At 38.2% G+C, this 144,179-nt stretch overlaps 1 non-coding gene across 1 annotated transcript; it reads left to right on the top strand.

The window, feature by feature from the left end:
• The first annotated feature begins 42,734 nt into the window (after positions 1 to 42,734).
• LOC131094905 (U6 spliceosomal RNA) lies at positions 42,735 to 42,844 on the top strand. The gene has a single exon (XR_009115815.1). It is a non-coding gene; the product is annotated as a U6 spliceosomal RNA (small nuclear RNA).
• The last annotated feature ends 101,335 nt before the right edge of the window (positions 42,845 to 144,179 follow it).

Here is a 144,179-nt window from a genome sequence, read left to right as displayed (position 1 = left end):
TGTCAGCATTTCAGAGCCTGCTCTAATCTAATTTGTGGTTCTGCAAGACTGCCATTTAGACTGGTCACTAAGTAGCTGCAAGCCTTGCTCCAGTCTCGGGAGGCAAGACCATCAGAGTGTTGTGAAAGAGCTGAGTAACCGTGGCATGAGGAGAGGCCGCCATGCCCGACACAGCTCCAGCACTAATCCTTCCTGTGGAGCTCCCCAAACCACTCCCACCAGTGCAGGAGTTCCCACTCTTCTTTTGCTACTCACTGCAACCCGAGGAGCTGGAGGAAGATCTGATGCTGCTATTGCTGGTCTAGGCCTCCCACAAATTCCAGCAGGGAAAGACAGTGAAAATTATCTGCGAATGAGCTGAATCAGCTTCTTTTGTGTCAGTGCCATGGCCGCACCCGCTGTGTGGCCAGTTCCACCCAGCACTCATCAGCTTCTGAGTAGGAATTGGCGAAGGCTTGTGTGTTTCTGGACTTCCCCCCACACTGGGAGAGTGATAACCTGGGTCTGGGAGTAAAAGGACTAAATTTAAATCTCTGCCTAAACCTCTGCCTGGGTTTTTCATAAGCAAAACTTGGATCTCACCATCTTCATGGGATCCTGGAATGAGTTTGTAAAGGCTTTCACAAGAGATAGGGTTGTGATGTGTGGATTCTTTGTTCAGCATTTACAGGAAACTGACCAGCAGTGTTGGTGCAGGAGGGCCCGGACTTGCAAAATCCTTGGTCAGGAGTCACGTGCTACATTCCTCTGAAGACAGGGAGAAAAGCACAAACCTCTGCACCAACATCTCGGGATCTGCCTCTGGAAGAACAGCAGCAGCCCAGCAGCTGGCAGCCCCCACCTTTTACATGTATAAATGAGCAACGACCCCAAAGCACCTGGGGCACACACACTTGAGTACAATCACAGTGTTTTAAAATGTATTTAAGTATGAAGAGCAAAAGGTCGATAAATTGCTTCTGGACACTCATCTCAAGCATGTGATGCCAGCTCAGCAGCTGTCACCATTTTCAAGTTGCAGTGTCTTTATCTCTGGTGCCCCACCCCAACAGGATTTGCCTGCAACCTTTCCGAGGGGAGGAACAGATACTTGCACTCAGGAGTGCTCAGGGTTGTAAGGCCTATGCAGCACCCAACGTCAAAGAAAATAGCAACAGCATGTTGAATAACTGGTTTGATGTGTATGCTCATCACCCTCCTATTGTACGCTTGTTTCCTAGAAGGGCCCTGAAACAGGCACATTTATAGTGTCCTGCTGATATGAACATTCTTACATTTGTCAAATACAAAACATTGGTGCCACTAGTTTTTTAGCTTGTGTCTGATTTAACTGAATAGTCAGACTTGAACTGGATAGAGAATTGATTAGACTTAGTTTCATTTATGTTTGTTTTTGTTTTTGTTTTTTTTTTTTTTGTAGGATCTATGAGATACAAAGTGTTGCTACAGAAACACTGAGAGACTTTTCATCTCACAAAAAAAAAGCTGATCAGGCTTTCACAGAGGGCACTGTGATGTGCCAGTCTGATATGCATGACCTTGTGTTAGAGAGACTTGTGAAAGTGTTTGTGCTGCTATTTACTGGGTATCAAATTATATATATGTGCTTGTTAAGAGAATAACATGTGAGTTTGCCTATAATCGTTGCAGCTAACATTGTTATGCCTCAAACAAAGAGTAAATGGAAATCTTTCTCAATACGTTTTCCTTGTGTTTGTTTATGTGAATGTACTTCCTCTATAATTATGGGCATTTTCATCACAGAAGTACATATGGGCTAAAATTTACAGATAAGCTTAGTCTCATCAGTTTTGCTGAACTACTGGAAGTTCAGCCAGCATTACTTCATATAAATGAAAGAAAAACATTGTAAATGCAAAAAAACCAATCATGCAACTTTGAGAGGTAACAATAAGTGCTTAAAACTCAGAAACTCTAGAGGTGCACACTCAAACAACAGCTTGACTTGATTTTAAACTTTTAGCTCCACCAAGCCTCCTAAGGTCTAGGACAGTCCATCTAATAAATGCCTGAATCATGCGTATATATTAGAGTGTTTTAATTATTACATTTCAGAGTTGTCACAGGAATACAAATATTCTCTATTACCAGTTTTTGCAGTCAGAGGCACAAAAGCAAAAATCACATATAAATGTTAAACTTTGAAACGTTCAGATTTGTGTACCCAGGGTAAAATATTCCTGGAATTTAAGAACAACATTAAATAAGTGATTATCTAATATACAACAGCAATACAGGCTTAAGTATTTTTTCTGATTTAATTCTTGCTTCATCTCCAACAGCTGTGGTTCAGTAAGGCATCCAACCCCGATAAAAGTAATTCCTGTGATAGAAGCTATACCACAACACTTGGCACTTTATTCTAATGTTAAAAACATGTTCCATATTTCTCATGGAATTTGTTTAGCTTCTCCTTCCAGCCATTAGATCGTGTTATGTCTTCTAGACTGAGAAACCCTTTATTATCAAATTTTGTTCTCATATATATATTTATATCAAATCAAATTCTTTGTGTCCTCCCATATATCTTAATACTCTAGGATCCCTGAACTCTTCTTCTCTCCGCTAAATCACAAGCAGCAGAACTGGGCACAGTAATTCTAGTGCAGTGGTAATTTAACTTTGGCAAACAAAAATTTCCAATATGACTTTTTGTCTACAACATCACTATTACTACTCATATTAGGCTGACTATTCAACTCAACCATCTAAGACCATTTCAGACTATGACCTCAATTCTTTATGGATTACTTTCCTTGTTCTTGTGTTCACAACATTGAGTTTTCCCATCCTGAAACATTTTGGTTCACCACAACTAGCTTGCTAGGTCATTCTGTACCAACAGCCTGCATTCTGTGTTATTTATCATTCTTTCAGTCTCTGCACCATCTAAAATGTGTAACTTCTATATCTTACTCAAGAAATTGCTTAAGGCATCTTAAGCAGTAGGCCAAGTCAACTGATGGTTGCAAAGACTCAGGCGTTCTCTGATTTGTTAGTACAGTATTAGCTTTATTTTAGACTGCTCTTTTTTCCCCAGTGTTCCCTAGCCAACTCTTTAAAAGTCGCTATTATATACATGTTATTTGGACTTGCTGATTTTAAATGACTAATTCTGGTAGCTCTGTTTATCATCACTCTTCCTCACTCTTAAAGTGGAAAGTTTCAATTAATATGTAGTACTATCACATTTTTTTTCCCTCAAACATAAACCATATGCACTTATTTAGCACTTTTGCTCTTTCTCCAGTGGTCAGATTTTTTAGTAATCAATCAACACTGTCATTTTGATTCTGTTTGCCTTCAATATTCCTAACACATTCTTCTTGTTACCTTTTGACTGCCCTGACCCATTTTCTTCTAAGTTCTTTTGCTCTCCACCTCAAATGTGTATACTTCCTAGCCTATTGTCACTGATGTTGTCTTTTTATTTCTTTGTATAGGCAGATAGTTTTAGATAGATACATACTGAAAAAAAAAGGAAGAATATTTGTTATAATCTTTACAGAAAATTGAATTTCCCTTTAAGCCAAACTGTTTTTTTTTAATCCTCTAGACTTCCTTTTTGACTTGGAGAGTGGTGGAATCACTACTAGTGTCAACCAGTAGAACAGCTTCTGGAATAGTAGATCAACTTCTACTGCTTTGTCTGAATTACTATTTGTGTTCTTGTGTTTACTTCCACCCCCATCCCACCTTCACACAGAGAGAATTGTTTTCTATGTAGAAACACGCATAGCAGCACGGAGAAGCCAGCAGGGAAGCACTAATGAAACAGAGGTATGATGCAGAACGTGTAATTAGATTTGAATTTGTAGTGTAGTGTAGCAGCAAAAGAGTGTAGCTGACGGAAGTATCAACTATGCAAGAAGACATAAAGTGTATTATTTCCCTATAGCTCTGGTCTGACCATGGACAAATTATTATATTCAGTCTTGAGCACCTCCTTAGTAATTTAGGAGGAATTCAGGGAAGAATGACAGAGTGATTACATGCTGATCAAATAAGACTGAGGCTATGGACACGTGAAAAGAGCTCAAGGCTTGAGCCTGAAGCAAGTTGTATCATTGCATTTCCATAGAAAGAAGCTAAGCATGATTATATGTACACAACACAATCTAAATACATAACTCTGGATTATATATCTACAGAGGGTTACATTTAAAAAATTATGTTAAAAGAATGTTCAGATTGCAAAATCAAGCATTCAAGTGGTAGGAAATGGCAGTGCAATTTTAGCTTGGTGCCTTTGTGAATATTCATGATGATACAGCCTGTAGCTGTATGATCTGTCAACAGTGTATTTTTTCATACTCACATCCTGGCTCATGTTTACCTCTGCTTGTCTGATCTCTGTTTTCATCTTCTTCCTGCCACAGCATCTGGCTCCCCTATCTCTTATCCTCTCCTCCATACACTGCCTGACACTTCTTCTGTTTGTCCATAATCCTTGCTCCATGCTTCTCTTTTGGCTCATACCACTTCCTTCTTTCAGTCTTCTCTTAGCACTTCCCACCATCCTCATGTCTCACCGTTGGTCAGCCATGCGTCTTTGCCTCCTACAAATGTCAAAGCAAAGGGAATGCTGAGAACACACAAGAGCCAAATTTGCTGCTCTCATGCACGATATTCAGGCCCACAAAGGGATGAACTGCTGTGACAAAAAGTATAGAGGCTTTTTCTACCTTTTCAGCTCTCTTAAAGTAAAGTCATTCATTCAAGAGGAGGCAAAGTTTTGTAAGAGCTCTGTTGTTGTTCAGCTTGCTGAATTAAGGTAGAAATTTTGAAGAATAGGAAGGGTGCTTTAAACCTCTGTAAAATAATGGATTTTTTCCCCTCATAGTTTGACAGGGTTGTCAGGGGGTGACAAAAAGGATAAACCTAGTTCTAGGGGTCATTTTACCCAGAAACTGAAAGTCAAGTGTGTGCTGCAAGGCTTGTGTCTATTATAGCTTCTCAAGAGAAAAGATTGTATTTTTTTTCTCTCTTTCCCCCTTAATTTCAGTCTTAGGGAAGGATGACTTGTGCTGTTCTATACTCCTCCAAAAAAATAAGCTCAAGACATTCATGTAGGGACTAAAAATTCTGTCCAAATGGCCAAAGGTCAACATATCAGCATGGAGCAAGACTAACAAGAAGGAATGGCAGCCGTAACTGTAGATGGGTCTAACAGCCCTACTGTGCCATGGAGAGAAAAACTGGCGACACAGTGGCTTGGGGGAAAACATAACACCCTACAAATATCTGGCAAGTACAATGGAAAGGATGAACAGAAATTATTTAGGATTCCCTGAGTGGAAGTTAAAGCACGAAACAGTGGTATAAAATAAGCTTATATGGGAACAAATGCAAACCCTTTAAATTTTTTTCTGAGCAAAAATATGAAGTGTAGCATGGGGAATATGAAGTGTAGCACAGAGGAGGAGCTGGACTGGATTATTTAGTAGAACTTTTCCATCTCTTTTTTCTTAACTGATGGCAGAAAACTTACCAATGACCAATAAGAAAAAAAAAATCCTGCACACTGTTCATCTGGTCTTTTTCTGTCTCTTTATGTGGAGACTCTGCTCTCTTTATCCAAAGAGAGAATGCATCTAGAAGATGAAGAAGCATCTTTAGTCAGTAACAGAATTGGAGACCTTAATGGTTTAGCTGTGGGCAAAAGGCAGCCAAGCTTCTTCCTTTACTTAAAGAAGGAACATTTAATGGAAATTCACATACAAGCAGATTAAAAAAAGTCAAGACAATACCTTTACAGCTCTGTAATTTATACAGTCACTCGAGAGGGAAAAAAAAGAGTCAAAATGTATTTTCATGGGTGCATTAGAAATGGACAGGATTATAGTTTACAGCTTTTATATTGCTTCTGCAATTTGTAGAGAAATCTATTACAAATTTTCAGTGATCATTGAAGGATTTAACTTCTAGTCTTCTAGGTGAAAGAGCATTTAGTTCTCCACACCTATATTCTTTTGGATGTGTAGGGGCAGCATGAAAAGGATTTCCTAAAATTAATAACTTGCAGTCTGCTCAAATTTTCCATTTCACTCTCTCCTCCCTTCCCACTTCTCTGAGAGACCCTTATTTTATGATATTAAATAACCTTAGAGTGAAACAGCTTACATATTCTTAAAGGAAATAATTTCCTGATAGCAGGTTCTTCAATACCAGCTGCTTCAGGTAGAGACAAATTCCTTTGGGGGATTACATGCATTTGTAAATATTACCTGATGTAACTCTTACAAAAGACTATACTCAATTATCTGATAAGGTACATGATAAAACTTCTTATGACCTAGAGCCACAAGACTAAAGCCTCTGTCAGAGACAGAGACAGGGTGGATGAGGGACACAGGGAGTAGTTTATGGGTGAGAGATGGCAACTGTTTCCTAAGTGGCCCAGGAGTGAAGTAACTGAGTCCAGCATGGTGTCCAAAGGTGATTTCCTGGCATCAGTCACAGCTCACTTCTTCCCACAGAAGGGACTGAGGTTACTTGGAGGCCCCCTAGTAGTAGAGTCACAGTAAAGAAAGGCAGAAAGTCCCAGCATGGAGTCGTACTTGAATGTGTGAACCCTGCAGGCCTCCTCTCTCTGGTGACCAGTGGTGGGACACCAGGAAATGGGGTGACGCTGAGTCAGGGAAAGTTCAGACTAGACATTAAGAAAAGGTCACCAGGAGGCTGATCATTCACTGGAACAGGCTCTCCAGGAAGGTGGACCTGGCACCAAGCCTGAGTTCAAGGGGCATCTGGACAATGCTCTCGGTCATATAGTTTAGTTTTAGGTAGTCCTGTGGGGAGCAGGGAGTTGAACTTGACCCTTATCAGTCCATTTTAATCCAACATATTCTATGATTCTATTTATATACATTGGGTATTATAGGTTAGGCAGCCAATCACAAGACAATAATAGTAATCTACTGTTACAGTTGAATAGGGGTTATATTTACAAACCTTTTTGTCTGAGACATTTGACACTACCACAGACATATAAACAGTAATTATGAAATAATAGATAATCTTGTCCTGACTTAGAGGTGGGCAAAATAGCCCTAGGGCTTCACAGACCTTTTGTCTCACTTTCCAGTAACTTTCAGCCTCAGCAGTGGACATATTTGTGGGAGCTAGTGGTATATCTCAGTTCTTTGTTGTGTAATTGTGCAGGCAGAACAGGAGCTTCAGACAGAGTTTATTAAAGAAGCTCTCACATAGAGTTAAGAGGTGCAGAAAGGACCCCCTTGCTTTCTAAACTCAGAGAGGAGCCAATGTGTGGCTGGATCCAATCTTACCCCCAGACTTTGTGTTTGTCTTAGATGCAGAATTACGTGTAAAGGGTTAGAGAGGTGTAATGGAACATCTATACAACTTTGTCCTTCAGAATTAAGAATGGCAAACCAGATATATTGTTTTAAATATATGTGGTTTTTCATGATAATGATTAGACAAAAAGGTCTTAATCAGAATTATTTATTACAGAGTATAGGAACTATAACAACTATTATAATATAGTGCAATATGAAGCAATATTGAAGAAATTATATTAAAAGCAATTGTATTAAAGCAATTTTATTGTAGCTAGCAAACTCAATTATTAAATAGAGATTGATGTTGTACTCAGACCAACAACAGTGGGCAAGTCTCTTTTACTCAGCCTCAAGGAATAACCGTGTGGGGCAGCCCCAGTCCAGGGCTGGATCTCCACACATTTAACCCAATAAGCTAAATTGGGCTAAATGTGTAAACTGGGCTAAATCAGAAGACCCTGGTGTTAAAATCTGGGACTGGGCTTTTCTATATGACTGTCATATCAGCTCCAGGCCAGCTGTGTCAGCTCAGCAGTTTTAGATGAGTTATCAGTAGTATCACCTGTTTGGGCCTTTGTCTGGGTGTTTTACCAGGTCTACCCTATCTTGTCTCACTATCAGGATGTTTGACTTCGGGATTGATGAGTCAGACTGGTCTCAGCATTGTTCAACACCAGAAGCAGCATGACATCCCCTCTTCATTTACCACTGCTAGCTTTGCAAATCAGGCACTGGTGGAGTTGTTCTCCCATTCTAGGCAGAGCATCCTGCTGCAGCAACCACTTTGACCTGGCCTGTGTATCACCAGTAGCACATAGGCCACAGGACTGTTCTTGTCTGAGTTCAGATCATGTCTAGGTTTTTTGCTGAACAAATGAACTTCTGAGAATTTTGGCTTAAAGGTTTTTACTGTCTCAAATTCCATATTATTCTGTTTCCTCTAACTTAAGAGCTTTCCTTTCTGTATTATTTAAATATGCAGCTATGCATGACAAAACATTTTACTTGTAACTGGTTGCCTATTTGCCAAAAGTATTTCTTAAATCTACCTTCTCCCACAAAGTGTCTCATCTCTGATCTACATAAAAGGTGTATCATGTTAATTCAGATTTGTTAAAAAAACAAACCTGCTCAGCTAAAGGATTAACACATATTCAGAACACCACATGCATAGTTTGCATTTAAGGTCTATCACAGAAGTTGCATATTTAGAAACATAACTTTCTATTATCATCTGCATTGAGCTAACTAAATGTGATCCTAAAATGATGATAGTTGCAAAAGCCTTGATCCTGAAGCTCACAAAGTATCCTCATTGAGGCAAAAGCAAATGATAGAAAAGGAATTTTGAAAGAATAAAGTCGAATAGTGAGTAGTGAATGATGCCTTTATATTTGTTTCTCTGGGAGTCAGGATATACAAGTGAAAATCCAGAAGGATTTGTTTGTCATTGGAAAGGAGCAGGTTTGTTTCAGGTATGAGGAGGGGAAAGCTTACAGCTCCCCATTCCACTGACCTTTTGTATGGATGGTTGATTTTACCCATTCCCACACTGCTGATACTGGCCAGAACCACGGCATGCTCTTACAATCTGTAGCTTTTATAAAATACCATATGTGTGCAGAGACAGGACCAAGGCTTTTGCAGGGGCAAATTCCCTGAAAAACCAGAGCGATAAGGGTGGGTGGGAGCGGGTGGAGAGTTGATGCATCTCCAGTTCAGTGAGTGCTACTGCTGGAGCTCCCAGCAGTTCCCTCACTTCTTACAAGTCTCCCAGTGAAACTGAGTCTTCCTGACATGTTTTGATAGGCACCAGGATCTGAAGAGGTGGGCGGGAAACTGCTCAGGGTTCTGCTCTCAGCTCTGTTGTGGAGGATTTCTCAATAAGAGGACAGATAATAGTAGCTGTATTAATATATGAGCAAGAAAAGTAGACCTGCTACATAGTGCAATCTTTTGACATCAAGAAATAAATCAAAATACAAAGACAGCAAGCCCCAAAGGTCTTTTATTCAGGTGTTGTAAGTTTAAAATAAAAAAAAAGTCATTTATCTCAGGTAGACTCTGTTTAAATAAAAGGTTCTTGGAAGACAATCAGCAAGCATATTTAACATTAATGGGATTGGGAAGAATAATTTATGTACATTAGAAAAAAGGAAGCCTAAAAAATCATAAGAACTGAACACAAGCCAATTCAAAACTATTTAGGATCTTGTACAAGTTACAACAGTACATTTCGTGACTTGTAGCCTAATATCAAATATCTTGAGGAGTCTACAAAATCAAAGACCAGACACTGCTCAGCATGTTAGATATATGGTGAATATGAATCAGTTCCATTGTCTTTTCAGCCCTGGCCACCATTCCCATGCCAGTTGACTGAAGTTAAACTATACAAATTTAATGCAAAATGAGAACGCAGTAAATAGTATGCACCCAAAAACCTGTGACTTCAAAAATGAACATTAAATCTCTTCTGTTCCCCATCTCAGTCCCTCACTTCTGCCCTGCCAGGTATCATGTCCTATTACAGCTTTTCTCAGACCACAAGACAGTAGACTTGGACTTTATTTATCTGTCAGAAATAGGCACATCTATTGTCTAAAACTGCCAGTAAGGCTAAATTTGGATTCTAGTCCTGTTGCAGAATGCCACCTTCCTCAATAAATAGTGCACTTTGTAGTAAGTTTGTCTTTTTTTTTTTTTTTTTTTTTTTTTTACTTGGAGAAATTTGCTGTTATAAGGTACAATAGATTATTGAGGTCTGACTTTAGAATAATAAATAAAAAATACTCTAACTGGAAAAGTTCAATCAGACACATTTATAACACTCAGAGTAATCATCCTGTGAATCAGATTTTTCAAGGGATGTGTTGAATTTTCCATAATTAGGGATCTTTAAGTCAAGACTCAATATCTTATTAAGAGGAATATCTCAATTCTAGCATAAATCCTTAAGCCTAATGCAGGAATAAGTTGGCTAGACCTGTATGGTCTAACTTATGGAGGTAAGCAGATATCATAATGATTTTGTGTGAACTTATAAACTATGAAAAGGGATAGTAATGGTAAAAATATTAGCATTGCAGCTATTTAAGTAAAGTTATACATGAGAATCCAGAGTTAGATTATTTAAGCACTTGATTTTTAAGGATACTAAGAATTGAGTGCGTTTTGATGGACTCTGTGGACAATATCCTAGAGCAAACAGAAATCAAAAAAAGGGAATTGTTCTACATCAATCTCTGAAAAACAAAAAACACCACCAACAACAAAAAAAAAACCCCAACCAACAAACCAACAAAGAGAAAATAGATTGAATAAGATTATAAATGCAGGGGAATTACAAGCTCCAAGTGTTGAGAAAGCATTTGTTCACAAAGGAAAGAAAAATCAACTTCATTTTCAGGAATGTAGTGGGGATACTTTTTTATTACAAGTTCATTTTTCTTCAGAGATTTGGTTCACTGGAAAATCCACTTGGCACATTTTTCATAACTGCCACTTATAAAACAGTGTTTTCTTAATAAAGGTGATCTATTAAGAGACAAAGGCAGGAGAAAATTTAGAACAAAGTGTTTTACTGAGGGTAAAGTAGGAAGTAACAGTCCATGGAGAGTCCCATAGATGGGAAACTTTGGGGCAGAAATTTCAAAAGGAGTAATTTTTGGCCCAATGTTGTCTTCTCTAAAATCAGTGGAAAAACAGGGTTCTTTTTCTGAAATAATGTACTTTATGAAAGCAAAGCTAGTCCAGGGAGAAGTGTTTATGTTAATTAAACCTTTTGTGTTGATTACCCAAAAACTTTTTAAGTTTAATGGTGCAGTAGTAGATGGCTATCATCATTCCCAAAGCTTTTCTTCGTGATAATTATTTGTCCTGGTTTCGGCTGCCTGCTGGGCTAAACCACAACGTTATTATAAACCCCTACCCTTCCCTTCAACAGGGAGGAATTGTCTTCATCTGTAGCTTGTATGTTCACTTGGAATCAGGGTGCATAAGCCCAGCCAGGTAGCTGGAAGTAGCATGAGACATCAGAGCCTCCACTGATTTTGTTGCACAGGAAATATTTTTAGTGAAAAACACTGAATTGAGCACTTTAACATGAATTTTGGCACCTCCTATCACTCTTCTCACCTTTTAAATTCCAGAAAGAATCATTATTACTTGAAGGAAGCCCCTCAGAAATTAATTTCCATTGTGATGATGCTGTTTAATCCCTCCACTGATGCCAGCCTGCCCTAACATTGTGTCTGCTCACCAGAGCCCGGTGAGCCCTGCCCCAGCCAAGGCACCAGGGCTCCCAGCCCTGGGCTGCTCCAGGGATCAGCTGCTGCAGGATCCCTGCACAGCACCACACTGGGCACCTCCAGCCTTCCTACCACACCAGCACATTAAAAATCACACACCAGGAGGGAAGTACGGCTCTTATTCCCTTTTTACAAGCAGAGAAAGATGATAATAATTTGCAGAAGTGCTCATAACTATTATTATTTATTATTTTCACTGTGATAGCATCTATGAACAGTCTGTGGCAGAGCTGGAAACAGAATCTAGCTCTTGTGAGCTTACCAGTCAAGTGCCAAAACCACAAGTCCTTCCTTCCTCCCACACTGCATGTATTTGTAAAGAATTATGCTTTTTAAAAAAAAATATTTGTAACTGCTACAGCAGTGTTAACCCCCTTACTCCCCCTCCCCAAAAATATTCTGGTATTTGGTCTAGGAAATTAGTTTTTAAGGGAATTGTCTTTCTATTTTTTTCACTGTAGATCAATTTAATGTTTTCTTCTTTGAAAAGCCCGCGAATGGAGGAAAATAATTACCACAACACACGTGCACATTCCTAGCAATTATTCACATGCTCATATTCACACATTCATGTGCACATAGTCACAAAATTGAACTTGTAGAAAACATTGATTTCCATGGTACTCTCAGTTGGTGACTGATCAAACACTGAAAGCATTTAACCTCTCTCACACTCTACAAATACAAGTAAGAGGAAGTGAGAAAACAAAAAGGAACTAGCAAAGTTTCAAACAATGGAGTCAAAGAAAATGGTCTGTGTACAGTTTTTTACCATGACCACAACAAAATGTAAATCTTTAAATTTTTGTTCCTACAGAAGCACATATTGGTGTGGATCCTGCTTTCAAAAGTCACAGTGGGGAAAAAGGGCAGGAAAAGGGCTAAGTGAGCCAGGATAGGAGGAGCCTTCAGAGTCTTTTAAAATATGTAAATAACTTTTCTGTTGAATGTGGCTCTGATTAAACAAAGCCATTATTATTAGCTTTTAAAAACTGTGAGTCTGAAATATACGCAGCAACCTGCCAAGTACCAATGCTGAGACACTTGTTTCCTTTTCTTCTCACTCTCATCCTAGTTTTTCTCTCTTCTCTATCCGTATCATTCTCATTCTTAACTTTGGGCACCATAATGATTAACCCAGTGGAGCCCAGCTCCATGACTTGTCTTCTAGAGGCTACTGCAACATGAAGTGCATGTAACTAGCAATAATAGTAGTCTCCAGACAGCCCCAAGCACGGTGCTTATTACCATGAGTAGTCTCATTGAAGTCAATGACACTGCTTTATTCCAGAAGTAGTTACAGTGCAGTTAATGGCACCCTTCATAGTGTAAACACCACACCCTATGAAAGTGTTTAAAACATCAGGACTTTATAAGCTATTCTGGCCAGGTAATCTGTCTTTATTTGTCATGCTGAGCATCACATATGATTATGACATGATGTATTACAAATTAGAAATGCAGGAACTTCAGCTGTTAGATGTAGGTTTTTTCACTTTTTTTAGTCGTTTCACTCTGTATAGAAACATGGCATTTATGTTAGAACTAGAACTTTAAATGCATTTTCCTCTAACTTATCTATGTGTCCCTAAATCTTATGGGCATTTTTCAATTGGACCAGTGGATACATTTAGTGCTTCAAGCATTGTGCTACTTGATGCAGAATTCACAAAGATTTATCTGTTTTTTGGAATCAGGGGGTAAAAAAAAAATAAATAAATTGACATTCATTAGATAAAGAGTAACTCTTAGCAGGGCTTTTTTGTACATGTAGATTTGAAGATCACACTGGAGCTGCAATTATGTCCTAAGCAACCTCGGTCACTTATGTTTTCCTCAACCATTACGTGCTTCCCCAATTTTTTTTTTTCTCTGTATTTTTTGTTTTTTATTTTATCTTTGAGGGAGAAAGGTGGAGTTTCAGTAGGATTGAGTGTTTGGCAAAGCAGCATGTTTGTTTGAGAAGGACTATCTTGCAGAGGTATGACTGATTTACAATCAGGTGTGGTGGTCAAAAATATTAATGAAGAAGTCAGCAAGTATGTCCTTCAGCAATTTCAGTGAAAATTGAACTACCCTGCATGCTGGGAGAGAATTTCTTAGAGAAGCAGGACATGGCATAGCATTAGCCAGGTGGGACAGATGCCTGCATGGGTCTTCCTTCTAAAGGAATTGAAGTTCTAGAGGAATGGAGAACATTGAGTGCATGTGTGTTTGTGGAAGCGTTTCAACCTATACATATACATCACATTCCTATTTAGGCATATCTTTTCAGGTGCTTATATATTCCAAAATGCTGCAGTGAGAAGAAAAGCAAAATGGATTCAGTGGAAAGTAAAATGGTGAGGGAAGGTAAAATTGCAGGGGGTGGGTAAGAGTGCCCAGAGGACAAGACAAATACACTAGATCATTCGGCTGGCTAAAGCTTTCTCCTTGCAATAAAGCTCAAAAAGAAAAAAATGCACAAAATGTTTATGCATTTTCCAATAGAAAAAATTGTCTTTCATTAAAATAAAACAAAAAGTATCTCAAGACAAGTAGATCCAGTGAGAAAAACAAAGCAAACACGAAGAAGTGTCTTTTAAACTGATTTAGGATTGCTTAGAGGTATTTTCTTTCCTTTCTGAGGAACAGGCGTGGCAAATCCTAAGTTTCTGAAAAGCAGAAAATGCCTGTGCTGATCTCTGAGTTTAAATTTTTGAAACCTGGGAAATTCAAGTTTTTATTTGCCTCTGTCTGTCTTGCTCTCAAGCACTTACTCAGCTGCATAAAAAGATCACATCTACAATTTTTGAAAAAAAGTTATTTACAATGCCCTCATCCTTCTGCAGATGACTCAGTCTAACACTTTTCTTTGACTTGCCAGTCTGCAAACCCACAGACCACACATATCTCCCATCTAGCTGACGATGATCTCAGTGCCCTACCACCAGCAGTGTACACATGACAGTGCAGAAATGAGGCACACAGGCTCTTCCCAGGTGCATCAGTATCTCTTCCCTTTGATGGTGAATGCAGGAGTCAGGGACAGGGATCCACACACGCCCCAGAGAGACACAGCTGCTCCCCAGGCAGCTCCTACAGCCCCTGTCCTGCTGCTCTGCTCCATCCTGCCCTTCTATCTCTGCACATACACCTCATATGCGAGAAGCAGAAAAGGCCCTGGGGATTCCCCAGCAAAGTGCAACTTCCAGAGGGCACAATTAGGCTGCAGGACCATGTGATTTAACTCTTTGCTTTCCGGCTTTCCAAAGTCTGAATTTTGCTATGTCTGTGCTGTGAAGTGAGATAGAAAGGATTTTTTAAAAAATCAATAAAGCATTGTTTGCCTCTCAGTGAGTATGTTAAATATTCCAGGGAATGACTTTATAGCAGGTATATTCATCAGTGTTTTTCAACTCATCACTGCAGAGAATGTGCAAAAGCCAAGGATCACATTCATAACTCTGAGTATTTACCCCATGAGACTAATTTTTAAGTGCTGCAATAATTTGATTACTGTGTATTTTCAGTGAAAATAGTTCCAGTAACTTTGCCCTTCTTATAAAAGTACTTCTAGTGTGTATATAAATGAAGCAGCTATTCAGAGTTTTAGTGCTAAATACATTTATGAAAAAGCAACTACCTCTTTTCAGGTGTTATCTGCGAATAAAACAAAAGACAAAATAGCTGAAGTAAATGGGAATTAAATATTCATGATGTAGAGCTGGGGCTGGTATTGTATCTCAGAAAAATACATATACATATATATGTATATATATATATATATATATATATATATATATATATATATATATATATATATATATTCTTCATGGAGCTGTGATGGTATATCTTGCACAAGCTACTGGAAGATCAATTAATAGTTGGGATGAAAGGGCCAAAAATCCACTCTGCTGTCTTATCACCCTGAGGCTTTGAGTTCAGCAAAGAAACACAAAACTTGCCAGTAAACTTATCATCCAGGGCTTTGCAGCTGGCAGCCTGTGGAAAGCTTGATTTAAAAGCTGAGTTTCAAGATGTGCTCTCAAGCTCCCAGTATGTTCAAAATAGGACCAGGTTCAGGTTTAGACACGCTGTCAGCAGGCAAAGGACTGGGCCTGCTCCTGAGGATGCCCAGGAGCTTCTTTTGGCACATTTGAATGTTAAGGAGCATAAAAGTTAAGAGGCATGTCTAGCCTTTGAGCCAGCTGGAATATGCACTTGTCTCAGCAGCACATTACCTCCACAGCCCACATATGCACTGTTTCCAATCAGTAAAACAATAAATTCCTTTCAATCTCCTGTGGCAACACTTTTCGAGACATTTTACTGAGCAAAGTAGATGGCGCATGTAACACTTGATTAGTGACAAACCAGTGTCACTTTTCAGGGTGGCAAGGTAAGTGTGTGTACAAGGTACTTGAAATGTCAGAAAGCAGGTCCCAAAGTAAAATGATTCTGTGGATGTTTACTTTTGGGACAGGTGGGCAGTGGAAGGCTGCTGTGTCTTTCTGGCACCAAAGGTAATACTCTGCTCAGCTCTGCAGCACAAGTACAAAGCTGTGAGCACTCAGAGCAAACAAATTCCCGAACCCTGCAATACCTCTGTGTCTGTAAGGGACAGGCAATTTCAAAACAGAAGTTTATCTCTTTTGTTAATACAGACATTGTATCACTGTTGTTAATACCAGGCATTTAGATACTGCCATGAAATTATTGCAGTTTGAATTCACAAATGCATGTTTACATGCAGTAAAAAGAGAGCAAATATATACAAACAGCCTGGACTTCTCTTAATGTAGTATACACTTAAATTTTGAGAGAACATGCAGTAATAAATCCCATGGCAGTTATGTTTCTAAGCTCATGACTGTCCTTATAATTGTTATGCCCATGTAAAACATTTGAATTAGACCTCTAAACGTAGAAAAGGCAGCCTAATCTGATGGAAATGGACAGTTGACAGCAGGCAGATTGCATTTGCTTACTGGAGAATGATTCTCTTTTCCAGGCAGTTTTGTCCTTCTGGACAGAGTGCCAAAAATTATAGGTATAAATGGCAGTTTAAACAAAGCTCAGTTTAAATTGAGATGCTAATTGTGCAACCAGACTGCATATCAGCACACGTGCTGGGGGCACAGGCAGAGGACTCTTTCCAATCCCTGCATTTGAACCTGGTGGAAAAATCCATCCCTGCTTAAAGGCTTCCTTAAGGAGACACTAATCTCTGCGACTAGGTAATTATGACATTTTGTGTATCTCTAATAAAATCATGTGTCTTTATTTTCAGCTTTAAAAGGAAACTATTAAAGGGCCCTGGCCACAGAAAGGTTTTTATGAAGATGACCCTTTGTCTCAGGTAGGTATTGCATCAGAAAATACAGTCGCATGCTTGTTGCTTAATTTTAGAAGGAAAAAAGGTTTTAAATTTCACAGCAAGAGAAAATATTAATTTTTATAGAGAATCATTTCTGAAAATAACTACTAGTAGAAAAAAACAGGAGCACCTGGGGATAGTATCTAGCATCCCATGTGGATTATTTGTTGAGGATTTTAATTTTTCATACCAACATACTTGTTCCCATAACAAACAGATCTCTGTTTTCTTTGAAAAAACTTCAATGTGTCTTTGCTGGCTTTACATTTTTTTCAGCTTAAAAACAATAAGGAAACTACTTACTTGGCTTTTCATTAATTTATGCAAGATACATGCACAGTAAAAAGGATTGGAATACATCCCCTTTTCTTAGGTCACTTCAGTAAATTTGTCTCTTAGCAGATATTTTTTCAGATAAAAATTCTAACAGTGACACCTTGGGTCTTCCTAGGATCATATGCCCCTCTTGGAAACATTTGTGGGTGTTGGGGAAAAAGAAAGGGGGGAGGGGGGAGGGAAAAGGAGGAAAACAAAAAAGAGAAAAATTTGACTGTCTCAGTGGATTGAACCTCAAAGGCTTTTTTGACGCAAGTGTTACTTAGACCATGTGAACATGGTTTCCATTTAAAAAAAAAACCCTAGATTAAAACATGAACAAACTGTCCATTGAACTTTAATGTTTCTTTGTTGCTTTGATGGTTAGCAGATTTCTGCTTCATAGATTGCCTCCGCCCCATACATTCTAAAAGTGAAATGATACATTGTAATTCGAATGATAATTGTTTTGATGATTTAATTGATAACAGACAGAGGAATAAAATCCCTGTTTTTCTCTGCCATGCAGATGATATAGCTACATTTCTTAGTAAACATCTGCGTATAATTAAGGGATGTTGCATTAAACTGTTTCTTCCTTACCTTTACGGTGGGGTTTTCTTGAAGCTCTGTAGGATAATCCCGATTCAGGAAAGGAGAAGTTGCCTCTTGTCATTCAAGATTTCTTTATCTTTACTTTTAGTGATTTAGATGCCAACTAAATGTTATCTGCCCACGTTTTTAATGACCTCGAGACCAATCACAGCACATCTTTTTTTTTCTTTCCAAGAATCTTTGCAATCTCATCAGTTTATCTTAATAAAGAAACCTTAATAGCTGTATTTTAGTGCACAGAGGGTTTGACTTAGTGTGTATATTTATTTTTGCTACTTCAATATTAAGTGAAAGAAAGCAAAATATTCAGTAGAATCACTTCTAATCCGAGAGTTGCACATTGTTGTATAGACATGTAAATCAAAAGCAAACCAAGGACTGTTCAAACCTGCTCTGCCTATGTTGCACACAGGGAGTTATTCATTCAGTTTATCAGCCATAAAAATAATTGCAGTACACTCAAAACTGACTGACATCTTTTATAATTTTTAACACTAAAATGTCCTGGTAAAAGAGAATGCTGCAATAACAACACCTGATTAGTAGACAATCACTACTGTAAATTACAGTGTTTGCAGAATAAAACAGGGCTGAAAGAGTTATAACTTTATATTAAAAGACATAATTGTCATTTTGCCTCCTTTTCTCCCCTGTAATGTCTTAGCAATACCTTAAATAGTATGTCTATTCCCAGCCTTGCAAAAATGTCCACGTGACTGCTATTGTCCAGAATATTCTATTATTTTTAATTTTAAGATTTAAAATAAAACAAGACAAATTGCCATCAATGTATGTATAGCCCTTTCACATACAGCTAAAATGACTGCTAATTTTTAGGGAATAAATAAATGTTTACAGGAAAGTAAATAGAATATTTGTTTGTCTGTGTATTGTGTTACAATTCCTTCTAATCAGGATCTCCTTTCTCCACCAGCAAAAGAACAGTTACAAGCAAAATGCTATCTCCTGTCGGTAGGCTCGCAAAAATAACTTTAAATATTGTATGTTACAGTAAAATAAATATCCTATTTTATTTGATTTTGTGAGAACATCATTTGAAAATATTGACCTTTGACATCAGCGATGCTGCTCCAGGAGTTTTTAAAGCAGTTTCCCAGTATCTAAAAGCCAGGATAAATCTTGTGAAACTTCCTGAGTATGCTGTTTTTCTTTGTCATATTATACATAATAGACCTTGATACTTGCATTAGCTCACATGAAAGTCCCAAGGTTCTTGATCATTGGTAGTTATGGACTCCAAGACACTCTCTGTGTTGCTGTTTGATGGCTGTTCCAGGAGTCAAAATCATCATCAGAACGAGACAGTGATCTGGGAAATATGGGCTCAGACAGGCTGGAGGGTACCCTTAAGAGCACATGGGACCCTGCATGTCCAAGCACGCCAGGTAGATGAATTCCTCACCACGTGTGCCCAGATAAACAGCCTGCAGCGTGATTGAGAAGCCGTCTGTCTTGAGAGGCAGCCAAAGGGAGAGGATCTAAATAGCAGCGCAGCACGCTTCTGCTCAGGGTGCTCAGGAGACTGCTCTGCCTGAGCAATTTTACCATACCATGGCTTTTTTATGAATTACTATGTCACAGATATCACTTTTCACTCTATTTTAAAAAAAAAAATTTCATATGGAAAATCAATTAGAAGAGAGGAGGTTTGTGAGAGAACAGCCTACAAGTCAATTCTTATCTTTGATTCCCCTGTCTGGATTCCACATACTTGACCATGGGTCGATAAAATTGACCATCTCAACTCAGGGAAGGGTCCCAAATACGGAACAGCAAGGAGTTACATTAATAACCACCACTTAACTTGGTCTTGTTCCCTCAGACAACTGCATGATTACTGTCAGACATTTTTGCATGCTGCCTCTTGCCACCTATATCTGGTCTATGAATAAACAGAGAACCTCAGTTTCGAGCACTGACAGTCTCTCACTCCTTGAGAAACTTGTTTATTTATCACCTCATTAAACTAAAGAAAATGAACAAAATATAATTAAGTCAAGGTTTTAGGGTATCACAAGGGTGGCTATCTCTTGCTATATAAAGAAAATACTGCAGAAAGATGTAAGCTTTGAATGCTATAACAGGGAGAACTCTTCTTTAGTGCAATCTAACTTATTCCTGTTGCTACTATTATCAATCTAAATTTAGAGAAATATAATAAGATGAAAAAGGAAATGGTATAAACAAAGACTTCAACTTAAAAAAGGCACACTCTCCTTCAATAAGTGCACATGTAGTTCAGTATTTCTCTTGGCAAAGTTTAGGCACGCCTCTAGTTAACAAATATATTCTCCTGTCAGCCCTTTTCAAGAATTATATTTGATGCTGCATGCCAAATAACTCCTTTAACTATTAATAAATAACTCACAGGTATCTTAGCTAGTGTGCGCTTGAGGAATTATGCTAATAATGCTTTCTGTGCTTGAGACAAGGGAAATTCCCCCCGTGAAAGTTCTACTTTTGCTGACATGTTCTCTAGCTTTCAGAATGGGTTCATTCCTACTAAGATAGCCATTTAATCTCATGGAAAATGTGATCACCATCTATCTACTTGCTGATGTTGCTGTGAAAATTCCGATTGACTCTGGAATGGGAAAGAATATAGATCCATGAGTTTTGTACTCTGCTCTAGGTGCTTATGTTTCATAACCTTCATAGTAATGAGTCTTTGCAATTTGAAAAGAACAGAATAGTCACTACCATGTGAACCAAATTACACTACATATTACATGCTACCTAACTAACAATAAAATATTTTATAGGTAAAAAAGAGCATTAAGTGATACTATGATTTTTTTCATGGGGCTTGCAGAGAAGAAAGAATTTCTAAGGGATACTTAGATAAATTATACCCCAAATCTCAAGGTGTGTCTCTTACTTAGAACATTATTTTTAGTGGAATAAATTTTTTATCATGTTTATTTGAATCTATTTCAAGCTAGTCCCTTGTAAAAGCTGCTTTGTTAATGCCACAGAGACCTAAATGCCTGTTATCTCAATCACTTCTCCTAACACTGAAGTAATTAATCCCTATCAAGTAATTCTAGTAAGCCCCTTTTCACATACCATTTCCTTCTATATTTAGTTAATCCAACAGAAAATTTGTGGGGTAAATTTCATGCAAAGTGAAAGTTTGGAAAAAAAGAATTCTTTAACTAGAAAAACGACACAGAAATCAGGAGTTTTAAAAGTGTTTTGATTTCAAAACATACATAAGAAGGGACTGCTTCTTGACCACCAAACTCACTGTTATTGTTCACTGTTAACATGTCACAGAGCAAGAAAGAGGAACATGCAACAACAGTTAATACAAGAAGGAAAACCCCAAAAATTCAGATGACCTTCTTGTCTCTAATTTTGATTTGAAGATCTGATGAGTAGAAGAAACCTTCTTCTCATTTCAGTCATGATTTCATAATTTTATATTTTCCATATGGTTAATATATTTATTTTTCGTAAGAGATGTTAGGCATCAGTGTCTCAGCTTGTAATTTTGACTCTGTGGGCGCATGGGAATTTCAGCACCCAAATCCAGAGAGGGATTTAACCAGGAAGGGGAAAGTTCTGGATGACTTTGCTGTTCTCTTTCCCATGTAACAACTTGACAATCTCATCCCTGAGAATTGCTTACTGGAGTCTATTTCATCAAACTTCTGGAATGGATGATCAGCTGAGCAGACTATTATGCAAACTAGCTCCTTCTCTTCTTTTCAGACATATAATGTTAGACAGTTCTATCTTACTGCCTTTATATTTCTTTAAAGATTTTCTGTCTGCACTTTTTGTTCCATTGATGATGGTTATTTTACAGTGTTGCTATTACTTGCAGTAGCATCTTATTTCACATGCTTTCTTGAGAGATCAAACATTTTTTTTATTTCAAATCTTTATATTTATTTTACAATAGCTGCAGTTGGTTTTGACTGCCATGGCCAGCTCCACACACACAGACACTGGTCTCACATGTTGTTGCTCTCATCACTTCCATTTTCCTTTCTTCCTCCACTATTATTACTTGCCATATACTTGCCTTTTCTGAAAGTCAGGTCTTCTGAGTTCAGCATTGCTAATTCTGCATCAGATTTGCCACCCTGAATCATATAAATGGATGTGATGTGTACCCATAAAAAAATCCACTCATAAACTTTCCCACATACACATCAAAAGAGTTTTGTGTTAGCCTCAGCTTTTGAGGTCTGTCATGACTGGTTTCCATCAGAATGTATTCAATGGTAATAAAGTCTGAAAGTGGTTATCTTCTTGAATTGTAACTACCATATCTTTATTTCACAGCTGGCAACAATCTTTTAGCCAATCACAAACATTCAAGGTCATTTCTTCTGTCAGACTGTCTGATGGTTAAATGTCTGCAGTGAGACTGAGTTTGTGAGTCAGGACCCCAATGTTAGGGACATGCTACAGAAGAATTCCTGATGTATTTTCATTTTCTGCTGGAACAGCTACAGGGAGTCTTCCATGTCTCAGCCGGATTGGATGGTCATACCAACAGTTATTCAACAAGCAATCAACAAAATTAAATGAGAAGTTTTCTGACTGTTTTGTCTACCATCACTAAAGCAAGGAAAGAGTCCAAGGGATCTTTGCTCACCTGCTCAGAGCTGCATGTAGTAATGATCAACTTTGTGAGGGACACTGGCAACTGCAGAGTATTTTTGCTCCCTTCTCTTTTCATTTAGACAATGTCTACATCTACCCGTGTTTGAATTACATCTAATCTTGAGATGTGCTTTTCTAGTTCACTTCTGGGAGTACAGGGGAATCGGACTTTTGTACTTCAATATGAGCTGATGTAAAATTCCTTTTGTTTCTAACAGCTGAGATCCATATTGATTCATTAAGTATCAAGACCTTAATGTATCAAGGATCAAAAATAAGAGATTTGTAAATGAGGAGCTAGAGGTACTGTTTTAGTTTTGTCCACAAAAAATGACCCAAGCTCTTTCAAAGTGTTTATAGAGGTATGTAGCTGCGTTAACACAGAAACATCTGCAAAAAAGTACTTTATGACAAAACAAATCTTGTTTCATATACAGGACAATCCACCTATTTGGGAGTTACTTTGTCCATTTTTAAATAAGTAGTCAAAATTTGCTCCTGTACTGCTTATGTTTTAGTCTGAGTCTTGTAAATGTTGTAACTAAGGAAGAACTGCCCACCTGTTTTGGCACACTCTCTTTGTTTTACTTTGGGTGGTTTTATCTTGACTTCAGTGGAAGAATGATAATTAAGAGAACTGAAATATTTGTTATCAGCCCTTCTTCACTCAATGCATTTCCTAAGGAACTCGGAAATTTTAAGACTATATATATATGTAAATGTGCAAATAGAAGCAAAAACTACCATTTTAAAAGGGTAGTATTCTGAAAGGACTTATTGGTGCTCAACCATGGCCATAGGCAGGGAAGCTCTGCATGCTGCCCAGAACTTCTTCCTGCAACAACACATTATTCCTTTTGCAAGATCAGGCACTTGGATAGGTTATGCTTCTGCATGGATGTAGGTGCTAAACATCTGGAGCCTGGTTACTTAAGGAAAGCTTGTTTTCCTGAATTTCTTTTTCCAATCTGAAAGACATGAAACAATGAAGTGGACTGTTCATAGTGGGAAAAAAGTTATCTCACACATGAGCTGTCATGGCAAAGGCAGATGTATTGAATACCCTTGATTTTTTTGACCTCATGGAATGTGCAAACCTGAGGAAAGACGCTCTGAGAATAGTGGGGAGTATGCAGAAGGCAGACTATTACAGCAAAAATATTACTGCTAATAGCAATAATTATATCTTGTGAAAAGAAGTTTAATGATAGGGTTAGATACTTCTTTGATGAGATAGTTTTCAGTTAGAGGAAGATGCATGCACTCTGATTTCACTGGAATTAGAAGAAATGGAAAGAGCATTAAAACTTTGCTCATAGTACTGTTTCCAGGTAATGCCCATGATCATTTACTATTACATATTCCCATGCTTTATCCATCACCTATTTTTATGTGACATCTTCTTTGTCCAGGGCTGTTAGCTCTCTTGCTGCTTCTTTTCCACAGAAGCTCATACAGTCCATAAAGAGGTTTTCATCCCCTCAGGGTCCATGGGTGGTATTTTTCATATCTGATTATGTAATATGTCATTCATCTGGCATAAATGAAATGTAACGACTGAAGGCAGGAGCCTGAACAAGCTTATGTGATTGCTCAGCCCTCAGCCTCATGCTCTGATCCTGTGAGCTACCTGATGTAACACTTCACCTTATTCGTGTGTGGCTTCATCACCTCTGAGCACTCACTGGCCTTCCAAATGTTAGCATGAGAATGAAATACATTTAATGTTCTCATTCCAAGCCATGTCTTTCTGAATAGTTTTGGTTTTAGCCAGATTTGTGAAAGATACAGCCTTGTGATGAAGATTGGATACCTTCACTGGAATACAGATAACTTGCCCCCTTGGGGAAATAACTCTACTCTGCTTTGACAGTCCATGAAGGAGTGAGCTCTGGGATAACTATCAACCCAACACTGAGTTTTGTAACAATTGCTGCTTGTAGGGAGGTACTTGCCTTGTTGGAGTAGAGTATATCATGGTAGAATGAGACAAATGCTGAAAATATCAGTGAGTTTGTTCCAGTTATTCACTGTCTGTGTTGCCTCATTCTCTAGATTGCAACAGTCCAGGGAAAGATGGTGCCACACTTGGCTTCAAAGACCAGGTCATGGGATAATGGATACTGCCTTCAAGAAATCAGATAAATGTATTTTTGTCTGAACTTCACTTTTTCTTATGTTGCATAACTAAGTAAGCTGCTGGCAATATCAAATATTTTTCTGCTTGGGTTTTAACACTTTTAAACTATTATGATTCAATGCATATGCTAATAATCTTGCAATATTTTCAATTAGTAGAAATATAATTTATAGTTTTGCTTCCATTTTTCAAATATTGAACTTTTCATTAGCCAACAAAGAAAGACATAAGTATTTTCTGCCAAAACTCCTCCAACTTTCTGATGGCTTTCCCTTAGTTAATTTTCCTTCAGACTCAGCATAGACCCACAGTTAGAATTATCTAGCAGTGTACTCAAAAATGAATATCCTCAAGCATTAAATCTTCTCTTTTCTTCTAGATTCTCCTGGACAAGTCTAATCTTCCAAGAGAAATTTTAACCACTACAGCCTGAATTGCAAGTGTATTCAAGGGATCCAGTTTATAGAGTAATTCATCAAAAAGGCAGTCCTAAGTAATAAATAATGGAAGATTATTAAAGGTATGATCTCAGCCACTTATCTTTTGGATTTACACTCAGTGATGAAAAAAGAAAGAAAGATGTCAAACTGTGTGAGTACTACAAAATATGTGGCAATTCAAGTGAATTCTTCTTTGCTTCAATATGATTTTAGTATAAAAAGTAGCTCCTTAGAGATAAGTCTCTTGAATTTTTTCTTCAAGAACACTAAGTAAATTGAAAGGTAGCCAAAAAAAAAAAATTCCCATATCATACCTCAGTTTCATTAAAATGATGATGTTAGAAATGTCATATCGTATAACCTTGAAGTTATGAATCTGTCATATGATGGAGAAAGTTTCTGGACTTCCAGAAAATAATGTAGTTGGAAGTAAGCTGCTGTAGAATTAATTAAGTTCTGGTCAGACATCTAAATGATCATGTGAGGAAGAGCATGAACGAAAGAGGCAGACCAGAAGAATTATCTCAGTTGTTGCACACTGAGCTGCATCTGGTAGAGAATATTGCATTTGGATGAGAATGTCATGGGAAAAGGTCTTGTTGAAGGAGCATTGCAGAGTATGCATAAAAAGTACGCATTAGAAAGTTGAATTAGTACAATAGTAAAGAGAGATGAGAAAACTCCCGAGGAAATTCTTTTCTGTCAGAAAATGCGATTTTGTCAAAATGTGTTGCCTTCAGAAAATTTCTAATCCTACATAGGTTTTGATAGGAATCTTCTTGGACAGCTAAGTTTCTCGACAGCTCACTTTCCAAATCCTTACCAGTTTGCCTGGAAGACTGCTTGACAGAAGTGTTGTTTCTGAATTTTGCTGTGTTACAGGTTAATTGGTTCCTTGAATTTCACTTCATGAGAACTGAACCGCAGGTTAGTGCCAGGTAGTTCTCAGCTCCTGTCTCTGGGGTGTTGTGAATGACTCTGGGAAATCTGAATGCAGTGGCTGTGACTCTGTCTGGTTTCCTTTTTGCCTCACTCCAAAGGGCACAGTGTTACCTTTGACTTCTGATACTGAAGATATTTCAGAGGACTGATCCATTTTTTGTGTTGTACCAGGTCAGTTAGTATTTTTCTAAACAGGAAAATTGTTATGAAGACTCAGACTAATATGGCTGGTAAGAATTTGTGTTTGGTTCAATGGTTGTAAAAATGAGCTAGGTTTTGAGGGCTTGCTTTCATGCGCTAGATTCTTCTCAAATAAGATTGACTGTTGTATTACCAACAGTATTAATAGTAATTGTAAATATTCTGTAACTTCTGAATTACAAAGTACTGATGAAATTCAACTGCAAGATACTCAATCCTCTTGATCTGCCTCCACTTTGAGAACAGATAAAATTCACAGGCTTTTCAGACTCAAGCTTAAGAAAGTAGTAAAAAATCAGGTGTGCAGGCAGGAGCTGATGTGTTACAGTGTCTGTATCATGAACGTCCTGGAGTCCTATATTCCATAATGACTGAAAGAAAAGCTGCAGAATCAGATTCACCTGAAGGATCTTCCTCTCCAGCCTCAATATCCCAATGGTCTTTTCTAACATTTCGTATCTATAGATCACTTTCATATGAGCTGATTAGGCAAACAAAACTCTTGGGGAAGTACCTTCAAAGTTTCATAACTCTGGATTATATTCTACTGTGCAAATGGTAAATGGCAGCTGGACAGATAGAAAAAGTAGAATGACAGTAGTCAAATGCAACTCAAGATTTATATGCAGATCAATATATTAATTATTAAAGGTTTTAATACTAATTATTTACTTGACTTTTTTCCAATTTGTATACTGTTTGTAATATTGCAATATTCATGGAATATGACAATTCTCAAAGTGTATTATAGATTAGCTTAAGTGGCATAAACATTTCATAGGGGAGGCAAAGTTGATAAACTATGTTTTTATTAAACAATTTTCCATTCAAATGTTCTTTCTATAAAACTGAAGTTGTACAGGTTTATATCAATATTGAAAAAAAACCAGATATAAATTTAATGCTCTGTGAATAAGAATGGAAAAAGTAATTGGTTTTTGGGGCCTTTGTTTTCTGTTTGAAGTTTTTTTTTGTTGTTGTTTTCAGGGAGTTGGTTTTGCTGCTTTTTTGTTTTTACTTAATTTAAAACTCTATGAATTAGATATTGCTTATAATTTTTCAGATCTGTGAAATTCAAATCTTACCTCTTTTTTCAGAAATACCTTTTTTTCCCCCCTGCTAATTGTGCATCTTTTCCTCCAGACTCTCACTCTTCCTATAGCATAGAAATTTTGTTTGCCAGTTAGGTGTTTCCAACCCTGAGTTCTCATTGACTGCTGAGAAGTAAAGAGAATCAGTTCTTCACAGGAATAATCATGATTCCTGAGTTCAATGTTTTAGTAGCCTTTTTACTCTTTAAATTTAAAAGGGAAAAAAAGGCTACAAAAATTTACAGCAATAATGCAAGTTATATAGAGTTACTTTTCAGAGAGAGTAATCCATTGCTTGTGTGTAACTATGGATGGTTTCTGAATGTAGAAAAGACCAATTGCTTCTCCAAAAAACTCAAGGTTTTAAGAATGAGATGGGAATTTTAAAAGCTACTTTTTAGGTGTAATAAAAATAATCTATTATTGCTGCAGTGATATTTTAGACTAGGGTTTTCAGCTTGGAGACTGTCTTAGTAACCAGCATTTCCAGCATTTTGATCTCCCTTGATACAGAGTCCTCATTCCCAGCTTGTTGTGCCCTCCTCCTCTGGGCTGAACAATTTTTTAGGGGAAATTGTTAAAAAATTTATTTCCCTCTTCCTTAGATTTATTTTATCCTAACTGTTTCCATGATTTTGTTCACAGTGTGAATGTAAAAATTCCTCAGTTAGTCCATTTTTAGATGAAAGAGCTGGTGACAATAGATAACTTCAGTTCTTGGGGTGAGCATTTCCACTGCAGTCTCGATTAGATGTTCTCCTCTCTCTCAGTATGATTCCCAAGCCCCAGCAAAACTCATGTTGCAGTCACAGATTAAAGCTGGAAGAAGCTTGCCCTTGTTCTGTCATCTGTAGTTGAACAAGTGTGCAGTGTTCATGCTATGGTGTAGTGCATGTTATACTTTGAAGGAAAGGGAAGAGCAGATAGAATACAAACCAGGTGTAAACATGTTAACCCACCATGTGTTCACAACTGTGACTATAAATGTGTAAACTATAGCCTTTCTGTCCATTAGCCATTTCACTTTTCCACTAAAGAAAGAGAACTCTGGTTCATTCAGTGCTGCCCCTTTCTCCAATCCTTTAATCTGTCCCATAGATCTTTTTTCAAACACTTTCCAATTTATAAATACATCTTTTAAGTTATGAGTACCAGGATTGGACATATTTCAAGCTTCAATAATGCCTGATACATTAGCAATATAGTAATAAGGGAAAGGAAGTACTTTGCCTTATTATAATTAATAATTTAATTAGTTACAGCAGAGGTCACTGTCAAAATGAGAAATAGGTTCTTCTGCTCTAGGCTCTACACTGTCCCCAAAAGAAGAATGCTGCTGCAGACTATGTTCTTCTGAGATTAATGTCTTTATATGTTTGACTGTATGAAAACCCATATTTTTAATTTGTACCCAAGTCAGTGAGTGAATGAAACTATATGGTCTCGTTCTCATCTCTACATTCCATTTTTATGTCATTTCTGTTCAACAGAGTGAAGTGTTACTTGTGTGTTAGAAATCACCTTTGACTGTATTTTAACTTTTCTGGATAATCATTAATATTTGTCCTTCTGCTCTCATTATCAGTTGCTATTAAATCCCTTTTCCCCGTTTCACTCTATATTTATTGATAAGTTTATATGCACATATACAGAGACACAAAAATATTGTATGCATGACTATTTTTAAGAATGACTTTACTTTTCCTTCTAAGCCAAGCTGGCTTATTACCAGAGCAGTTGTCCTTCTTTATTGATTGTGGCTTCTGGACATCTAGTAAAATATTCTTAAACAGTTCCTAATTATTCATATTCTTCTGTTTAAATTCTTTCTCCCAATAGATTTGGCTTTATTTGTTCTCAGTTTTGGAAAGCTGACTCTTTTAGAGCTCCAAGTAATTCAGTAGCTGCCATAAAATTTCTGAAACAAAGCCCAAGGAGGGTTCCTGACCTCCTCTTGGTTTGGTTCCAAAAAGAATATGAAAAGGGGGATGATGCACAATCTTGATTAAAATTAATAAGTTTCTGAAAAAGAAAAGTTTTAGAACTCATAGTAGATTTTAATGGTCGAGAATCTTGACAAGCATTGAAAATCCTTGTAGTTGATAAGGCTGGTACTATTGAAATGGAAAGTGCTGATATCTTGGAGAAATGGACTCTGGAATGGTTGTCTGTGACAGTGTGAATGCCCCTTTTTTAATCTATTCACTAGCACACCTCATTATGACTGAGAAATGCCTGTATTATTGTTAGCAGAACAAAGACATCAGTTTGATTGTGACTCTTCTGCATCGAGGTTCTTCTGTCATGGTTTAACCAAGCCCCAGGCTGCTGCTCTCTCACTCTCCCACCAGCAGGATCAGGGACACAATTGGAAGGGTAGAAACCAGAACACTCATGGGTTGACACAGAGACACTTTATTAGGGAAAGCAAAAGCTGAGAACACTAGCAAAGGAAAACAAGAAATTAATTCACTGCTTTCTACTGGCAAGCAGTTGTTCAGCCATCTCCAGGGGAGCAGGGCCCCATCACATGAAATGGTGGCTTGGGAAGACAACACCATCACATGGAATGTCCCCCTTCTTTCCTCCTTTTTCTCCCCAGCTTTGTATCCTGAGCATGATGTCCTGTGGTCTGGAATATCCCTTTGGTCACTTTGGATAACCCGGCCCATCCAGCCAGTCAAGCCACTGCAGTCCTGTTGGTGCTGAAACCTAGGAACAACCCAGGGACTGACCACAATCTCCTCCCCAGTGTGGCAGCACGAAAAACAGAAGAGATCTTGGCCTTGTGTAAACCCATGCATACCCTTGCTCAGGAATAACAAAAACATCTCTATAGTGTCAAACCTTTGTCCAGCACAAATCCAAAGCACAGCCCCATAGCAGCCACTGTGAAGACAGTTAACTCTGCCTCAGCCAAAACCAGCACAGGTTCTAAGGGAAAATACTGTACTGCAGTTTTAAAAACAGAAAGTGAAGTTATTTCATTTAGAGAAATAGGTCCTCCAGTTTCATTTTCAGATATACAACATTAAAAACTCTAAGCATCAGCGATACTGTGTTATGAAATAAGAGTGTTCCTTGAGATCTGGACTGCTGTCTTGTTTTGTGAAGAAGTATTCTTCATTTTCTCAGCCTTGCATGTCAGTGTTGTATTGGATACAAGCATCCAGAAGAAAAATCACAAAATATGCACTTAGAAAAAAGATAGCAAATAATCATACAAAAATAGGAAGTACAGTTCAATTGTCTACACAGAATCAAACCCACTTATTACTCTTCCATCACCTTTTAAGTAATTATTGAAAAAACTTAAAGTTTTTTCTTAAAACACTGCATTTTAAAATTAGATAACTGTTACTTGGGAGATTTAACTGAAATTCCCCTTAACAAAATACCCTGTTTCTATAGGTATTTTTATTAACATAATGTGGTGTTTGGTCAGGCTGTTTCTATTTAAAAGAATTCTTCGGATATATTCAAAGACATTGCTGTGAACTATGGTATGAATGAGAAAGGTCGTGCTACCACTGCCAGCTCTTCAGGATTCATAACACTTCTGATCACTTCACCTGGTAAGAACAGAGTGTGGAGGGTCAGCTGATAGCCTACTTGACTTTCTTTGAAAATACAGCATCTTTAAAGTTTGGTACAGGTGACCAGGGTGAAACTTGCATGCTAGATTACATGAAAACTTTTCCTATGTGTAAAATAGGAAAAAATGGTTTTGTTTGGTTTTTCATTTGTGCTTCCATTGTGCTTCTTCTTTCTCACTTTAGGTAGAAATGATGAAGAAAAATATAGATTTCTGTTTAGACCAACTGTTTTATGTAGTTGAACAGTAAGACAAACCAAAAAGTTATTCAGGGCATCCTAAACAGTTCTTTCACATCTGTTCCTTCAACTATTTGCAATTGTCTCTATTCCTTATTTTGTAGATTCTTTCTAATCCTCACTACTTCAGAATTATAGGGGTCAGCTTGAGAGTTAGAATTCTTTTTCTCCTGTTGTAAAATTTCATTTGGAAAAGCCAAGGGAAACTGCAACAACATACTCAGGAATTATTGATGATGAAGGGAAAACTAAAATTTGATTTCCCTACATCTGCTTCTAATAACTTTTCTAAAAATTATATTAGTGGATCAATGTTGAGTTTTCATTTCTTTTCAGATAGTAGGATCTGCATGTGTACTTTGCATCTTTTTTCCTTCTAACCATGGTTTCACTGTCTCCATTATGCCGATCTCTCTGCTATAATTTTTTTTTTTTGCAAGAAATTTTTTGCTGAATATTCTATGGTAATCTGTAGTAAACTAATCTTTAGTTGGAACACAGAAAAAATTACATTGTGAAAGGCCTACTTGTATCCAAGTGCCACTATGATGTGAATTGTTTCAGGATGGAGCCCAAGCTGAATGCTCTTTCCATGTTGCAGATCAAATGGACATGTTTCACAGCAACACAATGAGTCAAGTTTTTTGGAGCTGTTTTGAAGTCTCCATTCCATCTCATTCAATTTTCAGCTGCCTCCACTTGTTTAGCCTCTTATCAGCTTACATATATCACAAGGATAAGACACTCCTTTAGCCAAGTTAATTACATTGTCTTCATCCCATGCAATCATGAGCAGGCCTGGTTATTTTAATCATCTTCACGCCTACTTTCTTATACACATTTTGCTTCCACAGTAGCCATTCCATAATTTGTGAGCTGGACCCTTGCCTAGAAGTAAGCCGATCCCTGCATTACCCTGAAATGTTCTCATTGCATTTGCTTCTAATTGGGTAATGTGCTGCCCTGTTTTCATATGTTTTTCGTTCCTTGCTATCAAACATTCCATGCTTTTTTCATGACATGATTTATATGACTTCCTTGTCACCTACATTGCTGCCAATTCTCCCAGAGATTCATCTCTAAATTGTTCTGTTTCTTCCAAAGTCTCACCTTCATACTGGTGCTAATTGAATATTTGCATACCCTGTTCCTTCTGTCTGGAACTCCCAGCCCTTTTAACTCACTGGATGTCCTTTGCCAAACACTTTTAAAAGTCAGGCTGAAACTTTCCCCTTTGAATATTGCTTTTTGTGTTGCATATGTAATCCCTTTCAAATTGTTCGGAGCCCAGAAATGTTTCCACATTCAAGTGATCAGAAGTGAGAGATAACAGCAGGGTTTCAGGCCAAATCAGATACAGAATGATCTGTGAACCTGTCATTTCCTTGTAGAATTATACAACAGTGACAATCTCATGATGATTATGTCACATACCCTGACAAAAAATCAGGATGTCCTCCTTGTAAAAACAAATCCAGGAGGTCCTTCATATTCCTGAGCAGGTACAGGCCTGCTACATTTACATGCAGCAATATATTGGATAGCTTAGAGTTGTTGGAAACTGAAAGTCTGCAATTTAGTAGCAGATAGAAGTTGTTCAGTATCTAGTTTCAAAGCAGTAAGTTCAAGAACTAAATTTCATGTGTGTATTGTGTGATTAGCAAGAAGTTAACAGAAAATCCTTCCAATAAGTCAAAGGATACAGCCTGATCTGATCACTTCCCTTTCATCATGTTTTCAGCTCCTTCTGTTCCTCTCTAAATCTTGCTGTGTCTTGCCACAGAATTTAAGTCTTGTCAATCTACCAGTGTTGTGCCAATACATAAATGACATTATCAACTTAACATCAGAAGCTGCTATTAACATATCAGTGTAATCTCCAAGATACAATCAGTTTAAAAAGATGATCAGTATAATACCTGTCAAATTTTGAAAATAAGCCATGGTTGTGGGTTTTTTTCACTATATTAATCCTAAACCAGCACTTCTGCTAACTTGATTTCCTAGTTTAGTCTCCACTAGAGTTGCATTTGAGAAATACTGAATTTCTGGGAGCTTTAAACAATAAACAGTGTTTGTGCTTACCACCTAGAAGGATTTAGTAAATAAATGGCATAAATATATTGTTATGAATGAGAATTACTTATGCAAGGTTTTTCAGAAATGGAAGAAAAACTTTGCTGAAATGCAATAGCATATTAAAAGTGTAACAAGAGATTAGCTTGGCAGTAAACACAAGGATTGGCTTCTAATTACCTAGAGATTTCATTGTTGGTCAGGCTCCCTTCAACTACTGCAGAGGGGACAGAAATCTATTGACGTACAAGAGTCTAAATTACCTGCCACACTGGCATATGCCAGAGGTATGCCTGTAAGTAGCTGGACTTACACTAACATTTGACAAATTTCCTTACTGCAAAATTTAATAAAGAGAAAGGAATGTTTTTCTTAGATGCTCTTCTTCATTGCAAATAGCTTATTGAAGTGATAACCATCATTTGCTTTACAGTTTTGTCTTTCAGAAGTATATTTCACCTCCTGAAGCTTCTTCTTTTGATTCCTCATTGTACTTGAGAAGAAGTTTGTGCATTCCAACATTTCCTGAGAGGGAGACGTGCCCTGAACCTTTCAGAAGTATAACCACCTGCTAATCCTGCAGGATGCAGAAGCACCAATGCAGCAGCAGCTGTCTCATTCTCTGTCAAGGAATTAGAGAAAATAAAGTCAGCTTTGTATCTAGCTGCTGAAGTTAGAGTCAGGAAAAGAGGATGTTAATGGTGTAGACATGTAAATGTTGAAGTGAATATTTTATTTGAAAAGGCACATAATGCAGACTGTTACATGCACATTTATTACTCTATTTCCTCTGTTGATTGTGTCCCTTGCGTGATTTTGGAAGCTTGAAGTCTTAGGTTATGAGTTCAGTTCTTTGCACTAGATTGGAGAAACTAAATCTTTAAATAAATTAGTGCAATTCCAAACAAGCGCAGTTTATTTTAGCGTGTTCAGTTTGGCCTTCCCAGGATGTGACAGTGCACCGAGTGCCCTGCTGGGAGCGATGAGTTGTTGTGGCTGCACAGCCATGGTCAGAAGCAGAGCATCCTCTGGGAACTGCCATGGTCAATCTGACTTACACTGCACGTGTATTCTGGAGCTTTCGCTTCAGGCACAGAAAACATTTTCAGGCAGTAAATAAACTACAGCATAGAATGGAATCAAAGAAAGAGAGAATTCATTTTGCAAAAAAATCTTCACCTTAGTGAGTTCTTAGTTGGGTCACAGCTGGAACAGAAATTGAGTGCCCAGTATTGGATAATCTGATTTTAAGGTTCCAAAGAAATGCAGAAAGGAATTACAACTGGACTCTACTCACAAAGAGCTACCGAGCACACACAACACGTATTTCTATTGTAGTTGCTTACAGCAGGTTTCATTCTGGCCTCATATTTAAGGCTTTACATGGTTTTAAATGCTTGCTGCAAAGTCAGATCTTTGAGAAAGACATATGACTGGCAGAGAATAAATATTTTACATGGAATAATTACCTATTGCCTGAAGTCTTTGGCATGCCATCCAGCAAGAAAAAAAAAAACATTTTAATACATGCCAACCACACCTACAAAAGATAAGTACCGTCACAAATCATACTCACTCATTCCAAGATTATCATTTGATAACCAGTCCAAATTGCTGTTGAGATAATAGCACATCTTTTGATGTTATTGGCAAAGTGCAGGTAAAAATATTTCTGTGTTTGGCTTTCACCATTAGAGCTAAGATTTTACAAAACCTAACAACAAAACAAGAGCCAAAGCATAAGAGGAAGAATATTTTCTCATAGTGAATTAGATGCACTTCAGGATACTTTGGGAAAAAAATGCCACCTAGTAGAAATAGACTATTAAATGAAAAGTGTATAAACGCAATTTATTTTACTGGGCAAACTTTAGAAATATTTAGTACAATCCATTTAGTTTAAGCCTAGTTTTCTTAGAGGCTTTTGGAAAATACTTGCGGCAAATATAATAGGTTCTCCCAACAATGAGAGAAGCTAAGTAACTTCAATCAGAAAAAATGCAAACTGACTGCATCTTTGTGGCAGATTTCCCTCACACCTCAAGTCCCCATCCATTCAAATACAGCCTCTCTAGCATCCCAGGAAGTTTTAATCAATGTCAGGTTTACACCAGTACAGAGCAGAATCCCTGGTTTATCAGTTTAAAACAATGGGATCCTTTATGCAGGGAGATTGTGACTCACTGCCTTGTTTGTCCTGGCTAATGAGAACTAACAGCACTCTCTGTAATGGATGTGCCATGGATATTACTGTGGGAATGTGCCTTCAGGAAGAGATCCAAATATCTTCCACTGTTTAGTCAAAGAGGATTGTTATTAAAATAATTTTGGAAACTCATGTACAAGATGTACTTGAATTGCACAGTGAATAAGTTAATGATTGTTCCAACTTATCATAGCTGTTCTGCACATATGTTCAACATGCAGCTTGTTGGCATTTTGGTGCTGTGTATGTGTGTGGGGAGAGGGGTGTGAGCAGACCTGGTCTGCTGACTCATCTTGGTAGATGGATTGGGTTTTATCATCACTGAATCAGAGAAACACTGCATGGTTCTCCAAGATGAAATAGCTTGAGGGAAAAGAATAAACATCCTGCATCAGACCTTACAGTAAATCAGACCAAGCAAAGGCTCAATTCAAGTGACTGGAAGCTTGCTCAGGATTTCTGCCAAGGTTTGTTGCACCATAAATGAAAATCCACAAACTAGGAGATGAAAATCTTTTAAAGACCCTTGATTGCATATTTGCTGCATGGAAAACTCTCAGGGACAGCTCATCTCCTGGTATTTCTGTTCTCCTGCTAGGGAGGCAGATCCAGAGCAGAGCATGTAGACTTGACCATTTCCTGCAGGAGCAGAGTGTTTAATAAACCACCTGGGAGGAGAACAGCTTCATAAGGTTCCTGAACAGTGAAGTGTTATAAATGAAACTATGTACACAAGCAACAACAGCAACAGATATTTGAACACCTTCATTGTAATAGTTTCTTATACACTTCCTTTTAAAAAGGGCTGTGATTCTGATTTTGTGTTTACTGTGTTTGCTGTGATTACTGATTCATCCAGTGCATACAATCACTGAGATGTTGTTATCTTGCTGTATTTTGTATTTCTAGAGTCCCATACTGGCACAACCATATTTCCAAAATCCCATACCTTCTCAGTGATATTAATTGGGGGCAGTTCTTCACAGCACAGATTTCTTCTTCTTCTGCTCGTTGCTGCTTCTTAGTCCTTCCAGGCTGTCCCTGACTGGCCAAGCCCACCCCCTTTTATCCCAGTTATCTTTACTATCCACAGCTGCAGCCCAATTAAGGACATTGCAGCTGCAGCCCATCAAGAACAACCGGGGCTCATCAGGGCAAGGCCTATATACAGATATTCAAATACAATATAGATATTTTACTAGGACTCCCACTATACTGAGAAGCAGCATGTGATTGTGACCAAGTGAAGACATGCATTTCAGTTTATTTCATATGATGAAATTTTGCTGGAAAGGTCAGGACTGTGAAGTATTTAGTAGGAAAGGAACAGATAAGATAAAGCATGAAAACTAGCAAGTCTGCTTTTCAGTAATTCATAACACTTCTTGTCCCAGTCATGCATGTTGTATAATATATATATGTTCTCCTGCATGCACTATAAACTTTTTATCTATATAAAAATATTTGTTTATGTTCTATTGGCTGGTAGGGGGTGGACCCGAAACCCATCCCTCACCTTAGCTAATAAAAAAAGTTTAAAACATGTTCCTTTAAATCATCAAAATTTAATTTAAATCAAATCAATGTAATCAAAAGTTTTTAAACATGCTCCTTTGAGCTGTTTTTAAACAGCTTCCTTTAAATCTCAGGTGAGAACTGGAGCATTGAAATGCACCCACCATGAACCATGTCAGCGGCTCTTATTGCAGAAATGAGCAGGTGTAACTGATCAGAGATTCAGTGAAGGACTGACAAGCAAGTGCTCTCCATAGTGTAATAGACTGGTTTGAAAATGCAATTTTCATTAAAAAACTGCAGTAAATGTGAAGAAAAAGAAGAGAAATTGAACTCATAAGTGGAAAATATTGAATTTTCAACCAGAATGCAAATGTTTGCATTCTGAAAATCAGTGCTGAAGCACTGGCTGAGGTCTTCAAATTTTCATTCGTCTCTTCTGGCTTAACTCTTAAGCTAGAGCACACTTCCTCTGATACAACAAGGAATTTATTTCTCCAACAAAAATATCAACATTGTCCATTAAAAAATTGCAAAAACTATGAAGGGTACTTTAATCATAACTCAAAAGCAATAAATTTCCATTATTGAGAACTAAAAGGGCATTAGATGCTTATTGGACCTTTCAGGTGAGACACAGAATGGGAACATAACGGAGAAATGGGATGTCTGCAGTATTTTTCCACTGTGCTCATCCACTACAAGGCTGTGTGCAGTCTGGAAGTAACATCTGTGTTGTTACTTAGGCTGTCTTAAAACCCAGATGCTAAGACCATTTGATTTCCTCAATGTACTAGGCATAATAGAGACATAATCAGTCCCTGCTCTGTGCCCAGCTTCATCAAAATTGAGCACTATGTATCTGTGCAATTTTTTGCAAAATACCTTTCTTTTGTATTATTATAACCTGGAAAGCTGATATCTAAGAATGGACAATCACATGCAGCTATAATTAAACAAGATTATGAATACTAAATAAATTACTAAGACTTTAAAAAAAAATTATGGACAATGTTGTTCATAAAACCGAAAAGAAAAAGGAACTTTTCATCTAGTGTGGGAATAAATCAGAAAAAATTCTTTAAAAAGAGATCCCACAATCTACATGATATTACCATCAATAGATAACTTTCTGTTATTACTATTCACTATCTCATATGTCCCTTATTTCTCCCAGCAGAGAACCAGAAAACCTAATCTCTGAACTGGACTGACCTGGCATGCTGCACTTGATGAAGCCTGTCTTCCTGAAGAAGGGCAGCTAGGAAAGTTTTGGGAGCAGGGCTGAGGGATGTCACCTTGCTGGGGCTGCCTTTGCTCTACAGAACATTCAGTAAACCAGGTAACCTTTGGAACAAGAGGAGCCCTGACACGTTTGGGGGCCTTGTGCAGGATGAAGATGTAATCAGCCATTAAACATTTATAACTAGTATTAATAAGCCATTAAAAGGATAGGAAACCCTACATTGCTGTTCTACTCCTTTACACCTATTATCCTGTGAAATCTCAGTGGATTTGGGTTGGGATTATGTGCTTGTTCACTTTACATTTATCACAGGCATGTGACAGGTAATCCTAATACCAATAGCAATCTGGCCCACAGAGCCCCCACACTGCATTACTTGGAGCTGCTTTTTGGAAGCAGTTCAGCCTGTAGGCCCATGGCCAAGATGAACACTTGGTCAGTGGGTTTTCCAAAAAGGCAATGTCTATCAAAGTAGGTTTAGCACTGCCTTGCCCAGAGTGACGCATCACACACAAAGTCCTTGCACAGAATGAGAGATGCTTGGCTCTTAAGCACAGAACAGGTTACATAATCAAAATCATCCTTTGCATACTTGTAGTCTAATGAAAGTTTGGAGTTAAAGGAGTCTAGAAATTAAATCCTCTATTTAATTGGTAATTTAACCAAGCTTTGGTATTCTTCTGAGAATTTAATGTTATAATACATTTGATATCAATAAATATTAAATGTCTGCCTGAATATCACTTGCCACATTCTGACCAAATCTCCACAATGGATTCCCTGCACTATTTGGTAGCAAGAAGGGACATGGATGAACTGACAGCCTTAAAGTGTTTGTTGTTACCATAGAAGTTTCTGGACAGTCATTTACAGTGCCACTACAATTATTTCATAATGCTAACACAGCTATGAATTTGATATGAAATTGCATTTAAATTAAAATAATTCTCTTTCAGTTCAGCTCTCATCTAAGAAGTACCTGAGCCTCTTGATTCAATCACCTCACTATGTCAGATTGCCTAGAGCTCATGATCAAACTGCTCTAATTCCCTTTTTTAAAGGTCATGTAAACATGTGTGCTTTGTGAATTAGATGAAAATTCAATTCCCTATACACAAAGCTTCCTAGTTAAGTTCCTTACCTATCCCTCAACTACAAGCTAGCATCTGACAGCAGAATATTGACTTTTGAACTGTGGTCAAAGACATGATTAAACAAAGAAATCACTGCCCCCTGCAATGTAGAGAACACAGACAAAGGGAAGTGAAGCTACATTTTTTCGAAATGGCCCTAAATTTGTAGATCAACTAACTCACTTTTTAACATGGCTATTCCATGATTTTATTTGGGGATTTTTATCCTGTGTTTTTAAAGGGGTGATATCTGCTGAAGAACAATATGTAGATATCTAGGGACCCATGGATGTGTTTTATTAAAGATGTTACTGTAATTAAGAACTGCTTGAGTGTCCTTTCTAACAGCGTGTGCTAAAACAAAAAAAAAAAAGGAAAAAATGAATGCCAGTTTTAAGCCATCTCCATCAAAGAGTGAATGAAACACACCAAAGAGTTCACCATTTGAATAATAATAACAGAGCAAGTGTTTCTGATTCTGGCATTTCAGTTCACCTATGAATAATAGTTTCATTGCTGATTTTCATAATTCTGAAAATAAGGTTATTACATTTATGGTCTTGTTAGATCTTTTCTTATAAGTAGTGACTAATAATCTGTGTACAGTTATTCTGACCCTTATCAACTTAGTTCACCCCATAGGTCTGTGCAGAACAGGACCTTATCTCTGACTGGGATTGATGATGGAAAAAAAAATCAGCAGAGTGTCAGCCTTTCCCAGACATCTACTTGTAGTATCCTGAAAATATCTAGTCTGAAATAAACCTGAACTCACTGTTTAGAACTTTTCTGCTGTGCCAGACCTGAAATCTGAGGATGGTAAGACCCAGAAGGTCACCAGGTTTGTATAACAGTTTTTGCAGCCAATGAAATCTCAACTTCTGTGTTTGCCTCTAGGTTTCCAACCTCTAGGTTGCAGATTTTCAAAGACCAGGAGAACAAAAACATCTTTCAAGAATGTGAAAATCTGAGATGAAAACACACACACAAACAAACAAACTAACTACAAAGCAACAAGTCATCCACATCTGCTGTCATGCCTGGTAAACCACAAGATACAAGAAAAGCTGTGGGATTGTCTAGGGCAGACAGTTATTCAGGGTGCTTTGATGCTTACCACAGGCAGTGCTTTTTCCAGGTGCATCACTCTACAGACAAACCCTGCTGTGGGAAGATCCACCATTCTTGTTAGGCCTCAAGACTTCTCAAACTGCATGAAGTTACAGCACTGTTAGAAAGGTAAAGAGAAGTTTCTTGGTACAGTGTGTTTTGCTGAGTGCCATGACAGGTTGTAACGATGAGGAAAAGGTAGACAGCAAAACATTTCTAGGAGGCTGATAAAGAACCAGAATACATGTAAATTCATAATTCTTATCAATAAACCACTCCCTGCAGAGTCTCCTGGTATGCTTACCAAAGATAAGGCATACAGCTACCTCATGGGTAGCTGTGAGATGAACCAGCACTCCCACCCTTAGGTCAGAACAAGAGCTGAGTTTTAGCCACTCATCTGCCTTGAGGTCCCACTGTGGTCTTGATACCTACATTTCTTCCTTTCAGAAATAAATAAATGGCAATATTGGCCAGCAGATTTCTTAAAAAATTAAGGATAAAGGGAATTAAACCTAACAATTAGTGCATCTAAATAGTTCATATCTTCTGCTAAAATCAAATATTACAAACTTTGTTCTTACCTGAAAAGTTTAAAAAAACTGGTCAAGAAGGTCTCTGGACCACTAGAGTAAATTTTCTTTACCAAGTCTTGGGAAAGAAAGGATAGTCCAAGGAATTGCTGACTTGCCAAAGCAATCGCAGCATTTAAAGAAAATGGCTCAGGAAATGATATATCAGTTATTCTAATTCTAATCTAAGGAAAAAAAAAATTAGAAACTTGGACAAAGTCAGCACTCTATCAACAGGGAATTATGAGCTAAAAATAAAGCTATATTGTTCAATGTAGTTTCGGAGAAAGTAGTTCTTGTCAAATTATCTTATTTAGATTTTTCTTTTATAAGATTATAGGGCTGGTTGACAAAGGTAGCTGTGTTGTTACAGTCTAATCAAATTTCACTGCGGCATTTGACATACTACACATGACATTGTGTTTTAAAATCCTGCATTATATGTAATTAATAGAGCACAGATTAAATGATTTAAAAGCCACTTGACTGATAGCACTCAAAATGTATGCACTAATGGAAAGGCATTAATTATCTGGGCCATTACTGATAAGACACTGCAAGGCTCTTGGTCCTAAGCCATTTTAACCTTTATTTGAAAATAATCTGAATTCTGGGCACAGTTTGAAGGGGACAAAACATTGATGGTAGGAAAAGCAGTCAGGAGTCAGCTGCAGAGCATGCTGAATCTCCTGGATAGGTGGCCTGAATTCAGCGCAAGTTTGAACACACTGAAGTGCTGTGAACGGGGAGCAAAAGCCTGTTGTGGAGTGGAGCTGCCAGCTCCTGCCCCCAGGGAAAAGAATCTGTGCATCTTTGGAAAAATGAAAAACTCATCCAAAATGGATGCAGAGGAGAAACCCAATCTTTGACATTAGGCAAAGTTTTAACAGGGAGCCAAGGTGGTGCCAGAGTAAGCCCTGGAGAAGTGAGTGAAGAGGAATAGAGCTGAGGAGGTTGTATCCTATAGGATATCCTATAGGTATTTTTATCCTATAGAGGATTGAGGGGCTAGAGCAGCTGTGGGGAGAGGAAGTTAGAGAGGGGGCAGTGAGATGGGGAGCTGGGCACTCCTGACACATGGCTCCTGGTGTGGGCCCACTCCTTTGCATAACCTCAAGCCCATTTCCCATCCTGCAAGAGTCTGACCACGGCTATTCACATCCAGCACCCTTCCCATAGCCACACTCAGGCTCTCACCTTGCAGCAGCTGGAAGAGACTAGAGGGCTGGCAGCCACCACTGCGCCATCAGCTTTCCCCCGTCTAAGGACCCCCTAGGGAAAACCAATAATATAGGTCCTGTGGCTAGAGATTAAATGGTACTAGTGGTCATTTCTGGCTTCAGAATCCATGAATCACCCCTTCACGCCTGGGTGGGCTTTTCTCCTTGGTTAAAGGTCTACCAGGAAAAAAAATAGAGCTGATTTCTAATCTCTTAGCACAACTCAAATGGCCTTGTAGGTCAGATCAGTCAGGTTAACTTTGTGTTCCTTTGCCTGTTCAAATGGTATTTGGTGTTTCCCAGAGAAAAAGGACTGGAATCAGTAAAATGACATAGGAACATGTTGCAAATGTGCATGCAACAAGTCCTTTTTTTATAGCTATTTACAATGGCCAGTATCTCTGTGGTTCAGCTCTCCACAGCATTGAACATAATGATAGTATTGAATATTTCACTTTGGTAGTACATACACAAAAAAATTGGAACAATATAGAGAAGATTAGCATGGCTCCTTGGCATGGATGACACGCAGATTCACGAAGAGTGACAAAGTTTTTTTGAGCCAACAGTATGCCCAGCAGGACTAGGAAAGTGATTGTCCCTCTGTACTGGGCAGTGGTGAGGGCACACCTTGAGTCCTGTGTTCAATTTTGGGCCACTCACTACAAGAAGAACATTGAGATATTGGAACAAGACCAGGAAGGGCAACAGAGCTGGGGAAGGGTCCGGAGCACAAGTCTGATGAGGAGCAGTTGAGGGAGCTGGGGGTGTTTAGCCTGGAGAACAGGAGGCTCAAAGGACACCTTATCTCTCTCTACAACTCCCTGAAAGGAGACTGGAGCCAGGTGGGAGTTGGTCTTTTCTCCAAGCAGCCTCTGACAGGACAAGAGGACGCGGCCTCAAGCTGCACCAGGGAAGGTTCAGGCTGGACATCATGAGGAACATCTTCACTGGCAGGGCTTGCCGGAGGTGGTGGCGGTGTCACCATCCCTGGAAGTGTTCAAGGAAAGGCTTGATCTGGCACTTAGTGCTGTGGTGTAATTGACGAGGTGGTGACCAGTCAAAGGTGGGACTTGATGATCTTGGAGGTCTTTTCCAACCTTAATGATTCTATGATTTTATGATCTACTTAGTTTATGACTCTGTATATCAGGAAGAATTCCTGGTTGGTATATTCTTTTTAAACATTAAAGTATTTCTCAAACAGATAATATTGAAAAAACCCACCCCAAAAGCCTTTACTGGAGTTTCATTTAGTGCACAGAACAATTAGTTAATTGCTCCATGCTAAAGCAAATCCTCAGCACTTTAGTTTTCAAAATCTGAACTTCTACATAATTTTATTAATAACCAGTAGCTTTATGATGGGCCAAATTAAGCCAAAATCCTTTGTGCAAGGGGGCATAATGTTTGAATTTAAAAAATCCATGAGAGACTTGAATTTGTTGGTTAGAACCCAATACTAATTAAAATTAGAGAAAATCCAACAGACCTTTGATAATCACATCAAAAGCTCGCATTCATTTGATGTGGATAGTCTATATTTCATTGTTACTCTCTTAAAAGATTATTTATGTACAAAGAGTTAGAAAAGAATATTAATATTTAAAAAGTGGAGCTATATGGGCAAACACTGATTCAGCATATGATTTAATTTAATAAATGTTTGCTTTATTCTGCTCAAAACCATGACTTGTGACATTATTTTTTGCATAAAGAGTGATCTACAAAGATTCTTAGTAAAATATATTTTGAGTGGAACAAGAAGTTTAGCTTGTTTACTGGGGACTGGATTCAGCAGCATTTGCTTAACAAGCTGGGCATTAAGGAACCACATCAGTCACATTTTCTTTCCAAATTTGCCACTGGTTTACTGAGCAAAGTTCCTCAGAGGAAAAAATCTGATTTCATAAAAGATCACACACACCAGCCCTAACAGTCTAAGATGCTGTACTGAAAGTTGTCTGAAAATTCGGCATATTTTATGCAACTGAGAGCAAAGTACTTTCCTCACAGCTGAGTACATGGAAGGCACAGCAGCATTATAAAAGGGAAATATTACCAAAGATGTCTAGACATGGAGAAAGTATGACTTCAGTTAGAACACTCTGGTGTTTACTTTTACTTTCTAGAGAGAGAAATACAGTATTTCATGATTTCAGTATGCAAGGCAGCAAGGTTTCTGAGCAGTTCAGCAAAAATCCTCAGTTGACTTCAGGCTGGGAAAAATAAAAAAGAAAGGATCTGAATAAAAATCATCTCTGAGAGAGGGAAACAGATAGGAAAGGAATAATAGGAAGCAGAGTGCAGCTACTTTTCATTCCATCACACAGTGTTTATTGCATTTTAAAGGTATCCACATTAAAAAAACCCAACTCAACAAAACTAACCCCAAACCACTCCAATATTATAAAGTTCCAATTATTTAGGAAGCATTTAAATGGCAGCTGGCTGTGTGCTGCAGACTCAGAGAACACATCAGAGAAACTTTGTCTCAACATTCTTATTCCTCTACTCTGCTCTCATGAGACCCCATCTACATTACCTCCAGATCTGGGGCCCCACAAAGGAAGGACATGGACCCAGGGAGCAAGTCCAGAGGAGGTCAGAAAGGCAATCACAGGGCTGGAGCATGTCCTATGATGGCAGGCTGTGAGATTTGTGGTTGCTGGGCCTGGAGAAGAGAGGGCTCTAGGGAGACCTTGCAGCAGATTTGCAGCACCTACAGGAGAGCTGGAGAGGGACTTTTGACAAGGACGTGTAGTGACAAGGGGGAATGGATGGCTTTGAACTTAAAGAGTGTAGGTTTAGATTGGACATAAGGAAGAAATCTCTGCAAGGGTGGTGAGACATTGGAACAGGTTACCCAGAGAAGCTATCAGTGTCCCATCCCTGGAAGTGTTTAAGCCCCAGGATGGGGCTCTGAGCAACCTGGCCTAGTGAAATATGTCCCTGCCCATGGTCACAGGATTGGAACTAAATGATCCCTGAAGTCTCTTCCAACACAAACCATTCTGTGATTCTATTATATATAGTTAACAATGGAATTTTGACATAATCTTGGGTTCAGGGTCCCAGTTTTTCTTTCTTACATATTTGAATCTCTTACTATATTCAGTTATTTTATTTATTTTTAATGGTACTCTTTAAATATTATCCCACATATCTGAAATAGTATATTATCTTTGCTCTACTTCTTTGAAGTCTGATGATAGCATTGAGAGATGTGTATTGAAAGACTCATTGACGTCTTGTTTTTGCATAAAAAATTATCTCTAAAGATTCTTAGTTTAATTAAGTGATACATTTAGTTTGCTGGCTGATCATTTATTATTTGTAACAGCTCAGTTCAACGTATGGCTCCCATCAGTTCTGCTTGGGGCTATGTATGTTGAGCCCACACACAAAAGGAGTATCCCAGGAGTATGCTGTGAGTTAGGTAGTAAGAAATGCAACACTGCTGACTGACCATCCTTGCAAAATATGATGTATGCAACCAAGCAACACAAAGCTCTGTGTATTTTCTACATTATAAATTCTTGTCAGCCCAAGCTAACCCAGCTGCAAGAACCAGCCCAGCTTCAGGTATCTCTGAGCTTAACTTTGAAGAATGAATTCCCTCGAGTTGCTGCAGAATTGTTCCTGGTGCCTGAAGTGCTCAGTTATCTCTACAGCACACACTTACCCACAGTAAACATACCCACAGTGTCAACGGCTGCAGCAGAACCTGTCTTGGCTTTACTTGGGCAACCATTGTTTTGGTTTTAATCCCACAGTGTTTTTGTTTTGATCACACACCTTGAACTTCTGCAACGATAGGGGAAGAGGTCTGTGAAACATTGTTTACAACACAACTCCATTCAATACATCATCCTGACTGAGTCCTAGGCTCAGGCCTTGCTATGAGTGAGGTAAGAGCACTGGTGGGGGAAAAAATTATTGAAAGTATACAGGTAATTACAGCCTGAATCATTGCTTACACAAAGGGCTGGTGGAGGCAGGAATGCAGGCTAATGTTCTTTTAACGTGCTATCTTCAAATATAGTGCCTTGGAGGGTTATGTGTGTCCATATAAATAAAGCAAAAGCCAGAAATGCCAAAGTATAAATGGACAACACTGAACTCCTTAAGATGACAAAAGGCAGGCAGTATAGTTTGTTTTCATGATGTGTGATTCCCAGGAGCCTCAGCAGATTTCAGCAGGGGAAACCTACCAGAGAAGTCCTCTTGGCTGCAGATTACAAGATCTTTAAGGAGCTCTCTAGAAGTAGAGAATGGTTATTAAAAAGAGATTACTTCCAGGCTGTGACAAACTTGTCGGCACAAGCTAAAAGTGACTTTTCAGATGTTTACAACTAGTTTGATAAGATTTTTAGAAGGACATCATTAAGCACCTCTTCAGCACTGAGGGTAAGCTTTTCTCAACCTGCAGGTTCTTCAGACAGACTTTGAATGTGCCAAAACTTAGCAAAGTAGCTGGTAGTTTACACTTTAATAATCAGCATAACAATATAACCTGTTAATCATAGTCCCAAAGTTGGTTGAAGTTTTCCAGGAAAAAAAAACTTCATGTGCATATCAGACATCTGAAACTAATACCTCTACCTTAAAAGCTACAAAGACAGGTGAAAGCAAGTACCTCATCATTAAAATGGTTTTGGTCCAACACAGCAAAGTAATCTTATTGGAGAGTCAGTTCAGTGGAACTATATTTTTTCTTAGTATAAATCAACAATTTTGATGAAAATCTACCCAGGAAAATGTCAGATCTCATGATAGTTAACTAATCAGTATATGTCTTTGAAAGAAAGAGAAAAAATTAATTCCCTTTCCTTTGAGTGAGGCATAGATATACAAATTTGACATTTTCTTTGGGTAAAGTTTTGTGAAGAGGGGCTTGCAATTATGTTTTTAAATCTAAATTTCACTTCAATGTGCAAAGGAGTATTTAAAGGGCAATTTTAAATAATCAGGAAGATCAGTGCCTAGCCTCCTGAACTGGAAAGTATTTAAAAACTACTTACTGGCAATTCTGCTCAATTAAGTTCATGTAACTCACTTGTTTATTGCTACACAAAACAGAATTGATGAACAACATGGGTGGAAAATACAGCTCTCAATAAAATAAGAATGAGGCAAGATATTAATGTGTCCCTCAAATACGTATATTTATCTTTGATATTAGTGTGATTTCCATTTGTGCATGATAAAAAGATCAACATTAGAATTCTGAGGGTTAATGTTAACATCGCTTCCCTTTTTACATGCACAAATAACTGGGAACAGTTTGCAGAGTATGTTATTTGATAACAAATATACATTTAACTATCAGATTAACAGGTACATTAATGTATGTAGATGTTGACATATCCACATTTGCACCCATAATTACTTGCAGATGTGGACTATGGGCATGAAAATGGCCATATTTTAGATATTACTCTTCAAGTCTACAACATATTTTTATTCTCTAGTGATTCTGGCATGAGATTTTTTTTTTAAATACTCAGATTCCAGTTAGGTTTGTGCTGCTAACTCAGGCAAGTGGTTTTTTTGAAATTTCACCTTGAAAGCACACTTGGAGTTGTCATTTTTCAAATGTACACAAGAATTCCATCTGCCTTTTCAAATTAACACGTCTCAGCCTTTGACTTTTTTTATCTACAGGAAGGTTATTATGAGACGTTTCTTCCTGCACTTAAAGGTTTTTCTCTATTACTTTGCTCCCCCTTGGAGCTCTTCAACTCCTCTCTAATCACCAAGGGTTCTTCATGGTGCTCTGCTTACATGCAAAGCGAGAACAAGCAAACAAAAGCTGTTTGGGCACATCATATTTCTTATAAATTGGTGAGAAAAGATAGAGAAGCAGCTCATTTATTTCACTACACTAAGAAACCCAAAAATCAGGAGAGAAGCAGGAAGGTAAAAATTCTCCAAATTCTGTCCTGTAAATTTGGGTCAAAGAGAAGGTCCATGGTAGAGAAGTAAACAGAGTAATAATGGTGACAGTGTTTACAGCTGCTGCAATGCTTTCACAATGGTACTGGACTACACTAAACACCAAGACAGTGGTGATTTTATGGTCTCATAGAATGGAAAAGGGACATTCTGCAGTTATAAATTAATCTGCTTATTCATAGAATGGTAGTCCATTGTATTTCAAACAGTTCTCTGACCCTTAGAGAGTCAGTATAATAGTCTCTGCCTATGAGTTGAGGTACCCAAAAGCCTTCATCATGCCTCTGAAAACAGGCCACCTTTCACTCTGATGTTTCCTTTACCAGAAGCATCATCAGAAATCTCAGGAGTCTCTTGGCAAAGCTGGCAATGTCTGCCTATGGCCATTGGGTAAAGAGAGTCCTGTGTACAACTTTAAAAATGAAAGCAACCAATATTGAATGAGAACTCCTAAATGTCTCAGTCTATCTACTGTAATTTCTGTCCTGCATCCTCTCATCCTTTCTGCCTACCTTATGACAACAAACCCAAATGGATTTGACCTAATCAGCCTCCAAATGATAGAGTGTGGCAGAGCCACATGGGCCACTGGCTAACTCAGAAAGCTGTTTTCCTAAAGATGCCACAGGAATTTGATGTGACGGACACTGATGTCATTATTGATGTCCTTCCTTCCTGTCATCATTGCATTGAAATGGCTGAGAGCTCAATCTACTTTTGTAGTATGGTGTAAAGTTAGGGGCAATTTTCACAATACGTGAATATGACAAACTTTGGGGTAATGCTAATGCTTAATGGGAAAAACACAGCTGTATAAGACTTTATAATAAGACTTTATTTATTCTGCAGGCTGACAAGGTCGTAGGAGTGCTGCGAAAGAGACGCATCAAGGAATTGATCTCTGGTTTTCACATGCCAGTAAAAGTTAGGATAGCATCCTCAACAGCAGGTAAGTTTCCATGCTGCATTACTTTTATTAGGGTCAGAATCAAAGTAGGAAAAATTTTTTGAAGGACAGTGGTCTAAGACAATGGTCTAAAGCCAAATGGACTCTGAAACTGGCCTTACACAGTTACTGAAATCTTTTTTCCTTTGCACAGGTGGCAGATGACATTCTTTATGCCCCATTCAGTACAACTAATAGAAAGAAGAGAGGCATAAAAAAGACAAAAATTAAAACCAAAATGCTATAGCACTGAGAGGAAAGATAGCAAGAGAAAACAAAGTGCAAATGTTAGATGTTAGTCATACTGCTTACCACACCATTGAAGATGTTGAGATATTATGGGGGTAAGTGTAGTAAAAGAATCCATCTAGAACAAGGGTACTTGTCCATGGAATTTTGGTGTTTTTACATTCTACCTTCTCAACATGCAATGCAATTTTGCCTTCCACCGTTGCAATTAGTTATTTCATAGGCATGTTATGAGAGTAACAAATGCTCCTACGTTATTTTGTGTTCCTCAGAGAGGGATGATTTTGAGCTACACCCATTAGAGATGAAACCAAGTGTTATAGAGATTAAAATATCAAATAGCAGAGGTTCCAAATAGAACATAGATATGGAAGCAGACTCAGTCTCTAAGACAAGCAGAAAGTAAAAAGAAATTTGGAGCTCTAACTTATAGCATATAAGCTAAAGAAATAAAAGAGTGTAGTAATGCAACATCTTGCTTGGGTCAGGACCATTTTGTGGAAGGATAGCAAAACAAGTCTTCTTAAATGAGAAAATAATGTAGAACCAGAATAGAGATGAAATACTTTTTATTAGACTCATAACGGTTATGATTTGAAAACAGAAAAGGAACCTAAATCAAGCAAATAGAAGCTGATTCCATGTAAGATAAAGTGATTAAAAAATCAGGTATTCAACTAAACATTTACAATTCAAAAGGACAATCTTTGATGAACTAATGGAAATGTTTAATAAAGCCCATTAAAACTAGAATCCCAAGGGATCTAGCCATGGAAGAAAGCTGGAATTTCAACATCAAAAGTATTGAAACTTACAGAACATTTTACTTTAAACTAGAGAAAAATTTCAAACAACTCTCAAGTAATTTACAAATGAAAGATGAAACTTTAGGCTGTCAAAATAGTTTCTGTGTTTGGCCTGGAAGAAGACATTGAACGTATGCTATTTCCTTCTTGAGCCAATAAATTGGGACTAAAATGCACAAGGAAAGAAGTTGGGCAGCTTTGCAGTCAAGGTAAAGCAGAGATTAAAGATAATCTAGGTGTGGCCAAAAATGAAACAAATTTTGCCTCAGGTTTCAAAAAGAACAATTATGTTGATTTGGGAGGAAAAACAGAATGTTTCATGGCAGCTTTCGTTTACACACCCTTGTTATCTCAATTGTGGTGGAAACAGGAGTCATGAGTCTTAATGCACTCAAGTCAGAGGGATTAGGGGGTCTCCCTTGCAGGATTTATGAGAACACACCTTTCAAATCAAACACCAAAAATTGTGCCTACAGTTAAAAGAGGAAAAAGTAATCAGGCATCTCTAAGCCTGTATCTCTGTAGATTGCTTTAGGACATATTTTGAAGGAAAAAATATTTAAAGTTAATTTAATAGGATGTAAAACAACAAGGATTTAATCAAATGTGGATCATCCTAGACAGAGTTTCTAGACAAAGGAAGTGCACTGGATTTCATATATCAAGACTTCAGGAAATGGTGCCAACTATAAAGATAGCAATTTAAAATCAAAGGAAGGAGTGAAGAATCTGTGATATGAAGTATAAATTGCCAGGCAAATATTGGTAGAGGAACTGAAGATGAATTACTGGTAGAGTTCTTGAAGACTCAGTATTGAAACAGATGCTGATTAACAGTCTAATGTCTGCTTTTCACTCAGGAAGCAAGAAAGCAAAATATAAATCTGCTTATACCTCTCAACTTGATACTTTTATCAGTAGAAGATAACCAGGATATCATATAAAAGATCTGAATATTCTTGAGGAGTGCCAGGATAGCAGCTCAAAACAGAAAGTTCTGCTCCAGGGTGAGAGCTTATCAGCTGAAAAAGATGTGAAAGGACCTGAGTGGACTAGCTAATTGCAGAATTATATAAGTTGCCAGTACAATGAAAACTCCCACAGTCCAGGGTTGTATTAGATTTATTTCTAGAAAAGCCTGGGCACTGTATGGGGTCTTGCAATACTTTCAAACTTCTCATTATACATGTTCAAGAATTATGAATTAAAACTTAACAGAAAACCAGAGATACTAAAAAGGGGGAGGAACACATGCTGACTGAAAGAACATGGCCAGGAGAAACAAGACTGAAATATAGACTTGAAAAATGCTTTACAGTTGTGAATACAGGTTGGTTAAACATCAGTAAGTACTAGATTCTTAAGGATACCATTTTTGATGAAAGTTGATCCAATGCAGTAAACTGACTAATGCATTTCACCTAGAATTTACCAGAACATTTCTAGTGACAGAGAAAGCAAAGGTGCTTTGTGTTTTAAGCTAGAACTTCGGCAGTAATGCAGTAAATTCTTTGACCAACAATTTTAATGACTGGACTACGTAACTCTTGCTATTTCTGTCTTCCTAAATGAAAATAAACATTTTAAGTATTATAACTCACAGGCCTGAAACCCTAGTATCATCTAGTCCAAACTCAAGAATGACACATTTCTTGTTTACACATTTACCAGTCTGGAGGCTTTTACAGCAAAAATCTTTATCATGAGAACTATGGGTAGTGAAGTGAAAACACTGTGACTTAATTTCATTTTTATTTTTCCTGAACATTATACTGAGGAACTTCCTATATGGCTTTTATTAATGCACGTGTTCTAAATCCTCAAACCTAATGTTTGCATAATTGTCTGAAAATCGTCGGATGTGTGTGGAAATGTCACAGGTAAAAACCCTATAAATGTAAACTTGCAGGAAGAAGGACAGGGGATTTGCCCAGAATTTCCAGAAAACTAAACAATGAAATTATTTCTTATGCAAATTGGAAGAAGGGAGAGAGGGATAAGTAGGGAGAGAGAAAGAAGGAGAGATAGAGAAAGGGAGAAAGAGAGAAAGACAGAAAGAGAGAAAAAGAGAGAGAGAGAGAAAAAAAAAGAGAGAGAGAGAGAAAGAGAGAAAGAGAGAGAGAAAAAAAGAAAGAAAGAAAGAAAGAAAGAAAGAAAGAAAGAAAGAGAGAGAGAGAGAGAGAGAGAAAGAAAGAAAAAGAAGAAAGAAAGAAAGAAAGAAAGAAAGAAAGAAAGAAAGAAAGAAAGAAAGAAAGAAAGAAAGAAAGAAAGAAAGAAAGACCTATATCAACTCACTTCAGTAAAGTCACTCCCATGCCAAAGTCTTCTTTTCCTCACCAGTTTCTCAGTCCAGCCTGCCTCTTCCCCAAACCATCTGACACTTTCCTTTAACTTACACCACACATCCCTCTAGTTTTATTTTTCCCAGAGCTAATTAATAACACCTCATCACTGTCCTGCAGTGTCCATGCACCTCCTCTGCATACTCGAATTTTGTAGGTGGGTCAAGGACCTTCTTGATTTATTGAATCTGTCAGAAAGCAAGATTATGACTGATATTTAGGTCAAATCTTATATTGCATTAGTACAACCTGCTGACATAATGCTGCATTATAGCCAGGCTTCTGCATATGGCTTTTTTTGGAGTTTCAGCCTGCAATTTTAAAAGGAAATAAATTGGAAATTATTATAAAATGGAAAATCTTAACTTTATCTTCCTTGAAATTCAAGTCAATAGTCTTTGCCACGTTTAGAATTATATGTCCTATATGTCATGGCTTAAATGGATCATTCCAAAATTTCAGTATTTTCTGTTCTCACTCAGCTGTTCAGTCTCATTTCTATGCTGTACCTGAAATTTTACTTCTGTCATTTTCTACAGTCTTACAAATACAAAGAAATTGTAGAATTAAGCAAATGCAATTATTATTAAAAATGTTGTGGTATTTCCTTAAAAGGACTCTTAATAGTGAGAACTTTGTACATACACCAAGCCCCCTATCCCAAGCCAAAGTTAAAACTAAAAAAACAACAAAAAACCAAACCAAAACAACAATAAAGGAGACAGTTTTCACAAACTGAAAATGTTAATTTACTCTATGTTGAATAATTCTATTTTTAAAATTTTTCTCTGTTATGATACTTACAAGAAATTAGTGTTCCAACTAGAAATAAAAATCAGTTTAGTGATATTATGTGTGACTGACCAATTGTCACCTGTTTTGGAACTTCACCTTCATTCTTTAGATAATTTTGGTTGTTATTTTCCAGTTTCTGTCTGGAGAAGACTGAACACAGAGTATGAGGCTGAGAAAAATCACACTGGTCATTGAGAAAGAGAAAACTCCAGTCAAAAAATCAGGTTGAGAAAAATCACACTGGTTGTTGAGAAAGAGAAAATTCCAGTCACAAAATAAAACTGGCTGGAGAAGTAATAACTGAGGAGTGGTGTGGCAGTGAGGTCCATCGGTGACAGAAATTGCAGGAGGCAGGCATGAGCAGCTGCCCTGGACACCTTGCTCGGCAGCCTGAGGAAACCATTGTGTTCTGGCCAAAGAGGGAGCAGTGTGGGTAGGTGAAGAAATCCCAGTATGAAAAATGAAGTAGAGAGTCGGCAAAGTTGAGGGTAAAAAACTCACAAGGTTTGCAATGTCACCTGTTCATTAACAGCTGAAATCCTCACTGAGTGCAGGGGCAGAGATAACAGGCTGGCCCTTCAGAAGTGAAGGCTGCCTTCCTCAGAAGGAAGGAACTGAGAAATAATTGTTTTCCTCCTTATCGTCAATGCTGTCCATTTCCTTTTTGCTCTATGGGCTTTAAATTTTTCCAGTTCTGTTTCTGTCTCTTCTCTTTGAAGTTGCTCCTCTTCTTACTACAGAGACAAGTGAAAAATAATCACTGAAACAAGGAGACTGAATGAATTGAATTATTTGATAGTCTGGAAATTATTACAGAAGTTCTTTCTGTTATAGCTGGAAATGCAGCTTTAAACCCTGCTGTTGTCAGATGTGATTTTTTGACTTTGGGAAAAACATTGCTTACAGTTGCCCTTGAATTTTTGTGCTTAGCAAAACTAACTCCAGTCACTGAGTAAAACTAATGATTTATCCATGACTTAACCAGCAAGTTTTACCCGCCTTTGCAAAGTGATCTGGGCTGCACAAAAGCTGTATGAATGTGGCAATGAAAACCAAAGTCCAGATGTCTATTCATGGTCTAAATTCAGATGTACTCTTAGGAATTCTGTAGGGTCGCAACTGGTGAGCATGCATCTTTCATCAGCTGCAGAGTGGGGATGGAGCATTCGAAAGGATTACTGCTTTTATGTGCTATTTTGAAAGAACAATTATTGTACGTGTGAATCAGTAATCCAGTGGTGTTTTATAGGCAATCAGTTTTGTGATATTTATTCATTTCCTACATCCCCTGTCTAAGCAGCTTAGGGAATTTCAGGGAAAAAAAATGAGAAAACGATGAAAAATGCATAGTTAAACATTCAGTCACGAAACACTGAAATAAAGGTTTAAGCAACCTAAATAAAACTAATATGTATTCTTGGCATATGGATCAAGTCCAAACCTGAAACAACATTTTTCATTTCACCGTACAACAGCACAAATCTAGTTTCAAGGAACAATATCTGTAAGAAATAACTACTGTTTAAAATTTCTCAAAGTTTTCCTTCTTAAAAAAAATAATTTCTAATACATAAATATAATGGAGAATGTTGTTTATATGATGTCTCTCTCAAAAGAGAGCATTTAAGACAAATATCATGCTAGGAAAAAATTGCAGGCATTAAGAAGCTTGCTGTATAGTGACAAAATGCTCATTTCCCCTCCATTTCCAAGAAGAGGGAGTTTGGTTTACCAAACTATCTAGGTCTACATCCTTGCCACCAAAAATATTACAGGAAGTCGAAGATGCTGGCATTTTTCTGCTCCGACCTGGGTGGGTATGATGATCGTAGAAGATCCACAAGAAATTATTTGCCGATCTGTTGTTGCCCTCCTGTGAGCCCTCATAGCCAGCCCATGGATCAGAGGAAGGCAGAGGAAATGGCTGCTCTGCCCAGCGTGGCTGCTGTCAAACAGCTCAGCGAGGTGTCCAAACCAGACCTGTGAACTGGGATGGCCCAATGTGCCCCACGAGGCCATGGATCATTTCTGCTGCATAAAGGCCTCCACTGCTGCCCCTCCTTCAGCTTTGCAATCTGAGTCTAGCAGTAAACTAAATCACCTGAAAATAATTCAGGCATTGATGTATGCAGCTTGCTCATGGGCTGAGAAGCAACAAGAACACTACTCTGTTCTCTTTAAATTTCTTTTAAATTACCCCAATTCTTTAATGAAAAAGCACAACAATCAGCTAGTATAATTTGAATGGTTTGGATTTTCTGTTGAAGAGCACACGGAGACATATATAAATATACTTATCTATGCAAATTTAGAGAAAAGCTGACACATCCTTTTACCTTTTGTGAGAGAATCATTAAGTTTTATGTGCAGACACCTCTAATTTAAATCATGAAGCTAGCAGCAAAACTACTTGGCGTTTCCAAAATCTTGCCTCAGCCCTCAGCCTCCAAATAAAATATTAATTGCTGATTTTTTTATTACAGAATCACTTCATTAATCCCAGATACTACCCCCAAATATGAATGCATTATAACTTAGATCTGGGATTTATTAATCGACCTAGTTAATTTGATGCCTAAAAGCCTGTAATTAGGAATGTGTAAAATTGGTTGAAAAAAATTTGTTGCAAGCAGACATTACCTGAATGGTGAGTATATAAACCTTCAGTAAGCCTTGTTCCTGGGATTTTTCCTTTTATCTTTAAAAGGCTTTAGAAAGTTTGCACTAAAAAGGAGACCAGGAGAGTAAAATGTGTGAAAACCAAGGAGAGCAGATAACCTTTTATACCAAGTTATTTTCATTTATCCATGTGACCTAATCTAATTCAAGACCTCCACTGGTATCTGTCAGAAAAGCAGGTGTAGCAAAACAGGCTGCAGTCACGGAGAGAAAAAAAAAGTAAGTTCCTGGAAACGAACAAAAAAGACCTGAATTCAGCTTTTTTGAATCCCAAATTGCACTTTAAAGTGTCATGTGTGCCAGGTGGGGTACCTCTTAAGAGAGAAAGATCTTCCACCTTGGAGGAGAGCAAGCATCCTAAGTGTATGCAGCACCCAGAGGAAAAAGATGTTTGAGAAGGTGAACAGCTGAATATGTATGTGTTTTAATAAAGCATTTCATTTGGAAGGTTTTTGCAGCATTCACACAGATTGAGTTTTAGGGAGGAAGTGACTCTGCCTGGCCTGCTCTACTGTCAGAGGAAATAAGTGAAACTAAAATGAAGTGATAATATACTGTAGGAAATTTAAGAGAAAGAAAGGCAGAGGAAAAATGGCAATCTGGGACCATACAGCTGATCCCCAAAATAGACACAATGACCAGTGCCAAACCAGCTGCCAAAAACAGTAGATTGTAAAATTACCTAATACCTATGTCATGTTTACTTTATATTTACATTGGGGAATGGGCTCCCCAACAGACACAATACTTAACAGTACTTTTGTTCACTGTCACTATCATTATCCACCATCTGCTCTGCCAAATTTCCTTTCTGTTCTTTTTTGTGCATTCATCAGCACAGTAGTAAGTAACTACCTTAATGACTGCAGCATATTGCTTCTGGATTAGCAGCAGATATTGTACTACTCCTGACTTATGCACAGAGCTGTAAGTAGGAGACCTGGCAGGGGGTTCCATTTAAAATCCTTTCCCCTTTGCAAAAAGAAACAGAGTACCTAGGAATTTTTTGTCCCAGCTCACTAGCAGGGAAGTGATCTATGGTTTGGCTTAAAAAAAAAAAATGAACTTCCTTCTGTGAAATGCAGTGAAGTACCCGCCAGCTCCACAGAGATGGCTGAATTCTGACAAGATGTCTTAGTGTGATGAGTAGCCTGAAATACTGGCAGAGAGCTCTGCTTACTTTGCTCAAAACCACAGATAGAAAAAACCACAGCTTTGAGTAAAGGGCAGCTTTTGAAAAGGACACGTGTTTGCTGACTGAACCTTGTGGGTTAATATGGTGACCCACAAGCACAAGGAGGCCTTTTTGTCTTTGTAGTCTGTGGGTAGATGTAGGAGCGGGTAATCCAATCCTGGCACATCTTTACTTATTCTTTGCTTTGAGGCCATCTAAAGTGAGTTCTCCAAAACTTATCTCAGTGCTCTTTTTATGTGTGCTGAGCAGACTTTTTGTTGTCGAGTTTAGTCAAATACTGAAAAAGTTGCCAGGGGTGGGTTTTTTTCCTACTAAAAAACTTAAAAACAAACCACTTTTTCAGACATCTTGTACCAAGATAGGGACAGGCAGGGGATGGGAAGGGGAAAAGCTAAGTAAATGTGAATAAAGTAAAAAAAAAATAGAATACAAAGAATGGCCAAGGGAAATTTGGACTGGAAAGACTCTTCAAGAGTATCATGGTATAAGGAAATAGAGCAGAAAAACATATAGATGTATAAAAATTCAAAATATATTATGGAAAGTTTCCTACTAAAACCACATTCAAAAGTAGTTACTTCTGATTCACAAAGAGAGGAAAAATGAAGTGATCTTAAGCTTCAGGGATCCTACAATGGAGCATTGCCAGGCTGTTTGAATGCAGGCAGCTTCAATGCAGCCCAGACAGGCAATGGGCTAAAAGGCATAGGAGCCTCATTCTGTTCCCACTAAATTCAATGACAAATTTGGACTTTAAAACAGGCATGGAGTCAGCAATTGTGTGTAACAAGCAGGGACAGCAGAAGTTAGCAGTGGTGTGAGAGCTTTGTTAATATGCTTGTGCCTGGATCTGCCAGTGAGGTCTGTGCTCCTCTTGGCTAACTGTCCTGAGGCTGATTCCACCAACCTGTGGAAATGAATCTAAAGTAAAAGGAAGACCAGAACCCAAAGCTTGGAACTATCAGTATGCAAATAAACTGGTGCCATAGTGACACTTTCTTAGGGCTTTCACAGCCCAGAGGTGTGACCTGACTACATCAGTGCTAGTATGGAAAGATAAACCAAAAGGGACTGAACTCTTCTGCAGTTGTGCTAATATACACTGATGTGGAAAGTACTGTGTATTTCTTGATTTTAGCTGCAGTATAATTCCAAATCCATGCCAATCTACTCAGCAAGTCTATGGCTTGGCTGCAACTGCTTCTCAAGTTTTAAAATAAGCATTTGTTGTAAACATGTGAGGAGCTCACTGGTACCAGCCTTTAAGGGCTCCAGAGTTTTCCAGACAGTCTCCTTCAGATATGCCTTTTCTAATTAAATCACATATTATAAAGCATAAAAGCAAACATTACTAGATTATTATTATCCAAATATTACTCTTCTCTACACAGCAGCTTTTGAGGAGCATTCAAGGTTGGGTTTTCTCTCATTACCAGTGATAGGAAGTTGGGTACTACTATTTCTTCTCCCTTGAAAGACACTCTTTGGTATTTTGGTGCATGTAGATAGATAGATATATATTAGATATAGATATGGATAGATATAGATATAGATTAGATGCACACACACATATAATTACCATTTATTGTCATACAGTAGGAAAGGAACTGTGCCGTTGTGCACTATAAAATATGGTCATTGACTAAATTTCCAAAATTAACTTCCCTTTTAATGTGTCTCAGGGCTCAAGATACCCAGCCCTGAGATTCCTTCTAGGATATCTAATTTCATACTGAGGTGCATTATTAACTGAACGACTGCAAATGGAGAAAACTATTGATCACATGGGATAAGACAGAGAGTCTAGAGAAGTGAAATGCATACTCCAAGCTATCACAGCAGGAGGTAAAGCTCATACTGGTGTTGCAAGTGGGTCTAAGTGGCACAGCTCAGAGGTATGTGGTGTCAGCTCATGGAAATGCACCGGGAGGAGGCTCAAGGAGGAAGTTTTGCAAAAAACAGGTCCCTTGGCATTAAGAGCTTTAAAAACCAGCAGGGACTGCTTAAAATAAATCCTCTAGTTTATAGACAGCCAACATGAGGGGCTCAGGAGAGTGTAATATGAGCATGGCTGCTCAATCCTGTGAGTGAACATGATGCTGCATTCAGGACTAGATGTTGTTTTGATGTTTTTCTCAGAGCTAATAATGGAAGCAGCAATTCACTTTCTCCAGAGAGAGGAGTGGAAGGCATTTTAGCAGCCTGAATATATTTATGCACAGGGCCAACGAAAGTGGCAGGATAGATTTCAAAACTCCTCATGGAGTTGTTTTTATGCATACAGAGCAGCAGCATTTAGATCTATGTCGTAAAGAAAAAATGAATGATTTTTTGGAGCAGCTGACTGCAGAGAAGAGAGATGGTAGTACTCTTGTGGGTCCAATATCCTTGTAGATGTACAATGTCAGCTTCAGCTATCTTAAACCAAACACACAAGCCCAAAGACAGCCCTTCTTTTTAATGACTTTCTGAACTTCAGCAAGGTCATATGCTTTTTGACAGAAGGAAATTGTTACCCAGATATGCTGCTGAATTTTCCTATTATCACTACTGATGTGCATAGTTGAGAAAGAGCTTCCATTTATAACTCTCGAAAAGGGAGACCACAACACTATCACAACCTTTTTGGGTTTTTTTTAGTACAACTGCAGAGGGACAGCTTTGCTACGATATTTAGACATTTAGATTTTGTAACAGATCTGCAGAAACGCTGCAGGTGTTAGACAGGTCCTTGTCTCATTAACATTCATCCTTCAAGTTGAAATATTACTCTACATCATGAAAACCGGGGCTTCAGAGAGTGTGAAGTTGTACCCATATAGTCCCGTCCCTTCATCGCAGGTCCAATCCTCTTATTAAAACTGGAGCATGCCTAGTCTAAGATAAAATTTAAGAAAAGTGTATACTGTAGGATGATGTCCAAATTCTCATTTAACAGATGTGCCTAGTGCAGCTCAAGATGCTCTGTCAGTCCCCTCAGCTGGACAGGGGAGAGGAAATATAACAAAAAGCTCAGGGATCAGGATAAGGGTTGAGCGAGATCACTTAGCAGTTACCATCATGGGCAAAACAGGCTCAATTCAGGGAAACTGGTTTAATTTAGTTCAAATCAAATCAGGGTAGGATAATGGGAAATTATCTCCAAACTTAAAACATCCACTGTAGCTGTGTCCTTCTCAGTGGGAGGACTCCTCACTCATCCCCTGCCCCAGTGGGGGTCCCTCCCGTGTAAGACAGTCCTCCATGAACTCCAGTGTGAGTCCTTCCCAGGGGATGCAGCTCTCCATGAATGGCTCCAATGTGGTCCCTTCCATGGGGAGCAGTCCTTCAGGAGCAGATGGTGCCTGCATGGATTCCACAGCTCCTTCAAGCAGTTCTGCTTCAGGGCCCTCCGTGGGATGCAGGTGGATGCCAAGGGCTGCAGGGGCACAGCCCATGCCTCTCCCTGTTCTGCACCACAGGCTGCAGGGGACTCTCTGCCTCAGCACTCAGACACTTCCTCCCCTTCCTTCCTCACTGACTTTGGTATCTGCAGGCTGGTGCTCTCACTCTTGTCTCTCCAGCTTTCATTGCCATGGTTTTTCCCCCCTTCTTAAATATGTTGATATCACAGGCACCAAAGTGCTTGGCCTTGGCCAGCAGTAGATCCACCTTGGAACTAGCTGGCATTGATTCTGTTTGACATGGGGGAATCCTCCAGCAGCTTCTCACAGAAGCCACTTCTGTAGCGCCCCCACTACCAAAACCTTGCCACACACCCTGCCTTGGGTTGGAAGCTCATAGGATTGGTGTGGTCACTCCAAGCTGGGACATACTGGGATACACAACCAGGACAGTGAACAGATATTACAGGACCCTTGAGTATGTTAAGGCAACTTCTAGCTGACTATTCACCTCGTGGTAGAGACTAATATTTCCCTTCCTACTCAGGCTATCACTCAGGCTATTGCAGGTGGCTACTTCTTTGGTATCTCAAAGAAAGAGGCTGTGTGATATCCAATACATTGATTTGCAATGAGAAACTCTTTTTTATTTTGTAATTTCTTTTTGTGACACTAGGATTATGCCAGACTCACTTCCTTTCTCTCCTTTTCATCCCTTCGAGGTACAACTAGAAGAGATGCATTTTTCCATAGGTTCCTAACTGAGATACAAATAAAGTGATCTGGAAAGGTTTCACTGAGCATAGTGAGTTTTCAAATTTCTATTTATTCTGTGTGTGAGCCCAGTAGGATGAAATTCTCTTTAGACCTTTAAGTGTGCTTCAATTGTACTCAACCAATTGCAATTCCTTGTTCACAAAGTCTATTGAAGTATAAACTACTCCCATATCCACTAGGTTGAAAGGAATCATTCAGACATAGAATTACTCTAATTGAATTGTATGTACATGAGAAATTGTTTTCCTGTCATAAGGTTATCATAAAATAAACAGCAGAATCTGCATTAAGTACACATCTGACTCATGGCTATCCAGAGAGGGCATGCTCTCTGCACTTACTTCCTTTTTTTTCTTTGACATATGAAGAGAACAGAAAGAGACTAAACAGATCCTGACAATATAGTATCTGTCCAGAAGGAATATATGCAAAGTATAGGATGAAAAGCCTTTGACATACTCTATAAACAATATAGCCAAATATCTCCCAGTAACAAAGACAAATTAGGAGAATCAGCAAACAAACAAACAACCAACCGCCACCACCACCACCACCACCACCACTACTACTACTACTACTAATACTACTACTACTAATAATAATATCAAGTGCTTTAATATAATTTCTATCTACAAGTTGCATTAATCATGACTTTGGAGCTCATCAAGAGAAGACAGGGTTGAAATTTATTTCATGAAAAATAGAGGCATATGTTTGATCTAAATACAAAGTCTAAATTTAAAAAGTCTTATTGGCTCCAGTTAGCAGAGGAAAGTAGCTGTTCTAGGCACAGGTCTTCTGCCTATTTTGAATATTACTTTCATGTGAGTTAACTGCTGAACTCCCAAGCCCAGTTCTTGCCATTTAATATACAGGGAATCTAGAAAGCCAGCTCAAAAACACCCTCTAGAATCCAAGCATTAAAGATCAGTATGATGAATCCTATCATGGAGGTCCATGAGGTCTCCCAAGGACATTGGATGGATACTTATTCTTAGAAATTATTCCCTTTGTTTAACGTTTGAGGAACACTCAGACACATTTGCAACTTATTTTACCTGTAAAATTGTATTATGAATATAGATAATTACTATTATGACGATAATATGGAGAAAGACTATTAGGATTTTTGTGAAGCTATGCCTGATCATTAATGCAACACAAAAATAGAAAAGTAGAAAAATGTAGACATTTCAACCAATCATTTGGCCACGTATTTTTAAGAAAAACTGGATCACCTTACTGTATAAGTAACTATCTGGTTTCATTCAGGAGAGGCAAGTAATATAATTTATCTCACAGAGCCATTACCATAAAAGTATGTAATTCAGACTATATCCTGTTCCATTTTTCACTAAGACAAAAATGAACAAAAAGTCAATATTTCCTACATTATGCTTAACAGCTCTCAACAGCCCATAGGAAGGAGTTTAGAGAAAATTCTCTAATTGAGGAGTAAAGGGATGCAGATAACCAACACCCACAACTATGGAAACTGCATTAATTCAAAAGTATATTACCAATTTTACCAATACTTTTAGTAATATGGAAGCATCAAAATGGTAGGCAACATCCACAGAAACAAGAATAATTTTTTGTGATTTCTTCATCAGAAAATCTCATGGCTCAACTCTGCCAAGAACCTAAAAACCTAATCAATATTCTCACAAAAATTTCAGATACCAGCATAAATTTTGTGTAGATTTTCTGCAAAATGCACAGCATTTTAGCATGCAATCAGTGCAAAGAAATATTCATGAGGCAGATCTCTGCATTATTTGCCAGCAAGTAATCAAAATGCAAACAGAAACAAGGAAAAAGGCAGTAGGATGCATGTAGAATGTGGAGCTATTTTTCCTTTCTCATCTGTAGTATTTTACAATAAATGTATTCAATCTTTAGGGTTTATTAATCACTAATGCTACTAGAAATTAATCATCAATTATTTTGCTTGTTACATTAGTTTATCAAATATATGTAGATTATACTCCCAGCTGGAGAATTCAGCAATGTCTTGAATGAATTCTCTACACTCTTGGACTTTACTCAGTGATGCTCAAAACAGTTTTGGTCAGAGGCTAAAGAACTATTCTATGGTATTTTTTATATATTTGAAAATCATGTTTCCTAGATTAAGATTAGCATTGGAAGCCATTAAGACTGTGTGTGTTTCTATTCAGAATTCAGCATTGCTTTGCTAAAAGTTTCTTTTCTTAAGAGTAGGGTAAATTTATTTCTGAGTCAGAAATACTCCTGCATATGTAGTTTAGGGTCTCATTCCCTTTTTGCAGATTAATGCTTTTCCTTTTCTTATTATACATACCATGAAAATTTCTGGAAAACTAAATTACATTTTGAATTGCCTTTTACTTTTCTCATTGTGGCTTTTCACACAACCCATTTGTTCTTAGTTGATGCTGTCATGGGTGGAATATACTCTGCTTAAGAAAAGTCTTGTTGCTTAAGTGCAGTAACTCTTGGTCTGTGCTTTACAGTTTGTCACTCTTTTTCTTCAGCACAGAAGAAGATAGCCAAAATATTTTATCACTGTCTTTATTAACAAGTTGTGGTATTGTGAAGTTTTCTTCTGTTTGTTTTATCCAAGCCATCAAATTACATTTGATATTTATCCTCTTGCAACTTTGAGCACTCAATTATTCTCAAGACCTGTAGAAAGCTATAAAGCATAAATCTTCATCTATTGCTTTAGATTTAGCTGTATTGCTTTATCTTTCTAACAATTAATCTATAATGTATATATTTTTAAATTAAATCTATTAATTTTTTGTCAAGAAGTTTCATAGGGATAAAAAAAAAAAGATGCTCAAATATTGAAGGTCAGAAGGACATTTCAGTCACCAGGTTTCCTGTTCCATCCCTAAATTTTACCTGTATCAACAGCTTTGTGAGACAAGATTTATAGACACCAAAAATACATTTTTCAACAAGCCATCAGTTTGATTTGTGGATCAGGAGCATGCCAAGTTGAAAAGTCTATAAAAAGTAGTGCTGAGTCTCTGCTTTGTCCTTGTTGACAACAAAGATATCTTGTGTGATTACAGCTTTTGGAATTAAAAAAGAACTCAGAGGCCAATTTTTGCCAGGTGGCCTGGAAGCCTGGTGGGGCTACATTTCCCAAAAGAATCCAAGAACTAAGGTTCCACTTAATTTCATTTCAGAGTAAACTTAGACTTGGGTACTTGCTACTAATTTTTCACTTCACCAAACAGGAGTTTAGCAATGCCTTCAACTTATAAATAGGGACATATTAAAAGTCCAAATCTGTCAATGAGGACACAACTAAAAATCATGGAGATGTAAGAGTTCTTTGGGGCCTTTCCCCAGGTCCAGCCTCACATACCCAGACACTCAGACATCTTCTTGAGCAGTGGGCAGGGGTGGATTATTCTTGTCTTAATGCACCAGAACAAGGAGTGTGTGGCCTGGTCACATGAAACACAGTAAAATACAGATGAATGCCACACTTGGACTGACACAACAGCACAGGTACAGCTTTGCAGTCCAGCCATAAGCATGCCAAGACCTGAAAACTCTTCACCCAAGTTGATGCAGTGACAAAAATCTGGCCCTGAGCTGTTCAGTAGCCAGCAGTTTGTGCAGACCACACAGTGGCCTAATTTTTCAGGCATACCCAGTCTTGTATGCCTCAAAAGCATGACACAGAAGGCTTTTTCATTAGAAATAAGATATCTGTAGCTGCCTCTCAGCTGCACATAATTTCTAAGTGTGCTGTATTTTGAAGTATGACAGAATTCAGGTGACCACAGGGAAAGCTTTCCCAATAAAATATATTACTATGTATAGATAGTCTGGCAGCAGAGTAGAAAAAATAGAACAGCAGTCTGCAGAGGCACTTTACATGATTTCATATATTGTGCATCTGGTATATAGGGTGTAGTGTTACTTTGGAAGTGTACTGGAGCCACCAGAAGTGATATGTACATTTTCCTATTTATCTGAAAAGTGCTTCTTGGTGTCTGAATGTACTGATCTTTCTGAGGTTTCATGATTCTGATCATTAAAGCAATGTGTCCTTTTCAGGAACTTAGTATGGCAGATAGCAGTACTTGGTAATTTGTACAGATTTATAGACTTTTATATGGCTGTACAACTTCTATTCATAATGGCCCTGGGAGGTAATGTAGAGAAGACAAAGTAGAAAGTACAAGTGAATGAAGTAGAAAGTATAAGTGAATTGGTGTTTCCTTTTCTAATAATGGTAAAACACATTATAATAAAGAATATAGTAATGTTAATCTCCCAGTGCTCACCAGTCCACCTTTAAGCCCTTTTTCAAGTGAGATAACAGTATGACCAGAGGAACAAAGCCACTCAGCAGCTCAGATGCAAGCTTCAAATCTCAAGCTGCAAACCTCACCCTAAATGCTTAAAGCACTCAGTCACTAAAGGAGACAACTGAAAAGCTCATTTATTAAATCTCTGTCCCAGGAAACCCACAGAAAAGAATCTAAATATCATAAAGAAATGTTCTTTTACTAGAAAGACATATCTGAGACTTGGTGTACACCTGTGTGATGGAGATAAATTAGAAGATAGGAAATTTTCACTGTGTTGTATAAAGAGATACCAAAACAAAGCCTGTTAGTCTCATTCAGAATCTTTCTGTCCTTATTAGTTACTAGATCAGCCAGGGGAACAGCTATTCCAAATGTTGAGTTTGAAAGTGCCTATGAATAAGAAGACTTTCCAGGATACTTGTGAAGTAAATAAATTTCATTCAATAAGAAAATTGTACTTGCACTTTCTAAGAGTCAGTGTCCTGTGATCTAAAATACATAAAAGGCTGAAAGAACTCAACAGTCCTACACAGTCTGATCTTTTTCAGTTGTTTAAATTTATATCATCTCTTCATAGCAGCTACAATCTCAATCAAGTTCCTGTTACTGACAGAAGAAGCAGGCCACAATCCAGCAAAGCACTTAAACACAGCTAAGCTTTAAATATGTGAAGTTGTATTGAAACCAATGAGAATACTCTCATGCTAAAAGTAAGCACATGCTTAAGTCTTCCACTGGATCAGAGCCATAAAATAATGCAGTTTTGCCAATAAATAACTTGTCCATCAGGATAATTTCCATTGAGACTCATGGATTTTTTTTAAAGCTACTTATTGTCAAAAGACTAGGAATTTCTCATTTCTTGTTCTTGTTTCTGATCTCTTGGTTGGGTTGGTGTGACAGTGGTATGAGATCAGAATAGGGAGTGAGGCTTCTAAGAAGATTATGTTTGGTGTACAGGACTAATTTTATTATCCAAGAGGCATTTACTTACATGTGCACTGACACAAGGAGAACCTGGAACATTTTCTTAGCTGACATAAGAAAGTTTCCAGAAAACAGACACACAAATTAAAGCTTCTGAAAGGATAGACCTAATTTGCCTCACACACTAGTACTCACACACTAGCCTGGGATTTTAACTATGTTTTTTTTCATGTACATATTGTAAACCTTATGTTTTCTATAGGAGGAAGAAAGAATAGCTTAAGCATGCTTGTCATCTGGATATATCTCTCTGTCAAGAGCCAGATGAAAGGGCTAAAATTGATAGCTTTCTTCTAGCTGTCTTAATTTGTTGCCAAATAAACATACTCTTCTTTATTGCTTTAAAAAAAAACCCCAAAAAAACCAAGAAAAAGACCTTAACAACTCTGTTTGGTAAAACTTATGTAATGTACTTTTACTTCTTACAAAAACTGAAAAAAAAGGAGCTATTTTCCAATGGTATGAAAAGCCAATTAGGACTGCCAGGAAAGTGTGTAGGGAAATCAGGAGTATTCCATTTGGCAGAGTGGTACAGAAATTGGTACCTCACCATCTAGAGCCAAATCTGGTATGTGATGGAGCTGATCTCTCTGCTAATATATTACATTTTTCAGTGATGCCCGGAAAATTGTAGCATGAGCTGTAAACTGCCAGAGTGTGACACTGGAATTATAAACCCTTTAAAGAAGCATTTAGGCAAAATAAACAGAGACCAGACCATAAGAGGGATAATGGGCAGTTTTCCCTTTAGTCAATGCAGTAAAATGTTGGAGAGAGTTAACACTGAAGGGGAAACTTCAGGTAAGTGATATTCTGAGTGACAAACACAGACTGGTGAAAAGGGAGCTGTTTGGGAAACAGGTCTGTTCCAACAGAACTCTGTTTAAAACATGATATAGGAAAATATTTCAAAGGAGTAAATTTTTCTTGAAATAAACCTTTAAACATTTTCCTTTGCAATTAATTTATTGCTAAATATGTTTTATACTTAAAAAGTCAAGAGTGTTTCTAATGATATTAAAGAACCAAATAGTTCATAATTATTGCAGCTACCAAGTGACTGAGGGTGCTGTGAGATGTCATAGCAGCTGATGGGCAGCGCTCTCACCTGAAGAGACATTTTTTTAGGAATATGCATTGGAAAGGGGAAGGAAGAGAGTTTGATTAAAATGAAGAGTGCATTGGGTTTGTCTGGCAAGGCTGTGGTTAAAGGGGCACCAGAGGGCTGGCTTCTCTGAGAAGCTGCTGGAAGCTTCCTGCCTGTCTGACAGGGCCAATGCCAGCTGGCTCCAGGATGGAACCACTGCTGGCCGAGGCTGAGCCCATCAGCAGCAGGGGCAGTGCCTTGGGATAATGGGTTTGAGAAGGGGGGAAAACAGGGCAACTGCAGCTGAGGAGACAGGAGTGAGAACATGAGAGGAACAACGCTGCAGACACCAAGGTCAGTGCAGAGGGAGGGACAGGAGGGACAGGAGGTGCTCCAGGTGCCAGAACAGAGATTCCCCTGCCCATGGGGAATCTCTGGTGCAGAACAGAGAGGCAGCTGTGCCCCTGCAGCCCATGGAGGATCACAGGGATGCACAGATCCACCTGCAGCCCATGGAGGATCACAGGGATGCACAGATCCACCTGCAGCCCCTGGAGAACTCCACGTCAGAGAATGAGAGAATGACTTGATGTGCAAATGCTGTCTAGCCAGGGTCAACCAAGCACAAAGAGAAATACTGCTTGGGCTACAGAGGCCAAATGAATCCACGGACATTGGATCATCTCTGAAGAAGGGAGAATCAGGCTCTATTTCCTTTCACAATTTAAGACTTCATTAGGAAACACTAAAGTACTGTATTGTCTCTGCTATTTGACATCTAGATGGCAAGTGATCATAATATTCTCAGGAAGTATTAATAAACTTTCCTTTAACTAAGCTGATACTGAAATTTCTCAAGTCCAGCAGTGTCAGCAAAGCAGACACTCAGATGACATGGGGAAGCAGAAAATGGATTGTGGGGTGAATGTTAGAGATGGATTTCTCTACGTAATGAGAATGGGACTTTGGAGAGACTATGTTGAAGTGTGTGCATGTTGAAGGTGGGTTTTACCCAGTAGGGGCATTTGCAAATACAGTCACAAAATAGTAAATTTAAAATTTAGCTACCTGCAGAGGTAAAATAGTCAGCTAATTTGCAGCAGTCTCCAAAAGGTTAATTAAGCTCCTCTATTATACTGTGAATGCATATTCAACATCTGTGGAACAGGATCTCACTGGTCTTACAGGTGTCTTTTCCTGTGCCTCATTAATCAATTAGGCCACAGTGAAAGGCCTAAAGAAAGATCTGAGCATGGCTAGTGGAGAAATGGTTCCAGTACTTGAGAAGTAACGTCTCCTACTAAGTTTTGTCACAGGGCAATCAGCAGAGTTTAGCTGAAGTACAGCTGCTAGGAAAAACAACTACAGCAGCCCAATCAGCAACTCAGAATATTCTCTTCAGAACTGATGAATTTTTGAATGCTTTTGCTTTGTTTAACATGTAAAACTGGCAAACACCTATGTAAAAAGAGACTGGCAGCAAACCCACTCACCTGACATGTAAAAATGCTGTGAATGGCTTTAGTTCATGCATTTCATTCATGCAGTGACTTCAGCACAGAAAATACTTGAATTTGCATCTTCTAGGCCTTCCCAGTGTCCTGACTAATACTGAGTGAATTTATTTTAATTTTGAACAGAAATCTCTGAAAACATGCTAAGTTATTGATAAAACATGCTAACTTCTTTTCCTACTAAGTTCTTGATAAAATGTATGTATATCTAACTAAGAAATCTTTTTCAAGCATGAAAAGTTTTCAGAAATTTCCTTGAAAAAATCCCAAGAATATCATCTTCCTGAGGGCTGCCCCACATCTGTATAGAGAAGTTTGCAAGATGCCTTCCATGCCTGTCATGAAAATCTCAAAGAAGAATAATTTACAGTAACTGTATGTTACGCGGCACATAGGTAAACATATGTGAAAATTTGGTATTTTCTGCAAATTCATTCCCTCACAGCTGACTGGATGCTGCCATGAGTTCTGTTGAAAATGTACAGGATGGAACAGAACTCAGTTTCTCTCTCTATTATCAGTTTTGCAAAGCTGTAACATGAAAGAGTAAAAAAAATAATTGGACAAAATAAAGTTATTTTTCAATACCAATAGATGTTTCAAATGAGAAGTCCCATTTTGAGAAAGTTCCTTTTTAGAATAACATTACAGTTTCAAAGGCTTATATAAAACCCAACCCTGTTGACCCACCCTATAGAATAGTCAGACTTCACTAGAAAGAACCTCTTACAGTGAGTTGGTGAGAAAGAAGGGGGGCTTTGCTTAAAAGCCAAGAAGATTTTATAGCCAATATAGGATGTATCAGACATGCTCAGATACAGCCTGGGATTTGCTGGATCTCAGGTACACTCTAAATGTGGTCAGTATGTGCCAGCTATTCTACTTTTCAAGGGACTGGCTTCTTTTGCTGCTGCACTAGGTAGGAGCTGTTATCTTGGCCTTCATGTAGCCTTTCATAACCCATTGCTCCTCAAGATTATTAGTCCCCACATATGAACAGCTGCTGTGCATACTTTGTGCCTTTATCCCTACCATCAGGACAGGAAGGAGTCTGGCCTGGTCTTGCCCTTAAACATTATTGAAAGATCAATTAAATACAACAGGTCCAAAAATATGTAGACACCTTCTTTAAGCTGAAAAGTCTTCAGAAGCAAAAGAATATTAAGTATGTTTAACTCTTTCTTTTTATTCATGGCTCTAACTTTCCAGCTGCTCCATAAATTGAGTTCCCATTGTTTGTATGTTCCCTGTATGTAAAAAATTGGACAGAAGAGGGAAAAGCTACACAGAAGAAGTGAGGAGGATTGCAATAATTAATATAACATGACCACTTCTTTCAAGTACATCATAAAAATTTGACAAATCAGCACAAGGATTTTCAAAGTTCAGAACCCATCACTTTTCAAAAAATTGTTCAGGTTTTTTACCTTCCTTAGCCCCTGAATCACTTCCAGGAGCATAGCCATTCCCAAAAAATGTGTCTTCCCTTCCTAAAATATATTTTCCGTTTCTCAAGCTTCATGTTTCCAACAGGAAAGTGGGAGAAGTGCATTAAACTTTTCAAACAAGGAAGGTGGTTCTCATGGCTGGTGAGTGGGACTGCCTGGTGAGCACGCCCTGCCAGGAGAGCTGAACTCTCACTGTGCTGTGAGCAGCTCCATTGTGTCTCAAGAGCAGAGCTCTCTGTCTCTGAGTGCTCTTGCTCTACAGCAGCATCTAATTTGTGAAAGGATGGACCATGGAATTATGAACTACCTATTTTATTTCTTCTCAGGACCTTCTACACTCTTTTTTTGGATGAGGTTTAGAATTTATTTTTCTTATAATTGCTAGTTGATATACACCAATGCTGGGCTTTATAAATAACTCCTGATTAATTTTTTCTCACATCATCATCACTAATAAAAATGAAATTTTCATTGCTGCTAGCTTGACAAACTAGAAGACCTAGATAAGGGATGTTGTACTAAAATGTACTAATTTTAAAATACCCATATCTTGCTGTGAATACACTGTTTTCCTAAAAAACTTATATTAAATTCAAAATAACATTTCCTCCTTTATGTCTCTTGTGAAACAACTTTTTTCCTTGAGGAAATCCTGCATTAACAAATAATTTTGAAATTGTTTCTTCAAAAAAATACAATGGCCTGTGTTTCTTGCTGCATTTGGGACAATACAGAAGTGCCTGTGTGATGTGGTACAAAAGCCATGCTGATACATATTCAGGATGAGCAGCATAACTTACTCAATTGCTTTGCCACCCAGAGAATACAGCCATCCCAAACTCATCTGGCTAACACGTTTTGCTAAAGCAGCCACACATGCTTTCCTTGCCACACCCCATTCTTAATGAGAAAGGAATTTGGGAAGATGGTCTCTGGCTCAGTCACATGCTTTGCATACAGGGCACTCAGTCAATGACTTGGCTGGGCCCCCTGTATTATTTAAACACGTCTTGGTTTAAATTGCCATTCTGTAATCTGTCTGTGTTACACTTTCTGTAAAATGCCATTAGAAATGTTGTGGTGAACAAATTCAGAACATCCATGAACACCTGCAGAGAGAGGCTCTGTAGATCCTTCCATTTTACACTGGTTCTGCTTTAGAACCAGTATTCAGAAAATAAAATAAAGACATTAATACCACCACTGTATAAAGATATAGATTAACAAATAGTATACCAGTAGTCAATATATTGCAGTGGGAAGACAGTTGCAGATGCAGGATTGAACCAATGTCCATTGTAAGTTTGAAAAAAACAAGTTGTTGCATATAATTATTTAGAGACTTCGTGGGCAGGTAAATGTTTGAATGCAAAAAGAAAGACATCTCAATAGCAAGCTGATTTGCAGAAGATGAAGATGGATCTGGGCTTCTAAATCAAAGGAATGGTGTGTAACATGTAGGTTTAGTGGTCAACATTGGTTAGTATCACAACATTCATCTGTGGCTCTGCTATCACACCTCAGCATGGTGTGTCTGCAAGTTTTACAATTTCAGATTGTTATTCTCACCCTACTTTTACAGCCCTATGTCTATCAGAATCTGTGATTTCCAATCCTTTTCTGAATTTCCACTTGCTTTGATGTGATAAAAGTATATACACAAATTTGATCACACCATCAGGGATTCTTGCACACTATTTTTCTAGGCTATGAGAAAAAGAAGAAATATTTCACTTCTAATAAACATCCATATACAAACAATTACTTTTTTACAGGAAAGAGAAAATATGAGAATAGTAATAGATGGGAGAAATCCCAAATTTATATGAATGAACAGCAGAAAATAGTTGTCCTAATTTCCAAATTTTTAACACAGTTTAATAGAGGATTTTTATTATAAAGTGTCACATTGGTGGTTCCTGCCACTTCAGTGGCATACATTGGCAGTGGGGAAACATACAGAAAGATATTTTTGACTAGGTTTTCACTGTAGGATGTTACCATTTAGAAGGAGGCATGGTTTTATTTTGTCATTGTCTTTCTTCTTTTGTTTAGTGAGAAAGAAGAGAACATATTGCTTCTATGACTCATTCTTCTCATAAAAATCTCTGACTTTGATACTTTAATAGTCATACTCCCCAGCTTGTGGCATAGTGGCAATGCATTTGTAATCCTGGCATGGCACCTTCTGTGAGGATAATTCAGTCCCTCATCCCAAGAATAGCTGAATAGTTGGAAGCAGAGATTTGTAAGAAGCCAGGTCTAGTTCAGGTGGGAGTTCAAGGCAGATTAGCACACTTTGGACACAAAAGGATAAATACAACCATCTCTTTAAGCTGGTAGCTAGCAGTGCCTCCCATGCAATAATGAGTAAGTTCCTCTAATGACCAGATTACCTATCATGATGAAACCCAAAAAACCTTGTTCTGTCAGCTAAGTTCTTGCTGCTCAGTTTGCTCTGGAGGTTCTGCTGTGTCTCCTTATGTAGTTTTCAGTTGCTTTGTTGAATTCTTTCTAAATTTAAAATACTCCTGAAGTTCACAGGATACAACTCTTCAGATGAAACTAAAAGCTCCCACCTGGCAGCAGCTGCAGCAAGGTTGTGCTGTCCTAATCCATTTCTCAGGTGAACAATTTTTAACTCTATTTGTGGCAAGGACATGGTTTTGGGAGGGGGAGGGTGGGCAGAGAAGTTACTCTGCACACAGAGATGAAGAAAATAGAGACCTTACAATGTTAATAAAATTTCACTTATTTATTAGATGCATCTATTGCTCATTTTGCACCACCAAAACCAGTGATGTTTATTTGGTACCAACCTTATAAATTCCTGTAGTCAGCAGGACAGCAGAGCTGGGTTGAGTGGGAGGGACTGACATTTCTTAAAAATACACATACAAACTCCCTCTTGCCTACATGCCTGTGGTCTCAGTTTATTGAGAATATTTTCCTGTGACCTAGGTTACCATCAGAAAGCAGTCATTCCTTGGGATTAAAAGCTAGTGAGACAGTAGTTTTGTGAACTCTGACAGTGAGCTGGATCTTGCTCTGGCCTGGTACACACTGTGGCAACAATTTCTTGGCCTGGTCATCTGGTTATCTGCCTGCTTTCTTCTTTGAATTGTCCAATTTTTAATCCCCTTCAAGTATCCAAAGCAGTAGTCTCTTTTACAGAAATTCCTGTATGTGAAAAGTGTCAATGCAATTTTACATTTGTGTTAATACAGAAAGAAAGCAGGTTTTGATGTTTACATGAAGGGAGACATTTTCTTTTCAGCTAACTTGAAAAGTAAAGGCCCCAAACAACAAAACTACCAAAAACCCCAAACTAAATGAGAAGAACCACCTGTGGTAGAGAGTGTAGGCATGTAGGCTAAGTGAATGTATCTTTTGGAAATCACTAGAAGATGTTTTGGCAGGGGATCACTTTCCCACATCCTCAATAGGAAGCCATGACTATTTCTTCTTTGTCTTTCCCAACCAGGTGAGTTACACGTTCCTTCCCACACTCTGCCAAGGCCTTTCACACTGTCCCAAATCCCTGTGGGCCTCAAGCGTCTCATCCTCTGATCTGCATCTTCTCTCTTCTCTGCCTCTGACATGTCCCATACGCTGGCATTCAAAGGATTTGCTTTAAGAAGCTCTCCTGCCCTGTTCCCCTCCAATTTTTTTTTCTGTTCTCTTTTTGGGGATGTAGAGTTTCTGTCTGTCACCTGGCCTGCTGTATTGACTCTTTTATCAATCACAAAAGACAGAATTAGTTTCACTATTGAAGTATCCAAGCACTTAGATTGCACAATTTTAGGAATGGCGGGTGGATTCGTATCAAGCAAGGTGAAGTTTCCTGCTGTACCTCTCTGATGTATATTGCTGCCTGTAGGGTCAGACTGTTTAATTTGCTCATAAACCAGCTCCTGAAACACAACTGTTTCTACCTTGGGTTATAATAGAAAACTAAAATCAGTGTCTAGCTGCGACCCCAGATTTAGAATTGTGCAAATGACAGATGTTGCTTTACTTCGGAAAGGCACTGAGATTTGTCTTTAGCAGAGGTGATAGGAATGTCTTCAGAAGATCTGTGACAAATTGGTTGCTGAAATGCAGGGGAATACACTGTGTTTGGTCTGAAGTCAGTACTTCTATTTAATTACATTTTTTCTGAATTAGAGAAGAGTGAGTTATGACAGGTGGCCATAACCACAGAAAAGTCTTTTACTGCAATTCTTACAGGGCAGTAGGAGACAGAAATGCAAAACTAAGTGATTCTGATTGAGTAGGTGTTAAAATGAGGCTGTAGTAAGGCACAGTGATACTTTCCTTCTCTGTACTTCAGTACAAGCATCTAACTGAAATGCTACTCAAGTGATGGAGAAAATAGTTGCTATAATAGTTAAACTTGCTATTAATAATGGATGATGACCATATATGATTTCAGAGCCATCTGAAAAATCCATCAAAAAATGAGTCTGAACACGTTCTCATCTTCTGAAAGCTCCACCTTATACTTCTTGTTAGGTGAAACATAAAGAAAAACAGCCTCTTCAGATTAGTAAGCAGGGAAACAAGACTGCATCTATCTTAATTGTGCAATAGCTTCTCATCATTAGAGCTGAACAATGCTATGAAAATACGGCATCAATTGAAGGAACATTGACTCATGGCTGTGAAGACACTTTGAACAGAGGGCTTCTTGAAACCCTGTAATTCTGCTCTGCTCAGTTTAGGCCCAGCCCTCCAGGGCAAGGAAGCATGATGTCATTGAATCCTCATGAGATAAACAATCAATATAAAAGACCCAGTGAGTTGGAGGGGACAGAACAGTACAGCCATCTTCAAAACATTTGATAATAGGGCAAAAAATGTTAGCTTCATCCTGATGACTCACTAAGCAACTAACCACAATGTAGACAGGAATCAGAAGAGAACTTTATAAACAAATGAAGACCTGTGCAAGATCTTTCTCAAAGCTGTGCCAGTAATTATTTTCTTGATATAATTTCCTCACCCAGATTAAGTTTTACAAAGTAAATTCAACAGTGAAGGTTTTAAAATAGGAATATGAGCAGACATTTTTCAATGCTGAGCTCCCTGTGATTTCTTTGAAGATCTCAATCTAATTCTAGGCTGGATAAGCTGTAATTCAGCTCCATATTACTTCACTTGATAGAATCGAGGTGGCAGACCCTAGTAATTCTCTTCACTGAATGAAGTCCATGTAATGCATAATTCAAAAGGTTAGAATAGCCCTTGCAATGGCTTTTGGCCATTAACATTCATGGGTCCATAAAAATTACATGCAAACCATCTAAGGCTTCATTTTGCTTCTAATAGATGAATAAAACAAACCAATGGGAACAATGTCTAAGAAACCAAGAGGTAACTCCCCAAAAGAGCCTCTGTATATTAGAATAGTCCTTAAGCCAAGTCCCAGATAAATGACACAAACACCATAACCCTGAACATGTGTTCAGCAGTCACTGAGTAAAACACTGTAACAGGAAGATCATGCATCAACTTATGCATCAACTGCATGAGTTAACAACATGGATCTATCATTTCATTAATGAATCAAAGCTTCAATCAGCGTCTCCCACTATAAAATTCAAGGAGATCCCTAGTTAGAGAAGAAGTTAATTTGCTTGGAAGTTAGTTTGCCAAAAGCATATACACTAGCCAATGGGCTGGAGCATGCTTTGATGTATTTTAGCTATCATTAGCCAGGTTTGCTATTAATTATATGTTGCTTTACTTTTCAACGCATAATTTCCTTATGTTAAACATAAAAATATGCTTTACATTGTGATTATACCAGAGACAGACTGTTTTATAGTAATTGTTTGTACCTGAAAGATGTTGAAGGTATCTGAGCTGAGTTAGGAACTAAAGGTAATCAAAGCAAACTTAGCAGGCTATAATAAAGGCTTTATAAATATGAAACCTAAACATATTTGGAAAACAACCCTAAAATTTGGCATTATATGTTCCAGTTTGTACAGTTTGTAATACATTTATTTTGATGTGAACACACCGAACCCAGAGATTTTGATGGAGATTTTGGTGATATACCATTAGGTATACAGGCATAATTCAAAATTGCATTCTTTTAACTTGAGATCAACACAGAGAAAATCCCCAGACCTCTAGACTACTTCAACATCTACATAAATCCAAACAAATGCAAAGTTTCAGGTACTAGTTTTTAATTTAATTTAATTTTAATTTAACCAATTTTCTTTGGTTATTCATAGATTACTTATGTTCATACAAAAATAATCTATGAATAACCAAAGAAAGTGTGGAGATTTTCAACATTTTCAGAGCTGAAGTCTAACCTGAATCACACTGTTTTAGGAGTGCATAGGCCAGATAATGGGGAAGAAGTGCAGTGGCATGCTGGTGCTGCCCATGGATTTTGCCAGGGGACAATGGGAGGACTGGCCATGTCCTACCCTGTCTTACTGGACAGGGTAATGAAAATCTCACTACTCTTTTAATCTGAAGATCAATCTGAATCTAATTTTTGTTCTTAGTTTATTCATGGCCAGTTTATTCCCTTTTTTTTCCTTTTTTTTTGCACTTGTTCCTTAGTCTAAACAGTCTTTTACTAAGTCTGCTCCTTCGATTTATTTATAGCTCTTTCTTCAATTTTTGCTTTACTAGGTAAACAAAAACAAAATATTTTCAGTGTCATCATTGTAAGTAATAGGGAGGACCAGAGGGCTGAAAACACTCTTACTGCACCATGTTCAGTTTTGATTTATCTTTTAAATAGAGGACTATTCAAAACTGTGAAAGTATTTCAGTGAGATCTTATCAGGACATTTTAGCACTACCATTAGATAATGGTTAGTACAAAAAGCAGTCTGGTCATTAATGAAAGTAATTTCAAAAATGTATATAAAGATTTAATCTATAAAACATATACCTAAAATTTATTAAACTCTGCATCGTTTTACCTTTCAAAAAAATCCATTCTATTTATTCCCTTTTCTCTTGCCAATTTCCACATATTTCATTTTGCAGAAGTACTTTGGACATCAGTGAGAATGTCATTTGGGCATGGGTTTTAATCCCTAAGTGAAAAACTATAAATGTTCATGGGTTGATAAGGTATACTGGATAATGAAGTTAACTAAGTAAGCAAACAACTATGCTCACTTACACAGTGTTAAACTTAGCAATAGAGCTTAGAAAAATGACTATTTATGTGTTTCATTCACTGCTCTAAGAACATGTTCATGTCTCCTTAGCTTTTCTTTCTGTTTTATATAAAAATGTAATAAAAATATCCTACTCCTTGTGTTCAACAGGACAGTAGAAATTAAATCAGTCCATACTCTAGGTTCTGTACTTGAAGCTCTGGATGTCACCAGGACATCTGGTTATGAAGGTCCAATTGTCATCTGATGAAATCCCTGCACAAGCCAGTATACGCAGGCAGCCTCAAATGAGAAAATTTGGCAATATGTGACCTCTAATAACCTTTTGCTTATTCTCAGAGTATAACGAGATAATTCTACTTAAAAGACATTTATTTCTGTCTGAGATCTGGTTTAAAACTCTCAACTACATCTGTGTCCTATGATCTCCCATTCACTTTGAACTAGAGAATGACAAGCAGCTGGGTAATACACTGGCTCCTACAAATCCTGCATGATGAGAGAATATATTAACATATTCAAATTAATTGCTACTTAATTAAATAGATAGAGTTACACATCCTGGGAACAATCCATTGTGTTATCACGCAGTCAAATGCATTTGTTGTTTTGCACTTTGACATCAGCTAGAAGAGACTATAGAAGAGTGAACAGCCATTATGAGTCAGAAGGCAGGAAGAGACCAGAAATAGACTAGAAAATGTAAAAAGTGAAAGCTTTTACTCTTTTACCTAAACCAAATGATTTATCAGCTACAAAACTGCATAATGTCTGCATAGGAGAGACAAGGAAAAAGCACACTGTTAGTCATGAGATCAATACAAGCATTAGCTCTGTGCAGTGTTGTAGGGGTGGAGTTCTGCTCCAAATCTTGTAGCTGGTGAGGGAGGAAAAACTTCTAAATGGGACAACCCACTCCAGAACTCTCACACACACATGCATATCTAAGAACACTCATATATATTTGGGAGGGTTAAATTTTTTGCTTGATTATTTTGATGTAATTGCTGTTGGCTACTGCTGCTCCTGGCAGCTGCCTTTGTATCCCAAGTCCTGTCTCTCTAGTGGATGGGCTCCAGCTCATACACTATTAAGTGATGAACTATAAGGTACACTTTAATCCTCCACTGGTCTTGAAATACAATTGTTAATTGTATGGGCTTTTTTATTACTGTGTGCCTGAAATAATGGCGAAGCTCTGCTGCAGCCATCCACATGGCAGTTTTGATGGCAGGGACTGATGCTGCACAACACAAGTAGAGAAAGACTTTTGAGTGTTACACTGTTGGAGTCAGGGGACCCAAACTAAACATTGCTTGAATACTCCACCTGGAGGAGACCCTGGAGTGAGCTGTCTGCTTCTCTGCAAAGGAGACATTTGGCTGCTCCAGAGCAGACTAAGAGTGAATCAGCACGCACATGGACCTTCTGGGAGAAAAATGGGAAATGAACCAAGCTAAGAGAGCATCCTGCACTAAAGCTGGCTGTACAGTCTCACCTTTTGTTTCCTCAAGAGAAGGGAAGATGGCTAATTTCTTTAGATCAAAGGCTGAGTATTAGATCAAAGCAATTTTGTAGGCAAACGATGTATGGCACAGATACTGAAGATGCTTATCATCTTATGGCCTACTCTCAACAGTACTTGGACTCCTTCCTTTCCTTGTTTTATGCGATAAAATTTGTAATGATGGTCCCATTCTTTTTGCTTTGCTAGAAGGAAGTGCTATCTAACATAGCCTAAAGAATGATAATAGCAAAAAAAGGAATAGGCGATCTTATCTAGTACTTTTCTCACTTTGCCTTGTAACATTTACAAACAGTAAAAGAGCAATAAAAAGTGTCTGAGAAAGTGTTTATAACCAATTTAAATGTCTGTGTTCTGTTTTGGGTGCAACAGCTTGGAACTTGTGGAATTAAACAATTCAGGACTTGTGGAATGTTTTGTTAATTAGCCAACATTAATATATTTCCTCTGATTTTATAGTGAAAAGGCACAGCTAAGTAAAAAAAAAAACCCTAGAGGTAGAAAAATCTTCAGTGCTAACACTACATGTTTTCACTAAGATGTTATCTTAAAACTCTGAAAAATGAATCAGAAGGACAATAGCACCTTGGAGATAAAATGCATTTTAGATCAATCAGTTTGAATTAAAACCACACAGCAAGATATACTTGTTTGTTTTTTAAGGATTTTCTACAAAATGAAATTTATGAATTATGAGTTTTGATTGCCCCAGGGCAAAGGGGGAGTTGCCCCCATGTGCAAAATGCCAATGCCTTCTGTGCTCAGGGCACACATCCAGTGCAGGACTTGAGTAACCTTAATGGTCTATAGGAACATGCAGTTTGTAAGATACATTCTAAATGTGGCACATTTACTGTGCATCAGCAGACTGACTCTACAACACAGATGCAGAGACTGGATGCATCTGGTAAATATCACACTTCCAATGCCTGAGCTGTTAAATTCAAAATACACAGGATAAAACCATCTTATTGTACACCCGTGTTTGAGTCAATCTGCACACGTGCAGTACCTACTTGTATAATCTGCCAAATCTCAAGAAATTCTCAGCTGACAAAAGGCCTACATCTTCTGTTTATGCTCAGAGTTTCTAGGGAAACCAGGCACAAAATAATCTCATGGAGAAGATGTGACTCCATGCCACTGCTGTATGAAGACCTGTAGGTGCAGATTCTGAACAGGACCTCCCCACACCACTGTGGGGACAGATTTCTGCAGTTCTGGCCCCTTTCCTTATGGCTAAGACCATAAGGACAATTTTCAAGACACTTTAATTGAAAAATATTGCTTTAAGCAGCAACTAAATAATTCAAGAACACCTTCTTAAGTCACAGACTAAGGTGCTTTAGTCACCCATTAAACGTGAAACTTTGAGCTGTCATGTCACTGCTTGCTCAAATTTCCAACTTGCTTTACTTATGGACGGGAGGGGAAGATATTGGTACAAGGGAGATTCTGCACAAGATTGAAGAAATCCACACACAGTCGGTCCCAAGTGATAAAGGATTGATCTGAAACACTCTGAAACAGCTTCAAAAATTTTGGCTCTTGTAGTTACTTTTGAGCCACTAGATGATTATTGAACCCCAATATCCCAAATAAAGAAGTAAGTTCTAAACACACTAAATAAGATGTAAAAATTAGAAATGTTACAAAAGAGATGAACCAACATCTGAGACAGCTGCATTACAGTGAGCAGCTGAAGAAATATTTCTGATAGTAGAGGGATCTTTTGTTTAGTAAACAAAAGCATAACAATGTCCAATGACTGGAAGCTGTAGCTGAACAAATTCAAACTAGCAATTAGGTTGTGCAATTAACCATTGGAATAATTTGTGCAGAGATCTGGTATATCCCTTATCATTGGCAGCCCTTAAATGAGGATTGGCTGTCTTTCTAAAATATGCTTCATTCAATCAACAACTTGGGTTTGATGCAAGGGTCTTATACAACAAGTTAAACTAGAAATGCATCTTGATCTGGATTTAATTTCTCTGAATATGTCCAATATTTCTGCTCAGGCAAAAACCTCTGGCAGAAAAGTAGTAGCATCCTAAACCACTAGTAGTTGCTGTGGGAACAAGGATTGGAGACCTTTAGGATATTTTATGACTTTTTTTTTCTCCTTTAAGGCAATTTTTTGCAATATTTTGGAAGCTTGGTTTTGTTCCAGAAGCCAACAGTGTTTCTGGTTTGTTCCCCCAATTCCCAAAAACCCTTGTGTGTGCAGGAACACCATCTATAAAGCCGTACCTTTCTCTTATGTGATTTGTATGAATTAAAAAAAGATGTGGACTAACTGGAAGGAGTCCAAGTGAGAGTCAGTGAGAGTAATGCCAAATCTAGAAAACATGGCCTTGTTCAGCCAAGAAAAGAGACATCAACCTTTCAAATACATAAAAGGCTGTTGAAAAGAGCCTATCTTTCATTGACAGGATAAATAAAATAATCACAGGAAGAGGGATTGACTTTTGCTGTGAGGGAAATCTTCCTCCAGGTACAGTCGCAGATTGCCTGGGAAGTCTTGGAGTCTCCATTTGGAGATCCTGAAGATCTTCATCTAACAGATTAGGCTAATTTGCTTTGGGATTAGGGTCTTTTCCAGTGTGAATTTTTAGGGTTGTATGAAGTACCTCTAACTGCACTGTACATCTGCAATATCCCTGGGTATCTAAAAATAAAAAATCCCTCTATAGTAACCATACAGTATTGTGGCAGTGATACATGTGACTGGAGAGTCACTGTACATAAATTAGTTCTGCACAAAGATCCAGCAACATAAGTATTTTAAAATACTAATTACAAATCAATTCACTGTCTTCCATTAATACATATATTCTGTCGAGGGGATGTGAAAGTTTGTTTTCCTCATCAATAAAGGTACAGGTAGATTACTCAAACAGAAAGATCATCATGGTGGTTGTAAGGCTGATGGTTATTTTGGCAGAGTCACAGAACAGTTGAAGTAGGAAGGCAAACTTAGTGATGGCCTTGTCCAACTCCACAGTGCAGAGCAGGGTCAGCAGGAGCAGAGAGCTCAGGGATATGTCCAGTTGGGTTTTGAACATCTCCAAGGTTCTTCAAAATACCCTTGACATTCCAGGTGCTTTTGTTTCTGTTCTATCAACCAGTCACAACAAAAAAAGTCTGTTATGTTGAAATGGAATTTATTTTATTGCCATTTTTGCCCCCTGACTTTGTCTGGTCTGTGGGCACAAGTGAGAATAGCCTACTGCCATCTGCTTTAATCTCTTTGTCAGGTACTTACATACACTGGTAATATTCACACCAAACAAATATTCATATGAGAAACACAATCATCTCATCATCTTGAACACACACAGGATGAGCACGGCAAGATGACAGTCATCCCTTATATAAAGCACAGCAACTGTGGGGTCGGATCAGACCATAAATGCAACTTCTGTGGTATAATTTCATTAATGGTATTGGTATCAGATTCTCCAGTGTAGGAGGGAGAGGAAACACAATTTTTTTTACTAAGCTGTGCAGGCAGGAGGGGTCTTCTCTCTTTCTTGATGGCTGGCTGCAGGAGCTCTGTACCATAGAGGTGGGAAAGTGCTGCCCAGGTTTGTGAGGTGTCCTGTGATGAGTGCAAGGGCTAATGGGAGAGAACTACTTTTATTTAGATCCCAAACTAGTCCATATTTCTTATTTCTCCAGATATCTCTCTAAAGGTTTTAACAGTATTGGCTGCTGGAGAAAATGTCTGCATGTGAAGTTATATATATACACATATATTTTGGCTTATGATTAGAAGCATCTCTGCCTTTGTAAAATAATTGAATTCTTTGTTTCACTTTTTCCTGTGACAGGAAATTTGACATTTCTCCATATGCCAGGAGTATTTTGAATGTTAATATAGTTGTGCAGAAATTTCAGCTTTTGTTCTAGTCTTTGGGGAAGAGCTACTTCTTTTTTGCTAATATAAAGTTCTCTGTGCATCAAAAAATTACTTGGTTTTGAAAGCATATGAGTCTATCTGCCATAGAAATGAGCCTCAGATATTTGGAATGATGCAGGACCAATATGCCCATACTTCTCCCTGTGTTAGGTCCCAGCTTTTTATGCTGGGATGGATGTTCCCTCCCAGTGCTTACTAACACTCCAATTATCTACTGATAAATGTGCTGTTCTGGTGGTAAAAGCACAGCACCTCTCTCTTTCTCTCTCTTTCCTAGTCCATGAATAAAGTATGGTTGTTTTAACTTACTCTCAAAGGGTTTTTTCCGATCTTTTTCATGAAACTATATGGCTTTTTTATTGAATCTATTCTTGCAATTCCTACTCACAGTATTGCACAGTATTGAAACGGCTGTTATTTTTATTTACTACAGATTAAACGTTCCATCCTATTATACTGAAGAGCTGTATGTAATTTGTTATTTGCATTTGGCAACCCCTCTGTGAAGTTTACTAAATAACACCGTCATTTCATAGCTTGGAAAATATAACGCTGTGAAGGTGGAGCAGCTTTGCTGAGATGGTGCAGAGGGGCAAAGGCCCCAGAGCCCCGTGAGAGCTGCCCTCCATGAGTTCCCTCCCCTGCTGGGGAGCTGAGCCTGTCCTGTGGGCCCGGCACAGCGCGGCCCCTGCTCGCGGCCTGCACCATGTGCCACTCCGAACAATCATGGCAGTAAATTCTCCAGACTTTCAGGTTACTTTGTTTTACTGGCCTTATTCACATTTGTCTCATAATCACAATAACAGGACAGGTGTGCTGCTTTTCTCGGCACCGATCCTGGTCCCCGACGGAGCCAACTCCCGGCCTTTGACCTCCGAGTTTATCCTCTCAGGAAACCGGTTTACTGCCTTGCAAAACAGCACACCCCTACGATTAGCACTTAATTACAGTGAAGCCAGTAGCAGCCCTGCTAAAGTTAGGTTGACTTTTTGTACATGGACCTTATTTTTGCATGAGTTTAAGTTTCTGGCAGTCAGGTTGCCTCATGTTGAGACCCTATAGACAAATGCGTTTTATTGCCTGTTATATGCATCTGTGTATGGAGCTACACAAAAATCAGGGCAGCAATTCACTTTTTCTTTCTCCTTACAGCATTTCAAAAAATACACAAGGCACCTCAACTCATAATCCTATCCAGGCATCACTCAGTGTGTGCTTTAATCTGAGAGTCAATTACCATGACTTTACAAACCTAATGCAAACTCACAGGAAAGCTACAAAGATGGGACCTTAAAGTAAATTAAATCTGAATAGTCTGAGTCTGACTTTTGAATCAGATACCCTTTGCTCAGTCCAGGATCTCAGTCAAGATGTAAGCATCCCCAAGTAAAATAAAAAAAAAAAAAAACAAAAACAAAAACCTGCTAGAAATTCTGAAATTAGGACTCCTAGCAATATTTTAAAGTGTTTTTGGAAATGTCTAACAGAACTAATACAGTAAATGGGCATTTTCAAATCCATTTTCCCGAAGTATCAACTCTAGTTTCTGTTCTTTTGAAAGAACTTTGCTACATTATGAATTAACATCTGACAAAAATATCTCAGGGGTAGCAATAAAATAATGATACTTTAGCCTCCGGTTTATGTTATATTACCAAAAATAATGAAAAAAAATTGTTGCCCCAGAGAGACTTGGAAGATATTCAGATACAGTAGAGCTGGGTGTGACATGAGAAGATAGATAGATTACACAGATAGGACTGAACCAGTTAAGAAACTTTTGGGTATTCAGCTATCCAGTGTAATATTCACTCTGCTGAGTGAAGGCTCTACAGCTCATTATGAGTTCATATCATAAGACTCATTCCACAGCATGATAACTTCTTAAAAGTTATTCCATTCTGTGGTAATTTTTAAGGAGAGATGCTCAGTTGTTTAAGTGCTTCTGAAGTGAACAGATAACATATCTGCATGTTTAGCAGATGCATATCTTTCCCCAGAATGAAAGAATCTTGAATGCAGAGTTACATCCCTTATAATCACTGTTCTTCTGTTGAAGAGCAACAGTATTTTTTAATCGTTGTTCCAGATTTCAGATACAGCCCATTCTGCCATCACTACAAGGTGAGTCAAGCTGTCTAATGGTTCTGTTATTTTCATACTACCCAGGCATGTACTGAGAGTCTGGTAGTTCAGTATCAATTCATCTCTTGGCTGAGACATCAAACTAAGATTCTGACCACTTATTGTAATTAAAAATCCCCATAAGCTTTTCACAAAGCATAGGTGCTCACCACAGTGTCCTGACAAAATTCCAGCTTTGCATAATTATATTCTATTCGTATATAATATAATTATATGAAATAATTATATTCTGCCTGAAATCCCCATGAAGTTTCATCTGGATGTAGAAGCCTTCTTGTTTCCAGTCTCAAGCTGTTGTGCAATGCTGCTGTCTGCTCAGAAATGTGAATCACAGACAGTTGATGGTGTTTCCTGTTTGTTTGTATTTTATTTCAATGCACCAATTTTTGAAATTTTTAAAACATTGCAAAAGGGCTTAGTCAGACTTCTTCAAAAGTTCATATGTTGTTTTCTAGAGACCAAGAAAACTGGCCACATTTTGAGAAAACTGCAAAATAGTTTTGAAATCTTAGCATGCAGGTCTTTTATGCCTTTCACCAACTGTGTTGCATTTGCATGGTAAGGTTTTGCATGGTAAGGGCTACAGGGTTTCTTCTGTGACACACTGCCAGAAGCTTCCTCCACACTCAACAGTCAGCTGGCTCCAAGACAGACCTGACTCTGGCCTAGGTCAAACCATTCAGAGACTGCGCTAGTGCCTCTGGAATAATGTATTTAAAAAGGAGCAAAAACACTGTGCAATAACAGCCAAAGAGGGAAGAGTGAGAACATTTGAGAGAAACAGCCCTGCAGACACCAAGGTCAATGAGGAAGGAGGGAAGGAGGTGCTCCAGGCACCAGAGGAGAGATTGCCCTGCAGCCCACAGGGAAGACCATGGTGGGGCAGCTGTGCCCCTGTAGGACCCACACTGGAGCAGGCAGGATGCCCAGAGGAGGCTGTATCCCATGGGAAGCCTGCGCTGGAACAGGCTCTGGCAGGGCTTGTGGCCCCATGGAGAGAAGACCTCACACTGGAGCAGGTCTGCTGGCAGGACTTGTGACCCTGTCGGGGACCAGGCTGGAGCCACCAGTGCTGCTGCACTTTGTGAGGAACTGCAGCCCATGGGCAAGATTCACACTGGAGCAGTTCATGGAGGGCTGAGTCCCATGGGATCCATACCAGAGCAGGGGAGGAGTGTGAAGAGTTCTCCCCCTGAGCAGGAAGGAAAAGTAGAAATGTGTGATGAATTGCCCACAGCACACTTCTCCTGATTGCCTCTGCTGCTGTGGGGATGGATGGAGAGAAAATTGGGGGTGAAGTCAGGCCCAGGAAAAAGGGAAGCAAGAGAAGAGGGGAAGTGTTTTCAAGATTTGGATTTTATTTCTCATTGCCCTATTCTGATTTGATTGGCAATTAATTAAACCAATTTTCTCAAGTCAAATATCTTTTGCCTGTGTTGGTAACTGGAGAATTATCTCTTTCTGTCCTTGTCTTGACCCATGAGCCTTTTGTTATATTTTATCTCCACTACCCAGCTAAGAAGAGGATAGAGCAACTTTGGACCTGCTGTCCAGACAGGGCCAAGACACCACACCAACTTTATCTTTTCCTCAGAGACAGAGTAACTTTATATCTGCTGTTATATCAGCATGCACAGATTTTGACTATGGTTTTAGGAATGATCCCTCAGGATTTTTTTAAATGCTATAGCAGTCCTCAATTTTATTTTCTCTGACAATTCAGTGCACAGCAGAAAATAAGCTACACTAATTTAATTTCACCTTTCTCCACGCTGTAGTTCCATTAGGCATTGTTTCATATCATTTATGCAAATACATGAAGGTCCACTTAAATTGGCAAGTGACTCAAGTGAAATATTGCCATGTCATTTCTGGAAATGGCAATACAATTTCAGGAAGAGACAGAGCAATACATGAGAGTCAAATTGAATTGAAGAAAGAAGAACTTTGTGGGGCTTTACTGCGCTGCCACTATGGTGTCACAAGAGAAACAAAATCAGAACAAGTTGAGAAGGGAGAGAGGAAAGAACTTAAAGCTAAAAGCAAAACAAAATGGGACAATGCAAAACCAAGTAGATGAGTTGACAAGACAAAAATTCCAGAAAGAATTACTTGAAGTTATGTTAACCTTCAAATTATAGGGCAAAATATGAACAAAGCCTACTTGAGGGATTAATGTTTTTATTGCACATGTCAATACAGTGCTTATCACCAACCTCTTTTTTCTCATAGTGCTCTCAGTCATATCCATCATTACTGAACAACACTGTCCCCAGTGTAAGCTCTTTGCAAAATCCTTGAAAAGATGCAATTTAATTGAGGACAGGGAGCTCATGGCAATGAAAATCTTACTGGCACAGGCTAGACCAGGAGGCACCAGTGCAGGTATTGTCATGTCCATGTCTATCAGCAGGAGAAGTCTCTGGAGCAAACTCTTCCTTCATTCCAACAGAAAGCACAAGTGAGGACACACCTTCCTGCAACACAGATAACCCAAATGCAAAATCCAAGAATACAAATGTGAGATAAATGATTTAACATCAAACATATTTTTATCCCATGTTTCATGCTCTTGTACAACTTTTCGTCAGTTAGGAAAGTAGAAATGTATATGAACTTCCAGCTAGATAACTTTGACTTTGTTTCATGCCTAATTCTAAGTCACATTCAGACGTTGGATCTCTTTTTGTATCCCCTAGCCCTGTTATTGTCTGTTTATTTCTACTTATTTGGTCAAACTCTACAATAAGGGCTGGGACAATTGTGTCTTTCAAAAAATCTGCATCTTCCTGTAATTAGGGCATATAATTTCCACTTCCATTTGTGAAACCCTGAGAAGAGGAAAAGGATTGGTGGATTATTTTTAAGAGGTGTTACACACACATTTTAATAAAAACTAACAACACAGTACTAAAGGATTCAAATTTCTTGTGTAGGGTTCTGTGCTTTCCATGAAAATTTCTAGTGATCTGAAGTACAAGACAAATTGAAATCTATATGCACAAGCATGTGAAATAGGCTGTTACACTCCACTCCATCCATATTTGTTTCCTGAATTTGTGTTTCGGGGTTTTTTCCCCATTTTATTTTATTACTCCAGGCCTGATACAACTGCCTCGTAGAGTTTTGGTTTTTGTCTTGCTGCTGATGCATTTTCTCTCCTTTATTTAATTCACATGACTCCACTTGTGACTTTCAGCCAGTGATGTTAGATTTTTCCTAAAATCACACCAGCTTTCTCCCTCATGTACTGATATATTTGTGCATTCTATGTCATCTTCAATAGCCCTAAATCTTAGCCCTACAGCTTAGACATCATCTGTCAGTGATGTGTCAAATTTGCAGCAGCCTAACTAAAACATAGCATTTTGGTGCTACATAAATGACATTTCCAAAGGAATATAAAGGGAGATAAATAAATCAATCTTGTGCAAGTGCCATGATGAACAAAAATTCAAAATAAGTTCATGGTTACCATGCTTTAAACAACATTAAAAATCATAAAACAACTGCACTTTTCTGCTTATTTTTCTGTATTGAATGTCTCAGAAAGATTAATACATCTAATTACAGATAAAGGGTCTGTAACTTTTACTAAAAGAAAGAGAAATTAGCTTAATCAGCTTCATAATACAGATAAACAATCCTATCATTGAATTATTCAATTTGATTTATCAGACTCTGAATTCTGAAGATTCCTATGAACATATATATTTAATATTTGCTGCCTATTTTTTATACTGTAATTCATAAATTAGGAAAAATATTGTGTATTTAATATTAGAATGTTCCAATTTTCCAATAAGAAGCCAGTGTTCAAGATGTTTTGTTGTCAAATATTTAACTTTTCACAGACACAAGATTAAGGTTATTTTGAAATAGAAAGCTGGCAATGATGATAGAAGAAAGAATTTTTTTAAACTTGTCAGAATAATAGCTTATTTTCTAAGAGCAGTAGTACTCTCATTTTTTTTTTCTTCCAGCTATGGTGTTAAAGAGCAGACATCCAGCAAATATAGGCTGGCCACCTAAATATACCCATTTATCTAGACTCACTTGTGCAAAAATTAAATCATATGTGGAAGGGAATATTCTATTTGAGTTATTGGAAGTACAGAAATTAAATATTTCCTTTAGGGATGTACACAGTTGCAGCACTACTGTGTTGACTACTACTTGTTATGAAAAGCAAATTTTGAACTTTTGCATGTAAGTATTTGCATACAAGAGCTTAAATTTATTCACACAGTCAAGAAGTAGAAAAATGTTATATTGCCTTGGTAGCTAAAAAACCTGAGCAACAGCACCAAGCTCTTAGAACTGTGTCAAACTGGTCACACATTCCACAAGCAAACCTTTTCTCATTAAAGGTTTCATAGAAGTTATCAAGCAAATGCTTTTGAAAAATTATTAAATTCAAGAATATCAAAACCAACTCCTGGACAACTAACAAACAAAGGAAAGTCTAAATCTGTTCAAATAAATTATTCACTGTGAATTATCTGATCTGGTCTAGTGCTAAAACAGAAGTATTTCTCAGCACATATGTGGCTGATAATAGAACCCCCTAAAGCAGATGGAAATGTTTCTGTATCTGTGCAGAATTTACTAAACAGAGTAGATGACCATGGCAAGGAAGGTCCTTCATTTCCTTAGTACCATCTTCCACATTGTATATAAGAAGAAAGAGGTGCTGTGGAAGCAGAATAAGTCATGGTATCATAGAATGATTGAGCAATTTAAGTTTGAAAATATTCTTAAGATGATCGAGCCCAACAGTTTTCCCAAGACTGTGAAATCCACCACTCAACAGTGTCCTCGAGCCCCACACCTACTGGTCTTTGGGATGATGAACCAACCACTTCTGTGGACAGCCTGTTCCGAAGCTTGACCATCTATTTTTGTGAATCAGTTTTTCCTGATATCCACATCAATAAACTTCAGAAAAAGTGATTTGGTTTGTTGTCATTCAAAGTGAAGTTCCTGTTCTCAAAAGGGTAATATTTAAAGTGTAGTTAAAGTAAGCAAATTTTATTTGATGAGAGAAGGATAAATTTGAGTGAAACCAGTTTGATTTAGTTCAGTATGACACATCACAAAAGTCAATATAAATACTCTTTTGAATGTGAAACTATTGAGTGATAAATCATTTTGATGCCTTAGGTTTTAGCTTTAATATTTTTCAGATTCTGTACTGCTTTAGTGTGTTGTTCTGAACTTCATATTAAGGGTGCTAAGCTGTCTTCCCATAGTAGCTAGACAATTCCTTTTCTAGCTGAGGACCAAGGACAAAGGATCCAAATTTCAGGCCCAAGAACATAAACAACGTGGACTGAAGGGAGAAAAACAATAAGGCTGGGACTTCATAAGCTAAAGCTATAATTGTACAATTAACTCCAATATTCTAATGGACCAGAACTTATAAAAGTGAGATGCCTCATGACCAGTCATCCATTTTTTGTGACCATTTGGGTTCATCTTGGCTGTAGCCCTGGCTGGGATCTTGCGCTGCCCAAGGTGGACATTGAGGCCTTTTAATAAATACCTATTTTATTCTTTAACTCCATTTAGCCTCTGTTCTAGGTCAGCCTTGGCAAGGTATTAGTTCAAGAAGGACCATCAACGGCATAAATTTTGCAACTTAAGCTCCCTTTTTTAACCCGTGTGTGCATTACCTTCCACTTAATATGGATCCATATTGGCAGAAGAGAGAGTAAAGAACGTGCACTGCAGCTGTGATAAATAGGACTTAAATAAATCTGAGCAGTTAGTTAGACCTAAAATAGTGTCTCTGAAAACTCCTTTTACATATCCCAGGAAGCATCTTAGATCCCTAACAGCTTTACTTTTTGAGTTTCTTAAGCAGTGAGACTTAAGGGCACTCCAAATTCCTTGCCTTGAGAGAACAGAACAGCTCAGTACTTAATTCCTGTTAAAATCAAACCAAAATCCAAAATCAGGCATTTCTCAATTGCCCCCATCCTGCCACAGTTCTCTAGGGCTTAGATCTGAAGATGTTATCAAAGCATACCTAATGACACACCAGTTGTAGTAGACTGCTTAAAAAGCAATTGCTGCTGCTATTCTTTATATAGGATTTTTGATTGGGAAGTGTGAGACCTGAGGGAGAAATATTCTCACTCTCTACTGATATTTTTAATTAGGTGACCTGGATTCAGCTAAAGGACGGTTCAGCATCCTTTTCTTCCTTCTTCCTGAAGGTGAGAAGAATTTATTCAGAATAATGGGAGGTAAGACACTCTTCCTAGAAGTAGCTGCATGTGTGTACAACAATTTAAAAGTCATTAGATGGAAAGAGGGAGCTGTCAGTTATGCCACATAGTACAGCCTAGTGACTGAAGTTCTTCCTACAAGAAAGCAAGCCTGTTTTTCTTGTGAGTGCCAGGGTCCTCCCTGGATTTTATCTTATGATGCTTTCTTCACTGTCTTTTGTAATTAAAAAAAAAAAAAAAAAAAGTGCTCACTTTTCTTCATCCCTTCTCAACCCATCATGTCTTAAATTTTTATTCCATTTACTTTTTAAGATTATAACACAATCAAAACATATTTAGGGTGAATTATTTTTGATCTAAATCTGCCTGATTCCTTTGTGAGAATGGATGGGGGCCCCTGCATAGGATAAAAATCCCTTAAAATAAAAAGGGATTTTTATCCCTTTAATAAAAAGGGATACAAATTCTGCCTTATAGGTCCGCACAGAACAGAGTGTGGATCATCTGTTGGATTATTCAGGGCATGCAGTGTTTTCTACATTCCTCAGCCATCCTTCTTTTCTTCTCCCAAACACTTCATAGGCTGGACATGTAAGTACTTTCTGTGGAAGTGGGAAATTTGAGTTTTCTTGACTTCAGGCTGAGGAAGAACTAACATGGTTGTCTGCCAGTATCTGGGCACTTTTACAACCCATGTCATCAATGAGAATAGAACCAGCAGCATTTCACAGGGAAAGCAGAGGACCACAGCTTATGGACTCCTGGTGAACAGCAGCGTGTAGGAGGGGCTGATTCCTCATCTTTACTGTTCCATAAGTGGCTAGCACCAAACACCTCAGCCTGCTGACTTCAGGTGTTTCCCTACTGATTGCTGTAGGGAAATCTGCCACTCTGGAGGGCTTAACTCTAACCCAAACATCAGCATTCAGAACAAGGAAGACAATTCTTCTTACCAAGGTAGGTGCCAGCTTATAAAAATACAAAATCAAATACATGGCAAGTCTTGTTTTTCCCTTTAGAAAATCACAACCTTTTGGCTTGAAAAAGAATGGTAAACATTACATCTCTAGGCAAGACTCACTTCAGAGATGCTCTTGGCTGAAAGTCAGGTTCAGAATATACCTTTGAGTGGAATATACACATGTTTTCAACTCTATACAATAATATTCCAGTCAATTTAACCTTTTGTGCCTTGAAAAAGTAGTCCATTGTACAGCACAAAGAATTTAAATATAAAACTGTGCATGACATCATCTTGACTGAAAATGTTGCATACAAGCCATGCCTGCCTACAGCATTGACAATTTGGGTAGATAGTGCTAGAGTCTTGTCATACTGTGGGCCTTAGGGTATAAAGGCTGTTTTTCTACTATAATCTTTATGTTTAAAGAAGAGACAGGTTGTAAGGTTGGTTTTTTTTTTGAAAATATATTGAATTTTTTTATTTTGAAGAAGCAACTCCCTACCTTGTGACTTCTTAAGTTTATCTCATCTGTCCCTCCTTCCATTTTCTTTATTCTGTAAGAAAACAGGGAAAAAATAATATTTTAGAGTTTTTTTAATAAGACCAGCTGTAGACCGTGGACATGTCATTACACATCTATGGACTTTAGGAAGTATGATAAGCCACCAGATCCTCACCTCTTTTTTTTTTCCTGATACCTACTGAAGTTTACAGATCTTTTAACTTTATTTAACCTCAAATTATCATTTTAACTAGCAGTGACCAGGCAGGGCTGCTGTGCCAAAAGCCCTTCACAAAAAAACGCTTCTCCTATTTCACCCTTTCCTTGTTTTCTTCACTTTGGGAAAGTAATAATAGTAATGGGCTGGTCAGCTCTGAGCTTCTCTCACGAGAGGTGAGGCAGCAACAGCAACAGATCCTCTTCCCAGGTGTTGCTGGGACAGGCTCGTTGTCATTTCAACAAACAGTGGTGATCTTCTGGTGGGAAGAGTTGATTTTCAAAGATCAGGCCCCCACCTCCTTCAGGGGTTTATCTTGTAGGCCACCCTGGGAACACAGAACATTGAGGTTTCCTCTAATCATGTGCAGCCTAGCCAGTCTTTGTTGTAGGGATAGTATCTTGGTTTGTGTCCTTTTAAACAAAAACTAGACCTACTCCTGCAGGAGGCCAGCTGTACTCTAGGAAGCTTTCCTAGCTACTTATTTAAATCTCTTCTTCTCTTCTGTTTTTTTGGCACCAAATATCTTGTATGAATTTTTACACTGAGGAACAGATTCAATGGAAGCTCAATGGAAGAGATTGTTCCTCCCAAGAGCAGAGCAATGAATATTCTCTCAAAGAGATGAAGTTTTTGATCTGAACTTCCCCCAAGCAGAAGTAAGCACTGTATCGACCCTCCCCTTGAAGTCATGGGGGACTGATCTAACCACCAGACCCTAAGCCATGAAAAAGAAATATTTATCTTCTTTAATTTGATGTGGTGGGAAGAAGTGTAAGGCTGTATTATATGAACTGTTTTCTTGATTTATTGCAGAAACAGAACACTCAGCTCCAGTATCATTAGTTAGTTTCCACTGGACTATGAAATTGTAGCAATTACATTAATTAATGTGGGATAAAAGGCAACCAGACAAAAGAACTGAGAAGGCACTTGGAAATGGTTTCATTCTACCGCCAGTGTGAAAAAAACAAACAAATATAAAAAGTCCCCACTCACAGCCTCACCAGTTTGCCAGTTCTGTTCCTCAGTTGAGCACAAACACAGGCACAACAAGGAAGACTAAGTGTAGGAGCTTGTTAGTGTGACCAATTCCACTGAAGCCATGACTGCAGTAAAACAGGAATAGGTGTTTCTAAACTTAGCAGCTCACAGTGATTATGCCCTGGTGAAACAAAGAGAAGATTCAGCACTGTGTCCCAATGATCCTTGTGAGTCCTTTCTGACTTGAGACATTCTATTCTACTTTGTGAGAATCTGGAGAGTACAGCTACTCATAGGAAGACTTACAGGCTCAGGCTTGGATTAGAATTGAACCTTCTGCATAGCTCCTCACAGTGCTGTAGTCTTTACTGATACTTCTCTCCACAGCATATGCTGCTCCCTTGTACTTCCTTCTGTGGTTCAGAACAGCTGGTGACCAGTTGATGACTGCAGATAATTAGCGTTTAATTGTTTCCAGTTATGTTTTCACCTGTTCTACTTAGAAATCCTTTCATTGTGTCAAATCCAATTACTTCATTTGGATCCTTTTCTAAAATGAAATAGATTGGTAAAAAATTCTTTATCAGGGGGAAATAAACTCTTTGTACAGCAGCTTCCCAGGAACATTTCAACTTGTCTTGAACAACTTCTGAAATTGCACACATGTACAAAAATTAGTTGAGATCAACCTGGAGAAAATTCACATATTGGTTTAATAAAATTTGCATGATAACCAAAGCCTTGATCACCTGTCTTTAAATACAAATGATGACTTTTTTTCACCACTCTTATACAATTCTGAGAACACATATTAAAGCAGTAATTTCTTTTCTTTTCTTACAGGATTTGCCAGCTGAGAACCCAACACTGCAATGAGCTCACAGTGGCTAGCAACACTATTGATATTCAGTTTATTCATTAATAAACACAGTGGAATACTGTGATGCCTCTCCAGGTAAGTCTAGCAATGGCAAATACTTATGGCCTGTCTGCTGATCTAGATATGCAGTATGTATTCAATGAGTTCAATTATTCCTTAATTATACAGCTATAAGAATCACATCAATGATGTTTCTATGATTTTTTCAGATCACAGAAAATTTGCATACTCTAAGCTACAAAAGGACAAACCTTGTGCAATGGAGCAGTGGTAGGGCTAAAATATAGTTATGGATGAAGTGAGGTTTTAGATGAAAATTCTGTGACACATTCATAGCTTGTTGGATATTAAATATGGAAATTGGTTCAAGTCCTAATTTTGAACAATACAAGAAATATGAGTTTTCTAACATTTGATCATAGCATTGGTAATTGTAGCAAAATTTAAGAGTATATATCAATGAAAGTCAAGTTGTCATTGATTCTGACAAGCTGAGCAATTCTTAACAGCATATTCTAAGGTTTGCTGGGATGCTAGAATTACTTATCTTTCTTTTTCTACCTTTTTTCCCCCTTGTTCTTGCATTTTTTAATTGCAGGAGGACAGTATCCAGGATTTATCAAAAGCCAAATTCACAAAAATCAGAGCTGACCTGGGAAGGCTTGTTTTTTTTTTCTAGAGGGACAAAACAGAATTTTCCTCAGTAGTGAAAACAGGCCCTTAGACAGGGAGCATGCAGATGCTCAAGAAAGGAGGAAACAAATGAGACTTTCAGTTCTTATTTTAGTCAACAGAGACCTGCAGTCTCAGACTCTGTAGAAACCCCTTAGCTGTAATAATAATTAGAGATTAATAAGTGCACCAAAATTTTGAGAGCTGATCAGGGTGGGTAATTATTTCTCATTTCTGTGAATTCTTTGAATTCTGGAAGGAAGTGTCTCAAAGGTTTTTTAATTCATCTTATACTTTTAAGAATGCTTTTTTCTCAATTACAATGTACAGTAACTGCATAAGTTACTCATTACTGTTCAAGAACCAGAATACCCAAACCTATATCAAGTAAATCACATTTAATTTTGTCCAGTCATAACACTAAGTGATTTTTCAGTAAATATGAGACTTACTGGGAATAGAAGCATCAAAGCTCATAAAAAGTAGGATGCATCCTCACTGGGCTTCAACAAGAGGCCTGCAGTACTATATTTTTACTGCTCAAATAAAAGGACACATCTGGTTTGTGCTGCTGGGACATGTGTCTGGAATGCTGCAGAGAATCCAGGAGAAGCACAGAGGCTGTTGGGGAGTTACTGCTGATTGCCTCAGTGACTGAGAGGCAGCAGTAGCACTTTGGGGGTTTTAAGCCTACTTGTTTCGTTGTCACATCAGTTCAGGCTTCTGTTGAGTCTCAGCTCTCCCTTGTGTTGCTTTGCAACTTGGTCAAATCTGACTGAATCCAAATGGCTTTGTGTAAGGATATGGGATTAGCTCAAGTATGTGTCCCATACATTCCCTAGAATGAACTCTTCAGCACATGTCTTGAACCAGATGTCTCCTATCCCTGTTCTAAAGGGCAGGGATCTGTCCTCACACCTTATCCACTGCTGATTACCCTCAGTGTCCACCACAAGATGTTGTGGCTGCTGGAAAGCAGCTCTCTTGTCTTGAGGCAGCTGTCCATGATGTGCAAAGGTGAAGTCCCCTGCACAGACACACAACATTTCAGGCTGTGGAGGGCTGTCCACCTGCAGAGCACGCTGACAGAAAAGGGCCTGAAGAGCAAGGAGTTGAATGTGAGCCAAAAATTGTGGCCTTCATCCACGGATAAAATCCAAGAGTTCACTGAGCTGTATCACAGCACTGTAGCCAACAGGTTGGAGTAAGAGATTATTCCTTTCTTTTATGCACTTTTGAGACCACATTTCATATATTACTTGCACTTCTGGCCTCCCAGTACAAGACTGACAGACAAATTGAATGAAATCTGGCGGAGGGTCAGAAAGATATTTAAGGAGACTGAGAATATAGTATATGAGGAGCCAGAGACATTCAAGGACATGGTATATGAAAAGCTGTGTGGGCTTAACCTGGAAATTAGAACATTCAGGGGGCATCTAGCTGTTGTTTTTCAACTTCCTAATGAATAGCTGCAGATTGAGAATCCTTTGACAGTGCACAGCTAAGGCTGAAAAGCACAAGTTGCAGCAAAGAAATTAAAAATGCTTCTCACTGACAGCAGTGAAACACTGAAACAGAGGCCCAGAAAGGTGGGAAAATCTCAATTTTTGGAGGTACTACTAAGTCAGCTGGATGCAAAAAAGAGTAAGTTCAGTAAGTTTGATGTTTTATCTGCTTTTGAAAAGTGTGGCAACAGTGACTCTCCAGAGATCTCCATTATGTGTTGAACTTCTTCTGCCCCACAGTCAAAGAATGGCGCTTCAGGATACCAGGGCTTCTTCCAGGAATCCTCAGGACACCAGGCAGTCCATCTGCATCTGGTATTTATCATCATTGGGAGCATATGCGATACAAGTTTCTGAAGATAACACCCATGAGAAACCTGGAATAGCCTTCCTCCTTTTGATTGTGGACCTCTATAGGGAGAGCTAAACAAGGAAAGAAAGAGTCAAACCATTCCTTGGCTCACTCCGTCCTTACATTACATCTACATGGTGACCTTGCTCAAAATGTAATAGAGTTGTGGCAAGTAAGGGAGTCAGTGCCATTACACTGCTGGAGAGCTTTGGGACATCTTACAACACAGAAGGGTGGGTTGAGGTGTGTGCTCCAGAGAGGCATGTCAAAACTGGATGTGGGGATGTCACGTAGGAGAGCTGATCAGCTTGAGTTCAGTCTTGCCAAAGCACCAGGAAGACGCAATTCACATGAATCAGAAACAATCTAAAGCCTGTCGGAGGAAAGCAGCTGGATTAATTCACTGTGCTCAGAAAACACAAGCTTCAACTGAGCCACTTCCACAAAAAACAAGGCAAAACCAGCCAGAGAGTAAGTGCTGTGCACACCACCATTGTTTATTAGCTAATGTACAGATGTACATGCTTGCAGAGCTTTAGTCCTGCAGGTAATAATCTGCCAACAGCTAAAGTATGGAGAGATGCTTGCAACCTTTTATTGATGGAGGTAACAGTCTTTGAGCAGCAGGCACTGCTGGTATAGCACTGCATTTTGGTACCTAAATGTTGCAGGAGCAGCAGGTTGGTAGCACTGCCTAATCTTGGACAAAATGTGACTCAGCTAAGTAGATGTTTCTAGGTTCTTATCTCTTGGGGGCTGTACCAGCAACCATCTCCAGAAACACATAGCTACTGTGCACAGAGGATTTGCCATTCCTTGGGATTCCCAGTGGTGACTTGGCATCCTCTTCAGTCAGGCAGGAGGCCTGAGAGACATGGTATGGAAAGCTGCTGGGATAAGGTGTGTAATTTAGGGTACGTGTACTTGGAGGAACAGCAACAAATAGTTGGAAGGATAATGTAAACAATATAGTTTTGAAAGGCTGATTTGGAAACAAATGAGGAAAGTAATGGAGTGGGACAGTAATGAAGTAAAATATGAGCAGAAAAAGGGAAAGTAAGGAAATATGGTGTGTATGAGGTGTGTGTGGTCTGAAAAGTGTTATTGGTAGGTTTGAAATTTGCAGCCCTACTTAAGGACTAGAGAAAGATGCTAGCAAGAATGGAAGAATGCTTGGTGGCTGAATGGACATGTCCAGATTGTAAAAATGTGCTACAGGCCTCTGTGTGCCCAAGAAAGCTTTAAAATGAGAGCACAGGAAAAATACAGTGACTAATCTGCCTAGCAAGCAAGCTGCTTACACAAGGAAAATCACAAAATCTACAGCTGAGAAGGATAGTTTTGTAGACCAGCACTGGAGTGGAATGTAAGAGATTTGCTTGGGAAAATTTTTCAGTTTTTTGTACCTAAGTTTTCTATCCCAAATAGTAGAAATATTTGGTCACTAACCAAATAGTATATAATAAAAGAAAATTATGTTGGATTTTTCTTCTTTCTTTTTTTTTTTCCCTCTTTTTTCCCTCTGTGGAGGATAACTTCCTGCACAAAAGCAGTACTACTGTAAGTGCATGATTCAAGTTTTGGATTAAAAATGCTTTAAAGTAGAAGCTGTTCAGCAGCAAACAAAATGAGGCTTTGATTTTACTTGGGGCCTCCAGACATTATCACAATAGCATTGTGAGCACTTGTCCTGGCTTGCTGGGAACCACAGTGGTACTTGTGACTCCAAGAAGCAGCGGCACAGACTGTTGCCTCCGTTCCGAACTGTAGTGAGAAAAACGACTTGTACATTCTATTTTCAGCTCTTCTCTGTTTTGCTGTATGTCTGTAATTGCAATAGAACACCCTACCACAGAGAACATGAATGAACTCAAAAGGATTACTTAAGGGTAGCTTAGAAAAATATCCCAATAAAATTAAAACCCTTCCAATAAAGTCTTGTGTAAAGCCCCATGGGAAAAGATATAGAAAGAGAAAACCAAATTGGAGTGGGTCTCCTGTCTCCTCACTTTATAAAAAGCAAATTCTTGAGAATAAATGTTTTATTGTGAAAGGAAGAGTCCCCCAGACTTGCTGCTCCGGCAGTGGTTGCAGAGGGTTGCAGTCCTAGATCACAGGAGCAGGCTCCAAAGGAAAGCAATTAATAGCCTCAAACAGCACCATATGAGCCCCAGCACTCAGACTGCGTTTGTATCACGCCAGGCTGAGCAGACACACAAGTTAATTCTCAGTGCATCAGTACACAAAAGCTGTGTACTCCAGTCACCAGCCACAGCCCTGTGCTTGGGGCTCAGAGCTGGGCACACCTGAGCTCTCTGCACCGCATTAGGCCTTGAAGATGTTTCCATAACTACCTCCCATGGAGTTATGGTTGTGCTGCTCTTCCTGGTGGTGTCTAGGAAAATATTGAGAGGGGATGTAAAGACAAAAGGAGTTAAAGTGTATTCTATACTAATGAGGCAGAGCAAGGTTAGGTTGATTCTTATCAGGGCTATTTTTAGGCCCAGATTTTCAGAAGCTTTGGCTGCATCGGCATTTTAGTTACACAACTTGAGGCTTCTTTAGAGCTTTTTCCTGAAGAGCAACCAGTTTGAAAATTCAAATATTCAGGGAATATTTGTTTGGGAATATTCAGTTGGGACACTTGAAACTTCTGATCAGCTTGGAAGTCTTGGTCCAGCTGAGCTTTTACAGAGTGGTTTGGGATTTTTTTAAAGCTGTGAATAATAATTGATGTATTTAAAATAAAGCATTCCTCAAGCATCCTTTCAATGACTTGAGTTTACAGCCAACAAACCCTGCATTGCAGAAAAAGTATTTCAAGATCTTGGAGGTCACTTACCTTTTTGTCCCTCAGCTTTCTCAGACATAAAAGAGAGTAGGTAATCTCACCTCATAATGTGTGCCATAATCTTCTACCTCTGTACATGGCCACACTTGGAGAATTTCTGGCATCTAGTGATAAAGATCAATAGTTCATGTTGCTAAAAATATTACATAAAATGATAAAGATAAAACACATAGTACAAAATAGCACTGTGGGCCTTGGAGCAGTTTCTCTTTCATAATATTCAGTTCAAAATGCGGATAGGCAGATGGGCAGATATGCTGTTTCTCAACAGAATCACTGACTATTAAAAGGGTGTTTCCTTGAAATTGTCTTTGGGTCATGCAGTGGTCAGCTTTTACTGTACAGGTTAGATTGTTCTTTACTCTTATAATGCTCTTCACACCTATTTCTGAGTGAGTCACAAACCTTCAATTCTCCCCAGTGCTGAGTTAACATGAAAGCCATGTTGTGTCTTCATAATTGGTTTGATGGTTTCCTGAAACATGCACTTTTGTGTTTGTGGAGAAAAAGGCTGATTAAGTAACTACACATACTTAAAGTCAGAACCCTCAAAGACATGTGGATGCCTATGTTGTATTCTTGTTTCTGAAGACTGATGTGTTAGATCTTGAGTGAGTGGCCAAAGGCAGGTGTATGTATGACAAGATGAAATATTTAGGCAGGGGAAGTTTAAAGACTAAGAAACAGCTGGTCAGTCTGTACTCTGAATTCTCCTTTGAATTCTGCTGAGCACACAACCCCATACTGCTGAGGCCATGAGATGAGCTAAACCCGAGCGCAACTTCTGACAGAGGTACAGAATTTCAGGACCCATGGCCCTCCGAGTCAGCCCATGCCTCTAGGGATGTGCAGTTCCATGCTGCATGTGCAGCACAGCTACCTGCAGCCAGTGTGCAGCACCTGGGGCTGTCTGTAGAATCTCTGGCTGACCTCGGTCTCAGCATCAATCATGGATGTTGCCACCAGGGCAGACAGGCTGTAATGGTGCATGGGCATGGGCAAAGCTTGTCTCAAACTTGTATCTGAGTGGAGGAGAGTTTGGCCTTGATTAAGGCCCACAAATGCAACAAAGGCAGAGAGACCTGTTTGTGGGATCAGGTTAGGGATCTCTTGTCCCCAGCTTCAATTATGACTGCATTGTTCCATCCAGTGACAGGTGCAGTGGCTATTCCCAGAAGTGCACATGTACTCAGTAGCATGCTAGCTGGGATGGGACTTTGTAAAGGGGAGGAAGAAATTTAAAGGATCCAGGGGCAGTTCTGTCAGAAATTCACAAGGACTGCAATCCTCAGCTCTTTTAATTGCTTGTGAAAGGAAAAGTCTCATGCGGTTAAAAATAAGAACCACAACATGAACTTTCACTTAACGTGGGTGACTTCCAATACCAATCTGCTCATACACTGGCCCAGCCTTCCATGTTAGACAGATCTTGCCCAACTCAGTCTTCTAAAGGAGGAAAATAAGACAAGTGGGAAAATGCAGTTTATGTTTGCCAAAAGTAATTTAGTCTCTACACTTTTAGATTATATTGCTTCCTAAAAATGAAAGGATTAAGATGTCATCTCACCTAGGAGGGCAGGATAGCAACCACTAATATTCCAATGTTAGCCAGGAATGAAAGGCAATTTTTTGGTGGGAATGGTGACAGTGGTGATGTTGAGAAGAGAAAGGCTCCTCAGACTTAATTGAAAGTAAACTGAGGCAGGGACATATCTGTGAAGGAGAGTTGGAAAGGGCATGGGTGAGACATCTGGATAATGGTTGTGGGTTGGAAATTATATCTGAGGAGTAACTCCTCTCCCTGAAAGAGATCCAAATTTGAAGCATGTTAAGCCAAATGATAAGGGCCTGCCACATTTGAAATAAAAACTACCTGAGCCTGAAAAGCTGATTTCACGATTTATTTTATTTTATTGCCATTGACATACTTAGAGTGGCAGAGCAGGCATCACACACAGGCATCAAAGGTCCTTCAGTGAAGCCTCAAAGGGTGGTTGGGGCTCTGCTGTCTGCAAACCTAGAAAAGCCTTAGGCTTGTTCTGCTCCGGGATCAGGTCAGTGACTGGTGAGCCAGAGTTGACCACAGGAGTCTTAGCCAACAGCTGAATTACAGGCAGCAAGATCCCCAGGGTCTCCCCTATACCTCACAGAGTACCTTATATTTACTAAGTCTAAGGTTGAACTTTTAAAAGTTTGTATTTGTGCTGGCACAAACACTGCTTAATAGTCACTGATTTATCCTTTGTTGTCTATTACTCCCATTAGGTAAGGTTTATAAATAGCTCCTGCTTTATATTCTTATTTTCCTACATCATCCTTGTCCATCAAAGCACCCAACACACCCATATTATTTTTATGTAATTAAGTTTTCCATTTTAATTTTGGTGACCTTCCTCAGATTGGCCGTCTCCCACAGGCAAAGTGATTATAAGGCAGACAGTGCTACCTCAGCACAGTATTATTTATATGTGGTCACTAACCAAACCTCCAGATACCCACCTCAGCTCAACTCAGCATCCAAACCCAGACCAATCATGAAATGGTCTGAATGTAGCCATCCAAACCTATTAGTACACAAATCTGAGGTGGATTTACTAAAAATCTTAGCCTGAATACATGGAAAAAAACCCAACTTTATTTTTCATTTTTAAAGTAGTACAGAGATATTATGAAACACTTCTGACTCTCTCAGCTCTGTGATTCACAGGATTTTTGCCATCTAGGTCAGGTGACCCATGAGAGGCAACTCTTCTCTTGGTGGACAATTGGTGGATGCTCCTGGAGCACTGGTACTGTCCACAACACACTGCTGCTTTTAAGGATGTTTGAGATCATGGCAGCCTGTTTCCTTCAATTCTCTTTCACCACTCTCATTCTTCCCATGGAGGGGAATATCTTGTCTTGGATCTCGTGTCAGATTTGTTCACAGCAGTGCATACCCCAAAGGTAAATGCACATTCCCCTTATGGCTTGTTGGCTGTTGTCAAACACAGCCTTTCTTACAGACTCTGATACCAAAACCATCTAGACTCAGTATTGCTTCTTGAGCTTCATATTCCATCCCTTCTTAACAGAGATAAGCATCCTTTTTTATTCTCCCCCCATACCCTCCCAAAGGGTGGCTGCCCTGGCATGAAATTTTCAACATTTTTTCCCATAAAAAAAAATCTTCCCAGATAAATCATTCCTCCAGCCTGCATGCTGACTCCCAATGGCTCTTTCTTAGCACACTTTCCTCAGAGGAGCACAGAAAACTTTATTAATGTTTTTAAACACAGTTATTTTGTATTCATGTCGTATTTCTATACAGTCAGTACTGCAAAAGATTGCTCATTTAGTGTGGAGTGGCAGTGCAGAGGCAGAAGGATGTTGCTCACAGCCTGCATCCCTGTAACTGCAGTCAGTGAGACTTATGTTTTTGGGGCTTTCAGCAGCAAACTAGGTCAGTGGGGCCCTCTACATCAAAGCTTCTCCTTAGACACTGTAAATCGCATGCTTTTATACCATTCCTACTGTACACTGTGTTCTTCTGTAATTACAAATGTATGTTTCCCATCACCACAAAGACTTCACATTGCTCAAAGGAAATCTCTCTTCAAAGGCTTTAAACTGTTGAAGGGCAGGCCCCCTTCTGAGAGCTACCATTGCTCGGGGTGATTCCTTCTTTAACTCATCCACAGTAGAACCACCACTCAGTTCAACTGGCCTGCATCACACCGTGTCTGAACTGGCCTCAGGCTTGCATTTCAGCTTTGGAAAACAGCATTGCAGAATTTAAAAATGCAGACTTAAAAAAAAAAAAAAAAAAGGAGAAAAAAGGAAGAAAAAGCAATGAACTGCTTTATTCATATTCATCTGGTCCAAAAACCATGAGACTTGAGTTAATGTTCTTCACCAGCTCAAACTTATGATAAGAGGATACAGCATTTTCATTTGCTAGCTGTACCTTGAAGAAAGTCATAATTAGGACATAGTGCAGAAAAAAACCTCACAACTTAAAAAAGACAGTAAGGAATACATAGAAAGAAAATTGTTTGTAAAATTCATTTTGTGAAACTAAGTATATGTGCGTATACATATAAAAATACAAGTATAATGACCTATATATATATGTAGCTAAAATTAAAACTGAAAACATTCCCTTCTATGATAGCACTCAACACCACAAGTAATTCCACTGAAGCTAATGTTTTCTTTTGAGCAATGACTTACTCATGACAGCAAGTGCTAATAAATATTTGCAGGATTGGGTCTTTAAATTAAAGGGTATTTAATGCTAACACATGAAACATACTTGGGAAGCATTCATGAATTAAGATAATTAATCATATGGTAGTAGCTACACACTATATTAATTTTATAACTAATTATATATGAAAATGAGGAGTTATCTGCCTCACATTCTTTAGAAAACTGGGCCTGTGGATTGCTAAGGTCACACAGGAATGTTATGACACATCAATAAGCCAGTTTTTCGTGTTCCTTGTAAGCATCTTAACCCTGACTACCCTGCTTCTCAGTTACCTTCCCTTTGGCCTACAACTCGGCTCCCCTAAGCTGAAGGCTCTCTACTGTACACTCTCTCCTCATTTTAAACACAAAATGTGTTTTTATGTATCTTATCCTATTCCAATTGTTTCCTTGATTTCACTCCTGCTGCTGCTGGCATGTAGACAATCCTTAACGCACTTCAACTGGTGTCAAAAGATGTTCTCCAAACATAAAGGGGTTTTCTATGATAAAATTTTTGAAAAATATGATTAGATGTGGATAAATATATTACTGTTATCATTACAGGCCATTCCTGAGAATGAAGTCTGCATTCTGAAAAAACAATACACAAGGAAGAACAAGTATCCTTGTTCTGGATAAAGAGTGTCTTCACCAGGAGTTATACAATATGACAGTGGTGTTTAAATTAATTTAAAAATTCAAGTCAAGCAAGTCTTCCTAAACTTTGGGGCATAACTTGTGAATTCTGCCTTGGAAAGGTGAAAGGATTAACCTAATGGAAAGTAGTTGTGTGTCACAGCTTATCAAGGTGGCATCCTTTTCTTTGTAATCTCGTAAAAAAAGCCCATTGAAGTGCAGGCTACCATTAACTGCTGCTTACAGCAACAGAAGTAACTGGTTTGGTATTGCCAGTTGCTTTTCTACAGAGAACATCACTCACTTTGCTCAGTTAGTCAAAAGGGAAGACAAAAATACCAGCTTAATTTTTTTCTATTCTTCATTTCAGGCAGTTTAATAATTCAACATTATCTCCCTTTTCCTAACTTGTTTGGTTCTGATTGTGCAAGTGCCAAGCTTTTAACAGGAATTACCTCTTCCATGTCATCTGCCTGTGACCAAGGCTTCCAGCCTCACTGGGAAACCATCTTTATTATTTGTATTGCAGGAACAGCCTGGGGTTTGTGTCAGAAACCAAGAGTCATAGTGCAAAGTGCTTAGCAGCTGCAGAATGTCCATTCTCTAAAGATTTCTAAACCCAAAGACTCTGACTGTACTTCACACATATAAGCAATAACAACAAAACATTTTCTACTGATACTAAATTTGGCTCAGAAGGTCCAGATGCACATTTCTATACTTACTGTATAGAAATATTTTAAAGATGGCACTTTTCCCTGTTCTCTTGGTTAAACTGCAATGAAATAGGGCATTAGAGGGATATAGTTTCAGTTTTCAACACTTTATAAAATCATCCCAGGTATTTTAAGCCTCTATGTCATATAATGTGTTTTAAATCCACGTTCATATACTACAATGCAAACGAAATGTCTCTGAACACCTTCAGTGCACCTCTGAATGTATTACACAATTTCAGACAGTTCATGTGGAAAAGTGTTGTGAATGTACTCCTGTTAACTCAGAATAAAGTTTAATAAGTGAAAACAGCATAGGAAGCATGAATGAAAATCTCTTCTCTACTTTCTGCTTTAATTTTACTTTTGATTCAATAAGAGCTGAATAAGCCCCTAGTACAGAAACTCATGACAGTTCTTTCAGCCTTGAGACATTAGTTTTACATCTTTCTGTTTCTCTGCTTTTTATCCTGCTCTATTTCCAGATGGTATTTAATGCAGTTCAGGGAAATGATCCTGATATTTTTGAGAATGTTTAGTTTATTTCAAAAATGTCCATAGCTGATCATGCCCAGGACATAAAACATTGTGGGTTTGTGGGAAGAAAGATGCTTCACAGCCTATGATGTTAGGATTAAAAAGTACAAGACTCAATTTTATAGAGTCTCCAATTATACTTCTGCTCAGCAGAATCCTTGCAAGAAGATATATGCAAACTAGAAGAGGAATTTCATCTTTAACTCATTAGTTTTCCATGGAGAAACCACATGGCTGGACATTAAAGCACAACTCTATCATTCAGTACAGGCTGTGCTTTCATATTTTTCTGAGCTAGAGCAGACAGCAAACTATTCTATGTGTGTTCTGATTTTAATAACAGAAGAAAAAGAAGTTAAAAATAATTGAAGTCAATAGGAAAAAAAAATCAGAGGCCCCAATCAAGTTCCAAATATTGTATTTTGGGTTTTCTGACTTTTCTCACAGGCAGTTTTTCTCTGCTGTGTCATGAATAGAGTTGCTATACTTTCTTTACCATAATAAAGACTACAAAACGTTAAAACTTACAAGGGCAGGAATGGTGACAAATGATAAAATTTCTGATTATAAATTCTTTGCACATTTACTAGTCTTTATTTTATATCAAAATTTTGTCACAAAATCTCTTTCCTGTAAAGCCCAACCTAGTTAAACATAGACAGCAAATAAACAGTAAATATGTGAATAAAGAGAAGAGTTTCAATTTGTTTATCTGACCTTTGTTAAGGTGACCAGTGGACTTGATAACATAAAAGACTTTTATTTCAAAAAGCCATGGCTACATGCTGTGAGTTTTTCTCTCACCTAATATATATTCTGACATTTGAACATGACCTCTTGTCCTTTTGTTTAGTAGAACTTGTTTGTTGGGGTTTTCTTTGACATAAAAAAAAATTGTTCTCCTCAAGGTGCTCTTACTCAAGATGCCATCTATGGTTGCACTTGAGCTGCTGTCATTACTGGGTTGCAATACAGCAGTTCCCTAGAGCATCTCCCATGTGTTTAATAGTACCTGTCTGACTTGTAATTTCATGAAATTCTGTGTTAGCTGCATTAGTCATTTTGGCATGCTATCATTCTGATGATAAACTATGGGACTCAAGCACTGCTAAGTGCACATCATCAAGGCAAACATCTCAAAAAGCATGTCAAAGTTTTCCCACATAGGAAAATTCACTAGTAGATAAGAAACTTATTCTGAAATATTTTGAAGTGGGTGGTTGTTTGCTTTTAAGCACATCCATAATTTTGTAATTCTATATATTCAATGATTCTTTAAAATAAAGGTGTATAAGAAAATTAAAGAGAAAATAAGAGAAAATACATTTGCCTTGAACTTTGGAAAAGTCTTTTTGATGACTTTTTCTGGATTCTTTTAGTCTTTGGGCATGCTGGGGGAAGTGTAGAAGAGACATCCTCCAGTTTCTCATCAGGCAGAAGCCCTCTGGACAGAAAGCATCTGCCATCTAAGCAATGAAATGCTGCTCACTTGAAACTCCATATTCACTCCCTGATGGGATGAGTAAACCTGGGAGACAGAGGGCAGGACGACTAAGCCTGTGTTTGTAAACTGTGAGCCATGCACAGCTTCTGCTGTGGGAACATTCTCCTGGTGTGTTTGTTTGTTTGCTTTATTTTATTTGTTGTTCTGTTTGCATTTTAAATCAGATTTACTTCCTAAAATGCCAGCAAACTCAGCCTAATGCTCATGCCAACAAAATGCTTCTATGCCAAGAACATATGAAAGGGCACTAGAACATATACTTGTATCCCGTCAACAGATGTACAGAGACTGAGCTGAGAATTTAACTTGCTGAACAGTGCATTCATGCACCCAAGTGCTGATTCATTCCCCTGCCAGTGAGGCAAGGGCGAGAGGAGGCAGCAGCACGCACACAGCTCCCACTGTTATCACCAGCGCTCGCCCACAGACACGCACCCAAGGCGCTGACCTTGGCAGGTTTGTTGGAGCCACTGCTCCAATAAATGCCTCGTGTGCTGCAGCAGAATACAATCCTGCACTGACAAAAAAGTACATTTAAATCTTCCTCTACATTGAACTCTTGACAAATATGTAGAGATAGAACATCACAGCAGAGGTGCCATCAGTGGTTTTGCTGGGCCTCATTAGCTTGGACCAGAGATCCAACATCCTCTAGCCATCTAGGGAAAATAGGAGAAAACTGCACCAGTATACAGCCAACCAGATGTAATGGGGTCCCTGTGTGTGCACCAGTGAATAAGAAACAACTGAGAAATGGAGATTAAGGGAACTGTTAACTCTCAGCACCTTGTGACATTGACAAATCCTTTGGGGATATTGTTAACAAATGGGCAATATATCAGTAACCTCCTCAAATACAAGAGTTATTGGAACATGGTGGAAAATAGCACAATGCTGGAGAAATGGCTTAAGCTTTTCAAATTCCAAATTCGAGAAGTCGTTCAAATAAAATTAAAAAAAAACATAGACAATGGTTTGCATGAACAGGTCTTGAAAACAGCTCTCTTTCTGACCAAACTATTACTAGAGCTTCCTGCCCAGATATTTTCCATTCTTGTATTCCTAGGGTGTTTTGCAAGTCCTCTCCTTGAGTCAGTGCGCTTGCCCTGGCATGCCTCCCTGGCTGGCCACACACCTCTGGGCACTTGGAGTCAAAAAAACATATCAGGGTGAGGTTTTTTCTAACATCTGCATGAAGAGGTGTACCCTGTTAAAAGGGAAACTGATGCAACTAATATCTCCTAATTACATTTTGGAGCCTTCTTTAGCCTTCTGAACCAGTCAAAACCTCAGAAATATCCGTCTCATTAGATAAAGCCAAGGTATCAATTGTTCATTTGGAGGATTATTCTTTTCTGTGGGAACCAATTCACATATCTGTCTTATCTGCTGAACACAGTTACAATCCATATATCAGCCTCATAAAATGTGTTATATTGATTTGCCTTTGTGTGAAACATGAATTATTGACAAACACGGACCTTCATCAGATTCACAAATGCCTTTTTTTGCCATTTAAAGCACATTTGTGAATTAAGTTTTGTTGACCATGAAATGAATGAGGCTGAGTATATGTACACATCTATATATCCTTTTGTGACTGTTAGGGATGTCTGTCCTATTACGTGTCAGATTCAATTATTTTTAATTCTCCAAATATTTACTTACCTTCTGTTTACTGCAAAAATGGAGGTATGCCGTCCCAGTCCTCCCACTCCTGCCAGTTCACTGACAATATTAAGCATACAAGATCTAGTATTGAAAAAGTTAGGAAATTCCAGCTATATTAACTCAGCTCCATCTATATCCTGTGTATTTTTTGGCACATGTGAATAACAAAGTGTAATACAGTGAGGCCATTAAACTGGACATTCCCCACCTGCAGTAGTAAAATTTACCAGACTATTTGTGGTATTTCCCATTCTAAGTAAAAGGTGCACAACCAACAGAGTCATAAAGGTAATTACACTGGAACAGAGTGTCAATAGCTTAATGATGCCAACTGCAAGATTTACTTTTAATGAGAAAAAAAAATGAAATTATGACTATGTGTGGTGTGGTTGATTCATTTTACTCTAAAATGCAACAAAAGCCATTAAAAAAAAAAAAAAGAAAACATGAAAATTGTGGTTCTGAGATTATATGTTTTGAAAGTTCTGCGTTTCTTATTACAATCCAACCTCCACATTAGAAACAGATAGCTTTTAGTGATACACACAGAAAAGCACTCTGTTCAGCTGTACCTGGACACAATGAAACCTAAGGGGACACTTAATAGACTGGTCCTGCATGCATTCTTCACCTATGTGTTAATTAATTTTGTTTTCCAGGCCAAAGAGCTACTATCACTTTGGATCCCTTCCAGCATCTGGTCATTACTATAACATTGTTTTTATTCCAGCTCCATCCAGAAGGCAAAAATATTTCCTTGTAGTAGCCAAAAGCAGTAGAGCACAATTCTGCTGAGTGTAGACAGAGAGTTTGGGAAGGTCACAGCTTTAAGAAGACATATGTGTGCACATTGGGAAAGGAAACAGTGCTGTCAAATGCTCTCCAGAGCTGCAGTGATATTTTCTTTAACTATAGCTCCTTTACCTTCTTAAACTTATGTTTTGAATTAAAACCCCTCTAATTCTGAAACCAATACTAAGATGTGGTTGTCGAGTTTGACCTAGAATCCCGAAAATGTCATGACATTGTTATCAGTAATTAAATAATTTGCTGACATTTTAATTTCATGGTACCAGTAGTACTTATCAGCAAATTTTTGACACACTGGTTAAAACAAAACGCAACCCTGTAATAGAGGAAATAAAATTAGGACAAGGGAACATGGAGAATGGAAAGAAAAACAGACTCATGAAAATAGGAGAAAAAAAACCCAGTAGTAGAATAGCTATGATCACAAAAAAAAATGAAGATGATTCTTAATCTTCTTGTTCTATGGAGGAAAACTAGCTAAAGGAGCATCCTCTCTGCTGGGTGGTGTGTATGTCATCTTGATGTTGGGTTTAAGTCCATTTTAAAAAAACCTATAGGGAATTTCTATACCTCACTAGGAGCTATGTCCATGGGTGGCTGAGTATTTAAAAGTGAATCTGAGTATTGCAGCTATCAAGATTAAGGTCTAGCAGTACTAACATTTAAAAATATAGATGAGGAAACAGCTAGATTTTGTTGATGTGGTCTCTCATCTGCTGTATTCTGCCATAGCCTATAGGCCTATCAATAATCTGGTTCTCATTTTAGTTGGAGTTTGCTTTAACTTCAGTCTTTTGCTTGATTCTTCTTTCTTAACTGTGACAGCTATAGAAGAGAAACCATAATATGCTAATTTCCTGAAGAAACACATAGTTCTTGTAAATTAAAGTATATTGGAACAGAGGGATAATTTTGATGAACAAAATAGGATAACTGGAGAATAAATTAGATATTTCTGCATTTTTTTTTTACCTAAAGCATTTCTATCTGTCAGAGCTAATTTCTCCAGAGTATGAACACACATGTAGAAAATATTAAAACGCTTTGCTGTGGTTGAGTATTAAAATACAGTTTACTGCTAAGTGTAGTAAGTAGCAAGATTGGCAAAGATGCCCAGAACACAGGAGCCATCTGGGGTCACACTAACCAATGTTGCTACTACAGACAGTAGGTGAAAACTGTGATTCAGCATCTCTTGTGAAAGCAGTTCTTAAGCCTTGCATCATCAGAGTTTTCTGCTCTTCAGTGTGGCTCTGGGGCTGCGGAAGGCTGTGCTCAGACGCTGCCCAGCAAAGTTGTGTCTGCAGGTTCCCACAATGAGAGCAATCTCACTGCAGCTCCCCATCCACGTCCTCACCAGGGTCCTCTGAGCAGTCCCCACTGCTACATCACTGAAGCAGCTCTGCCTCTACAAAGAGCACCTGAGGTCCCTCAACCCCTCCCTGTCAGCTGCATTCAAAGCCTGACCTCTGTGCACTGTAATCATCCTGTGACTCCACCTTGGTGACCTACCTTTCACTGCCCTTCAGCATCCACACTGGTCCTACTGCATCAGCTTAATTAGACAAGTCTGTACTCATGGAACTGGCTGAGAGAGTTGCAGGAAGCTCAGAAGGTGTCACACAAAGTGAGTGACAAGCTGAGGTGACAGCCATGGCCTAGAGTCATGTCAGACTGCACCTCAACAGACTCGAGTTGACCTCTTCTCTAAATCACAGGGACTCTCAGAATCCCATGCAGGTTATCAATACCTGGTACAGCTCAGGCATTTTCCCATATGGGGAAACATGGCCAAGCTGCCAAAGCCTGCGACTGTCATCCTCAGGTCCCTTTTTTTCCTTTTTCTGACACTACTCTTCCATCCCTCTTGTGCAATCACAAAGCCCTTTTTTCTCCAACCAAAGGATGGCTGGCTGTGGGCTGTGGGTTTCAGGACATGCATTACCACCTTCATGCTCTGTGTGACAACCAACACTAGCTCAGGAAATGAGTGTTCTTGTTTCTGGGTTCTCCCACCTTACTCTCTGAGCCATGTTTCAAACAATGGTCAGCATTTCATAAAAGTTTATTCCATCATCATGGTACAGAGGTTCATTGTTGTTGAGTGTAGAGCCATGTGTGGCCATACCCTTATTTTGAAGCTGAGCTCAAACTGAATGCTAATTGCCATTGTTGTTCTGATAATTACCCTGCTAAAGTGGAGCCACAACAGGTCAGCTGAGGCTATGCCTGTCCCAGAGCCCATGCAAGGCCCTCTGCTGACTGGACTATCTGATGTGTTTGTGGTGCTTTGGACATGCTGACACCATTCAGAAACAATGGTTTGCCCAGCTGGGCCAAGCCCACTGGCGAAATACAAATTTTAATTCACCAATATTTTGGTCCAGATCCCTGTAGTATCTCACAGATGTGTTGTTTCGGAAGCACCTGTCTTTTAAAAAGAGGCATATCCTAAGATCAGTATATGGTTTCCCACACCAGACATAGAACAGAGGAGGGGACATTTGCAATCTGCTGAGAAATTATTATGGCCTTTTTCAGACAACATTGAGTAGGTGGACCAGACCCTCATTGTTGAAACAGAAATTAATTTGCTCTTAGTCAAAGCCAATCATTACTGAGATAAACAGTACAAACAAAATTTATTTTCCTCAAAGAAGAGGGCCAATTGGCATAAAATAAAGCTAGAAAGCCACTCCACATCTAATAGAACTCAAGGGATTGTCTGCCTCATTCCAAGATTAAAAGAACAAGAAGAAATAATCCAAATGAAAATTTACATGCAAACTGTCCCTCCTTCAGGGACAAATTGTGTTAGTCCACCCCAAACATAAAAGTTACTTCCATAAAGGTCACTCTTGACTCTCTGAACAGCTTTTTAACACCACATATGAAAAGTGTATGAACTGTAATAAGCTGATTAAAACATTAACTTTTTACACACATCTCCAAGTTTAACAAACCACCTTTTTTTTTTTTAAATTCCTCTATGTGCTGAATTCTTCTGAATTTCTGAATTAAGCTTCTACTGTCCATTGCACTTCCTGGGTCAGTAAAAATTTGCTACTGGGAATTGTCTCGACCAAGAAAAAAAAAATTTAGAGTAAGCAGATTGTCTTCCTTCTTTTGTGCAAAATATGGATTTGTTGGTTCTGTGGACCTGTTACTGGGAGTTGAGGGCTCCGCCAGAGGCAGCAGTTTGACAACTCTCTGTGGCACACATTCTCTGGAGCAGCTGAGCCTGCAGGACTAGAGACAAATGTAGAAATGTTGCAGTGGGTTTCAAACCTTAGAAAAGAATTAAAATTTCACCATGCTTCTCTTTTAGTCTTAGTATTACATTTCCAAAACAGAAAGACACAAAAAACTGTCAGTAGGACTAATGTTTCTTAGTCACTTTTGACAATCCCTTTCAGGGAGATTGGCCATTTTAGAGTACAGTAGGTACCGTTCATACTCCAGACATTATATTGTTCTAGGTTTTCTTCATAAGAAACTCAAGATCTCTAATTCTATATTACTTTGTCAACTGTCAGTTTTCATTTGCTTTGCCCTTTAAATTTCTATTCTGCCAGAGATGTCTCAAGGGGAGGTGTTTGCCATTTGCTGCACTATTCAATGAAAGTCTCCCAAATAAGGGGATTTTTCTTTTTTCTTCTAAACATCAGTTCCAGCACACATCAGCCTTCCCCAGACCTGTGCTGCATGACACCTTACTCAGTGATTCACCCTCTTCCACTCTCCTCTACTCAGAAACAGTTGAGGCAAAGAGTATCTCTGTGTTCAGTGTCAGCCCTATGCACTGCTAGCACCAGCTACTGCCTTTGTAAAGAGGAAAACCAAAAATATAAACAATGCAGCACAGATTTTTTTTTTTCAAATATTTCTCATGCACATCCTTCTCCTAGCATTGGTTAAGTGGCTATGTGACAACACTTTGCTCTGCCACAGATGCAGAATGCCCTACCTCCCTCAGGGCTTTCCATGAAGCATCCCCCTTCCAGCTTCCACTGGACATTTGTTCTTCTAATACTCACTCCTGCTTCACGTGGAAAGGATTATTTCCAACAGCAATTAGCATACTCTTCTCTTTCTCTCTCTCTTTATCTCTGTCTCTCTTCAGAGAACTGATGACTGAATCATCCTTTACACTGGGGATAAAAATAATTATGGAAGGGCTAGGAAGCTCCATGAGTTTCAACTTGCAGAGTTTCTGTTGGGTTTGCCCATCAAGGGGAGGGTGAGGGAGGACAGGGTGTGGTTTTATCCCTAAGCTAAAAATACAAAAGGCAAACAGTGGTTCCAATAAGTGTAAACTACACATTGTACCCAGTGTTATTATTCTGTATTGGTTTACAGCCTACCTTTCATGAGGATATGATAGTGATGACTTCACTTCACCCATCACTAATACCGTGGGAATCAGTAACCATTATACTGATGGCAAAGATAATTTGGGTCCAAGCAGAAAAGAGAAATGACTTATCCAGCCAAAAAGAATGGGGTTCCTTCTACTTCAGGACAAGATTAAAGCCTGGAATTGGAATCAAATCTTTGTGGTCAGGAAGAATCTGGACACAGCCATGACTGAAAGGCAAAGAAGCAGACGGCGTGGCTCGGCAGGTGCCAACCAGCCTGCTGGCTTAGGCTGGGCTGCAGACTTGGCAGGAACTTCAAGGACTCAGGAGCAGAAGGAAGACAAAAGTCCAGACCTGGGGTGGGGGCTGTCAAAAGGAGCCTGAGAATCTCTCTGAGTGGGAGAGGAAGCTAAAGTGGAGAGATTGTCTTGGGGTGGAGGCTGTAACCGTGAGAGATGCGACCATTCAGGGTAATAATGTAGTATTCTGTCGTTTTCAGGAATGTTGAAGGATATTTTGAACTAGGACAATTAGTCCTTGGGAATGCATGTTTCTATTGCTTAGGTTTTTCATACAGGGAAAAGAAATACTTCAATTCATTTTTAACACTGTTGTGTAATTCTTTGACGACTAAAACAACCTGATAACATAGGGAACAGAAAATATTTGATTGAGTTGATCAAAAAAAAAAAAAAACCTAAGCTCACAAGCATATTTTTAGAACTCTGCTATGCTACATAATTCATTAGAGATCACCAATATCAAGTTTCAGTCCTGTGCTTCCCCCTGTACATAGTTTTTTCTGAAATATTATATGAATTTTAAAAAGTAGCAGGGAAGATAAAAAAAAGTATCACATTATTTTATATATTGCTTTTAGGTTCCCTCTGTAAGAAATTTTATAATTAAATTGAACAAATTCTCCCATTGTGAGAGACATAACCAATTTTTTAAAGTATTAATTTATGCTTTTTCAATTAGTTCAGACTGCTGTCATCAAGATGATCTCTCCTACCTGGTCCTCTGACTATGTCATCTCCCTTTTTATAGTCTCTGAGTCACTTAACTCAATCTCTTATTAGTTTCATCTCACATTCATTTTTTCTTGTGATTGTTTTTAGGGTTATAAGCCACACAGTCTCTGCTTATGCTCTGTACTAATTCCTTTTCACACTTACTCATTACAAGCCTGCCTGCTCTGCTGATGGCTCCAGCTTTTATCTCCAAATTCCCTTCAATTCTCATAAGTACTTCCATCATTTCTTCCACTCAACACCTAGGCTGAAAGAACTCTCACAACATAACTTTGCCAGCCTTCTCCCTTTTTCTTGTTTAAATTGCTACAGAATTCCAACTTCTGCATAATCACATAGAAATAGTAATATTTTCACAATTAAAAATCACAAGTAAGTCTTTTGTCACCAGGGCAGATAAAACAGCGCCCACCTAATTATGTGCAGCACAAACCTGTGAATTGTCCTCCCTCTTTCTATCTTACAGTGCAGCCATATTCAAGTCCTGTGTACCAACTGCAACATCTTCAGTGCAAATATGAATGACTGGTTTTTACAGGATGCCTCTAGATTAATACAGGACAAGCAACAGTAGTATTGCATTATACGCAGATATTTCATGCAAACTGGTAATTTGAAACCTAACAATAATTTGTTGTCAATGATGCTACAGGCAAAATCAGTACAAAAATCAGAGCCCTGCCCTACAATGTCCCGTGTTTTTGGAAAGTCTGTTATTTTGGTTCTTTTAAAATAACAAATGCAAGTTAAAAATTAAAACATGAATTGATTTGAAATAGGTCTGTTTATAATCATCTGCCCATTCAGAGCTATTAAGTAGGTCAAGTGTGTCCTTTTTACATGCATTTTGAAAGCCACATGCTGTTAGAGGACAAAACAAATGAGTAAGATGCAACTCCCAAGTCCTTTATAGCACTATGTGAAAGCATAGGCCATCTGCAAAAGAAGATGAAAAAGATCACAAAATAAATAATAAATCAATTCAACAAAAAGTTTTGAAAAGGAACTTTAGACAGATTTGGCAGACTGATATACTAGCAAAAGAGAAAAAAAAAAAAAAAGAAAGAAAACATGATAAGGTAGTTGGCTCTGAAAGCTCCTGGAGGTAGAATGCAAACTGTACAATATTTCAAATACCCCAATTCTGATATATTTTGTGCACAGCCAAATAGCTGGGATACTCATATGAGGAAAGCTGTGAAAAATTAATGGTTCTTCTTCATATAAATTTAAGCACTTAAGTTCTTCATTTAAATTTTAATCTGTAGCAGGATTTTTGAACCTCTAAAAAAATTGTTGTACTAAAAATATGAGAAAAATCCAGGCTCCATGGAAGTCAGTGCTTTCAAGTTCAAACAATAGTTCTAATTCTAATCAAATTGAATAGCAGTCTATTAATGTTGAGGGCTGTATATCTGTTTCCTGAATGTTGTGCACAGAGGGCTTTTGAAACAGAAGATGAAATTCAAGAGCTAATTCAAGAATATATGCTACCTTTATATTCAGAACCATGGAAAAGATTCTTGCACATATTGTACCAGTATTTTTGCAAATTGATGAAGGATAAAATATATGTAGGATACATCGGCTGATTGTTGCAGTTTGGGGAAAATGCTTTACAAAAATGTGCTTTTTTTCCAAATAAAACATGTTTCAGACTTTAGCTGAAGAAAAAATAATAGCTACGATAAATAGCACCTGTTTTTAGCTTGAGCTTCCATTTGTTCCAGAATTGTTTACATAACAAGATATATAGCTTTAATTCCCTTTTTCCTCCTCTGCTGTTGCAAATGGATACAATAAGAATTTTATCTCATTTCATATGTTACTTGTGAAGCAGTCTTTCTTGATGAGCTTCTTAAGCTCCTCTTTGAAAAAGAATTAATGGAAAAAATAACTTCATCTTTGGAAAAATAGGGAAATAGTTTGTATCACCATAGTCATAATCATAAAAAGGGTCAGAACACCAATCCTGTGACTGAGTCTTTCCAAAATAAACCAAAGAAAATAAACCAAACCAAAATAAAATAAAATAATATTAAATTAAATTTGAAGAGAACTTAAATACTGGAGGAAGAAAAACGTAGCAATAATCTGATATCACTAAAAATAATCAAGCACTGTCTATTTCTTTTTTATTAAGCTTTTTCCTAGATATGCAGCTGAAAAATGCTGTAAGTAACTTTATTATTTTCACTGAACGGCATAAAGCAAAAAGGGTTAATCTAAAATCTTGGACTGGGGTCTGAACTGACCAGTCTAGGCTAAAGTTTTAATCAGAAATGCAAGGCTGTGCTGCAGATCCAGCCAAAGAAAGGATTTCCCATAAAAGAACCAGACATAATAAAAGAAAATTACTTCAAATTACCCTGATCTTCACTCTGACTCATTCTGGGATGCTTTCTAACAAGCCAGGACAAATCTGAAAGAAAACCCAAATAAATATTTGTTGTCAGATTTAATATCTAGTAGATATTATTTCTAAGGAAACTGAGTTATTTAAAGATGAAAAAGACAGGTTTAAGACAAGAGGATGTAAAGGTAATGGTGTAAAATAAAATTAAACAAAAACAAATTAATAAGGAAAGTTACAGGGTTACATTTACAACTGGACCATCCAAATACTTTGGTGATTGGTAAGAATTACAACCACATTTGCTAAGAAAAAATTCTTCTTCTCAAATTAAATAATGTCTCTTAAAAAGTAGTATTTTTCTGTCTGATGAACATTAAATCTTTTGAGCTAAAAGCTAGCCTTTAGACGTGCAGACAAGTGTTTTTAAATAAGTTATTATTAGCAGAATGTACTACTAAAATATCTCACTGAATTTATGTTAAATTTACTCAGAAAATCAAAATTAAGGCTTTTTTAAAAGCGTAAGTAAGACATGGAGGCCATCAAATATGAAATTCTAAACCTGTGGACACAAGCTGGGCTCCTTTGATGTAAATATTCTGCTGTTACACTGAACTAATTTATGATACTAAAAGAAAATACCAAGATCTATTTTTTTTTTTTGTTTAGCTTTTTTCATATATTTTCCAGAGAGACTTTCAGGCAATCCTTTTTTTTTTTACTGCTGAGATAAAACACAGAAACCAGACGATCGAGTTAAACAATGTTATTTTTTGACACAAGCATGAAAAATTTGGTAAAACATCCCAAAACCCTTGGCTTTTTCCCTTAAATATTTCAACAGCAAATATCACTGAATGTTAGATCTAATGAAATCAGCTAAACAGCTGAGACTGGCATAGTACCCAGTCATTAGATTCTGTTTCTACCTGAGACAGCGAGAGAACATGGGAACATATCTTGAGGAAAAAATTTGATTTGGGAATGAGACACAGCACACAGCTGAAAGATGCTGTTAAGATCTCCACTTATAATTCTCAACCTTTCACAGAGCCTTCAAGGGAAACCTATTATGTGCATGGTTTAATTGTCTAAGGAGAGAGTTGGGCTACTGGGCCAGTACAGACTTACTATAATAAACAGTGTTTAAAGAGGTCAGCTTGCCTGGTGATGTCTTGAGAGGAAATACTGACTCTGCATTTTTAAGAAACCATTCATTTGTAGGGAAGCTGATTAAACCAGCCAGGCATTGTATGTCCTCTGCCTCTGGGAAGGATGGCAATAGATTTTTAATAAATGCATAATATTTACTGAGCTGTATGAATATTCAGAAGCTAAGGTGTTTAAATTCTGATTATCTTTTGTAACTGCTTACCAGCCCTGGAGTTTTAGGGTTTGTCAGCATTCCTCATTCACTGGGTTGGTAAAGAGAGCCCTACACTTAATCTAAAGAAAATCCTTCAACTGTTATTAGTCTATAATGATTTTTATTTTTTTAACTCTAAAGTATTTATAGAAGGGTAGTTGCACAGGCAATTCATTTCTATAGAGATGTATACACTGCTTTGTATGTTTATTAATGATCAGTGTACAACCCAGCACAAAATTCATTTGTAATACGCCAGTTTGCCCTGAAATATGGAGAGCAGGCTGAAACCTGCACTGGGATGGCAGCAGCAGTGCTGTAGGAAGAGAACCCAGCTGTTATAGTGTGTGGTTCTCTCAAGGGCAAATAAATACAGTTGCATCTTTCTCCCATGTTCTTGATGGAGCTCATTTTTGCCTTGACACTCTGGTCCCTCTAAGTCTCTTTTTTGGTCTATATTCTTAAAATTATTCTTTCGGCCTTAAGACTGCAGGTTGAAATTAATTTCCCAATGGTGTCCAGGAGCCCCAGCATGTCCAGAGAAAACAAGCCAACTGGGTCTTGAGCTGGACTCCTGAGACCAGACAAGCTGGCTGAAACCTGTGAGGATGGCAAGTGCGCAGCATCCCCAGCAGGCATGGAGCACGGGCTGGGAGAGCAGGGCTGGGAGAGCAGTGCTGGGAGAGCAGGGCTGGGCGTGCAGGGCTGGGAGAGCAGTGCTGGGAGAGCAGGCTCTGAGCTCTGCAGTGCCAGCTGTCCACGCTTCAGGTGTGGGGTGACTCAGGAGCGCTGCCAGCCTGGTGCTTGGGCTTGGACAGCGAGGGATTTCTAGGCATGGCACAGCACAATTCATATAAGAGCTAGGGGAGGGGAACTGATGGAAACTGATTTAGGCACTGTAGGATTAAGGAAAAACTGGCAAAGAAATTAGAAGTTCTGACTTTTGGAGGTAGGCATGACAGAGAGGGGTCAAAATGATTTGGCGGTTCCAGCCCTTGGGGCCTGTCTAAAGTTGCTGTTCTATTAATTATGCAGTTTTTTACAGGTATAAAGAAGATGAGAGAGTTTGGCATTTTCTTGCCTGCCCTGCCAGCATTTATTCTTTGACAAGACCAGCCTTGTGTAAACAGTCTGAACCCAATGGTATTTGCTTAACATTTTAATTGGGAAATATTTTAAAGGGAGGGAGCTTGAGGTGTCCTTTGTTTTCTGCTTGGTGGTTTCCCATGTTTCTCATGAAGTGGAACAGACTCAGCTCTTTTGTCTATTCTCTGTTTTCTTCTTGTGCTAGCATATTAATAAAACATCATAAGGCACTTGGCTATTTGTAACAGTCCAACTCATAGCCATCTTTGTGGCAAGGGCAGGCCTGCTGCCTCTTGCTCTAATCATGCTGTAACTGTGAAAGGCACTGCTAAAGCAGACAGCTGTATTACCTACAAATCTGTCATTTTCTTAACAGGAAGGAATAATTGTGTACACTTATCTTTCCATTTTTGGGAAAATGGTGAGAAATTTGTCCTGTTGCAACAAAATGGAGAACAATTGCAGGTTTTGGGTTTTTTAAATACATAATTTTCATCTTCTATTTGGTATTTAAACACTTGCAAGGAGCATCTTCAAGTGGAATTGCTATTTTTGTGGATTGCTGCTGTCGCTAAGGCATTCTGCTTGTTGAGAGCACTGCTTCAGTTGGGCCTCTGCCTGTCCAGGAGGTGCTCAACAGCTTCAGAGCAGGGATCCCAACTTCCCAACCAGACAGGAGCAGCTCCACTTCTGCTGGCTGGGCCACGGGAGAAGCTCCTTTCAGCAGACCCTGTCAGAGCTGTTGGAGAGAGCCAGCAGAGGCTGGGCTGGACCCTCAGCTGTGGGAGGGTCCCCAGCACCATTAATGAGACAGGCCCAGGCCTTGTGTGGCTGCCAGCTGGCCAGCACAGAACCTCCCTGATGTAAGGGCAGTTCCCCCGGAGCCGAGCAGGTGTTTGGTAGAAGGCTCTTCTGGGATTTCCTAAGAGCTCAGGCGATGCATGCTTGGAGTGAGATCCATTAGGATTGTTGCTTGGGTCTGCAGAAGGGGAGTTGTTTTCAATTTCTCACGCTCAGCCTCCTTTGAAGGGGCTGCAAAATTTTCAGTCAAATTCTGCCCCATCCCTGGACAGTTTGACCTCGTGTGTGAGACTAGCAACAACACTGCTAACCATACAATTCCAAATTATTCTTTGTTTTATCATAAGCAGAACAATTATATTCTATAGATATCTTTATTGCCTCTGATAAAGATTATGTTTTCATGTATGGTGTGTTGCAAGTGTTTTATGATATGTAGGGTTTTACAAAGCACTCAGAAATAAAACCTGAGGGGAGTAAAAGTCCTCAGCAGATGTAAATCAATGTAGTTGCACCAAAAATAGCTGGGAATCTATCCCTCTATATCTTTATTGCTCAATCTCTCAGAATCTTTAGAGCTCACTGGACCTGCATAAGGGGCAAACAGTGAAATAAATACATATCTTTGACTTTCAAAAGATAACTAGTAATTGTCAGAAGAAATTCTGTACAAGCTAAGAATTGAAGTGAAGCTAGATAAGCATTTTAGAGCAAGAACTGAGAAATTATTGACATTTATTTCTTGTAGCTGAAAAGATGTTCTGCTTTACTTTGCTGCAGGAACTTTTATTTAACAGTTTGTATAAGAACTGCCTGGAACATTTTCAAGTTCAGAAAGAGTTTGGAATAAAAGTTTTTCTAAACTTTTCGTGTTTTGATTTTTTTTGGAGAAATGTTCATTAACAGTTCTGTTGCTCTTTGAAGAGCATTGGAAGTGTGTTTTATTCATTAGCTAGTATGCTAAGGAGTTGAGGTGTTGCCAGAGACTTATGATGCACCTTATATGAAAAGTTTTTATGAAATAATCTTACTCATTTCCATCCAAAGCTCTTTGTCCCAGTAAACTTTACAATTCCAAATCCTGATCCTCCAGTGTCTAGCATTTTGGACCCCATGTTTAAATTTTAGCTAAGTATATGTAAAAATGGCACAGAAGTTATTCATGCTAGTGTAAACAAAGGACTGTATTTTACATCATCATATATTTGACTTCTACAAATGCTAATGAATGGTTGTGAGGAAGATGTGAAGCAACAAACAACCAGAACTCTTATGTCGGATAGTCAGCTTTCTCCAGCATGATGCAACACTAAGTTTTGAAATTTCTCATGTAGGCAAGGGAAAACCGACTTCATAACTAAGCAACAGAAACTACATGAAGGATCTTTCAAAAGGCAAAGGGCTTTACCTCAGCATGTACTTAAATGTTCTGTTTAAGGCTAAATACATTCTTGAAGGCATCATATTCAGAAAATAATGAGACACAATTATTAAAATAGAAACCTCTCTTTCTATTTTAAATAATTTTGTTTCATCATTTCAATGACGCACTTGAAAAGCAGTGAACTTTTGAGAGGTGTCTACTGGAAAGGTAGATGGAAACTCCCAAAATTTTTTTTCTCACATGTTTAAATAGTAATTGCCTTTCCATTTAGTATCCAAATGTTTCATTCTGCTACAGACTACATACACAAAATATATGCATGTTCTTCTTGGACGGTCTTCTATTTTATCATAGTAGTTTGGCATTCCATCAATATGCTTTTTTAACCAAGCTCAACATTGAGCTCCTTCAGTTCTTCCCTGATTTGCTGATTAAAAAGTGAAGGTCATATTAAACTGACTCTCACATATCACTTTCTGGGAAAGGTAATTTGAGCAAAGCATGAGTTTATCCTCAGAGTAGAAAGGTCCTCCCCACAGAACACTCAATTGTGGTATCCCATGTGCTTTGACATGTAAATGGAACACCACAGGCATTAAATAATTGGGTCAGATATCTACAAGATCTTTATTCTACTGTCAAACACAATTTAGATCAGATAATTTACAAAGTTAAAAGAACTTTCCTCTGCTACCATTTAAGTGAAGAAAAAAATTGCCCATTGGTAGCAGCCTGGGCAGACCGAAACCTGAAGACATTATTTCATATTCCATTGTTTGGTCTTCTCTCACACTTTTTTGACTGAATAAAATTTTATTTCCATAATATTTTAAAATTCCCTGATGAATTTTTGAATTTGCTATTATCTGATTTCTTTAATCTCCTAATTCCCTTTGGTGGCACATTTTGTTGCACTTCCTACAAACTCCTAACACAAGCAATTGATCCTTTTAGACCTACGGCATATTGTTGGAAATTAGCAAGGCCTTTGGATAAATCAAAGGCAAGATCACAGTGTCCTACATGCTCATAAAGATCATTGCCCTGCAAACACATGATAATGACTTCGTGCATAGAGCGATTTCATTGAGTTCAGAGCTTTGATGCTGCAATTTACTTCATGTACTTGGAGCCACTTTGAATATATTGGGTTTCCTCACAAGTCCATGAATAATAAGGATTGGGGCATAAGATGACTTCTTAAGGAGTAATAAATCAGTGGCATTAAGTATGAGAAGTTTGCTCTTTGTAAAGCTCCTTTGAAGTGTAAATGTTAGGGCATCATTTTGTTCCTAGCCTGTTTTGTTCTCTCAGGCTCAGCTGGTGAGATAACACAGAGTTTAGTAGAATGACTAAAGTGGAGAAAAACTCAGCAGATATTTCAACAAGCTGAAAGTGATTTTCATGTTATTATGAATACTGACAATCATGTTGTTGGTTTTTCCCATTTTTTTTAAACAAACGTGCCAAACCTAGAAACTTCTAAGAAGTTCTGAAATACACTAACCTAAGCAATCAAATGGTGCATTGTAAGAGTGTGACAGTAACATTGCTTTTCAAGAAGTCTGAGGAAATATTCTCAGCTATATCTCAGAATAATTAGCAGTCACTTTCTATTTACTTATTATTTCTATTTATTATGTGTTAGGGATTCACAGCAAGACCTCTTTCAGAAAAAAACATCAGATTCAGAAGAAAACTCTTGCATAGGTAAAATTTAATACCATCTATAGCCAGGGTTATGCCATTTTCTTACTATTATTTTATTAAAATTCTTTGTTATAACTTTGATTTAGTAAAGTAAGTTTCAATGGGCTGAATTACATGTGTAGTAATATGATGTAATTTTGTAACATTTCAGAAGAAGTGAATTAGAAAAACGATACAAATAATTTATTATCCAAAATATTATGATAGACTACTTTTATTTTAAAACTGTTATTTAAAAATAAATTGTTACTTTTATCAATAATTTGATTTTTCAGAAGAATTACTTGGATAGAAAAATAATAGGGTGAATATTGTGCCAAATTATATCAGATAAAACTCTCCTTGTGATTATCTAATTTGAAGAATCAGCTCTGAATTTTGCACTAATATATGTGCATGAAATGTGCTCCAAAATTATTTCCCTTTGAAATTCAACCATATTCACAAGTGCTGTGAATACTTGTGCAGATTTTATACTCTGTTGAGGAAAATTGTGAATTTTGTGTAAACTAAATTATGCATGTTAAGTTTTGGAACCATTTATTTTTTCTTTGAATGATACAATGCTCACATTAAATATAGATTGACCCTGGGAGGAAGTAGTATGAGCCAGTGATTTTTCTGTGTTGTGGGAACTAGAAGACCTGGGTCTGTTTCCAATTCTGCCATTTAATTGTTATATCACCTTGAGCAAAGTCCCTGTAACAAAGTCAAATTTTAAGTGCTTCAAGTTATACATCCAGCTTCATATTCAAGAACATAAGTATGCAGATATTTATGAATGAGGGAGCTAAATCACGCAGTGAGACAGGCTATTTATTTTTATTTCTTAATAGGAATTTTGGTTGACAATGTCAGGCTTATCAAATTTTAAAAGCTGTCACTGAAATTTTTTATGCCATCTGCAGAAGGAATAATTTAAGTTCTTACCAAATGGGAATGGGTTGTGGTGAAACAGGGGGCAATGAAAGGTATGCATGATGTATTTTCAAATCTTCAGAGAACAGCTACAACATATAGGAAAAATTCACTTTATAATTACTACATATTAAGAGTGCAATTGTGCACTCTTTGTGAAGTATTTCTTACCACAGCAGGATGAAGCAGTTCCCAATAAACTAGAAACATGAAGTTATCAGAAGAGAAGATCCTGCATGAGACTTTGGTTGGAAGATGGCTCAGAAGCAAGAGAGTATATGGCTGGAGCCATTGTGAGTAGGGGCTGGAGGAAGGTAAATATCAGGAGTAGTACTGGGACAGCAGAAAGGCTCGGTAAAAAACCTACATATATTTAATGCCTATAAAAGCATTTACCCACATGATTATGCACCCTTATGAGCCCAAGTTCTCTTTTTTCTCTTTTCTGTTACGACAAGGTAATGGGCACAACCACTCTATTAAACCAGATCTTGGAAGAGACAAATTTCTGCACTAAATGGAAAAATCCAAATTCCGTGTGATAGAGGAAAAGAGAATCTGTGGAAGTATCTCCCAATAGCCAGGGCAACCTGGTGTTCTCCTGCCTCTAACTCAAAACTATGTTGTGTATCACAGAGAGGATTCAGCCCTTAAGCATCTTGGTACAGAGGAAAGTGAAGTTATGGATTACAGGCAACTATTGGAATATGGTTCTAATTTGAAAAATCCCTTTCATTTGACTAGGCTGCACCAGGATAACAAAGCCATGTGTTTCTGCTACTATATGAGGATGAGAACAGATTGAACCTGTTAAACATATGATCGGTCCTTCTGTGAACAGAAAGTGTTGTTCTCCCAACCCCCAGTTTGATTTCTGTGCTCGCTGTGTCCTGCTCTGCCCTAAACACATGTCAGCCCATGCTTGACTGCTCATTTCAACACTGGTATTGTGTGAGCAGCTGTGCTCACATCTGTTGACAATGAAGGGATTTGAGCTGTCGAGGTGCCATACTCCTTTGCTTTCAGTCTGCCTGTAATGAGGAGCCCAGCCAAGATGAATTCTCTTCTAGATCACTTTGTTTGGGAACTAAACACTGCAGCACTTAACGTTACTGCTGTGCTATGCCATTTGTCTGTGCCTGTATGAGTACTTGCTTCCACTCCTGTGCATACATAGACCTGAATTTAAAATCCTGAATATTATACTGAATACATTGCGCTCTTCTATCATAAACTTGCAAGTCCTGGTACCATCAAGAGCAGAACCTACTTTCCATGATACCTGGTTAGCTAGTGTGTACCCAGCTTTTCTCTCCCTTTTTGTTTACTTTAAGTTGCCTGTTCTTTGTGCATTTGTTTCCTTTTTCTGAAGGCCAGACAATAATCTAGGTCTGGATACAAATCCAGAAGGGCTTCTGTTTGCAATCAGCAGATGAGAAATTGATTCTTTCAGGGCCAGTAGTGTTTAAATCATTGAAGTTACGGATTTCACACTTTATATAGTATCTGTTCAGCTGTCCTATCTTATTCTTCTGCAGCCAAGGGACCTTAATCCTAGTTGTGGGAAGCTGTCCGTCTGAGTCAAACTCTACATTCATGAGTCATGTCAAATGCAGGCAAAACAGTAAAAGAATTTGAAACTTATTTATCTTGAAACAAAATCATAGGTTCAGTGTATCTAAATTTATATGTCTTTCACAAAGTGTGGTAAAGATTGGGTTCACACACCATCTTCTTCGACTGAACTGAATTTCCAATCTGTTAAACCATATTCATCTTCAGAATGGATATCAAGGAGATGATGCAAGGACAAAATGTGTTGACAGTTCAAAATTTCACTTTCTTCCATGACATAACACATTTAATCCAACTCTATAAAACTTAACAGTGGGCATCTGTTTGAATGCACAGCTCACTATCAAGTATAACAAATTAAATTTCTTTAAAAATATTCAAATGCCATCCAAGGCAAAATGCAAATTGTCAGAGCTACCTTTATTTTGTGGATTTAGAATGGACCTTGTATTCATTCCCCTCTCTGCCATCTCCTCCACCATAAACACAAACACACACCTGTTTCCTACCCTGGATATCATTCAAGAATATAAGAGTAGGAATAATAACTCATATTCTCCTTGTAACAGAGTTAAACTGAATAATTTATAGATTGCTTATTGTGTTGCTTTTTTCATAAGTGGGTGTGGTGTGACTTACAAAAGGAGGTGCTCAACCAATGCTAAGTCAAGGTGAATCACAGATATGATTTCAAAAGTGATGGGATTGTGGTCATTTGTGTCTCCTGATGCAATTCATTTCCTAGTTTGAGACACACCATGCTGTAAGAGTCAGGAAGCTGAGCTGGCTAATATGCTTGCCAAGGAGCAAGACCTGTTTTCCTAAGCAGGTTGGTCACTTGCGTTTGCGCCAGTTCGTGGGTATTAGATAAATAATTATTTTTACACATATTTACCTATTCCTCATTACTTAGCTCTTATATCTATGCATATTGTCTGAATTTTAGCCACAAACTGATAACAACCTTAAGTTCACTATTTTAAATGTGGTTCTGTAGTGTTCTTGACTTCTTTCTTCCAGCAATGGGATCTTCATGTTCGACTGGGTTCTCATAGACAGTAAAAACAATTAATGAAATATTATTATATGGTAGGCACATTGTTATATCATTGTTTTATAATTTTTAAGAGACATGCTACACCATTTCAAGGTGGTGGGGCCTGGGACTATCTCCATGATCTGAGTCAGCTTAGCACATATTGTCATGGGATCTGACTTTTTTCAGGGGGATCATAATACAAAAGAAGGAGTGTTGATAAAATGGCAGCACTGAAAAATTCCAACTGCCAGTGATCGGAGCTGAAATTAACTCCAAAGCTCACTTACTAAGAAAAGCCTGGAGTTACAATGTATAAATGAATAGGAGAGAATCGAGCTCTTAATTTGGAATGTATGAACAATGAAAATTTGATTAAATGAAAGCTCTTGCTACTAGGTTTCAGCTTTAAAATAATTTCTCCAGAGGTTTAGGGCACGCAGGGTAGCTTATAATTAGTGTATTAGAAAAATAATGCAAATAAATAAACAACTTTTTCAAAGGCAAAAATCCTAGTGTTACATAACTGAGACTAAGGAATGACTGCTGGCTGGAAAGGTCTTTGAAAAATTCCATATTCATTATCCTTGAGGCAAAGAGAATTAAAATAAAGCAGAAAGTAGAGCCTCAAGAAGACTTCAGTGCAGACAGCACAGACTCAATTTCCATCTAAAGTAATGGTGTGAGCAATCTCACACCATTACTCCCAGCTCCAATAAGTTCATTGTGCCCACATTACTGCCTAAAAGCTGCACACACAAAAGGAGAAACTAAAGTTTCTCTCTGTGCTCCATCTCATTTAGATAATGGAGTTCAGTATGATGGGAATTTTTATGCCATGGATGAGCACTCTAAGTGATAGAGAAATGAAAGTTGTCAGCAGCCAAAGGCATATGTTGGACTGACACAGCATTACCAGAGCTACTTACAGAAAGTAAGTAAGTAAAACATCCTACTTCTAGGACACAGAGGTCCTGTAGGTATAGGCTGACAGGAAAAACAAAACATAATTTCATTTGTGCATTTGCTGCAATAAGTCATCTACAGAGGCTAGAAGAACACCTATTTAAGGAAGATTTAAAGGGAAAAGAAAATCCAGACTATCAACACACTGTCTCATGTAAGTTTTAGCTGGTTCTTCTCTGCTTAAACCAAATCACGACCTATATAAACAGAGAAAGGTATATAAACATCCTATATGTAGTACATTCAGTTGAATAAACAGTTTGCATACTAAGGTAAACGACTTTGGTGTTTTAATGTGCTGGTGCTATAGCAGGTTCTTAGATACAGATTTTAGAACTCAAAAGGAACATGCATATTCAGGTTTTTCAATTAGAAATAAATATACTCAGGGACTGCAACTGTTTACTCCCTTGATCTTGCAAATTCTTTTCTCAGTGCCATCAGTCAATTCCATAAAGTTTTGCTTTTATTGGTAACCTTGTTTTACATAAAGAGGTAAATAGTGGTAGTGTGGGTTTCCCCTCCAAATTTCTGCCCTCCCCCCTGCCTCCCCATTCATGATCTGAAGCAGGACTATTTAAGGCTTATGACAGAGGCAATGTCACTGCCTGCTTTCTAGGAAAATTAAACAAAATCAAAAAATATATCTTAAGAGATATTTGCAATTTGCCTAAAAAGGAAGAAGAAATTTGGTAGAAAATTGAATCTGGTAATTGATTCTATGGTGTTGCATATCAGCTGAGGCTTTGTTGACAAAATTCCATCACTGACTGCCTTTAAAGTCTGATGTTTAAACCTTGCTCTGTGGCTGGCTATATTAAATCCATTCTCTCCTTTATACGCAATAAGAAGGGAGTCCTAGAAGAGGCCTTCCCAAAGTCTGTCAACAGCTAAATTAGGAAATTAAAATTGGTTCCTAGGAGTCATGTTATAAAAGTTACGGGTTCTTTTAAGAAATTCAGCATTCAAAATACTGAGCCCATAAGCACAGACAACAGGGTATTTTAAAAAAGCCCAGTGCAGGGTAAGCCATGATGCTGCAGCATTTATTTCTCTTTTAATCACAGGTGTTGATGTCTGTGCCATCTGGCCTGTCTCATGACAAAATCTCACGAGCCAAAGAGTGCAGAAATAAATAGACAATTATTTAAAATGCATTGACTGGATGCACTGCTGAGTAAGCAATTGTTGTCAACTAAAGCTGAGTTTCCTCAGCACAGATCCTAGTGCAGTTTCTCCAATTGCTCTATTAACATGTAGGACTAGAATTTCCATTCTGTCAAAGAGGGAACCAAATGGCGCATTCAGGAGGGCATCATCAAGACAAGTTCAAGCCCAGACTAACAGAAAGATTGTCACTCTTTCAAGTGCTCAGATAAGCTTTACAGCTGGTTTAGGCAGTTAATGTATAGTTCATTTATTTTCAGCTTGGATACTCATACATGCAGTATATCTGCAGTTTTATCACTCCTTTGTACCTTATACTGGGGTAGAAAACTAATGTGGTAAACATTGTGTTCTAGATTCACACTGCCAAGTTTTAGGGTCCAAAGTGCGATGACTTTGTTACTAATTTAGTTCCTTTCTCTCTCCCCAGAGCAGATGAAGGTGGCCAGGTGCCTTGAGAGGGAAATTCAGCTCAAGTGTAAGGTAAATTTCCTCTAGAAGTAACTGCCTGTGAACATTGATCACCAAATCCCAGCTGGATGCCGAAAGTTTGTAGGGTGGATTCAGACAACCTGATTGTGCAGCGGGTGCTGTCTGTACCCACAGGTAACCCACTGAAATACAGGAAGGAAAAGAGGTATAGCTCATGAATCATAGAATCTCTGAGCCTGGAAAAGAGCCCTAAGATCATTGAGTCCAGCCCTTAACCCAGCACCAGTGGGTTTATCACTAAGCCACAATCCCAAGAGCCATATCCTCATGCTTTTTGAACACTTCCAGGGAGAGTGATTCTACCTCTTGCCTGTACAGCCTGTTCCAAGGCCTGACACCCTTCACCTTCAGTAAAGAAACCTTCCCTAATATCCAATCAAAATCTCCCCTGAAACAACAACAGAGGCCGTTTCCTCTGGTGCTACAGGTAGAACTGTTGAGCATCAGTTCATGAAAGTGTATGTGCTGCCAAAAGCCCCATCTGTGTCTCTGTTTTACCAATGAGCAAAAGTGGCTCATCTGGAAGTTAGTATAACCAGAATATTTTACATGTGATTCTTATCCCCTCCAAGCTGTGGGCTGAAAGTATAGAAAAACAGGGATTTTTTTATAAATCTGTTCTGACTTGTAAGTAAAAGGATAATGCTGGCAACTTAGGGGTGGCTGAAGTGAGACTGACAGTACTCAGGTCACTCCTATGAGCTCCAGTTTCTGGTTTCATCGGGACTTTGTTGGTTCATGTTTTCCCTTGCTGTGATAAAGGACATCATCTGTTTTCAGATATGTTCATGAAACTTCCATTGACATCATAGGGAGTTGTACATGAATAGCTGACACCAGGATTTGGGCCTTAAAAGTTTATGGTGCCCTGAGGAGCTGTTTTTATGTATTTTACTTGGTTTCATCTGTGAATATCCTGGGATACAGCTGCTCAACCAAACAACAAACATACTTTAGGAACTCAAACTGTTCATGAAACACTATCTAGTACAAATAAAGGTGTCCTCAGGGCATGAAGTAAATATATGGAATTTATGCAATATTCATGCATTTGCTTTACATTACTAATGTTTGTCTTGTGTATTCAGTGAATTACTCCATGATGGAATTTATTAATAAAAATATTACAGCACAAATAAAGCATGGGATGAGGAAGGAGCAAAATATCAGTAAATAAATAAGAATCTTGACAAACTGTATAATAAACATTTCTAAAAAACATCTCAAGAGTTCAGAAAAACATCTACATATATCCTTACATTTATTTAAGATTTATTAAACTTACAATATTCCAGAGAATATAATGAACATGATACCATATTCCTTTTAAGTGGAGCAATCTATTTTATGGTAAATTATTGCAAAAAAAAAATGCATTAGATAGCTATTTAGTCCCGATAATAGATCAAAAGCTGTATTGTGTAACTAAAGCACTACCGCTCCAGAGAAGATCTGTATTGCAGTGGCAGCCACAGATGAGAAATGTGACACTGCAAGCCCTTTCTGGGGACACTGCTCCCTCAGCTGTGCAGAGCTGGCAGCCACCAACCTGTTTTCTTCCATTCTTCTCCGGGATCATTAGGAATGTTAAGTCTCACTCAGTCTTGCAATTGCCTAAGAAGAAACACTGTCGTTTCATCTCCACTTGGTACAGGGGAACAGGGAAATGGAAATACCAAAAGTTGACATTCTTGAAAATATCCATAACTCTTACTGCCCAAGTCTATCTCCAAGAGAATTAAATACATTTTCTGCATGAAGTTCTGATCCCAGAAGTTAGAAATGTGAGTGGATCCCAAATCTTATTATTTCTTGGACGGTTTTATAGAAGAATAAAAATTTTCTATGGTCAGCTATTACAAGATTCAAAAGTAAAATGCACATTTCACATGCTTTCTGAGCTGGCCATAAACCACATCATGGTGCACACTGTCATGATATAGATAAGGTTTTAGATTAGAGATTAATATATTTGTAGATATCAGAACAGGAATAAAACTATTGAGAAACTATGGCTGAACTGTAGAGCCAGCAGGTAGAAGATACTTTTATTACAAATGAAACACATATTTTTAATTGATTAGTCACTGAAATGAGCTAATGAGGAAAGACATCTGCATGCCTGAATTCTTGCAGTCAGAGCCTTTGATCCATGTGAGTTGATGCCTTTATGGAACATATACTTTAATTAATTACAAGATACTGGATATATGCAGGTCTGTTAGGGTGGAAATCTAACATTTTGAGATGCATTAAAGCTTTTAATTGATTAAATAGCCCAAAAATTTTGTGGGACTTTTGTTTTTGTGTCATTGGTTTTGTTTTCCTGTTTGTTTTTTTTTCTATGGAAAAAAAGTTCATCCTTGTAAAAACTATTGGGTAGAGTGTTTTGAAGGGATTTTCTTTTCCTTTGGTGTGCAAATGTAGGCCATGGAGTATTATATCCTGAAGTGTATATAAGTCATCTCTGGGTTATCTGTAATGTCATGATTGTGACTGTATAGACAAGGTTATGAAAAATCAGCAGAAATTATGATTTCTTTGCTTTTTCTGTTCGTGCTGCATTGTTAGGAATAGCTATGTCTGCTGAAAAATATTTCTCACACATGAGTTTTGGGTTTTTTCCTAGTAACACTGTCCATAGCCTGCAGAAAAATGTGGGGCAAAAGAATGGGCTGCAACAAAAATAGAGAGTTTTTAAACTCTCATCAATAGGTTCTTCCCATAGAAAGATTCACAGCTGAAGCTAAACTGACCACTGTGAACATTCATGCTGCATTCTCAATAATACAAGTCTTTGCTCTAAAAATTTGTGCAGCAAATGCATTTCTCTTAGAGCTACATTATGGACTGTGCTGGGGTTTTTTATCAGAGGACCTGATCTGACAAAAAAAAACCAACAAAAAAACAAAAAAAACGACCAAAACTTCAGGCAGGTTCTATCCAAACTTACTTACCCATACCATCACCATTAAGAAACAAAATAAAGATTTTATTGTTTTTTAAAAAAAATATCTGCCTTCACATTGTATTTCACTGTGGCTTTGTCTTGGCCACTGAAGCTCCTGCCAGCATTATATATAATGGTCAAAATATTTGTTTGTAATTCAGTTTAAATCCCTGGTAAAAGCTATCTCCAGTGTCTCCTTATGTTGTTGTAGCCACCACAGTGGGGGAGCTGGCGCTTCTCCGGAGCCACTGACCACAGAGATCTGCAATACCCAGGGGTGGCACAAGAGGAGGCAGAGGAGGGAGAAGAGCATGAGAAGAGCATGAGCTCAGAGCCCCAGGTGAAACTGAAGAAGGCAGGGACATCCCAGTAGAGTGACAAAGCTGTATGAATGGGAAATGGAAAAGCAAGAGAGGCTAGAGTTCAAACAATAGTACATGTTACGAGCCATATGCAAATGTCTGGAAAAGTTCCTCTGAGATGGGTGATGCCAGCATTGCAAGGAAATCAGAAATGGAGCAGAATACACTGACAAGGATATAAGTAAAATACTGCATACTATCAATATCCTGCCTCAACTCTGCATTGCTGAAAGGCCTGTTGTCATTATAGCACTCAGACACACACACACACCCCTCTGCATCTGCTTTTGAAAATACTTCAATCTCAGTTCCCATATTCCTGACACGCTCACACCCTGGAGGAATCAGTAGATTGCACAGGGTGTAAAAGTCATTCCAGACTCCTGCCTTCAATCTCTTTAATATTTGATGAAGAGTGTGGGTACACCCTGATGCTTATCACAGTATCACCCAGTGTGGTTTAAGACCTGGTTGATTCTGTTACGTTAAGAGGGAAGGAATAAGAGAGATTGTAACCATAAGTGTTTGAATATAATGCATATGTTCATGTTGGAGGCAGACAAAGTTATTATACAGCTTATATCTTTCAGTAAATAAGGCTATTAACATTTCTTTGTTTTTCATACACAGGTCAATTAAAGTATACTCCTCCTACAGAGAATGATATAATACAATTTCAGTGTTAATTCATTCTCATCCTCCCTCATCATAAACCTTTCTTGCACAACCAAATTCACTCCAGGCTGTTCAGCCCTACATGCATATCTTTAATTTCATTACAATTTTCAGTACAGAGCTAATCTAAGCTGTGAAAGAAGATATTTCATTAAAAGTTCAGTGCATTCATGGTTATAAGAGTCCATCTTACAATTATACCAACAGGCTATTCTGAGAAAACATTTGTTTTATTTTCATACAAGGCTCTTATCAAACTCAAAGGAGTAGAAGCACAAACTGGGTTTCAGTTGTAGCTGGGTAATAAGATAAAGAACTATTTTATTTCATTAAGGGTTTTGCATCCATGAACAGAGCTCTCCATTCTTCACAGTGTCAGGTGGAAAGCTAATCTTTGCATCTTGCACTATTATTCTCACTTCCCTTAACTACTATGTACAACCTGAACAGATGTAAGAAGCCTTAAGCAACCCAAAACAAATCAATGGTTTCAGTGAAAGTGGTGGCTATTTAACATTTCCCCAGAGATGATCAGCAGCACTTAAAATTGACTGCTGTGTTACTACACATCCCACAGTGTAATAGACGAAACTTTCTCTTCATGATTTAATACTTGTAAGATTCAATGAGCTTTTTCTAAAATGCCTGCATCACACTGAGAAAAAAATTAATTTAAAATATTTAATATATTAATGGATAACAGCTGTTTTTATATTAAGTAGGTGGTTATATATACAGCACAATACTATTTTTATCATCTTAATGCAATGAAGATTAAAAGAAGTAGTGATGCAACAAATAATTATAAAAACATATTTCCAGGGAGTGTTAAATTCCCAGAGTGCTAGGCATGAAGTTTGATGCTTGGTGCAATATAAAAGGGTAAACTAGAGGGCAGACTGCTCTGTTTTTCACCACTACATTACTTTTCATGCCCACAGCCCATTCTGTTGTACTGGCTGACAAAAAGAAAGGGAAACTAACCAAGGAGCTGTCCATTCTCCAGAGCCACCATAACTCCAAAGCAGGGTTGTACTGAGCTGGAGGCACCATCCTCTGGAGACAGTTACTTTATCACTTCATAAAAGTGCACTTTGATTACAATATCTATTTAGTGCTTCAATCAGTACAATGATAGATTTATTGTTCCAGGGCTAAATATACTTTTGGCTTGAGGAAATAGAAGTGATTATGTTTCATTCAGAAGACCATTTGGACCACTTTCCTAGGCCATGTTACATTTTGGTCATAGAAAACACAGCTAGAAATAAACAGCAAAACAGTGCATTGCATTTTTAGTTGTGTCCACTCATCACATCTCTCTCTTTCTGCACTACTACCACCAAAAATGCTTCTGCAATAGCCATGTCAGCAGTTTGGATTTATGCTGTCTCTAAGGTCTCATTTGCACCGTGCCTACTGTCAGCAGCCCCTGCTGTCCCTGGGTTACAGACTCCCTCTCTCCCTAGAAGGGCTCTAGGTCAGTGGTGGTGTCTCCCTGGGGTGGGCGTCAGAGCAGTGGCCCTTTGTCAGAGAAGTTCACAGCCTATCTCTTGGTAAAATTTCAATAATCTTTAGGGAGATGTTTGTTGGGAGAGCATCCCAAACAGCCTTAGGCAGCTCAAGAACAGCGTTTTAGACCTCTAAAGTTTGGCAAGTATCAGAACATCAGTAACCTCTGCAGCTGATATCCAGGGGTGGAAAAGAGGAATTTCTGTGTTCATGTTCTCTCTGTTTCTGCTATAACAGCCAGAGGAGTGTGGATTACCCAAGGTAAGTCAGCCTTTGAGTCACCCCAGTGACTCAGGGCATCCAGATCCTGCAGGTCTTGCAGGCACTTGAAATCCCAGCTTGCTTGGCCCGAGTTAGCAGATCCTTTCTGTCCGTGAGGATCGCTGGTCAGCCCAGCTGGCACCGCCCGCAGCAGCCCCGCCGTGCCAGCACCTCAGCTCCTCACCTCAGCCTGCTCTGCTGGGCAGGAAAGCGCAGCAGGAGCACCGTGGCACTGATGGAACCTGGTTGTGTACAAAGACACTCTGCAGAGCCCACATGTTTTGAATTATCTCTGTATTTCTAAAAATATGATCCTTCGATGTATAAATATAAATGGAGCAGTTATTCACAATTTTTAAAACTAAACCTAAAAATTATCAAAATTGCTTTTCCTGGTAAAAAATTAAATCCAATAAATTCAATTGACCCTTTAATTATCAGCAGGTCAGCAAGTATTTGGCATTGGAACACAGTTTTATCCCAAATAGCTATGCCTATCAAATCTTTCCATTTGGATTTAATGTAGGAAGCAGCCTGTGACTGATCATACTTGTAGCCAGTATTGATATTGTTCTATGAAATGTAAATTTCTTTAAAAGAAACCAATTCCTGGAAGTAGACAGCATGATAATTGATAAAAAAAAATTGGAAATACAGATTTTGTTTACAGACAATGTAGAAGAGCAGTGTAATCAATAGCACTGACAAAAATTTTAATAGGAATAATAATAACCTCTATGGCAACTAGTTCTAGAGTCAACAGGTTCAAAAAAGCAACAGCTTCTTGAGCGTCTCAGTAAATTATTACATTTTATGAATAATATTTTCAGTGTCTGGAAGAATTCTATATTGTTAATCCTTTATCCAATTTTAGTAAACCCCATTTGAAAGCCCTGTTGCAATTTTGACCTTTTCTGCCTGTGATATTTTTCTGTTTCTGAGCTGCTCTTTCATACACCTTTTGTTTTTCTTGCTGTCCTGAACACTTTGTCTCTAAGCTAGCACAGTGAAATACAATTTATTGGATAACATTTGGAATATCTTTAATATAGGAGTAGCAGGTCTCTTGAAGTTACAAATAACATAGAGACTGCACTAAAATGCCTATGACCTTTCAGTTCTCTGCATAGGCATCCAGTGAGCTTCTGTGAAATACCTCATAGCTTGAAAAGACTGTTGTTTCACAAAATTACATGTAATATTTGCAGGTAGAAAACAGTAACTACTGTAGACTGTGAATTCTTTGACATCTGCCACCATTAACAAGAACACTGCTGCTATGGTATACTATATCTATTGTTGAAAAGTCATTTTACATCCAAATTATGGGAAATAAGAAAAAAAAAGAACTTCAGCCAACTAAAATAATTATGAAAATCATGTTTCAAATAGAAGTTCCAATCCTCTGCTATGAAAGTAAATGGGATATTTGCCATCAGATCGAAGGAGACTATGACTGCACCCTGTATTTTCAATGAGTCAGAGTACTGATATACATCCCATATATTGTTATTGATGATTACTTAGACTACATAATGTTGTTCCTGTGTAGATTTGGTTTCTGGCTTTGGTGACTACAACTGCTTTTAAAACCATAGCAGCTCTTTTGGCAGTCTTCACACCTTTTCATCATTTTCCTTTTTAACTGTAATATTATTTCACAGAAAAGACAAACAGAGGAGAGAAGGATAGAACAACAGGAGGGATAGGACAAACAGAGAAAGTAGAACTGGATCCCCTGTTTCTGTGTGTTCAAAGGTACCTCATGTTAACTCTCTTCTGGAACACATGATATTTCATTCTTTTAGCCTAACAATCGAAAGGGAAAGTGTCAAAACCACAAAATAGAAGAATGTCCTGTTCTTTCTCTAGACCTTTGTAAACAGTTTGAGAAAATACCAAATTATGCATCTTAGTTTTTTTATTGTTTGGATCACAAGCCATCAAAATATTCCATGTTTCAAAAGTTTATTGAGCTGCAGAGAGTCTGAAACTGCTACCAGTCGCATTCTGAATTTTTCTTATAAAACCAGATAATATCAACAGCAACAAATGATTAAGCAAAACTGAGAATTTCACCCAGGGCAAAATTTCTCCACAAGTTCCCAAAAGAACAAAGATTTTTGTCATGGACAACAACTCAGTCATTTTACCAGACAATGCAATAATTCTGTGGCAAAATCTGATAGGGCATTGCTCTGGAATGGAGAAAAGCTGGTTTTCTTGGTGCTTAAAAAAATAAATATGTAAATTAACTAACAATAGGATTTTTTTGTTCTATGTGCAGAGTTATGAGGCTGTGTAGCAAAAAGTGCTTTGAAACAAATTGCTTTTATCAGAAATACAGTAGTAGATCATCATTAAATCCTACTATGGCAGCAAAAATGTGACCAGCTTTGGCTGGTCTCAGAATATTGAATAAATTAAGTAATGCAAATGGTGTTACTAATAAAATAGCACCGTGGTAATTTTAGATATAAATTGATCACTTCACAGTGCTATTTACTTGTCATTTAGGAAAAAACCAAACTTATTTGCATGGCATATAAAAAAATTCTTTTACCAAATTTTTACAGGTGGAATTATTTAGAGGCAAAGAGGAGTTAGGAGGCCCTGGGAAAATCAGGAAAGCTTAAGATATTTTTTTTCTCTACTGAAATAAAGAGTCTATGCCAGAGCAGGGAAGGAATCTCCACAGCCTTTATTTAAGTGCCCTTATAGACTAGACAGTTCTAGTTTATATAAATGTTGACAGCACTTGTTGACAATAAATAATTGACAGTTATCTTTCCTTAAAAACACAAATGTGCATTGCAGCATGCATTACTCCACAAATGCATAAACACTAAGGAATGAGGGTACATAGAAGAATAATTCCTTCAACTGTTTCTAACCTTTCCCGCAATAAAGAAACTCTGAGATGCCTCTGACAGCTCATGTGTTTTGTGGAGTTCTGCACTTCTCAGCATTGCAGCAGATGAAACTCAGCATAGAATCCGCTCAGAGAGAGTCCTTAAATTTCCATCATTATGGCACAAGTTAAAGACTGCGCTGCTTTTCAGAAGAAAGAAGTTAGTTCTTCAAAGGCACTCTACTGAAAAGAGAAAGGAATATAAGAAAGTGTGCAGTCTTACATGATATTGTCAGAGGAATCTTTCCACACAGAGATCTTAACATTATTCAGCTACTCTTTACACTAGAGGCACTCCACTGAGGTCATAAGCCTAGCCCAGATACAACAGCAATAAAATTCCTGTATTAATAATAGAGCAATTCTCTGAATCTGGTGAACTGAATGTCTCTGAACCAGATGTCTCTGAACCTGGCAGAGAACTGAGGAAAGTGAAGGTGTCATTGTGTCCTCTAGTCCTTCCTACACCTGAATGATATTTGGTGAAATCAGAGTTTGTGGCTTTTGGTTGAATATTGAAGCCATGAACAAGTGGTTCCTGTTTACTTGCTTATAATACAAGCAGGTGTACCATACATTTCTTTATGGTCTTCACTAAACATTGTTTATACATACATATTCAAATTATTTATTCATGCACAGTATTATATATATATGTGTGTATATATATATGTATGTGTATACATATAAAAAATGCATATACATATATCACCAACACATACAAAAGCTCAGTCTAGCTCCTATTAAGTCCACTGGAAATAACGTCAGACCTTGTGGAAAGAATAGCTACCTACATTTTCTTTTCAGTGACTGCATGTACACTCTGATCTTCAGTTTTCAGATATTTTAATGATGATCAACACTTCAAATAATGTCTTTGTAAAGCTACTCTACCTGTTTGATAAAACACACTGTACAAACAAGTCTAGTTAATTGTTGCTGTGAATTAATCTTTATGCTTGCTCTAGTAAAAATCTGTCTTGTTCAAGCACAACAGTTGTGGATTTAATTAAATATGTTGCTTAGTGAAGCATCTGTTTAAAACATTAATAAATGGCAGCTCCTCTGAGACCTCTGTATGTAAAGGTTTTCACTTCATAACCCAACCTTAAAATGTGCTTTAGAAGTTATAAACCATTAGTTCATCCTTTATTTTGGGCATATTTTTCATAATTAAAAAGTACTTCTTCTCTTAGTCTGTGTTAATTGATCTTAATTTTTTTAAATTAAATTTTAGAAAATCAGGGATTCAAGTTTTAATCTCACCTGTCAATAGTAATGCAGAGATACTCCAAAAAGTCAGAGGGGCATATTCCTTTTTTTGCTGCATTTGCTGAAGTGCAAATGAATATTACTCCCTTATCATGACTGTACCTCTCCCAAGAATATACATTGTAGGGGGCACCTCACTTCCCAGACCACATCCGAGCAGAGTTAAACTGGGAGTGCACCAATATGAGGTTCAAGTGAGGAGGAGTGAATTGCACTCCAGCACCTCCCTGCCATGGCACAAATGCAGCAGAATTGCAAACGAACTTCAGGAGATTCGCATCAAGACATGAGGTTGGTCTAAACCCAGAGCAGAGCCCAAATCCTGCATTGTAAATCTGCTCTTGATCAGTAAAAGAAGTGAAGGGGACCCTGAAAACATAGGAACCATTGAGAGCTATTTCATTGTAAGAGCAACCAAGTAGGAATACAGGAATTTTCTGGATTGTAGTGGCTACACACATCCACTGCTTTCAGGATTGTCTAAAGGTGACTTGACTGCAGACTAACCCAAAGAGATTCTCAGCTCAATTGCCACTAACCTGATTTTGTTTGGGAAGCCACTAAAAAATAAATGGATGTAAACCATATTCTGACATCACAAGGAGTGTTCCAGACCTAATTAGAAGTAAGAAACACAGATATTCCAGGTCTTTGAAGCACATTCAGAGGAGAAGTGAAGTTGTAATTACCCAGAGCTGTTCATGTGCCCCAGGTTATGGTCCAAATGGGTCCCTAAAACGTAACAGTAGAAATGTGTGAGTAAAAAAGGGAAAATTCTTGAGACTTCCAGGCTAAATTTAGTAGCATATTTTGGTAAAAACATTAATGCTTAGCTTCAGCCAACACAGCACCCTTTCTACACTCAAGTCCTTCCAAACATCTGGATTTCCTAGAATGTCTAGTCTTCCAAGTGTTTACTTGTAATGCTCTTCAGGAGAAAGACTGTCTTTATTTGTGTTCAGTATAGCATTTGTGGCTGTCTTTCAAAATTAGGAAGGAGAAAAAGATATAAGAGGTGTTCAAACTCTGCTGACTCAAAAGCCAAAAGACTCAAAGTGATAAATGAACCTGCTTTTGCTAAGCTCAGAGAAAAAAATTGGTGGGCAGCTCATACTCATAAGTGAAAAGAAACCTTCTTAACAGCTTAAATAGCAAGTGAGTAATCTTTTTTATGAGAATTTTTTTTCCTGAGTACCCAAATTTACCATGAAAATGTCATTCCACTAAATGTTACAATCAAAGTGGATGCCTGACCTCTCATTTCTTACAGAAAAGCTACAAATTTATTTAGGTCTAGTGTCAGAAACATTCAGACAGCAAATTGCTTTCATTTGAACACTAGCCAATCTAGACAAGGCACTGCAAAATGATTTTTCCACATTTTCTCTACTGTGGAAATAATGATAATAATTTAATTATTCAAAACAGCTAATAAATAGTTATTTACTCTGAAAATTATAAAACTATGAGACTCTCTGGACATATTTTTCATTGTGTATTTTTTATATTCATAAAAAGGACCATAAAGCATGAATTTCAGATTCCTCTTAATTAATTGATAATATTCTATTTGAGGGTAAGATGGGCCTTTGAAAAAAGAAAATTTTAATTGTTCAGTGCTTTGGGGTTTTTTTCCATACATGTCTTATAGAACTAGAATAATACCAAAACAAATGCCAAAAAATTACCTTGAAAAATTAATGTTTTCCATTCTCTTAGTGATACATACTTTTTTGACTGGTAGATATCAAATGGCTTTACCAAGGAATGGAATACGACAAATAGGAAAATTGAGGCAAAAGGATATTAAAATGGTTTACCTGTAGTCTTCAGGAAAATGTGAAGGAGCCCTTTGAGGTCCAGCTCAGTGTTATTCATCATTGATCTATTAATTGCTGCTAATATTTTGTGCAAAACAGCTATTACAACACACTCAGCCATGGAAATAACACAAATCTTTTATTTTCAGCATCAGACAAAATCAAAGACATATCTATTATATGAGAATTTAATCTGAATCTTAACACATTTTCCATTGTTACAATAGTCTTTCATAAGGTCACAGAATTCACCCTGAGAAGATCTGATCTCTAATTAAAAGACTTTTATAAAACAAAACATACTTTCCTCTGAGAAAGAAAAACCAAAACTCCAGACAGCATTTTTAAGATGTTTTACAATTCTGACCTCAACAGACAAAGAACAGAAACTCAATTAGTGGTGAAAACCTTTGATTCCCTTTTGGCATTTATGTTCTGGGAAGAAGGGAAATGTATAAGCTTCCACTCTTTTATACATATAATCTTCCTATCCACTTTGTGACTAGAGTATCATCTCGGATTTTGATTCTCACTGGATATGTCTAGGCCAATCTAGGCTTAACATTCAATTCTCTAGAGAATTTTGGGTTGTAATGCAACTGTCTAGCACCATGTCTGCATCTAGCAGGCCTTCCTTGCTTCTCATAGCAATGACCACAGGGAATGTGTGAGCAGCTGCCAGTGGCAGAAGAAGGTGCCACTGAAGCCATCCCCTGGCACAGTAGAAGAAGGCCAGTAGGCTGCACGAGCAGTTTGCTATGTACCTCTGCTGCCACCAAGAAAAAGCTAACTAATGAGACGCTTCTGTGGTAAAACTGGGGACAAAACCTTCATCACTTGGAGGATATGCTAGCTCTGTGGCCAAGCAGATGGTACAGCTTCTCTTCTGAAGGTAAGAACGTGCCATGGCACGGGCAAAGAGAAGTCTCAGATTGCTAAAGAAATGTAGCTTTACCCTTGGGAAATGTAGGGTTTACCCTTGTACTTGGACAGCAATGAAAACTGCCCCCTCAGCACTCCTAAATGCCACTGTTGTGTCTGGCACATAGATCTGTGATCTATGAGATTTAGGTCTTAGAGCTATGACACCTATTGAGCAGGGCCTCCCTGGGCTCTGAGGACCAACATCTCCTGTTCCTAACCTGCACAACAAATTATCTGGTCCCTACACAGACCCAAAGGGCTGAACACTTTGCTTGGACCTGTGAAACTTTTTGCTTTTAATAGTGACAGGACAAAAGGGAGTAATTTTAAACTGAAGGAGAGGAGGCTCAGATTAGATATTAGGCAAAGATTCTTTACTGTGAGGATGGTGAGGAACAGGTTGCCCAGAGAAGCTGTGGATGCCCCATCCCAGGAAGTGTTCAAG

The sequence above is a fragment of the Melospiza georgiana genome, chromosome 1 (assembly GCF_028018845.1).
Source record: "Melospiza georgiana isolate bMelGeo1 chromosome 1, bMelGeo1.pri, whole genome shotgun sequence".
Classification (NCBI taxonomy): Eukaryota; Metazoa; Chordata; class Aves; order Passeriformes; family Passerellidae; genus Melospiza; species Melospiza georgiana.
The sequence above is the reverse complement of the archived record's forward strand: the minus strand, read 5'-3'. Positions and strand labels throughout refer to the sequence as shown.